A 144,179-nucleotide genomic window follows, 5' to 3' on the forward strand; every position below is an offset into this window, starting at 1 on the left:
ATTCAATATTGCACTGGTAGTTATACTAGAGGTTATTTGGCAGTACAAGGTAATTAAGAGTACTCTAAGATAGTAAATGTGGTATTAAAACAGGTAAAGGTAATTAGACAAATAATGGTTATTAAATGTCAAAAATGTTGAGTAAATTGAAATTATAGTAAAAATGATAATTGTTAATTTTAGTAAGTAATATCAATTGATAGTATTTAAAAAAATATGAGGTAGTAATATGGACAGAGAAAGTATCAATTCAGCTAATGTTTAAGCAAACAATAGTAAATAAGAAAATTACATAAGGTGACTTATGCTTACTAGTAAAATCACAAAATGAGGTAGTTGATTATTTAATTACTAAGAGATTGTACAATGAAATTTGAACAATAATGGAGCAAAACATACACTACACTACGTAGGCTTTTAAGTTGGACATTGTTTAGTTATTTTCTGTAAGATTAGTATCCCTGAGAAATCGTGATAGATCATTCTCGTTCGTGATTGTGTTCAGTTGACCTACATTTGTTTTCCTAACAAGAATTTTCCCATCTCGTGTGAAGCATTGGTGTATTGTGTCATTATTCTCCCGCTTAAGTTTTCTGACTCTATACAGGAGGTTCTGACGTTTTTTGGTAAGACACTCGTTTATGTATACCTCTTTCTTTACTTTAATAGATGCAATAATTAAGTCTTTTTTTCTGTCATGTGAGTGGAATCTAAGCATAACACTTTTTCTACCATGGGTTCCTAGTAACCTGGCTTCTTTTATTTCTGACTCTGGTCTGCACTTGCAGACGTTTCATTCAGAAGGAAGTTGTCAGGGTTGTGATTCTGTAGTTCGACTTCAAGGAGATAGCTATTGCTAAAGAAATGTTCAATATTAATTTGTAAAATTGTAATCCCCAATATTTTGTGAAGTTTGATGTTTTGCTGCGTACAGAGAGTTGGTATCTGAGATTATAGCTGCGAGTTGAGAGCAAACTCTCTCTGTTCGACTCATCAAAGGGAGGATTGTAGTTCTGAGTGCATTTCTGTGTATCGGCTATTTCCTCTTCCTCACTGCTACTGGTGATATTAACTGATGTGTCAGATTCATCAACTGACAACTGTGGCATATCATTCCCAGTTTCAGGCTTCCAATTCACAACACTTACTATAGGAGACAGCGGGGGCTCCATATGGAAATATGCAAGTCCACTTTGAGTATCACTAGAAACTACAGTGGACCCCCGGTTAACGATATTTGTTCACTCCAGAAGTATGTTCAGGTGCCAGTACTGACCGAATTTGTTCCCATAAGGAATATTGTGAAGTAGATTAGTCCATTTCAGACCCCCAAACATACACGTACAAACGCACTTACATAAATACACTTACATAATTGGTCACATTCGGAGGTGATCGTTATGCGGGGGTCCACTGTACTTGTACTTTTGGGTCAGCTTCGATAGCGGTAGATTGTGCATCAGTGTCTGGGGCAAATTCAGAGGCAGGTATTAAGAAACTAGTCAGAGTTGTTTCAACTGGGTCTTCCATTACATTTGGGTCTTGGTTGAATAATGAAATTTGTGTATGTGTGGTTGTGGAGGGCACATACTTCCTGTCTTGAGGGGACTGGTTCATTATTGAGTTCACATTATTTGGGATGATTAAGCGCCTGGCTCCATTGGCTACTAACAAATCATTTACAATAGAGGAGCAGAGCTTAACATTGCTACCTGCTATCTCCTTGGCCAACATGAACATCAGTGTACCTCTCATCTACCTCTGAGGACCAGGGAGACATAGGGATTGATGATGGTCCTTGTGCTTGGCGTATGTTAGGGTTAGGGTTGGGTGCTGCAGGAGGGGCAGAATTCCAAACATTGTAATTGGTAGAGGTGGCAGTAGGAGTTTACTTAGAGAGGGTTTCAGGGGTCAACGCCCCCGCGGCCCTGTCTGAGACCAGGCCTCATGGTGGATCAGGGTCTGATCAACCAGGTTGTTACTGCTGGCCGCACGCAAGCTGACGTACGAACCACAGCCCGGTTGGTCAGGTACTGACTTCAGGTGCCTGTCCAGTGCCTTCTTGAAGACACCCAGAGGTCTATTGGCAATCCCCCTTATGTATGCTGGGAGGCAGTTAAACAGTCTTGGGCCCCGGACACTTATTGTGTTGTCTCTCAGTGCACTCGTGGCGCCCCTGCTTTTAGTCGGAGGAATGTTGCATCTCCTGCCGAGTCTTTTGCTTTCTTATAGAGTGATTTTCGTGTGTAGGTTTGGTATCAATCCCTCCAGGACCTTCCAAGTGTATATTATCATATATCTCTCTCGCCTGCATTCCAGGGAAAACAGATCAAGGACCTTCAACCGTTCCCAGTAGTTTAGGTGCCTTATTGTACTTATGTGTGCCGTGAAAGTTCTTTGTACACTCTCCAGGTCTGCAATGTCGCCAGCCTTGAAGGGGGCCGTTAGTGTACAGCAGTATTCCAGCCTAAAGAGCACAAGCGATTTGAAGAGAATCATCATGGGCATGGCGTCCCAAGCTTTAAAGGTTCTCATTATCCATCCTATCATTTTCCTAGCAGATTAGGTAGATACAATGTTGTGGTCTTTGAAGGCGAGATCCTCTGATATTATCTCTCCCAGGTCCTTCACATTACTTTTCTGCTCTACTGTATGGTTAGAATTTGTGGTATACCCAGACACATTTTTAATTTCCTCAAGTTTCCCATATCTGAGTAGTTGAAATTTTTCCTCGTTGAACTTCATATTGTTTTGAGTGGCCCATTCGAAGATTGTTATTTAGCTTATGTTGTTAGGATGTATATAAAATGTGCTCAGTTAGTCTTGATTGTCAAACTACTGTAATTATCGCTTGTCGCTCGTTATACTGCCGGCTTCTGAGCTGCAGTTGTCCACGTAGCTATCACGTGATCGAGGGGGGGTGTCCTCACCTCTAGTGAAGTAGTCAGTCTGCTGGAGACTCGCTTGCTGGTTGGACAGATTGTCTGTCTGACAGTCTGCTGGAGACTCGCTTGCTGGTTGGACAGATTGTCTGTCTGACAGTCTGCTGGAGACTCGCTTGCTGGTTGGACAGATTGTCTGTCTGACAGTCTGCTGGAGACTCGCTTGCTGGTTGGACAGATTGTCTGTCTGACAGTCTGCTGGAGACTCGCTTGCTGGTTGGACAGCTTGTCTGTCTGACAGTCTGCTGGAGACTCGCTTGCTGGTTGGACAGCTTGTCTGTCTGACAGTCTGCTGGAGACTCGCTTGCTGGTTGGACAGCTTGTCTGTCTGACAGTCTGCTAGAGACTCGCTTGGTGGTTGGGCAGATTGTCTGTCTCATTATTCTTGTTAGTTCTGTAGAACTTTGTTCTCAGAACATTGTATAGACTTAGTGATTTTCGACGTTGTACTGAGGTTGTGTGTCACATAGACACTCTGAGTATCTCAGGTCCTTAGCTATAGCTTCTGACCTAATTTTGTACTGGTTCCTGTGTATTGTCACAGTCACAGTTTTACCTATGCTGAACGAAGATTCAGTATTATGGGAGTTTTGTAACTTTTGTGGAGGATCTGCTGATGGTCCCTACTTAGTGTCGTTATATTATTTCCCAGTTCCTAATTCTGTGTCGCAGTCGCATATTGCATTGCTATTGGGCTTAGCATTCTTTGTTGTTCAAGCAGACTGTTCGGGTTGCCAGTCGGTCAAGAAGTTAGTTTATTTGAGGACTTTGTCAGTCACTTGTTTAAGTCTTATTTGAGTCTTGAGACATAGCTAACTACTTAAGAGCACTTACACGCATACTCACACTTGTACATATTTGTAATATCTTATTAAATGTTAATGTACCTGATGGTACTTAAGAATTATAAATGTGATATGTGCTTTCAGCACAATAATATTGAACTCGAGAGATTGATTTTATTTTGATTGATGTGATTTAATTTACTTTGATAATATACCTCTAGACAACTTATATACTTAATAAATTTATTAAATTTTAATTTCTCTAGTTAGTAGCCTACCAGTTGTAATCCTAAAGCACTATTGAACCATACTGAATTATAATGGATAATTGGACAAGGATACTAACTACTTGTTACGAAAACCCAGTAACAGGCTGGATGCTAGAAGGGCAGTCCTTTCTAGTATTCACTGGAGATCTCTAAGCTTTTAGAATCGCGTTTTTTGTAACAAATGGGGGCCTGTCCGGGATGCTCTTGATCCAAGGTGTTGGAGAAACTGTCCGGGATGCTCTTGATCCAAGGTGTTGGAGAAATTGTCCAGTTTGACATACTAGTACTTCTATGGTCAAACACTTTGAGTACTTTCCTAATCTGAAGACTTTGAGTTTAGTCTTGTACAACATACCAGGTGGATGTATGTACCTGACTGAGTCTCTTGATCCAAGGAGATGGAAATACTATTTATGAGTTCTAACTCTAAGACAACCAACACTAAAATTCCTATTAGGATTATAGTTTCCCATAATCTCTCTCTCGTAGTACAATTATTTTCGTGATGTATGCCAAAGTGAAACAGTTAATTGATACTCTGACTTTGTCTGAGTTAAGTACATTAAAACTTCAGACGTGTTGGCAAGTAGCCAAATATCTCGGTGTGAAGTATAACAGGAATTACACCGCTGAAACTGTCAGAGCATTAATTAAAGATATATTGTTTCCTGCTCATACAAAGATGTCTGATTATGATTCAGATTCTGAAAGCCTAGTGTCACAATTAGGAAGTATGGCTCTATTTGAAGTTGAAGAAAGAGCAACTAGAGCAGAAGTGAGCCTCGTGTCTGAGCCTAGTGTAGCTCAGTTCTCGCTCACACCTTCCCGCCTCACTGACACTATAGCACAGAGTGTAGCTGGTAGTATGACACAGCCTAATACTAGTACAGTGTATACTACACCTGTATTTACGTATCCTAGACCAGATCTAGACTCTAGAGACGGCTGGACCAAGTGTCCGACCTAAGGACCGTCCAGACCATGTTAATTTCCCTACTCCTCCATTACCCACTGGTCCGATCTCTCAGGAACAGTTTGAGAGGTTTGAACGCCTCATTATGTTGCAGACTGCACAAATTGAGGCACAAAGGAGATTGAACGAAGAAGATTTCCAAAGAGAAACCTATTTTATTTCCTCTCAGCGCAATTACTAGAGCTATGTCAAAGATTCAACAACCATCCTTGTCTCCTGTTGAGTTAGTTGATGACGATGATTTGGGGTTGAATATGTTGTTTAGTGACGCTCTGCGCCCAGGATCATTAACACTGACTCCCCCCGGTCATCAACCTAGTCAAGACACAACTGACGTTAAATTTCTAACTCATGATGATTTAATCAAGGATCAGTTTGTTGATCAGTCATTGGAAAGACTGAGAGATATAGCAGTTACTGAGAGTGAAGCAAAGGATCTCGATAATTGTTACTATTATAGTAACGGTGTTTGATGGAGAAAAATACATGTAAGTTGTCAGCTGATAGTGTTTCTACCACAGTCAAGAATCTAGTTGTGTTACCAGTTACATTTCGTGAACAAGCCATTGATTTTGCTCACAATAGTCCCATAGGAGGACATTTGGGTGTCAAGAAGACACTCGGTAAACTGGCAAAACATTTTACTTGGCCAAAGATGAAGGAAACAGTAGCTGATCATGTGCGACGTTGCCACGTGTGTCAAGTGACAGGCAAGCCAGCGCACACACCTCCACCTGCACCTCTCATTCCTATCACTGTGCATGGTGAACCATTCTCACGTCTTATTATTGATTGTGTTGGTCCTTTGCCTAGAACCAAACTAGGAAACCAATACTTATTTACTATTATGGACGCTGCAACACGCTATCCCGAAGCTATTCCTATGAGAAAAATTAATGCTCGTGCTATTGTGAGAGCGCTGATGAAATTTTTCTCCCAGGTTGGATTGCCACGAGAGATACAATCAGATCAGGGATCTAATTTCACTTCTAAGATCTTTCGAGAAGCATTATCCCACCTAGGAATAAAGTCTGTACTTTCAACCAGTTATCATCCACAGTCGCAAGGTGCTCTAGAGATTTCATCAGACACTGAAGTCCATGATGAGAGCTAATTGTGAACATTTTTCTAGAGACTGGGATGAGGGTATACCTTTTCTTCTGTTCGCTATGAGAGAAAGTGAGCAAGAAAGTCTCGGATTTAGTCCGTTTGAATTAATATTCGGACACCAAGTGCGTGGTCCTCTCGCAGTGTTAAAAGACGTGTGGACAGGAAAATCAAATCCATCATTGAGTACTTCACCTTCATTAATGCAGCAACATTTGACAGCCGCTAGAGAGCTAGCTTCGAAAAACCTAGTTTCAGCCCAAGCTAGAATGAAGCAACATTATGACAAGCGTGCTGTCTCTCGTTCTTTTAAAGCAGGAGATAAGGTGATGGCTCGGAAATTAGTACCAGGTCATGCTCTACAAGCCAGGTATGATGGTCCCCTGGAAGTAGTGAAAAAGCTTAGCGACGTAAATTATTTGGTACGTACGCCTGGGAAAAAGAAATCTAATCATGTGTACCATGTTAACCAGCTTAAGGCATACTACGCTAGTCCTCTACCTACTACTTCTATTCTTCCTAGGACAGAGGAAGAAAACGTCAGTCTACCTGACATCTCTAGAGGTATAGAGGTTCGTTTAGAAAATTCAGTGACTCTACAATCACTAGACGATTTTCTTAGTAACATTGGGATTGATAAAGCTGGTGATATTAAAAACATGATTTTGCATTTCCCTGAATTGTTCGGTGATGTTCCTAAACGTTGTACTCTGGGTGTACATGACGTTGATGTACAGGGAGCATCACCCATTAAGCAATCACCATATAGGATGAGTCCAACAAAGCATAAAGCATTGAGAGAAGAGGTTGATTTTCTGTTATCTCACGGACTTATTGAGCGCAGTAAAAGTCCATGGGCATCTCCCTGTATTTTAGTGCCTAAACCTGACGGTAGTTTCAGGATGTGCACTGATTACAGGAAAGTGAACTCTGTCACCTTGCCTGATGGTTATCCTCTACCTCGCATTGACGACCTTATTGATCGTGTGTCAGGAGCCCAGTTTGTCAGCCGTTTAGATCTCTTACGAGGCTATTATCAAGTCCCGCTTACAGAACGTGCTCAAGAAATATCTGCTTTTACTGTTCAAGATGGATTGTTTAACTACCTCGTCACCCCTTTCGGCCTATGTAACGCGGCTTCTTCATTCCAACGTATAATGAACGAGTTGACCCACAACTTAGAAGGAGTAGAAGCCTACCTTGACGACTTAGTGGTGTACAGTGACGAATGGGAACAGCACTTGACGCGTCTCAGAGCATTGTTTGAGAGACTGGCGCACTACAACTTCACTGTTAACTTAGCTAAATGTAGTTTTGGTCAAGCCAAGATTACCTATCTAGGCTTTTGTATCGGCCAAGGTGAGGTTGCTCCTATTGAGGCTAAGGTTCGTGCAATTTCTGAATTTCCAGTGCCTCAGGATAGGAAAGGAGTACAGAGATTCCTGGGTATGGCAGGATATTATCGCAGGTTCTGTCCAAACTTTTCTCAGATTGCAGCTCCTCTCACTGAGCTTACTAGTAGCAAAGTTCAGTTCACCTGGACTAGAGATTGTTCAGACTCGTTCAAAAGGTTGAAACGTTTGCTATCCTCTGCTCCTGTGTTGAAGAGTCCTAATTTCAATCTTCCCTTCTTTTTACATATAGATGCGAGTGGCTATGCAGTGGGTGCTGTGCTGCTCCAACAGTCAACATCCACTGATATTCTCCATCCTATATGTTACTATTCATCTAAGCTTAAACGACACCAGAAAAATTATGCCACTATTGAGAAAGAGGCTCTGGCTGTATATTCGCTGCCTGACCATGGTCGAGTGAGGTTGTGCGCTGCACCCCTCTGCTGTTCAGGCGAGCTACCTTGTATCAACATGGCGCTGAGTGTGAGGAGGCGCGTAAATACCATAGGTATTGAGCTGCTTCGTGGGGCGATTTCACCCTCTTCAGTGCAAGTCTTACTCCCAACAATCATTAGGGAGACCTATGGAATCCAGGACGATGAGGTGTATGGTGTAGCCCTGAATGGGGCTTATAGAATCTTCGTCAAACTGAATTCTACGTCCGTGTATGAGTCTTTGGTGACGAGGTTCCAAGACGTGAGTCTTGACGCTACTCCAGCTGTGAAGGTGCGTTTGATCGACGTATCTCGCCACTTTACGTGGGTTAAGATACGTAATGTCCCTTTTGAGGCAGATGAGGCTGACATAAGGAGTGTTTTTGAGACATATGGAACCGTACATCTGGCACAAAAGGGCAAGTGGACGGCAGGTGCTTACATGGGACGTCCGGAGGGTACCTTTTCCCTGAAGATGACTCTGAGACATCCCATACCGTCTTACGTCGTGTTGGAGGACTTCAGGACGCAAGTTATGGTATCGTATGCCGGACAGAGACGTACGTGCAGAATATGTGGGGCGTACGACCATATGGCGGCAGAGTGCGTGAAGCTGAGGAGGGCGCCAGCGCAAACTGGTGAAGCACCAGTTACCAGCGTGATAGCTGTTGAGAGCCCAGTGCGCAAGCCAGGGCCTGGGCGCTTGTGGAGTGAAGAGGTGGAGGATTCCAAAGAGGAGAATGGCATGTGTGAGGTAAGCTGTGATGTAAAAGGATCTGTTACTACTCACAGGAAAAGTACAGAAGTGCAAGTGCAGGAGGAGGTGCAGGCTCTAGAGGAAGAGCTTCAGGAAGTGTTAAGGACATTGACACCGCCTGCAGTGGACGTTGTTCCTGAGCTGGTGAGAGACACGGCGGTGCCTGTAGAGGAATGTAAGGATAAAAAACATAGCAGGGTTGACGGGCCAACTAGTAAGAGAGAGTTGTCGCCGTGTGCTGTGGTACGGGGCGTGGTGGAGGTAGAGGTTCATCGTGAGGGAACCTCTGAAGATAACATGGAAGTGGAGGGCATCACGAGGAAGAGAGCGGCGGCGTCAGACTCAGATGATGTCCTGACGCCGGCGCAGAGGTCTGGGAGGAAGGAAGAGCAATGTCGAAGCAGTCACGATAAGAGGCATCGCAAAAAAGGGGGAGGGGTTGATGGTGTGAAGCCTTGTGCTGGCTCTGGGGCAGGAGGCCCTGGGATGAATGAAGAGAGGAGGAAGGGTTGGAAACTATAAAGAGGCCTTAGGTGTATGACTGTGAACGTTAATGGACTGTGTAATAGTGTGAAGAAGGAATGGTTTCGAATGTTTCTGTATAAATATAGGGTGGATGTAGTGTTCCTGCAAGAACACAATTTCAAGGAGGGAAGAGTGCTCGAGGTGGAGGGGTTTCAGGTCATGACTCTGCCATCTGCACGTCTGAAAGGTGGTGTGGGTATATTGATCAGGGAGGCAAGCCCGTTTGTGTTGCTAAGAAGTGAGGGGGCCGGAGGGCGACGAGTATTGCGCGTGGATGGGTGGTGGATGGGACAGCGGGTATCCTTTGTATGTGTGTATGCACCAGCGGAAAATGATGTGAGGGTAAAAAGGGATTTTGTATGTGAAGAACTAGTTTTCTTCTTACGTGGTTTACCTGCAGTGGCCATCGTTGGTGGCGACTGGAACTGCGTTATTAGGAGGGCTGACGTGGAACCAAAAGGGGCGGGGCACGTGTCGGCGGCCTTGCGAGATCTTTTGAGGGATATTCAGTTGCGGGATGCGGTTGGAGGAGGGGCGTGGGAGGTAGAGCACACTTTTGTAAGACGGGGTTACGCTGCTAGGTTGGATAGGCTGTATATATCTCAAGGGGTTGGGTTGACATTTTTCCGTACAATAGAAGTAGCTTATTCGGATCATCGGGCGGTAGTAGCAGAGGTGGCGTGGGAGTCACTAGCAGGTATATCTAGGGGATATTGGAAATTAAATACAAGTGTGTTAGGTGATGAGGAGGGGATAGAGGGATTTGCGACGCTGTGGGGGGGGTTACGTGCAGAGATAAAAGGGGTAGAGGATGTGGTGATGTGGTGGGATGGTGTGGCTAAAGAACGGATTAAGCAATATTACGTAAAGGAAGGGAAACGTATCAATTCTTTAAAATATGGGCTTGCTAACTATTTGGAGGATAGATTACGGGGTTGTTATGCGAGGGGGGCGGTGGCGGGCACTTATCCAATGGATGAAATTATGGCAATTAAAGGGAGGCTGCGTGAGGTACAGGATGAGAGGTTCCAAGCGGTGAGGGTACAGGCGGGGGTGGAAGAGGTGTTATGGGGCGATAGACCTTCATCGTGCGTATTGCGTAGGCAGAAACAAAGACAGCAGGCAATGACTATTCCATGGTTGGAGGTTCATGAATCGATAGGAGGGTACAGGGAGGGGCAGGTCATACAAGCTACGGAAGGAATGGGGGCGTTTGCTGACAAGTGGTATGAGAAGTACTGGCAACGAGAAGGGGTAGAGGATGGGGTTTTAGAACAGGTGTGTGGGAGTGTGGTATGTCAGTTGCGTAACAGTGATAGGGAAGCACTGGGTGGGGAAATAACTGAGGGGGAAATATGGAGGGCTTTAAGTGGAATGCGAAAGGGCAAAGCACCGGGAATTGATGGACTCCCGGCAGAGTTTTATCAGCAGCATTGGGAATTATTGAGGCATTTTCTGGTTAGGTTATTAAATTGCATGAAGGAGAGAGGTGAGCTGGGTGAGAAGCAGGCAACGGCTGTCGTTGTATTGGTACCGAAGGGTAAGGGGCAGCATACGCTTCGGGATTATCGGGCGATCTCGTTGTTATGCGCAGATTATAAATTGTTTGCGAAGATTTTGGGAAATCGGGTCAAGTGTGTGGTAGGGCGGGTAGTATCAAAAACTCAGTTTGGTTTGCCAGGGAGGTCTATGGTGGAGGGGCATGGGTTACTTAGGGATTTTGTGGAGGCAAAAGGGGGGGGGAGGGAGGGAGGTTTGGTGGTGCTCGATTGGCAAGGGGCATACGATAGAGTGGATCGGAAAGCATTGAAAGCCATCCTCAGGGGTCAGGGGTTTGGGGAAGAAATAGTGGGCTGGGTTGAGGCGTTGTATGGAGGTGCAATGGCGAGGGTACAGATTAATGGTCGATTGGGTGGGAAGATTGTAATGGGTAGGGGACTTAGGCAGGGGTGTCCTATGTCACAATTATTGTTTGCGTGCGTACAGGACCCCTTTTATAGATTGATGGAGCAGCGTATGGGTCACGTAGAGGGACCAGGGTGTGAGGTTGCGAGGGTTTGGCCAGTTTTAATTGGGTATGTGGATGATACAACTGTTCTGATCAGGGAGGGGATGTCAATGGACACATTAGACGGGGTAGTACAAATGTTCGCAGGGGCAACTGGTATGAGGGTAAATTCAGATAAATCGATGGTCATGGGGTTAGGAGCTTGGGCGGGTAGGGTTGATTGGGGTAGTGCAGTTGTGAGGAGGCAGGTGCATTCGTTAAAAATCTGCGGTCTTATTTATGCAGACGATCTACCTGTGGCACGCATGGAAAACTCGCTTAGGATGGTAGAAAGGATTCAGGGACGCTTGGGTGCATTGCGACCTTATCATTTGACCCTTGTGCAGCGTGCCATTGTTGTTAATAGCTTACTGTATAGCAAAGTATGGCACGTGGCAGCCGTGTTCCCATTAACTGGGCCAGCAATAACGAACATACTTAGGAAGGTTTTTAAATTCTTGTGGGGTTCGAGCTGTGATTGGATTAAGAGGGATGTGGTAATGTTACCTGTAAGTAAGGGGGGGCTGGGATTGCTGGACTTAAAGCGGAGGGTCAAATGTGTCTTCATTAAAAGGGAGGTGATGAGGGAAAGTGTGGGTGGGGGGGGTTTGGCCAGGATCCATAACAGATTGCAACGGATGTATACAGGCGTTGAGTTGCACGAGTGTGAAACTGTGTTGAGGGCTCTGGCGTGGGATCGAGAGCCAGCAAAGGTTAAAATAGGTAGGTTGTGTAGATTGTTAGCCGGGAGGGTTGTAGCGCCTGTAGAGGGAATTTTCCCCATGTATGCATGGGGAAGTATATGGAATAGGTTGAGTAGGATGAGGTTGCAACCTCGTGTTCGGGATGTAATGTATCGTTTTCTGCATGGCATTTTACCGTCGGGTGTGGTTCTACGGGATAGACGAGTCGTTGACGGGGGGGAGTGCGGGATATGTGGTGGGGAGGAGTCGGCTTTTCATGTAGTATATTTTTGTGATGGACTGAGGAGTGTCAAGGGGTGGTTAAATAGGGTGATAAATAGGATAGGAGGTAAAGGAATTTCTGTATTGAGAGCATTAAGTCTCGACGTGGGGGGTTGGGAGGAAAGTGTAATCAGAGCTGTGGGGTACATTATGGCAGATTATATCTATATAGTGTGGGGATTGCGGGGCAAACAGGTTACTGAGGTGAAGAGGAGGGTGTTAGCGTTAACGTTCTATAAAACGGTATGTAGAAATAAGGAAATTTATGGGAGGAGGTGGGTGAAGGATTTTTCAGAGGGATATAGGCAACTTACGTTACAGGTTTTATTAGACTTGTAATAGACGAGGGAGGGGAGGGTATGATTGGAAAGTGTTGCTGGGGTAGGGAAGTCAGGGGTGAAAACAGGGTTGCCTCCCTGGTAATGGATAACAAAAGTTTTGCGAGAGTGTTGGATGAGTGATGCATGAGTGAATATATGTGGACCACGGGTGCGCACCTGTGGAGCTGGCCAGTTTTTGTGTGACTGGACTTTATACTTATTATACATATTGTGTGTGGTAATATTGATTTACGGTAATGACATTGTAATTTGGAGATTTGCTATAATAATTGCATGTATTTGCTCCAACTTGTTTTTCTAGGTGCCTTGCACTGCATAGTGTTGATGCTGTGATCATGCACGGTGTCCAGAGATATGATGTGATATGTTTGTATTAATGTCTGTGCATTATTGTTCGTCACTGGTGTTCTGCAATTCAGTTTTGTTTTGAGAGTAAAGAGGTTAATGCACGTCAGATAGTGTAATAAAGTTGGGCAACAGTGGTGTTATAGGTTTTTGTGGTTAGGTGCGTGCTAGGCACAGTCTTTATGTGTTACTTATGTCATGGTTATATTTTATGTTGTATTGTATTGTTGTCAATAGTACTATGTAATGTCCATATAAGCTGTATAGAGCTTGAATGTCATAGTTGAAGCTGTGTTATTGTTTTAACACTGGAATTGCATGTTTAAATGTGTAAAGGCTTACATGTGTTGGATTTTGAGACTAAGTTTATTCTTATGGTTTTGTAGTAATTTTGTATGTCTTTGTGACTTTTCTATATCACCTTTGTTATGTAATACATATTGTTATGTAACTGAACCATTAGGACAATTACATAAATTAATGTTGGATCATTGCTGTGTGACTTTAGATTAGGCAACATTCATTGTTTATAGTATGTTAGGTTGTAAATAGTGGGGTGGTTGGATAACCACGGAGGGGGGGGGTAATATGTCTGTATAATATGTTCAGTGCAATGCATTGTATGGTCTGTAGTCGATTATTAAGTACCATTTCGAGGGATGTGTATATAAAAGTGTTGTTCATATCATGTAATTCTGTTGGGTAGCTCCAACAGGTTTGGGTTAAGTGATAGGATGAGGGAGCAGGGAGGGGGGGGTGTACCCACACGGAGTTGTAAGTGTGGTGTGTAATATTAGCTGTAGGGAGGATTGTGTTAATTATCGACTTAAATGAGTTTTACATATTATATTTTGTAATGTCATGGTTTAAATAAAATATAAAAAAAAAAAAAAAAAAAAATAAAAAAAAAAAAAAAGATTACAGGAAAGTGAACTCTGTCACCTTGCCTGATGGTTATCCTCTACCTCGCATTGACGACCTTATTGATCGTGTGTCAGGAGCCCAGTTTGTCAGCCGTTTAGATCTCTTACGAGGCTATTATCAAGTCCCGCTTACAGAACGTGCTCAAGAAATATCTGCTTTTACTGTTCAAGATGGATTGTTTAACTACCTCGTCACCCCTTTCGGCCTATGTAACGCGGCTTCTTCATTCCAACGTATAATGAACGAGTTGACCCACAACTTAGAAGGAGTAGAAGCCTACCTTGACGACTTAGTGGTGTACAGTGACGAATGGGAACAGCACTTGACGCGTCTCAGAGCATTGTTTGAGAGACTGGCGCACTACAACTTCACTGTTAACTTAGCTAAATGTAGTTTTGGTCAAGCCAAGATTACCTATCTAGGCTTTTGTATCGGCCAAGGTGAGGTTGCTCCTATTGAGGCTAAGGTTCGTGCAATTTCTGAATTTCCAGTGCCTCAGGATAGGAAAGGAGTACAGAGATTCCTGGGTATGGCAGGATATTATCGCAGGTTCTGTCCAAACTTTTCTCAGATTGCAGCTCCTCTCACTGAGCTTACTAGTAGCAAAGTTCAGTTCACCTGGACTAGAGATTGTTCAGACTCGTTCAAAAGGTTGAAACGTTTGCTATCCTCTGCTCCTGTGTTGAAGAGTCCTAATTTCAATCTTCCCTTCTTTTTACATATAGATGCGAGTGGCTATGCAGTGGGTGCTGTGCTGCTCCAACAGTCAACATCCACTGATATTCTCCATCCTATATGTTACTATTCATCTAAGCTTAAACGACACCAGAAAAATTATGCCACTATTGAGAAAGAGGCTCTAGCTCTTGTGGTGTCCTTAGAACATTTTGACGTGTATTTGGGCACTTCCCCATTTAAAATTAACGTTTTTTCTGACCACAATCCACTCACTTATATTAACACTATGAAAAGTAAAAATGCTAGGATCATGAGGTGGGCCCTCAGAATCCAACCTTATTCTATTAGCATAAAACACATAAGTGGTCATTGTAATGTAATTGCTGACGCTCTGTCTCGTCCTTAATAATTATCAATTACATTAAATTAACGTAATTTTATGCCCAAATACCTTTTGTTACTTGCTATGTCAAATTCAGTAAAGTAACTTAATCCCTCCAGCCCATATTAACTATATATACTCATGTCATGTCTAATTATTATATTTATATATTCACAGTATTGATGTGTGTGGTAAGGAGACATAAGCTGAGTGTTGAGTGGGTAGTGTCGTGTGGGAGATGGTACTGCGTGACGCAACACTGTCCTGCCGCAGACCCCCCCCCCTTCACTACACACCTTAAGCTGTTTCATACTCAGATGTTCATACTGCCTCGCATTCCACAACCACTACTTAAGAGTGGAATGCAGTCTCCTCTACTATGATCGAGCCTCAACGTGCCCTCCTTGTCAGCGCTATCCTGTCTCTACACTGATGTACATAACCACGAGTATACAGATATACGATACTGTGTACTGCCCTAGTACCTAGGGGCATATCCTAGTGACGGACGCTGTGAAATTGTAGTGGTGCTGGGCACAAGAGAGACTCGTTAATATTGATATTGATAATATTGATATGAGTAACCAGAAATAATGTAATAGACATTCATGCAACTCCTAGTGCGACCCTCTGTCGTGTTGGGGGGGGGGTGTTGCAACCCCTGAATGGGTTACAATGATTATTATGTATATATGTAATGTATATTATCTTTTCATATAATTTTATATTGCTTATATTTGCGATAATAGCTAAATCGTAAATGTATGACTTTATATTATTATTTGACTTTTATATTGTTATTTAGCTTATGTTGTTAGGATGTATATAAAATGTGCTCAGTTAGTCTTGATTGTCAAACTACTGTAATTATCGCTTGTCGCTCGTTATACTGCCGGCTTCTGAGCTGCAGTTGTCCACGTAGCTATCACGTGATCGAGGGGGGGTGTCCTCACCTCTAGTGAAGTAGTCAGTCTGCTGGAGACTCGCTTGCTGGTTGGACAGATTGTCTGTCTGACAGTCTGCTGGAGACTCGCTTGCTGGTTGGACAGATTGTCTGTCTGACAGTCTGCTGGAGACTCGCTTGCTGGTTGGACAGATTGTCTGTCTGACAGTCTGCTGGAGACTCGCTTGCTGGTTGGACAGATTGTCTGTCTGACAGTCTGCTGGAGACTCGCTTGCTGGTTGGACAGCTTGTCTGTCTGACAGTCTGCTGGAGACTCGCTTGCTGGTTGGACAGCTTGTCTGTCTGACAGTCTGCTGGAGACTCGCTTGCTGGTTGGACAGCTTGTCTGTCTGACAGTCTGCTAGAGACTCGCTTGGTGGTTGGGCAGATTGTCTGTCTCATTATTCTTGTTAGTTCTGTAGAACTTTGTTCTCAGAACATTGTATAGACTTAGTGATTTTCGACGTTGTACTGAGGTTGTGTGTCACATAGACACTCTGAGTATCTCAGGTCCTTAGCTATAGCTTCTGACCTAATTTTGTACTGGTTCCTGTGTATTGTCACAGTCACAGTTTTACCTATGCTGAACGAAGATTCAGTATTATGGGAGTTTTGTAACTTTTGTGGAGGATCTGCTGATGGTCCCTACTTAGTGTCGTTATATTATTTCCCAGTTCCTAATTCTGTGTCGCAGTCGCATATTGCATTGCTATTGGGCTTAGCATTCTTTGTTGTTCAAGCAGACTGTTCGGGTTGCCAGTCGGTCAAGAAGTTAGTTTATTTGAGGACTTTGTCAGTCACTTGTTTAAGTCTTATTTGAGTCTTGAGACATAGCTAACTACTTAAGAGCACTTACACGCATACTCACACTTGTACATATTTGTAATATCTTATTAAATGTTAATGTACCTGATGGTACTTAAGAATTATAAATGTGATATGTGCTTTCAGCACAATAATATTGAACTCGAGAGATTGATTTTATTTTGATTGATGTGATTTAATTTACTTTGATAATATACCTCTAGACAACTTATATACTTAATAAATTTATTAAATTTTAATTTCTCTAGTTAGTAGCCTACCAGTTGTAATCCTAAAGCACTATTGAACCATACTGAATTATAATGGATAATTGGACAAGGATACTAACTACTTGTTACGAAAACCCAGTAACAGGCTGGATGCTAGAAGGGCAGTCCTTTCTAGTATTCACTGGAGATCTCTAAGCTTTTAGAATCGCGTTTTTTGTAACAATCCAGGTGTCATCCGCAAAGAAAGACAGGGAGCTATGGCTTACATCTCTGTCTGTGTCAGAAATGAGGATGAGGAGTCCCATCAGATCCAAGTAAATTAGGGAACGAATCCTGTGACATTTTTGGAGGTGCTTGGGGAGTGTTTTTTTTTTTTTTTTTTTTTTTTTTTAGAATTTGCCTGTTTCTTAGCATCCAGAATTTGCTGGATTGTAGATTTCCTAACAGGGCAGCTAGGGGAGACAGCATGATGTTTCCCATTACAAAGGGCACACTAGGGTTTGTTTCTGTTAGGCCCTAACAGTTAGGGCAATCCCTGAAAACATGCTCACCAGAGCATATACTGCAAATCGTATTTTGGCTGCTGCATTTATTTGTTACGACCAAACTAATAACACTTAAAACATTGTATGACACTGACAAACCTTTTCATGGAGATTTGGTCTGGTGTACACCTGGTTCCAAAGCATTTCATACCATTTTGACGTGATTTTTGCTTCTTCCGGTGTCTCAAAATATAGCAGCAATATGAGAGCAGGTATATGGCAACATTGTGAGAGCAGGTATATGGTAAGACAGTTGAGAGTAGGCTTGTGATAACTCTGAAGGTAAATATGTGGCAATGCTGAAGATAGGTGTATGGCAATGCCCTAAAGGTTCAGTATATTGTAACACCTCTTGAGAGTAGGCATGTGGCAACAATGCTGAGAAAATGTATATGCAACAGAGCTTTAGATAGGTTTAAGGCAACACAACTAACGGAATATTTATGGCAACAATGTTGAGGGAAGTTATATATGGCACACAGCTTTGAGTAGATTTATGGCAACACTGCTGAGGCAGGTAACTGATATGTGGCACCATCACTGTTGACAGTTTCGTTAGTTTATCATCTTCATTATGCACCTCATACCCATCCTGTGGACAGTAGTCAAAGTATTACAGAGATACATAATAGGTCCAGGGATTGTGCCTTAAAGTTTTGATAGCCGAGTAAGTTACAGAGGTAATGAACTATTTGCATGTTAATATAATGATGATAAACAGTGATAACAGACACGCCGAGGATATGCACGTGGCAACACCAATGGCTGTAAGTATATAAACAGCAGTGCAGTTACCACCAGTGTAGACAACTTGGAAAAGGCCCGGGCCGGGAGAATACCGGCGAATATTTAACTAACTTACCACCAGTGTAGTCTTGTGTCTGTCGCTCAACATGCTGCTGCTGCTGCTGTGTCTCCTCGCCCTCACAACCTCCACCATGGGTAGGTACACTACACGATACCTCCACTGTGGGTCGTTACATAAGAAGGAAGGAGCACTGCAGCAGGTCTACTGACCCATGCTAGGTAGATCTAACTTACACCCAAGGTTTTCGTATTAATGACTCCATTCGGGAGTGTGTTCCACTTATTCACAACTCTCTTACCAATCCAGTGCTTTCCTATATCCTTTCTAAATTCATTTTTTCCAACTTTAACCAATCAGTTCACATTAGTTCACCCCTACCAGGAAATTCCTCAGCCCCAAGAAATTAGGTCTGGAGTGTGAGTAAGGCAACATTTATATAAGGGATTCAGGGAAATTAGTTTACTAGGCACGTCTTCACACAATGTAGATCACCTCATCTCACTACTAAATACCACTGAGATTATCGAATTAAGTAAAAATTAGACATATTCTACATTCATCTGGGCATCCTTATTTATTGACGTTTCGCTATCTAGTTACTTTATCAATACAACTCAGACATATGTTGAGCTATATACAAAAGACAAGGCAACCAGTCCCACAGCCTCGGAGTTGGTGATAAGCACCATAGTTTTGTAGACAACTGTTTTTGTGAATTATTATTATGTGAGCAAATTACCTTCATGAGATTTAGAGAGTATTACCTGAATTATTACATGCAAGTAATTTAGGTGAGAAAAGTGGGACTTAATTAAGTTACAGTAGGTCGCAGGACTATGACTCCCTCGATGCCCACTTCATCACCACTCACACAAAACGCTAACCCTAATATTAAATTAATAATTACAATATTAAAACCAGCTACTCTGGTAAATTAAGGTTGTGTGGACTGTATATGATTAGGCTAGCTGGGTACACAGAATATAATTATTGTACATAAATTATAAGTGTTATTAAAAAGAAATTTGTATTACCACTTACCATTTAATTACTGGATCATAATTATTTTTTTGGAAACACACCCTAATGCTACCACAACAGCTAGAATTTACGATGGCTAATGCAAAACTACTGTACATCCTGGAGTTTACCTGGAGAGAGTTCCGGGGGTTAACGCCCCCGCGGCCCGGTCTGTGACCAGGCCTCCTGGTGGATCAGAGCCTGATCAACCAGGCTGTTGCTGCTGGCTGCACGCAAACCAACGTACGAGCCACAGCCCGGCTGATCAGGAACTGATTTTAGGTGCTTGTCCAGTGCCAGCTTGAAGACTGCCAGGGGTCTGTTGGTAATCCCCCTTATGTGTGCTGGGAGGCAGTTGAACAGTCTCGGGCCCCTGACACTTATTGTATGGTCTCTTAACGTGCTAGTGACACCCCTGCTTTTCATTGGGGGGATGGTGCATCGTCTGCCAAGTCTTTTGCTTTCGTAGTGAGTGATTTTCGTGTGCAAGTTCGGTACTAGTCCCTCTAGGATTTTCCAGGTGTATATAATCATGTATCTCTCCCTCCTGCGTTCCAGGGAATACAGGTTTAGGAACCTCAAGCGCTCCCAGTAATTGAGGTGTTTTATCTCCGTTATGCGCGCCGTGAAAGTTCTCTGTACATTTTCTAGGTCGGCAATTTCACCTGCCTTGAAAGGTGCTGTTAGTGTGCAGCCATATTCCAGCCTAGATAGAACAAATGACCTGAAGAGTGTTATCATGGGCTTGGCCTCCCTAGTTTTGAAGGTTCTCATTATCCATCCTGTCATTTTTCTAGCAGATGCGATTGATACAATGTTATGGTCCTTGAAGGTGAGATCCTCCGACATGATCACTCCCAGGTCTTTGACGTTGGTGTTTCGCTCTATTTTGTGGCCAGAATTTGTTTTGTACTCTGATGAAGATTTAATTTCCTCATGTTTACCATATCTGAGTAATTGAAATTTCTCATCGTTGAACTTCATATTGTTTTCTGCAGCCCACTGAAAGATTTGGTTGATGTCCGCCTGGAGCCTTGCAGTGTCTGCAATGGAAGACACTGTCATGCAGATTCGGGTGTCATCTGCAAAGGAAGACACGGTGCTGTGGCTGACATCCTTGTCTATGTCGGATATGAGGATGAGGAACAAGATGGGAGCGAGTACTGTGCCTTGTGGAACAGAGCTTTTCACCGTAGCTGCCTCGGACTTTACTCTGTTGACGACTACTCTCTGTGTTCTGTTAGTGAGGAAATTATAGATCCATCGACCGACTTTTCCTGTTATTCCTTTAGCACGCATTTTGTGCGCTATTACGCCATGGTCACACTTGTCGAAGGCTTTTGCAAAGTATGTATATATTACATTTGCATTCTTTTTGTCTTCTAGTGCATTTAGGACCTTGTCGTAGTGATCCAATAGTTGAGACAGACAGGAGCGACCTGTTCTAAACCCATGTTGCCCTGGGTTGTGTAACTGATGGGTTTCTAGATGGGTGGTGATCTTGCTTCTTAGGACCCTTTCAAAGATTTTTATGATATGGGATGTTAGTGCTATTGGTCTGTAGTTCTTTGCTGTTGCTTTACTGCCCCCTTTGTGGAGTGGGGCTATGTCTGTTGTTTTTAGTAACTGTGGGACGACCCCCATGTCCATGCTCCCTCTCCATAGGATGGAAAAGGCTCGTGATAGGGGCTTCTTGCAGTTCTTGATGAACACAGAGTTCCATGAGTCTGGCCCTGGGGCAGAGTGCATGGGCATGTCATTTATCGCCTGTACGAAGTCATTTGGCGTCAGGATAACATCGGATAGGCTTGTGTTAATCAAATTTTGTGGCTCTCTCATAAAAAATTCATTTTGATCTTCGACTCTCAGTCTGGTTAGCGGCTTGCTAAAAACTGAGTCATATTGGGACTTGAGTAGCTCACTCATTTCCTTGCTGTCATCTGTGTAGGACCCATCTTGTTTAAGTAGGGGCCCAATGCTGGACGTTGTTCTCGATTTTGATTTGGCATAGGAGAAGAAATACTTTGGGTTTCTTTCGATTTCATTTATGGCTTTTAGTTCTTCCCGCGATTCCTGACTCCTAAAGGATTCTTTTAGCTTAAGTTTGATGCTTGCTATTTCTCTGACCAGTGTCTTACCTGGAGTTTACCTGGAGAGAGTTACGCATTTCAGATATATTGACCTCTTTTAGCCGCTCTGTTATTCTTTTCCGTCGCCTGTAAAGGGAGCGCCTGTCTCTTTCTATTTTACATCTACTCCTCCTTTTTCTTAGAGGAATAAGCCTTGTGCATACATCGAGTGCCACCGAGTTAATCTGTTCTAGGCATAAGTTTGGGTCTGTGTTGCTTAGTATATCTTCCCAGCTTATATCGGTAAGGACTTGGTTTACTTGGTCCCACTTTATGTTTTTGTTATTGAAGTTGAATTTGGTGAATGCTCCCTCGTGACTAGTCTCATTATGTCGGTCTGGGGCTCCACACATGCATGTCTGAACCTCAATTATGTTGTGATCTGAGTATATTGTTTTTGATATGGTGACATTTCTTATCAGATCATCATTGTTAGTGAAGATGAGGTCTAGTGTATTCTCCAGTCTAGTAGGCTCTATTATTTGCTGGTTTAAATTGAATTTTGTGCAGAGATTTAAAAGCTCGTGTGAGTGTGAGTTTTTATCAGAGCTGCCTCCTGGTGTTATTACTGCAACAATATTATTTGCTATATTCCTCCATCTTGTCATGATTGTGACCAGACTTACCTGGAGTTCATTACCTTTGTAAATTGTGAGTTCATTACCTTTGTAAATTGTGAGTTCATTACCTTTGTAAATTGTGAGTTCATTACCTTTGTAAATTGTGAGTTTATTACCTCTGTAACTTGCTCAGCTATCAAAACTTTGGAGTCCAGTCCCTGGACCAATTATGTACCTCTGTAATCTTTTGACTACCGCCCACAGGATGGGTATGGGGTGCATAATAAACATATTAAACTAACTAACTTTAGGTGCCTTAAGTTGAAATCCCCCAGGAGCAAGATGTTGGGTGCAGGAGCTGGAAGATTTTCCAGACAGTGGTCAATTTTTAACAGCTGTTCCTGGAATTGCTGGGATGTTGCATCCGGAGGCTTGTAGACTACCACAATGACTAGGTTTTGGTTCTCGACCTTTACTGCTAAAACTTCCACTACATCATTTGAGGCATTAAGCAGTTCTGTGCAAACAAGTGACTCTGCAATGTACAGGCCAACCCCCCCCCCCTTTTGCCTGTTCACTCTGTCACATCTGTATAGTTTGTAACCTGGGATCCATATTTCGTTGTCCAAGTGATTCTTTATGTGGGTCTCAGTGAAAGCCGCAAACATTGCCTTTGCCTCTGCAAGCAGTCCACGGATGAAAGGTATTTTGTTGTTTGTTGCTGGCTTTAGACCCTGTATATTTGCAAAGAAGAATGTTATCAGACTGGTGGTATTGTTGGTACTGGGGGGGGGGATTTTTTTTTCCGGCATTAGTATCTATATCTGTTGGTTTGGAGTGGAGGCCATCGACTGTGGTTCCACTCCAGGAATGACTGGATTTGGTGTACGATTTCTGCCATTTCCTGCCAGTTTTTTTTTCCTTCCTGGCACTAAAAAACCTCTCCCTCTTGAGTGGCTGTGGCTACCCAGGTTTTCCCATGGCCTGGATGTTTTGTATCTTTTTGTCCCCTTTAGATGGTATGCCTGGCAATTCAAGTTATAGCACAGTCTTCCCTGTACTGAAGAGGTACACAGTTCAGGGTGAAAAAACTTACAGGAAGGGAGTTTGCATTTTCCTGTTGTCATATGGGCATGGCATTTTCTAGGGTGGTCATAGTTGCACGTCCCATCTGTTTTTCCAGATTTCCCATGCCAGCAGATACCAAGTGCATAGTATGTGCACAGGCTTGGTTTCCGTTTGCCTTGGGTTTCTGTGACTGTATTCCCTGTTGGTGCATGTTTCCCTGTCTTACTTCTATCCTCCCTAGCACCAACAATGGAGCTCCCACCAGTTGTTTTTGGTAATATATCCTCACTATTGCTAGTGGAGTCCTCTTGTTTGCTATTTCCTGCGGTATTTCTAGTTTGCAATATTGGTTTTATCTTATCTCTGACTACACTTGTTTCCCTACTATGGCTCCTGTCCCATATGAGGTCATTTATATGTATTCCTTCCTGCGTATAATTCCCGACTACCTGGACAAAATCTCCAGCTTCACCATTACTGTCTCCCAGGACAGCATCTCCAGCTTCACCATTACTGTCTCCCAGGACAGCACCTCCAGCTTGACCATTACTGTCTCCCAGGACAGCACCTCCAGATTCACCATTACTGTCTCCCAGGACAGCACTATCAGCCCCACATTTACTGACTACCAGGACTTCATCTCCAGCCTTACAGTTTCTGACTACATGGCCAGTATCAAGAGCAGTACCATTCAGCCCAGACTTTTTATGTTCCCATCTGTTGTAGAAAGCTTCCAGGTTTTCTATGAAGGCAGCTTTGATGTTGTCCTCTTGTGATTTTAGTCCACAGATTTATCTCATTTGGGCATACCCAAAAACACTTCCCTGTTTTAACACTGCTTGTAGCTAGTTCTTGGATATCTGCACAAGGGGCGTGACACCAATTTCCACAAAAATGACAATTTACCCATGTGGAAGCCCGTTTGTTTGACTGACCACAGACTACACACAGCTTCATGATTTGAATGGTTGATTTACTGTAATTCTACTAGCAACCTCTTGAATATTCTATTAATAACCTCCTTAAATGAAGCTCTAGCTATTTGTATTTCTGTTTCTAACTGTTTTTGTATATTGGACAGCTTACCGTGCACGTTCCCGATTTATATTTAATGTTTGTGTTTATAAGGGCGCCTACAACCCCATCCGTTTACAGTCTGCTTTATTGTCCAACGAAACCGTTTGAAACCAGTCAAGGGTTCGGACCAGTCAAGAGTTCGGACCAGTCAAGGGTTAGGACCAGTCAAGGGTTCGGACCAGTCGATCTGATCTGATCAGTGGGTCACTTATTTAAAACATACTGGTCGGTGATTTGAGCTAACACATGAAGGATCTACTGGAAATTATCTACCCGAGTAATATGTGATTTGATTGATACAAAAGTATAACTTGCGTGTTGAAGAAACCGGTGACTGCTGGCAACTTCTACAATGACGAACGGTCGACCTCAACCCTTGTTTATCAATCGCTGTATCTAGCTTTTCTTTTCATGGGTAAGCATCACTTAACTAAGGTGTGCTCCTGGGAAGAATCAGTGTCCTCTATTTTTCCATTTTTGTTGCCGAATTGTAAGGATTTCCACAATATTTATCCCAATTCTTCAGCAGGAATGTGTCAGCAATTTCTAAATTAGGGATTGAGGCCGATATATACCCACTGAACTACGATGACACCTGATTACATTGTACAATTAACAGACCAGTGTTCACATGTATTTTCAACATGGCGTCCTCCCTGTCTGCGTCACTCTGCACCTGTTCTACATCCCCCTTCACTCAAAATTTCTTGAAGGGTTAAATCAGCATCACATTTTAATATACAATTATTATATTCAAATTTACACATGCTGAATTTAGGAAAATTCAAAATTTTCCACAACTGTGCTCATCACTAACTCCAAAACTGACCACCTTGTCCTGAGTACATCTACATTCCTCACAACAAGAACCCGAATTGTACTGATAAAGCCACTGGATGGCGAAACGTCTACAAATAAAGATACCCAGAGAGAAAAATAGACAAAAACGTAGTATAATGCAACCCTTTACTGACTACGTTTCACCCATGGAATTTATCAAGTCACATGTTAAAACCTCAGATCAAGTGCCACATACCGTAAAATCTCATTCTTTTAAGAACAGACTGCAACAGAGACTCGATACTACAAGACCACAACTCTAAGAATATCTAAGATTGATCAAGTTGTCCGAAATGCTGAATGAACTAAGATCATATATTTCACACAGTAGCTATGGCAAGGAAAACTGAAAGTACTATGAGTTCCACTACTTGGACCTGTTGTAACCAGACTTTGTCGCCAATACAAAGAAAGGTTGAGAGCACTTAGAGTCGTGGCTGGGTTTCACCCCAGGTATGGTGCTAATGTTAAAATTGTGAAAATGGTATATCTTGCTTATATTAGATCATTGGTTGATTATGCTGCACCACTACTTGCTCTTGTGTCTGACTGGAAGCTTGGAGGGCTGGAAAAACTGCAGAACGAAGCAATGAGGATCATCCTAGGATGCCCTCGTACTGCCAAAATTTTAAATATGCAAAAAGAACTTGATATTCCAAGCATTAGAGATCGTGTTACTGAAAGAAATATCCTTATTGGGGTCAATATGTTTAGGTCAGCCAATTCAAACCCCTGCACAGAAGCCCTCCAAACTTTCCTCAGCAGATGGATCGAAAACACTGGAACCGACCTCCGCATGAACCTGCTACATGATCTATGGGATATTACCCCATTCCAAACCAACATTCCTCCATTTCCCCCAGAAACTCTTCTTAAATCACAACCAAAGCTTCGTCTTGGAGCCAAACAGGATGTATTAAGCTGTATTGACAACTTAGTCACACAGAACACTCACAAATTATTTACGTTGATGGTTCTGTTCACCTATCCACTGGTGGAGCTGGAAGTGCTACTGTTGTCATACGGAGTGATGGCTCTCATAAAGAAATTGGAGCACGCATTAATAACTGGGCCTCTAACCTTTAAACAGAACTGTTTGCCATTCTCCTTGCACTCAAATGCGTCCATGTATCTAAGGTTAACACTTTAATTGTAACTGATTCTCTGTCATCCATAAATGCTCTCAACTCATTAAGTATAAATTGTGGCATGCTTGTGTCAGAAGCCAGACACAGGTATGGTAAGATTATGGACAGTGGAGTCAGAGTGCACATGCTGTGGATTCCATCTCACATTGGTCTTCAGATGCATGATAGAACTGATGAAATGGCTAAGCTGTATGCTTTTAAAGAGCGAGTTGATTACAATCTTAGGTTGTCAGTTAGCAGTTTGAGAACAATAATACGAAAAGAACTTCAATTGAACTTTATTGACTTAAGACTCAGGGAGACTGACACAAGTCAGTCCATCTATCATCATTCCATCATGCAGGAGGAGCCACATGTCTGTGGTGCATCCAACAAGATAAGCAGACTCTTGGATGTCACTACCGCCCGGCTCCGGCTGGGTTACAAGTATCTTTGGCAGGTTAAATCACCACCACCAGATGTAGACCAAACGAAATGTAAACTTTGCCAGATGGACTATTGTCACACCTTGCGTCATTATGTACTGGAGTGAGATAAAATTAATGAATTTAGAGACAACTCACTCAGAAATGTTCAAGAAATGGCAAAGTACTTTATCCACAGTGGTATATTACAGACCATCCTGGAGAAATACCCTGACTTTGCTAGCTGTAAATAAAGCATCACCACGTGTGTGTGTGTGTGTGTGTGTGTGTGTACTCACCTATTTGTGGTTGCAGGGGTCGAGTCATAGCTCCTGGCCCCGCCTCTTCACTGATTGTGTGCGTGTGTGTGTACTCACCTATTTGTGGTTGCAGGGGTCGAGTCTTAGCTCCTGGCCCCGTGTGTGTGTGTGTGTGTGTGTATGTGTGTGTGTGTGTGTGTGTGTGTTCGTGCTTGTGTGTATGCATATATTTGCACGTTCGTGTGCATGTCTTTGCGTGCGCCCTCGTGTGTGCGCGCGCGCTCGTGTGGGTGTATGACCCACTTAATATTTGTATTTATGACTCATTACAATTGTGACCAGGTGTGGACGTATCAGTGGTTCATTACTTTGTAATTTGTTCATGACTGTAACCATGACGGGACATGCATCTATAACCACCCTAGAAAATGCCGTGCCCATATGACAACAGGAAAATGCAAACTCCCTTCCTGTAAGCTTTTTCACCCTGAAATGTGTACCTCTTCAGTACAGGAAAGACTGCTATAACTTAAATTGCCAGGCACACCATCTAAAGGGGACAAAAAGATACAAAACATCCAGGCCATGGAAAAACCTGGGCAGCCACAGCCACTCAAGAGGGAGAGGTTTTTTAGTGCCAGGAAGGAAAAAAATAAAAAACTGGCAGGAAATGGCAGAAATCGTACACCAAATCCAGTCATTCCTGGAGTGGAACCACAGTCGATGGCCTCCACTCCAAACCAATAGATACAGATACCAATGCCGGAAAAAAATCCCCCCCCCAGTACCAACAATACCACCAGTCCGATGACATTCTTCTTTGCAAATATACAGGGTCTAAAGCCAGCAACAAACAACAAAATACCTTTCATCCGTGTACTGCTTACAGAGGCAAAGGCAATGTTCGCGGCTTTCACTGAGACCCACATAAAGGATCACTTGGACAACGAAATATGGATCCCAGGTTACAACCTATACAGATGTGACAGAGTGAACAGGCAAAAGGGGGGGGGGGGAAGGTTGGCCTGTACATTGCAGAGTCACTTGTTTGCACAGAACTGCTTAATGCCTCAAATGATGTAGTGGAAGTTTTAGCAGTAAAGGTCGAGAACCAAAACCTAGTCATTGTGGTAGTCTACAAGCCTCCGGATGCAACATCCCAGCAATTCCAGGAACAGCTGTTAAAAATTGACCACTGTCTGGAAAATCTTCCAGCTCCTGCACCCAACATCTTGCTCCTGGGGGATTTCAACTTAAGGCACCTAAAATGGAGGAATATAGCAAATAATATTGTTGCAGTAATAACACCAGGAGGCAGCTCTGATGAAAACTCACACTCACACGAGCTTTTAAATCTCTGCACAAAATTCAACTTAAACCAGCAAATAATAGAGCCTACTAGACTGGAGAATACACTAGACTTCATCTTCACTAACAATGATGATCTGATAGGAAATGTCACCATATCAAAAACAATATACTCAGATTACAACATAATTGAGGTTCAGACATGTATGCGCTCAGCCCCAGACTGACATAATGAGATTAGTCATGAGGGAGCATTCACCAAATTCAACTTCAATAACAAAAACATAAAGTGGGACCAAGTAAACCAAGTCCTAACCGATATAAGCTGAGAAGATATACTAAGCAACACAGACCCCAACTTATGCCTAGAACAAATTAACTTGGTGGCACTCGATGTATGCACAAGGGTTATTCCTCTAAGAAAAAGGAGGAATAGATGTAAAATAGAAAGAGACAGGCGCTCCCTTTACAGGCGACGGAAAAGAATAATAGAGTGGCTAAAAGAGGTCAATGTATCTGAAATGCGTAGGGAGACACTGGTCAGAGAAATAGCAAGCATCGAACTTAAGCTAAAGGAATCTTATAGGAGTCAGGAATCGCGGGAAGAACTAAAAGCCATAAATGAAATCGAAAGAAACCCAAAGTATTTCTTCTCCTATGCCAAATCAAAGTCGAGAACAACGTCCAGTATTGGGCCCCTACTTAAACAAGATGGGTCCTACACAGATGACAGCAAGGAAATAAGTGAGCTACTCAAGTCCCATTATGACTCAGTTTTTAGCAAGCCGCTAACCAGACTGAGAGTCGAAGATCAAAATGATTTTTTTTATGAGAGAGCCACAGAATTTGGTTAACACAAGCCTATCTGATGTTATTCTGACGCCAAATGACTTCGAACAGGCGATAAATGACATGCCCATGCACTCTGCCCCAGGGCCAGACTCATGGAACTCCGTGTTCATCAAGAACTGCAAGAAGCCCCTATCACGAGCCTTTTCCATCCTATGGAGAGGGAGCATGGACATGGGGGTCGTCCCACAGTTACTAAAAACAACAGACATAGCCCCACTCCACAAAGGGGGCAGTAAAGCAACAGACCAATAGCACTAACATCCCATATCATAAAAATCTTTGAAAGGGTCCTAAGAAGCAAGATCACCACCCATCTAGAAACCCATCAGTTACACAACCCAGGGCAACATGGGTTTAGAACAGGTCGCTCTTGTCTGTCTCAACTATTGGATCACTACAACAAGGTCCTAGATGCACTAGAAGACAAAAAGAATGCAGATGTAATATATACAGACTTTGCAAAAGCCTTCGACAAGTGTGACCATGGCGTAATAGCGCACAAAATGCGTGCTAAAGGAATAACAGAAGTCGGTCGATGGATCTATAATTTCCTAACTAACAGAACACAGAGAGTAGTCGTCAACAGAGTAAAGTTCGAGGCAGCTACGGTGAAAAGCTCTGTTCCACAAGGCACAGTACTCGCTCCCATCTTGTTCCTCATCCTCATATCCGACATAGACAAGGATGTCAGCCACAACACCGTGTCTTCCTTTGCAGATGACACCCGAATCTGCATGACAGTGTCTTCCATAGCAGACACTGCAAGGCTCCAGGCGGACATCAACCAAATCTTTCAGTGGGCTGCAGAAAACAATATGAAGTTCAACGATGAGAAATTTCAATTACTCAGATATGGTAAACATGAGGAAATTAAATCTTCATCAGAGTACAAAACAAATTCTGGCCACAAAATAGAGCGAAACACCAACGTCAAAGACCTGGGAGTGATCATGTCGGAGGATCTCACCTTCAAGGACCATAACATTGTATCAATCGCATCTGCTAGAAAAATGACAGGATGGATAATGAGAACCTTCAAAACTAGGGAGGTCAAGCCCATGATGACACTCTTCAGGTCGTAATAAAGTTGGTAGAATTACCGACAATATGTAAAGTAAAAGGACACAAGTGCAACTAATGTGACATTTATTAATGTCACATTAGTTGCACTTGTGTCCTTTTACTTTACACTCTTCAGGTCACTTGTTCTATCTAGGCTGGAATATGGCTGCACACTAACAGCACCTTTCAAGGCAGGTGAAATTGCTGACCTAGAAAATGTACAGAGAACCTTCACGGCACGCATAACGGAGATAAAACACCTCAATTACTGGGAGCGCTTGAGGTTCCTAAACCTGTATTCCCTGGAACGCAGGCGGGAGAGATACATGATTATATACACCCGGAAAATCCTAGAGGGACTAGTACCGAACTTGCACACGAAAATCACTCACTACGAAAGCAAAAGACTTGGCAGACGATGCAACATCCCCCCAATGAAAAGCAGGGGTGTCACTAGCACGTTAAGAGACCATACAATAAGTGTCAGGGGCCCGAGACTGTTCAACTGCCTCCCAGCATACATAAGGGGGATTACCAACAGACCCCTGGCAGTCTTCAAACTGGCACTGGACAAGCACTTAAAGTCAGTTCCTGACCAGCCGGGCTGTGGCTCGTACGTTGGTTTGCGTGCAGCCAGCAGTAACAGCCTGGTTGATCAGGCTCTGATCCACCAGGAGGCCTGGTCACAGACCGGGCCGCGGGGCGTTGACCCCTGGAACTCTCTCCAGGTAAACTCCAGGTATGTATAGGAGTGAGGCTGATTCATTACCTCTGTAACTTGCCATGATTGTGACAAGATCTACCTGGAGTTCATTACCTTTGTAACTAGTTCAGCTATCATAACTTTGGGGTCCAGTCCCTGGACCCATTATGTACCTCTGTAATCTTTTGACTACCACCCACAGGATGGGTATGGGCTGCATAATAAAGATATTAAACTAAACTGTGGACCTGTAACGTTGTTATGAATGTAGACTATTGTTTAAGTAAACAAACACACATACAACTAACTTACCATAACTGTCTCGTACACTAGCTCTCTCAAGAGCTGTGTAACTAACATAAACTCACACACATATACACAAAATTTAAGGAGCTATATTTTTCGATCTCTACTTGAGATCCTCTTCAGCGAACACAGAAATGAGGAGAGAACCTGTGTTTATGACAGTACATAAAGTTATGCACCAGAGTAGGTGAGTTGCTTCAGAGTGAAGAGCATTGTGATATTCATACACATATCACATCCAGTACCAATAACACCTCATAATTACTAAGCACATTACCTGCTCAGGTGCATACCTTCATGATGTCTCCAATATTTTTACTAATACATATGTAACACAAACACATGATGAGAAGAATTCAATCACATAAGGACCAGGCTGAATTACAAAGGGATCTGGACAGGCTGCAGACCTGGTCCAGCAATTGGCTCCTGGAGTTCAACCCCACCAAGTGCAAAGTCATGAAGATTGGGGATGGGCAAAGAAAACCACAGACGGAGTACAGTCTAGGGGGTCAGCGACTATACACCTCACTCAAGGAAAAGGATCTTGGGGTGAGTATAACACTGAGCACATCTCCTGAGGTACACATCAACCAAATAACTGCTGCAGCATATGGGCGCCTAGCAAACCTTAGAACAGCATTCCGACATCTTAGTAAGGAATCATTCAGGACCATGTACACCGTGTACGTTAGGCCCAGTTTGGCGCTAGTTTGGAACCCACACCCATGTAAGGAAACTGGAGAAAGTGCCAAGGTTTGCAACAAGACTAGTCCCACAGCTAAGGGGTATGTCCTACGAGGAAAGGTTAAGTGAAATCGACCAGACGACACTGGAAGACTGGAGAGATAGGGGAGATATGATAACGACATATAAAACACAAGGTGGACAGAGACAGGATGTTCCAGAGATGGAACACAGCAACAAGGGCTCACAGTTGAAAACTGAAGACTCAGATGAATCACAGGGCTGTTAGGAAGTATTTCTTCAGTCACAGAGTTGCCAGGAAGTGGAATAGTCTGGGAAGTGAGGTAGTGGAGGCAAGAGCCACATATAGCTTTAAGAAGAGGTATGATAAAGCTCATGGAGCAGGAAGAGTGACCAAGTAGCGGCCAGTGAAGAGGCGGAGCCATCAGCTGTGAATCGACCCCTGCAACCACAACTAGGAGAGTACAACTAGATGAGTACACACACACACACACACACACACACACACACACACACACACACACACACACACACACACACACACACCACAGAACTGCAGGAGGCCAAGAGAGGAGTACGAAGAAAACAACAGGGTGATGGTGGACACACTGGCTGAGGTGGCAAGAAGAGCTCACTCGAGCAGAGCAAAGTTACTGGTAATGGGCGATTTCAACCACAGGGAGATCGACTGGGAAAACCTGGAGCCACATGGGGGTCCCGAAACATGGAGAGCCAAGATGATGGATGTGGTACTTGAAAACCTCATGCATCAACATGTCAGGGACACAACCAGAGAGAGAGGGGAGGATGAGCCAGCAAGACTGGATCTTGTGTTCACCCTGAGCAGTTCAGACATTGAGGACATCACTTACGAGAGGCCCCTTGGAGCTAGCGATCACGTGGTTCTGAGTTTTGACTATATAGTAGAGTTACAAGTGGAGAAGGTAACAGGAACTGAAGGGGACAGGCCAAACTATAAAAGGGGGGACTACACAGGTATGAGAAACTTCCTGCAGGAGGTTCAGTGGGACAGAGAAATGGTAGGAAAATCAGTAAACGAGATGATGGAATATGTGGCAACAAAGTGCAAGGAGTCAGAGGAAAGTTTTGTTCCCAAGGGAAACAAAAATAATAGGAAGACCAAAACGAGTCCTTGGTTTACCCGAAGGTGTAGGGAGGCAAAAACTAAGTGCAACAGAGAATGGAAAAGGTACAGGAGGCATAGGACCCAGGAAAACAAGGAGATTAGTAGAAGAGCCAGAAACGAGTATGCACAGATAAGGAGGGAGGCCCAGCGACAGTATGAAAACGACATAGCATCGAAAGTCAAATCTGACCCGAAACTGCTGTATAGCCACATTAGGAGGAAGACAACAGTCAAGGACCAGGTGATAAGGCTGAGGAAAGAAGGTGGAGAACTCACAAGAAACGATCAAGAGGTATGTGAGGAGCTCAACACGAGATTTAAGGAAGTATTTACAGTAGAGACAGGAAGGACTCTGGGGGGACAGACCAGATGGGGACACCAGCAAGGAATACACCAACAAGTGTTGGACGACATACATACAGATGAGGAGGAGGTGAAGAAACTGCTAAGGGACATCGATACCTCAAAGGCAATGGGACCGGACAACATCTCCCCGTGGGTCCTTAGAGAGGGAGCAGATATGTTGTGCGTGCCACTTACCACAATCTTCAACACGTCCCTGGAAACTGGGCAACTACCTGAGGTATGGAAGACGGCAAATGTAGTTCCCATTTTTAAAAAAGGAGACAGAAAAGAGGCACTAAACTATAGACCTGTGTCATTGACGTGTATAGTATGCAAAATTATGGAGAAGATTATCAGGAGGAGAGTGGTGGAGCACCTGGAACGGAACAAGAGTATAAATGCCAACCAGCATGGATTCACGGAAGGCAAATCCTGTGTCACAAACCTTCTGGAGTTTTATGATAAAATAACAGAAGTAAGACATGAGAGAGAGGGGTGGGTTGATCGCATCTTCTTGGACTGCAAGAAGGCCTTTGACACAGTTCCTCACAAGAGATTAGCGCAGAAGCTATAGCATCAGGCGCATATAACAGGAAGGGCACTGCAATGGATCAGAGAATACCTGACAGGGAGGCAACAACGAGTCATGGTACGTAATGATGTATCACAGTGGGCACCTGTGACGAGCGGGGTCCCACAGGGGTCGGTCCTAGGACCAGTGCTATTTTTGGTATATGTGAACGACATGACGGAAGGGTTAGACTCAGAAGTGTCCCTGTTTGCAGATGATGTGAAGTTAATGAGTCAAAGAGACCTGGACAGACTGGACACCTGGTCCAGCAAATGGCTTCTCGAATTTAATCCTGCCAAATGCAGTCATGAAGATAGGGGGAGGGCACAGAAGACCACAGACAGAGTATAGGCTAGGTGGCCAAAGACTGCAAACCTCACTCAAGGAGAAAGATCTTGGGGTGAGTATAACACCGAGCATGTCTCCGGAAGCACACATCAATCAGATAACTGCTGCAGCATATGGGTGCCTGGCAAACCTGAGAACAGCATTCCGATACCTTAATAAGGAATCATTCAAGACACTGTACACCGTGTATGTCAGGCCCATACTGGAGTATGCAGCACCTGTTTGGAACCCGCACTTGATAAAGCACGTCAAGAAACTAGAGAAAGTACAAAGGTTTGCGACAAGGTTAGTTCCAGAGCTAAGGGGAATGTCCTATGAAGAAAGATTAAGGGAAATCGTCCTGACGACCCTGGAGGACAGGAGGGTCAGGGGAGACATGATAACGACATATAAAATACTGCGTGGAATAGACAAGGTGGACAAAGACAGGATGTTCCAGGGAGGGGACACAGAAACAAGAGGCCACAATTGGAAGTTGAAGACACAAATGAGTCAGAGAGATAGTAGGAAGTATTTCTTCAGTCATAGAGTTGTAAGGCAGTGGAATAGCCTAGAAAATGACGTAGTGGAGGCAGGAACCATACACAGTTTTAAGACGAGGTTTGATAAAGCTCATGGAGCGGGGAGAGAGAGGGCCCAGTAGCAACCGGTGAAGAGGCGGGGCCAGGAGCTAAGACTCGACCCCTGCAACCACAAATAGGTGAGCACACACACACACACACACATACACACACACACACACACACACACACATATATATATATATATATATATATATATATATATATATATATATATATATATATATATATATATATATATATATATATTATTTCATAATATGGTACAGAAGATTTAAGATGACATACACAGAGCATGTTGTTACGTGTGTGTCACCGATTATAAGGCGAAAATCTCATCCAGCTCCTCAGAGCTGGGGCGTGTGCCCAAAATACAGCAGGTATTACCCCTTTGAACAGCTGCACCGAGCCGCTGGAACAGAAAACTAGCTGCCCTAGGATCCCTAGTTACCCTGATGAGTCTTTTTCCCAGCTCCTTAAGGAACTTAGATGCATTCTTTCCCCATGAGCCAAGGGTCTGTGAGCCTATGGGAACAAACATATAGTGATGGGCAAGTTCTCCATATTTTCTAGACTTTTGGGACTCCCTGAAGCTGGCAGCTGCTTCTCCTTCCTCCCTGGTGTATTGGAGATAGGTATCAGCCAAGGTAGATGCACATGTATAATCCCATACCACCTGCTTCCCGTCTGTCCAGGCTTGAAAGGTGATACCATCTGGATGCTTCTGGCTGCCATCAGATCTGCATAGTTGGGGTGGCTCCCTTACTGCTGGGCATCCAGCTGTTGTGAGGCTCCTCTTGATAATGTTATTAACCTCCTCATGTCTTGCAATCTTTCCCTCGGATTTACGGCACACAAGACCATGGTACCCGAATCGGTCTGCTGCTTCACTGCCACAAATACACCTGTGTTCGGCGAGACTAGGGGCGGCAAGTCGAAGGGCAACACCAATGCGGATGGTCTGTGGGTCGAGGCGTGTGCCAAGGCTGGAGTTGGGAACAGCCAACAGAAAGTCCCCTGCATGAGGGGCTCTCATTGCCAGGATGCGGGCTCTATCCTTCCCTGACACACTCTGAAGCAATGTTGAGGCTGTATTTGTCACTATTGGACCATCCCAGTGCGATTGTTTGTAGTTGTTGGGGGGAGCAGGTCTGGTTTCAGAGCCCGTTAGATTTTGGTCCTGGACTCCAATCTTGTCCCTAAGATGTTCAGGGAGAATCGCTGCTACAAGCCCTCTGGATGCAACACATAAGGACAGAAAAGCAGGTAGCGCAATCTGTGATGACTTGCGGACACCAATGCCTCCTAGTCTGACTGGAAGTGTAGTCTGGTTCCACTGCCCGTCTTTTAGAGTAAGGTTATGTACTTTTGTAAAAATCTGCCTCAGGATACTGTCATATTCGTGCAGTATAGGGTTATCATATGAAGGTGAAATATGTCAACCTGGGCAGACTCGAGCACTTCGTGAGAAGGTACAAGGCATCGTGGGTGTCCAGATTGCCTATTCGTTGTTCCATTCTCTTTAACTCTTCAAATATATATATATATATATATATATATATATATATATATATATATATATATATATATATATATATATATATATATATATATATATATATATATATATATATATATGTCGTGCCGAATATGTAAAACTGGTCAATTAGCAAGAACTCATTTAAAATTAAGTCCTTTCTGAAATTTTCTCTTATCCTTTTAAAGATATATTTTTTTCATTAATGTTAATGTAAAAATTTTTAATTTTGCACCAGAAGAATCTTAGAAAACTTATCTAACCTTATTATAACAACAGCAATTTATTTTAGCCTAACCCAACTAAATATATTTTAAATACGTTTACAATAATTTAATACTAAACAAACACAGTGAAATATATTTTTTTCGTTAGGTTCAGAATGATTTTGGCGAAATTATTGCATACACAAATTTTCGTTTGTTCTATATGGCAAGATGAGCGTTGCTATTTAAGCCAAGATCGCAAGTTCTGCCTATTCGGCACGACATATATATATATATATATATATATATATATATATATATATATATATATATATATATATATATATATATATATATATATAATTTATATATATATATATATATATATATATATATATATATATATATATATATATATATATATATATATATATATATATATATATATATATATATATATCAATAACAACACTGTACTTGCCAAGGAGTCAAACCCATGCTGTTTTGGCCCACCTCATGGTGAGAGAAAACGCAATGACGCTTTAGACCACTAGACCACACAATCCTTAACAATGGTTTACCTGGAGTTTACCTAGAGAGGGTTTCGGGGGTCAACGCCCCTGCGGCCCGGTCTGTGGATCAGGGTCTGATCAACCAGGCTGCTACTGCTGGCCACACGCAAGCTGACGTACGAACCACAGCCCGGTTGGTCAGGTACTGACTTTAGGTGCCTGTCCAGTACCTTCTTGAAGACAGCCACGGGTCTATTCGTAATCCACCTTATGTATGCTGGGATGCAATTGAATAGTCTTGGGCCCCGGACACTTATTGTGTTGTCTGTGCTCGTGGCAGCCCTGCTTTTCATCGGGGGAATGTTGCATCTCCTGCCGAGTCTTTTGCTTTCTTATGGAGTGATTTTCGTGTACAAGTTTGGTACCAACCCCTCCAGGACCTTCCAAATGTATATTATCATGTATCTCTCTCGCCTGCATTCGAGGGAATACAGATCAAGGACCTTCAACCGTTCCCAGTAGTTTAGGTGCCTTTTCGCACTTATGTGTCCCTAGTTTTAAAGGTTCTCATTATCCATCCTATCATTTTCCTAGCGGATGAGGTAGATACATTGTTGTGGTCTTTGGAGGCGAGATTCTCTGACAATATCATTCCCAGGTCCTTCACATTACTTTTCCGCTCTATTGTATGGTTAGAATTTGTGTTATAACCTGACACATTTTTGATTTCTTCAAGTTTTCCATATCTGAGTAGTTGAAATTTCTCCTCGTTGAACTTCATATTGCTTTGAGTGGCCCATTCGAAGATTTGGTTGATGTCCGCTTGGAGGTCACTGCCATGGTAATCCGGGTGTCATCCGCAAAGGAAGACACGGAGCTATGGCTTACATCTCTGTCTATGTCAGTAATGAGGATGAGGAATGGTGCATCCAGATGTTGTACCCGCCATCTAGCTTGGCTGGATGCACCATTGTTAAGGATTGTGTGGTCTAGTGGTCTATAGCATCATGCATTTTCTCTCACCATGAGGCGAGCCAAAACAGCATCATGGGTTCGACTCCTTGGCTAGTGCAGTGTTGTTATTGATGAATACCACTTGTTCCGTGGGTACAATTATGTATATATATATATATATATATATATATATATATATATATATATATATATATATATATATAGGTAGTAGGTTGGTAGACAGCAACCACCCAGGGAGGTACTACCGTCCTGCCAGGTGGGTGTGAAACGAAAGCCTGTAATTGTTTTGCATGATGGTTGGAATGCTGGTGTCTTTTGCCTGTCTCATAAATATGTAAGATTACAGGTACGTCTTGCTACTTCTACTTACACTTAGGTCACACTACACATACATGTACATGTTTATTTGTACACACTCATCTGAGTTTTCTTTGATTTTATCTTAATAGTTCTTGGTCTTATTACTTTTCCTTTTATATCCATGGGGAAGTGGAATAAGAATCTTTCCTCCGTAAGCCATGCGTGTTGTAAAAGTCAACTAAAATGCCGGGAACAATGGGCTAGTAACCCCTTTTCTTGTAATAATTACTAAAAAGAATAATAAGAAGGAAATTGTTAAAGTGGGAAGTCTGAATGTGCGTGGATGTTGTGCAACTGATAAGAAAGAGATGATTGTGGATGTTATGAATGAGAAGAAGCTGGATGTCCTGGCTTTAAGTGAAACAAAGCTGAAGGGGGTGGGAGAGTTTCAGTGGAGAGGAATAAATGGGATTAGATCAGGGGTTTCAAACAGAGTTTGAGGGAAAGAAGGAGTAGCAATAATGTTGAAGGATAAGTTATGGCAGGAAAAGAGGGACTATAAATGTATTAATTCAAGGATTATGTGGAGTAAAATAAAGGTTGGATGTGAAAAGTGGGTTATAGTAAGCGTATATGCACCTGGAGAAGAGAGAAGTGTAGAGGAGAGAGAGAGATTTTGAGAAATGTTGAGTGAATGCATGGGGAGTTTTGAACCAAGTGTGAGAGTAATGGTGGTTGGGGATTTCAATGCTAAAGTGGGCAAAAATGTTGTAGAGGGAGTAGTAGGAAATTTTGGGATACCAGGGGTAAATGAAAATGGTGAGCCTTTAATTGAGCTATGTGTAGAAAGAGGTTTGGTAATAAGTAATACATATTTTATGAAGAGGATAAATAAATGCACAAGGTATGATATAGCACGTAATGAAAGTAGTTTGTTAGATTATGTATTGGTGGATAAAAGGTTGATGGGTAGGCTCCAGTATGCACACGTTTACAGAGGGGCAACTGATATTTCGGATCATTATTTAGTTGTAGCTACAGTTAGAGTAAGAGGTAGGTGGGAAAAGAGGAAAATGGCAACAACAAGCAAGAGGGAGGTGAAAGTGTATAAACTAAGGGAGGAGGAAGTTCGGGTGAGATATAAGCGACTATTGGCAGAAAGGTGGGCTGGTGCAAGTATGAGTGGTGGGGAGGTTGAAGAGGGTTGGAATAGTTTTAAAAATACAGTATTAGAATGTGGGGCAGAAGTTTGTGGTTATAGGAGAGTGGGTGCAGGAGGAATGAGGAGTGATTGGTGGAATGATGAAGTAAAGGGTGTGATAAAAGAGAAAAAGTTAGCTTATGAGAGGTTTTTACAAAGCAGAAGTGTTATAAGAAGAGCAGAGTATATGGAGAGTAAAAGAAAGGTGAAGAGAGTGGTGAGAGAGATCAAAAGAAGAGCAGATGATAGAGTGGGAGAGGCACTGTCAAGAAATTTTAATGAAAATAAAAAAAAAATGGAGTTAAACAAGTTAAGAAAGCCTAGAGAACGAATGGATTTGTCAGTTAAAAACAGAGTAGGGGAGTTAGTAGATGGGGAGAGGGAGGTTTTGGGTTGATGGAGAGAATATTTTGAGGAACTTTTAGATGTTAAGGAAGAAAGAGAGGCGGTAATTTCATGCACTGGCCAGGGAGGTATACCATCTTCTAGGAGTGAAGAAGAACAGGATGTGAGCATGGGGGAGGTGCGTGAGGCATTACGTAGAATGAAAGGGGGTAAAGGAGCTGGAACTGATGGGATCATGACAGAAATGTTAAAAGCACGGGGGATATAGTGTTGGATATAGTATAGTTTAATAAATGTATGAAAGAGGGGAAGGTACCTAGGGATTGGCAGAGAACATGTATAGTCCCTTTATATAAAGGGAAGGGGGACAAAAGAGATCGTAAAAATTATAGAGGAATAAGTTTAATGAGTATACCAGGAAAAGTGTATGGTAGGGTTATAATTGAAAGAATTAGAGGTAAGACAGAATGTAGGACTGCGGATGAGCAAGGAGGTTTCAGAGTGGGTAGGGGATGTGTAGATCGTGTTTACATTGAGGCATATATGTGAATAATATTTAGATAAAGGTAGGGAAGTTCCTATTGCATTTATGGATTTAGAAAAGGCATATGATAGAGTAGATAGGGGAGCAATGTGGCAGATGTTGCAAGTATATGGAATAGGTGGTAAGTTACTGAATGCTGTAAAGAGTTTTTATGAGGATAGTGAGGCTCAGGTTAGGGTGTGTAGAAGAGAGGGAGACTACTTCCCGGTAAAAGTAGGTCTTAGACAGGGATGTGTAATGTCACCATGGTTGTTTAATATATTTATAGATGGGGTTGTAAAAGAAGTAAATGCTAGTGTGTTCGGGAGAGGGGTGAGATTAAATTATGGGGAATCAAATACAAAATGGGAATTGACACAGTTGCTTTTTGCTGATGATATTGTGCTTATGGGAGATTCTAAAGAAAAATTGCAAAAGTTAGTGGATAAGTTTGGGAGTGTGTGTAAAGGTAGAAAGTTGAAAGTGAACATAGAAAAGAGTAAGGTGATGAGGGTATCAAATGATTTAGATAAAGAAAAATTGGATATCAAATTGGGGAGGAGGAATATGGAAGAAGTGAATGTTTTCAGATATTTGGGAGTTGACGTGTCAGTGGATGGATTTATGGATGAGGTTAATCATAGAATTGATGAGGAAAAAAAGGTGAGTGGTGCATTGAGGTATACGTGGAGACAAAAAACAGTTATCTATGGAGGCAAAGAAGGGAATGTATGAAAGTATAGTAGTACCAACTCTCTTATATGGGTGTGAAGTTTGGGTTGTAAATGCTGCAGCAAGGAGGCGGTTGGAGGCAGTGGAGATGTCATGTCTAAGGGCAATGTGTGGTGTGAATATTATGCAGAAAATTCGGAGTGTGGAAATTAGGAGAAGGTGTGGAGTTAATAAAAGTATTAGTCAGAGGGCTGAAGAGGGTTTGTTGAGGTGGTTTGGTCATTTAGAGAGAATGGATCAAAGTAGAATGACATGGAGAGCTTGTAAATCCGTAGGGGAAGGAAGGCAGGGTAGGGGTCGTCCTCGAAAAGGTTGGAGGGAGGTGGAAAAGGAGGTTTTATGGGCGAGGGGCTTGGACTTCCATCAAGCGTGCGAGAGCGTGTTAGATAGGAGTGAATGGAGACGAATGGTATTTGGGACCTGACGATCTGTTGGAGTGTGAGCAGGGTAATATTTAGTGAAGGGATTCAGGGAAACCGGTTATTTTTATATAGCCGGACTTGAGTCCTGGAAATGGGAAGTACAATGCCTGCACTTTAAAGGAGGGGTTAGGGATATTGGCAGTTTGGAGGGATCTGTTGTGTATCTTTATACGTATATGCTTCTAAACTGTTGTGTTCTGAGCACCTCTGCAAAAGCAGTGATTATGTGTGAGTGTGGTGAAAAAGTTGAATGATGATGAAAGTATTTTCTTTTTGGGGATTTTCTTTCTTTTTTGGATCACCCTGCCTCGGTGGGAGACGGCCGACTAGTTGAAAAAAAAAATTATGCAAAACAGTCTCAGACTGGCGTTCTTAACAATGCAAGGTTCGTAGGGTCGAGTCCTGGCCTGTCGCAGTTTGGTAAAGGAGGTTCCATTTCACCCACAGAGACATAATAGTAGGTTCCGTCTCACCCACGGAGACATAATAGTAGGTTCCATCTCACCCACGGAGACATAATAGTAGGTTCCGTCTCACCCACGGAGACATAATAGTAGGTTCCATCTCACCCACGGAGACATAATAGTAGGTTCCGTCTCACCCACGGAGACATAATAGATTCCGTCTCACCCACGGAGACATAATAGTAGGTTCCGTCTCACCCATGGAGACATAACACAAGGCACAGATCACTCTCTGATGTTCCTCGTGTCCATCTCACACTATGCAAAAACTCAATGCACATAAAAGGCCCTAAAATCTGGAACTCATTACCTGTAAATATAAAAGAAACACTACCTGTTTATAAATTCAAGTCTCTTCTCAAAGATCACTTACTCACCCAAAACCAAATAAATACTGAATAACTGAACCTTATAAATTGTATATCTTAAATGTTTCTCACAATTATATCACATAAATGTTAAACCTAAAACCCAATCTAACTTTATTATTTTTTAAATACACTACCTAACAGAATACTCCATTCTACTGAATGTACAACAATGCATACAACCATATGACCTGTCTTTGTAATACTCACTTGTGCTTTATAGTAATCTGTTTACATTAAAGTTTTATCACTGATGTCATCATTGCTTAGTTCATCTTAAGTTAATTTTAAGCCAGCCCGTAATGCTATGCATAGTATAAGTGGCTTTGGCATGCTGCTCTTATCTGTATTTTTTGTACCTCTGTATGTGTGCTCAAATTTTTTAAATAAAAAAAATAAATAAAATAAATAAAAAAAATAATAGTAGGTTCCGTCTCACCCAAGGAGACATAATAGTAGATTCCGTCTCACCCACGGAGACATAATAGTAGGTTCTGTCTCACCCACGGAGACATAATAGTAGGTTCTGTCTCACCCACGGAGACATAATAGTAGGTTCTGTCTCACCCACGGAGACATAACAGTAGGTTCCGTCTCACCCACGGAGACATAATAGTAGGTTCTGTCTCACCCACGAAGACATAATAGTAGGCTGTCTCACCCACGGAGACATAATAGTAGGTTCTGTCTCACCCACGGAGACATAATAGATTCCATCTCACCCACGGAGACATAATAGTAGGTTCCGTCTCACCCACGGAGACATAATAGTAGGTTCCATCTCACCCACGGAGACATAATAGTAGGTTCCGTCTCACCCACGGAGACATAATAGATTCCGTCTCACCCACGGAGACATAATAGTAGGTTCCGTCTCACCCATGGAGACATAACACAAGGCACAGATCACTCTCTGATGTTCCTCGTGTCCATCTCACACTATGCAAAAACTCAATGCACATAAAAGGCCCTAAAATCTGGAACTCATTACCTGTAAATATAAAAGAAACACTACCTGTTTATAAATTCAAGTCTCTTCTCAAAGATCACTTACTCGCCCAAAACCAAATAAATACTGAATAACTGAACCTTATAAATTGTATATCTTAAATGTTTCTCACAATTATATCACATAAATGTTAAACCTAAAACCCAATCTAACTTTATTATTTTTTAAATACACTACCTAACAGAATACTCCATTCTACTGAATGTACAACAATGCATACAACCATATGACCTGTCTTTGTAATACTCACTTGTGCTTTATAGTAATCTGTTTACATTAAAGTTTTATCACTGATGTCATCATTGCTTAGTTCATCTTAAGTTAATTTTAAGCCAGCCCGTAATGCTATGCATAGTATAAGTGGCTTTGGCATGCTGCTCTTATCTGTATTTTTTGTACCTCTGTATGTGTGCTCAAATTTTTTAAATAAAAAAAATAAATAAAATAAATAAAAAAAATAATAGTAGGTTCCGTCTCACCCAAGGAGACATAATAGTAGATTCCGTCTCACCCACGGAGACATAATAGTAGGTTCTGTCTCACCCACGGAGACATAATAGTAGGTTCTGTCTCACCCACGGAGACATAATAGTAGGTTCTGTCTCACCCACGGAGACATAACAGTAGGTTCCGTCTCACCCACGGAGACATAATAGTAGGTTCTGTCTCACCCACGAAGACATAATAGTAGGCTGTCTCACCCACGGAGACATAATAGTAGGTTCTGTCTCACCCACGGAGACATAATAGATTCCATCTCACCCACGGAGACATAATAGTAGGTTCCATCTCACCCACAGAGACATAATAGTAGGTTCCGTCTCACCCACGGAGACATAATAGTAGGTTCCGTCTCACCCACGGAGACATAATAGTAGGTTCCGTCTCACCCACAGAGACATAACAGTAGGTTCTGTCTCACCCACGGAGACATAATAATAGGTTCCGTCTCACCCACGGAGACATACTGTACACAAACCAGAGTCCAACACAAAAGAGGTGACAGAGCAGACTAAGCTGGCGATCTCCACGAATCAACAGCCAGAGAGATGGAGAAAGTGCTCGTGTGACTCCTAAGAGAGACAATGAGGTAAATACATGAGGCAGACCCGGGAACCACAATATTGTGTTTGATCATGTGACTTTATAGCTGCCCCAGCGAGTGGTGAACCAAGCGAGCAGGGAGCAAACAAGTGTCAATAACCAATTATAAGCACAACTAAATATGTCCTACCTATTTACATAAGCTAGTTCAAATAATATAAAGCAAGATATTTTCATTTTAGCCACTAATGAAAACACCTCCAATACAAAATTATGTGATAAATATATACAGAAAATTAGATATATGCAGAATATACATTGTGTCCAGTTCAGGGGGCAAAATACTCTGGTACGTCTTTTTCCTCCACAGATAAACTTTTACTTTCTACAGATTCCTCTACTCTCCACCTACTTCCCCCACCTCCTGGTATATTCAATGGTTGTCCTAATCTTACATTAATCCATCTGCTGACATGCCTACTCAAAAATATCTAAATATATTTATTTCCTCCCTTGCTCTTCCTCCAATCTGACATTAGTTTTTCACGGCCTCTATTTTTTTCTTTCATCACGTTGCTCATTTCTATGTTCACTTTTATTTTCTTTCTTTTAAATACACTCCCAAATTCCACCACAAATGTTTTCCAATTCTCTTCAGAATCTCCCTAAAGAACTACGTCATGGGCAAGGAAGAACTGTAATAATTCCCACTTTGTATCAATTTCATAAATTTTGAATCCCGCACCTCTCCTAACACCACAACATTCACTTCTTTAATAATCCCGTCTATGAATATATTAAACAAACATCAGTGTCCAGGTGCTAAACTTTACTACAAAATATTCCTCCTGTCTCCTACATACCTTAAACCGATCTTCGCTTTCTGCATAAAAATTCTTTGCTGCTTTTAGTAACATATTTCTTCCATACATTTGCAACATCTGCCATATTTCTTCCCTATCCACCCTATCTTAAGTCCTTTTCTAAGTCCCTAAATGCGACAAACATCTGGAGAAGATATTGTAAAAGCATCAAACTGATAAATGGTAAAACATGTATCATGTAGAATGAAAACCTTTATTGACACGTTTCACTTCGAATTCAAGCTTTCTCAAGTTTAACATTGGTCTCCAATTGAAACGTTGCTCATAAGAAGGTTTCCAGTGTACCACAATGACTTTCTTTTATCATCAAACAATTTCTTACCTTCAACTAACAATTGACCACAATGTAAATAAACACTTGGTCCACCCATCCCATCCTTCCTAAAGTTATCAATGTCATTGTCATATGGAGTTCCCACGAAGCGTGCCAGGGACCTTGGGATGATTATTATTGTAAGTATTAACAGATGTGCTGCATTGTGAGAATACTTTTACTCAACACTTGAAAACTTTCACAGGTCTCGATATATTTTTTTACATAATGGCATTTTTCCCTGGAATATGACTTTCAGCAGGACAAGACCTTTTAACACAATTGCAATTTTTTTTTCAATAAACGCAACTCAATCACCTAACATCCGAGTATCCAATTTTTCCTTATCCTCTTCAGGAAGATAAGGAAACGTGTTCACATGTTTCGCCAGCTGACGACCGAAACAGAGAGCTTTCAGTTGTAAGCAGATAAGTTAACAGTGAACTTGGCACTCAAGAGATAACGTGGTGTGTTAGTTAGTTACCATTTTGTCCTAGGCACATGTCGATTAGACACTAGGCCTGTTGTGTGTGTAGGTGTGTGTGTGTGTGTGTAGGTGTGTGTGTGTGTGTGTAGGTGTGTGTGTGTGTGTGTAGGTGTGTGTGTGTGTGTAGGTGTGTGTGTGTAGGTGTGTGTGTGCAGGTGTGTTAGTTACCATTTTGTCCTAGGCACATGTCGATTAGACACTGTGTGTGTGTGTGGAACTGTTTGGTCTTATCTCCAGTGTCAGGTGCTACCAGAAGGTCGCTTCTCGGAGCCCCAGTCTCACCCACCACCTTGTTTATACTTCACTCTGAGAAATACACCAGCTGGTAGTTATTTGTTATGCACTTTATTCCCATCCAGTGGGTGGAAGTCACCCATCCTCTTGACAGCAGTCACCTTATACCCATCCTGGGGGGGTGGTAGTCACCCCATGACCATTCTTTGGATGATAATGACCTCATAACCATCCTGTGGGTTATAGTCATTGGGTTATGAGTCGACTGCCATCCACGTATTCACCTAATTGTGCTCACCTAATTGTGGTTGCAGGGGTCGAGACTCCGCTCCTGGCCCTGCCTCTTTACTGAGTGCTACTAGGTCCTCTCTCTCCCTGCTCCATGAGCCTTATTATACCTCATCTTAAAGCTATGTATGGTTCCTGCCTCCACTACCTCACTTGCTAGGCTATTCCACTTCCTGATTACTCTATGATTGAAGAAATACTTTCTAAAATCCCTTTGACTCATCTGGGTCTTCAACTTCCAATTTTGTCCCCTTGTTTCTGTGTCCCCTCTCTGGAACATCTTGTCTCTGTCCACCTTGTCCATTCCACGCAGTATTATGTATGTTGCTATCATGTCTTCCCTAACCCTCCTGTCCTCCAGTGTCGTCAGGCCGATTTCCCTCAACCTTTCTTCGTAGGACATTCCTTTTAGCTCTTGAACTAACCTTGCCCCAAACCTTTGCACTTTCTCTCATTTCTTGACGTGCTTGATCAAGTGTGGGTTCCAGACAGGTGCTGCATACTCCAATCAATCAATCAATCAATTTTATTCTCTATAAAGATTACAATGAGGGGTTTACAGATTTCGGATATTGTGTGGTTTACATGTAATAAATTACAGAGGGGGCCACTGGGACACCTAGCATGGCTAGGCATTTCAGGCAGACTTAGAATAATTCTTAACTCTAAATTATTACAGATTATGGAGTAAGTTGGTATTATGGCTAAGTGACTACATTATAGTTTGTGAGTTTAGCAATATGAATGATTTTGTTTTAGCACAATACATAGTTTCTATATTTTTTTAATATAGCCTGAGCTTGCTACCACCTGCAGCTCACAAGACTGCCATCCACACGAGCCCCTTTGGGGTGGGGCAGAAGGCACACCAGAGGCCTAGCTTCTCCCTACAAGCCCCGTGAGGGAGGGGACTGTGGCTAGGCCTGGGGACACTTGGTTCCAAAGACGAGGGGGTACTTGTACCTCCTCCCATGGGAGACTTAGGTCTCGAGGCACTCCCCAGATAGGAAGCCAAGGCCGAGTCATCACTCTTGGAAAAGACCCGGGCCGGGAGAGTACCGGCGAATAAAAAAAAATAGTTTCTATATTGGAGTATCACATGCAAACTTATGACTAGTTAGGATTCATTATTTTAAGATTAAGATTCGGATTTCTGTGTTTATAGTCAAATAGGTGAGTGAGTGAGTGTAAGTGTGAACCACCGGGTGGTTTTCATGTAGTTAGTTGAAGGGGTGTATCAGGGAGATAAGATGTTTTCTAACGGTAGTTTTGAAAGTGATGAATGTGTCTGCAGTTCTAGAGTTTTCAAGTAGGGCCTGACGTACACGGTGTACAATGTCTTGAAGGATTCCTTACTAAGGTATCAGAACGCTATTCTCAGCTTTGCCAGGCGCCCATATGCTGCAGCAGTTATCTGGTTGATGTGTGTTTCCGGAGACGTGCTCGGTGTTATACTCACCCCAAGAACGAGGTTTGCAGTCTTTGGCCATCTAGCCTACACTCCGTCTGCGGTCTTTTTTGCCCTTCCCCGATCTTCATGACTTTGAACTTGGAGGGATTAAATTCGAGAAGCCAGTTGCTGGACCAGGTGTTCAGCCTGTCCAGGTCTCTTTGGAGTCCTACCTGATCCTCATCTGATTTAATTCTCCTCATTAACTTCACATCATCTGCAAATAGGGACACTTCTGAGTCTAACCCTTCCATCATGTCATTCACATATACCAGAAATAGCACTGGTCCTAGGACCAACCCCTGATGGACTTCGCTCGTCATGGGTGCCCACTGTGATACCTCATCACGTACCATGACTCGTTGCTGCCTCCCTGTCAGATATTCTCTGATCCATTGCAGTGCCCTTCCTGTTATAAGCGTCTGATCCTCTAGCTTCTGCACAAGTCTCCTGTGAGGAACTGTGTCGAAGGCCTTCTTGCAGTCCAAGAAGATGCAATCAAACCACCCCTCTCTCTCGTGTCTTACTTCTGTTACTTTATCATAAAACTCCAGTAGGTTTGTAACACAGGATTTGACTTCCATAAAACCGTGCTGGCTGGCGTTTATACTCTTGTTCTGTTCCAGGTGCTTCACCACTCTCCTCCTGTTAATCTTCTTCATTAATTTGCATACTATGCACGTCAGTGACACTGGTCTATAGTTTAGTGCCTCTTTTCTGTCTACTTTTTTAAATATGGGTACTACATTTGCCGTCTTCCATACCTCAGGTAGTTGCCCAGTTTCAAGGGATATATTGAAGATTGTGGCTAGTGGCACACACAGCATTTCTGCTCCCTCTCTAAGGACCCATGATGTTGTCTGGTCCCATTGCCTTTGAGGTATCAAGGGCCCTTAGCAACTCAGAAATGTTCAAGAAATGGCAAAGTATTTTATCCACAGAGGTATATTACAGACCATTCTGGAGAAACATCCTGACTTTGCTAGCTGTAAATAATGCATTACCATGTGTGTGTGTGTGTGTGTGTGTGTGTGTGTGTGTGTGGGTGGGTGGGTGGGTGGGTGGGTGGGTGGGTGTGTGTGTGGGTGTGTGAGGGTGTGTGTGAGGGTGTGGGTGTGTGAGTGTGGATGTGTGTGTGGGTGTGCGTCCTTGTGTGTATGCATATATTTGTACGCTCGTGTGCACATGTCCGTGCGTGCGCCCTCGTGTGTGTATGTGTGCGCGCGTGCTATTGTGGGTGTATGATCCACTTAATATTTGTATTTATAACTCATTACAATTGTGACCAGGTGTGGACGTATCAGTGGTTCATTACTTTGTAATTTGTTCATGACTGTAACCATGTATAGGAGTGAAGCTGATTCATTACCTCTGTAACTTGCCATGATTGTGACCAGATCTACCTGGAGTTCATTACCTTTGTAACTAGTTCAGCTATCATAACTTTGGGGTCCAGTCACTGGACCCATTATGTACCTTTGTAATCTTTTGACTACCGCCCACAGGATGGGTATGGGGTGCATAATAAAGATATTAAACTAAAGTGTGTGTGTGTGTGTGTGTGTGTGTACTCACCTATTTGTACTCACCTATTTGTACTCACCTATTTGTGGTTGCAGGGGTCGAGTCTTAGCTCCTGGCCCCGCCTCTTCACCGGTTGCTACTGGGCCCTCTCTCTCCCCGCTCCATGAGCTTTATCAAACCTCGTCTTAAAACTGTGTATGGTTCCTGCCTCCACTACGTCATTTTCTAGGCTATTCCAAGTGTGTGTGTATGTGTGTGTGTGTGTGTGTGTGTGTGTGTGTGAGTGTGTGTGTGTGTGTGTGTGTGTGTGTGTGAGTGTGAGTGTGAGTGTGTGTGTGTGTGTGTGTGTGTGTGTGAGTGTGAGTGTGTGTGTGTGTGTGTGTGTGTGTGTGTGTGAGTGCGAGTGTGAGTGTACTCACCTAATTGTACTCACCTAATTGTGGTTGCAGGGGTCGAGACTCAGCTCCTGGCCCCGCCTCTTCACTGATCGCTACTGGATCCTCTCTCTCTCTGCTTCCTGAGCTTTGTCATACCTCTTCTTAAAACTATGTATGGTTCCTGCCTCCACTACTTCACTTGCTAGGCTATTCCACTTGCTGACAACTCTATGACTGAAGAAATACTTCCTAACGTCCCTGTGACTCGTCTGAGTCTTCAGCTTCCAGTTGTGACCCCTTGTCCCTGTGTCCCCTCTCTGGAACATCCTATCTCTGTCCACCTTGTCTATTCCCCGCAGTATCTTGTATGTCGTTATCATGTCTCCCCTGACCCTTCTGTCCTCCAGTGTCGTCAGTCCGATTTCCCTTAACCTTTCCTCGTACGACATTCCCTTGAGCTCTGGGACTAGCCTTGTTGCAAACCTTTGTACTTTCTCTAACTTCTTGACGTGCTTGACCAGGTGTGGGTTCCAGACTGGTGCTGCATACTCCAGTATGGGCCTAACATACACAGTGTACAGTGTCTTGAACGATTCCTTATTGAGGTATCGGAACGCTATTCTCAGGTTTGCCAGGCGCCCGTATGCTGCAGCGGTTATTTGGTTGATGTGTGCCTCCGGTGATGTACTCGGTGTTATGGTCACCCCAAGGTCTTTCTCCCTGAGTGAGGTCTGTAGTCTTTGTCCACCTAGCCTATATTCTGTCTGCGGTCTTCTTTGCCCCTCCCCAATCTTCATGACTTTGCATTTGGCTGGATTGAATTCGAGGAGCCAGTTACTGGACCACATGTCCAGCCTCTCCAGGTCTCTTTGCAGTCCTGCCTCATCCTCGTCCGATTTAATTCTTCTCATCAACTTCACGTCATCTGCGAACAGGGACACTTCAGAGTCTATTCCTTCCATCATGTCGTTCACATATATCAAAAATAGCACTGGTCCTAGAACTGACCCCTGTGGGACCCCGCTCGTAACAGGCGCCCACTGTGATACCTCTTCACGTACCATGACTCGTTGCTGCCTCCCTGTCAGGTATTCCCTTATCCATTGCAGTGCCCTTCCTTTTATGTGTGCCTGATCCTCCAGCTTCTGCACTAATCTCTTGTGGGGAACTGTGTCAAAGGCCTTCCTGCAGTCTAGGAAAACGCAATCTACCCAACCCTCTCTCTCGTGTCTTACTTCTGTTACCTTGTCATAAAACTCCAGGAGGTTTGTGATACAAGATTTGCCTTCCATGAACCCATGCTGGTTTTCATTTATAATCTTGTTCCTTTCCAGGTGTTCGACCACTCTCCTCCTGATAATCTTCTCCATGACTTTGCACACAATACATGTCAGAGACACAGGTCTGTAGTTTAGTGCCTCGTTTCTGTTTCCTTTCTTAAATATCGGGACTACATTAGCTGTCTTCCATTTCTCAGGTAGTTGCCCAGTTTCAAGGGATGTGTTGAAGATTGTGGTTAGAGGCACACACAGCATCTCTGCTCCTTCTCTAAGGACCCATGGGGAGATGTTGTCCGGTCCCATCGCCTTTGAGGTGTCAAGGTCACTTAAGAGCTTCTTCACCTCCTCCTCAGTTGTTCGTATGTCATCCAACACTTGTTGGTATATTCCCTCTTGATGTTCCCTTCTGTGCTGTCTTCCCACAGCTCTTCCTGTCTCTACTGTAAAAACTTCCTTAAATCTCCTGTTCAGCTCCTCACATACCTCCTGATCATTTCTTGTGAGTTCTCCACCTTCTGTCCTTAATCTGATCACCTGGTCTTTGACTGTTGTCTTCCTCCTGATGTGGCTATACAACAGTTTCGGGTCAGTCTTGATTCTCGATGCTATGTCATTTTCATACTGTCGCTGGGCCTCCCTCCTTACCTGTGCGTACTCATTCCTGGCTCTGCGACTGATCTCCCTATTTTCGTGTGTTCTCTGCCTTCTGTACTTTTTCCATTCTCTATTGCACTTTGTTTTTGCCTCCTTACACCGTCGGGTAAACCAGGGGCTTGTTCTGGTCTTCCCGTTGTTACTGTTGCCCTTGGGAATGAACCTTTCCACTGCCTCCTTGCATTTTGTTGCTACATATTCCATCATTTCATTTACTGGCTTTCCTGCCAGTTCTCTGTCCCACTGGACCTCCCGCATGAAGTTCTTCAACCCTATGTAGTCCCCTCTTTTATAGTCAGGCTTTTCCCATTCTACTCCTGTTATTCTCTCCACTTGCAGCTCTACTATGTATTCAAAGCACAGAACCACGTGGTCGCTAGCTCCTAGGGGACTCTCATACTTGATATCCTCAATGTCTGAGCTGCCCAGGGTGAACACAAGGTCCAATCTTGCTGGTTCATCCTCCCCTCTCACTCTGGTAGTGTCCTTAACATGTTGGTGCATGAGGTTTTCCAGCACCACGTCCAACATCCTGGCTCTCCATGTTTCGGGACCCCCATGTGGCTCCAGGTTTTCCCAGTCAATCTCCCTGTGGTTGAAATCCCCCATAACCAGCAACTTTGCTCTGCTGGAGTGAGCTCTTCTTGCCACCTCAGCAAGTGTGTCCACCATTGCTCTGTTGCTCTCTTCATATTCCTCTCTTGGCCTCCTGCAGTTCTGTGGTGGATTATACATCACTGCAATGACCACTTTGTGTTCCCCAGACTGAAGTGTACCTGCTATGTAGTCTCTTTCTCCTGTCTCATCTATTCCTTCCATTTTCTCGAATTTCCATCTGTTTTTTACGAGCAGAGCAACCCCACCTCCCCCCCTACCCCTTCTATCTTTCCTCATGATCTGGTATCCTTGTGGGAAGATTGCATCTGTTATTGTCTCCATGAGTTTTGTTTCTGTAACTGCTATGATGTCTGGGGACTTCTCATTGATTCTTTCTTGCCATTCCTCATGTTTATTCGTTAATCCATCTGCATTTGTGTACCAAACCTTCAACTTCTGTTCTAATACTGTAACTGTGGTGCGGGGGGTGGAAACAGAGGGAACGGTGTGTGATGGTTGGTTTGGAATGTTCAGTTGCCTTGGGGGTGTCGTGGCTGGAGTCCTTCTGCAGGTGTTTCTGGGGGGTGCGCTTGTCCTTCCATTTGATCCTGTGTGTGTGTGTGTGTGTGAGTGTGAGTGTGTGTGTGTGTGTGAGTGTGAGTGTGAGTGTGTGTGTGTGTGTGTGTGTGTGTGTGTGAGTGTGAGTGTGAGTGTGTGTGTGTGTGTGTGTGTGTGTGACTCAACAATCAATATTTGCACCAATAACTCACTACAGTTGTGACCGGGTGTGGAAGTGTGAATTGCTCATTACACTGTAATTTGTTCATGATTGTAGCCATGTATAAACGTAAGTAACCATTCTTACAGTATTCATTACCTTTGTAACTTGTGAGCTCATTACCTTTGTACCTAGTTCAGCTATCAAAACTTTGGGGGTCCAGTCCCTGGACCCATTGTGTACCTCTGTAATCTGTAAATACCTTTGTAACTTGTCATGATTGTGACCAGACCTACCTGGAGTTCATTACCTTTGTAAATTGTGAGTTCATTACCTTTGTAAATTGTGAGTTCATTACCTCTGTAACTTGCTAAGCTATCAAAACTTTGGAGTCCAGTCCCTGGACCAATTATGTACCTCTGTAATCTTTTGACTACCGCCCACAGGATGGGTATGGGGTGCATAATAAACATTTTAAACTAACTAACACAAAAAAAATGGCAAATAAATGAAAACAAAAACAGCAAGAATACACAAATGCTTGGAGAAAAAAAAACTGAGACAACACTGAGTTGTGATGCAGAATATAAGATAACAAGTTACTGAATTACTTCACTGTATAAATTACTAGGCAAGGAACACAATACTGTGAAGTGTAAACACAAGTTTATACTGCTTATATATTGCACACAACAAGGAAAAACTGAAAAGTACTTACTTCACATAAATAAAAAAAAAATGAACACAATACAACAGACATAAAATAAAGAACAAAAATTAACACTGAAGAAAGATAAAAAAAAATATTGCAAACAGGATACAATGAACACTGATAAAGAGTCACTGAAAAGAAATGTCACTCAGGAATCACTGCAAAATTGTCTCAACAATCGCAAATGTCTCTATAAAAATATTATCACTGTAGTGATGTTGGTGGAGAATGAGAATAGTGTGGGAGGTGGGGGGAAGGTTGCTTGTAGCTGGCACGGCACTCCACTACTCTCAACACATTGACGCCTCGACGAATTTGCACTTAAATCGACAATAGACTCACACAGGAGGCTTTTACGTAGGTGCACAGGGTCAAAGGAACACTCTTGTCTCTTGACCCCCTATGTGGTCTGTAAAATATGGTGTTAGAACCCGTGATAGGAGTAAAATAAAATACAGTGGTTTTACCTGGAGTTTACCTGGCGAGAGGTCGGGGGTCAACGCCCCCGTGGCCCGGTCTGTGACCAGGCCTCCTGCTAGATCAGAGCCTGATCAACCAGGCTGTTACTGCTGGCTGCACACAAAACAACGTACGAGCCACAGCCCGGCTGGTCAGGAACCGACTTTAGGTGCTTGTCCAGTGCCAGCTTGAAGACTGCCAGGGGTCTGTTGGTAATCCCCCTTATGTATGCTGGGAGGCAGTTGAACAGTCTCAGGCCCCTGACACTTATTGTATGGTCTCTTAACATGCTAGTGACACCCCTGCTTTTCATTGGGGGGATGTTGCATCGTCTGCCAAGTCTTTTGCTTTCGTAGTGAGTGATTTTCGTGTGCAAGTTCGGTACTAGTCCCTCTAGGATTTTCCAGGTGTATATAATCATGTATCTCTCCCACCTGCATTCCAGGTTCCAGGATCCAGGTTCCAGGATCTTGGTAGTGGGAAGGTGGGTGAGTGCTTGAGGCAGTCATGCTGAGACACCGCGTGGGCCTATGGAATGAACGGCATAAGCCACTTGACACCCACACTAGGCACGAAAATTTTCTAAGCCGGGCTGGCTAAAAAAAAAAAAAACACAAAATACCACAACACCACAGGGATGGTAAAACACTCAGAACAGCTTGAACTGGAAGCACAAAGCGAGAGTGAAGACTGTACCAACGTGGCTTGCTTGAGTACTGGGTTAAGTCACTTGGGTTAGTTGCTGGCTGGCTTGGCTTAACCCTTCACACAGACTGGCTTGAGAACTTGTAACAATGAGCACAACAGGGGTGGAAAGCTGGCTTAGCAGGCAAGGCTGGAATGATGTAGAGCTGGGCTGGACTCCCCCCACAGACTGGCTTGGTGGCTTGGCTTACTTTGTAAACCCAGGTCAACTCCTTGGAAGTAATGCAAATTAGCAAATAAAACTAATACACAGAGACTGACCAGTAAGTAGGAAGCAATAGGTTGGTGAACGCTTGCTCGGGGTAGCTGGCTTGGGATGTTGAGCATCACCCATCTCGGGAGGCCTAAAATGTCACAAAATGGCGACCGGCTCAGTAGAAATTTATCTCTAGAAATCGCTGTAATCGTCAGAATTACAGGCCCTCCGCTGGCACCATTTGTGGAAAGGGTTCATGGAGACATGAAGGTTGGAGTTAAACACACTTGTTGGATGGTAACTGTGGAAAATTTTATAAGGGTGATTACTTGTACATACCTCAACATTACATGCATACAAGTAATCTCCTTGGGAGACAACAACTATATTGTTTACCGTAGTCACCCGTGTAGACATGTGAGAAAACTTAACCACCTCTGGTCACTGCAGGTGGCCCTTCGACCCTCACAATCTTATCCATATCTATCCGAGACCAGTATAAATTGGGTAGCACCCTCAAGTACAGCGCTACTAATTAATTGTGGACTGTATAGATTATATTAGTTTAACTGAATGAAGGGGGGGTAGGTTACACATGGATATATCCATCAAGGAAAAACACTTGTACATAATCCCACCACTTACCAGATATTCTCTGGTGGTCACTTGATGTGGCTGGATCACCCATAACCTATCCAATTAAAACATACCTAACTGGCCAGTATCAGTCTGCTATAACTAGAAAGGTAACTTAACTGTGGGTGATTGATGCTCCCTATTTCCTCCATTCACCATCTCATTTCGATGTCCTGCTACACCGACACGGTTCTTATTCCAGCAGGACGAGGTATCCATTGGTTTGTCCCGGTTTAGAAGTCGTGACTCAATAAACTTCACTTTCCTCATGACGGGAACAACATGGTCTAGCGTGTTCACTCGGAGCAAAGCGACTTATTTCACTTCACGCATTCTCTTAACTTAGCGTTATTATCATTAATTACATTACAATTTATAAGACGATTTAATGTCTCATAATTATTATACACATTAGAGATCACTCCATTAAGATCTGAGAACGATGAGTGATGATTAAACCAAGGGTAATTTTCCCCGGGACACAGTCCATGGCGACGTGCCAGTCATCCGGTCCTACCCTTATTCACTCATTTTACCACTCTATTATGGTGGTCCTGTAAATCACGTTCCCTCACTCTCCACCAGGAACAGTTACGACACTTCCTATTATGAAATGAGGCCTATAGTAATCCTTAGGCCGCCATGAACGCCAATTTCCTGGTTCCATGCTTTCCCAGCCTCCTCACTACATTCAAAACACTGCTGCCTCCCTATGCCCCGATTCGACCTCTACCCCCGCACATCCGCGCATGCGCAAAGGGAACTCTTGGTTCTATTCTATTTTCAAATACATTTTGACCCATATCGACACATTAAACACCTATTAGGCACTATGGCTATGGCACATTACTGCATATAGGCACTTCAACTCCATGGCCATCCATATTTATTGATCCCTCAAGATGGACTAATTACTGTTCCATTCTCTCAGGGGCATAAGCCTATGCTCCCTGGGTTAATTTATTGGGCATACTGGAATTATGAGACTTTAACAATAACAAGTCTCTCTCAGTATCCCAAGTCAACCCCAGCACATTACTGCATTATTTCATTAACCCCTTCACATATCCTCATTAGTTCCTCTTCAGTTGATGTCTCACCCGGAAATTGTCCACATAAGATTATTTACCCAATTACTTCGCTCAGTGGACCACCTGTGCACTTAAGGTGTGCATTTATCATCGCCTGAAGTAAGAACAATTTATTATTTAACTGTTTATTAATAATATCATTATAAGCAGTCAACAATTTTGGTGTCTTGCTCAGTTCGCAGAGCTGGGCCCGTTAACTGTCCATACGCCATCCTATAATTAGTAGATAATTCTGGACGGTTGAGCTTCCACGGAAGTCGCACCCAGTAATGTCCAGATTCAAATTTAACATCCTTCAGGTATTGTTCCTGAGTAATGGAATCATTTGGACTTTCCTCATTTATATTAATCCCTATGCTGTTCAGCTCCCACAAATTAGACTGGTTCAACATCATTCTCGATAGAAGAATACTTGTACTGGGTTGACCTTTTATGAGTAAGACACCGTGACTGTATTCACTACTTCCTCTAGTCATTATTACTAGGCGGTAGTCTGCCATATATTACATGGCCCGTACCAGTGTTGAGGAGAGTGACGCCGCATGGTTTTGGATTTATGCCCTTTATCCTGAATTATTACATCCAACACCGGCAAGGCTACCTCATCTAGGCCATCATTATTGCCATTAGGTGCAACCTTTACATCAGTCACTGTAGTGTCAGGGTTATTAACATTATCATTATTGTCACCATTATTATAAGAATCACATACAACCCTGCACATAACTGTATGGTGCCTTCTCTTGTTGCATTGATAGCAAATGTTCAATTTGGTATGACAATCCTTTACATTATGATTGTCTAGACATCTGATAAATCTGTCAAGTTCTTTCATCCTCTCCACTTTAATATCCCATGAATTATAGGCATTACAATTTTTAGTGAAATGAGTACCCTGGCAGAAGAGGCAGTCTCTCTTTTCCTTGCCTGACCTCTTATTAACTGGGTTACCCTTACTGAGGTACTTATTCCTCTTACCTTGATGTGAGGAACCACTATTACTGATTCCTGACTTGATATGTGCCTATTTAACTCTTAACTATGATTATTACCACTGGGATTATTTTTCCCTTTTGAGACTTGACAGATACTTCAGAGTCATTATGTGTTATATCCTTAGAACTGTTTGGCTGACTGGTCTGCAATTGAACAATTAATTCCTGCCGACCTAGTCTGATTTTCTCCAGACCGTACTCTGGAGGTTTTGGCAAACCCACCCATTGCATTAATAGGTTGATCAACTGCCTGGCTTGCACCCTTTAATTTATTCAAAGCCTTACTTTTACAAGACAGTTTTTCTTCCAATTCGTAATGTTGATTAATTAAAACATTCATTTCCATTCCATCTGCACAATTCTCCAGCAGATCTCTTTCACAGTCTTTAAACCACAATTTGTACCAATCAAATCTACTCTCTAAAGCATCTAAATATAACTTTAATTCATTAGGGTTCACGGTTCTTTGATTCATTAAATCAAATGCCTTCGTCACATGGCCTTTAATAACCTGTAATGATGCTTTCATTACTCTAATATTCACGGACTTGTCAGCCACATTAACTCCATCAGATCCAGTCATGGTTAGAGAATTATTAATCACTGATTGTACAACTTAAGTAGGCGCCTTATAAGAGTAATTCTTGCACTTTACACTTGTATAAATCCTAGCCACACATGTGCTAGCAATTAATTGGGCTAATTATCATCCACCACACGATCGATTAAACTTGTGTACCCTATACCCACTCCCTTCAATCAGTCACATAATTATTAAGTAATTAATTCAATTAATTTTTAAACTGATTGCATCCGGTTCAGGAAGGACCAACGGGCAGATGTGGAAAATTTTATAGGGGTGTTTACTTGTACATACCTCAACATTACATGCATACGAGTAATCTCATTGGGAGACAACAACTATATTGTTTACCGTAGTCATCCGTGTAGACATGTGAGAAAACTTAACCACCTCTGGTTACTGCAGGTGGCCCCTCGACCCTCACAATCTTATCCATATCTATCCGAGACCAGTATAAATTGGGTAGCACCCTCAAGTACGGCGCTACTAATTAATTGTGGACTGTACAGATTATATTAGTTTAACTGAATGAAGGGGGGGGGTAGGTTACACATGGATATATCCATCAAGGAAAAACACTTGTACATAATCCCACCACTTACCAGATATTCTCTGGTGGCCACTTGATGTGGCTGGATCACCCATAACCTATCCAATTAAAACATACCTAACTGGCCAGTATCAGTCTGCTATAACTAGAAAGGTTACTTAACTGTGGGTGATTGATGCTCCCTATTTCCTCCATTCACCATCTCATTTCGATGTCCTGCTACACTGACACGGTTCTATTCCAGCAGGACGAGGTATCCGTTGGTTTGTCCCGATTTAGAAGTCGTGATTCAATAAACTTCACTTTCCTCGTGACGGGAACAACATGGTCTAGCGTGTTCACTCGGAGCAAGGCGACTTATTTCACTTCACGCATTCTCTTAACTTAGCGTTATTATCATTAATTACATTACAATTCACAAGACGATTTAATGTCTCATAATTATTATACACATTAGAGATCACTCCATTAAGATCTGAGACCGATGAGTGATGATTAAACCAAGGGTAATTTTCCCCGGGACACAGTCCATGGCGACGCGCCAGTCATCCGGTCCTACCCTTATTCACTCATTTTACCACTCTATTACGGTGGTCCCGTAAATCACGTTCCCTCACTCTCCACCAGGAACAGTTACGACACTTCCTATTATGAAATGAGGCCTATAGTAATCCTTAGGCCGCCATGAACGCCAATTTCCTGGTTCCATGCTTTCCCAGCCTCCTCACTACATTCAAAACACTGCCGCCTCTCCCATGCCCCGAGTCGACCTCTACCCCCGCACATCCGCGCATGCGCAAAGGGAACTCTTGGTTCTATCCTATTTTCAAATACATTTTTGACCCATATCGACACATTAAACACCTATTAGGCACCATAGCTTCGGAAAATTAAAATATTTTCCACAGTAACACTATACTGCAGAGTGTGAGAAGGGAACGCTTAAACTGCCTGTTGTTGCCTGGAAGGTCTAATGGGAAATGAGGCATCGCCTGACATCGTACAAACTAGTCACTAAGCCTAGCAAAGGGGTCGTGTATGTAAAACATATGGATGGTACTATGATACTCAGATAAGCTATACAACACATGTAGGGGATCAGCAACTATGCTGACACCCAGTGGCCCGGTCTGAGACCAGGCATCATGGTGGATCAGAGTCTGATCAACCAGGCTGCTACTGCTGGCCGCACACAATCTGACTTAGGAACCACAGCCTGGTTGGTCAGGTACTGACTTTAGGTGCCTGTCCAGTGCCTTCTTGAAGAAAGCCAGGGGTCTGTTGGTAATCCCTCTTATGTATGCTGTGAGGCAACCGAACAGTCTTGGGCCCCAGACACTTATTGTGTTGTCTCAGTGTACCCGTGGCTCCCCTGCTTTTCATCGGGGGAATATCGCATCTCCTGCCGAGTCTTTTGCTTTCATATGGAGTGATTTTTGTGTGCAGGTTTGGTACCAATCCCTCCAGGACCTTCCTTCAAGCTTGTTGCAAACTTTTATACTTTCCCTAATTTCTTGACATGCTTGACCAGGTGTGGGTTCCAAACTGGTCCTGCATACTCCAGTATGGGCCTGACATACACAGTGTACAGTGTCTTGAACGATTCCTTACTAAGGTATTGGAACGCTATTCTCAAGTTTGCCAGGCGCCCATATGCTGCCGCAGTTTTCTGGTTGATGTGTGCCTCCGGAGACGTGCTCGGTGTTATGGTCACCCAAAGATCTTTCTCATTGAGTGAGGTTTGCAGCCTTTGTCCACCTAGCCTATACTCTGTCTGCAATCTTCTTTGCCCTTCCCCAATCTTCATGACTTTGCATTTGGCATGGTTGAATTCGAGAAGTCAGTTGCTGGACCATGTGTCCAGCCTGTTCAGGTCTCTTTGTAGTCTTGCCTGATCCTCATCCGATTTAATCCTTCTCATTAGATTCACATTATCTGCAAACAAGGACACTTCAGAGTCTATCCCTTCTATCATGTCTTTCACATATATCAAAAATAGCACTGGTCCCAGGACTTACCTCTATGGGACCCCGCTCGTCACAGACGCACACTGTGATACCTCATCTCGTTGTTGCCTCCCTGTCAGGTATTCTCTGATCCATTGCAGTGCCCTTCCTGTTATACGTGCCGGATCCTCCAGCTTCTGCACTAATCCCCTGTGAGGAACTGTGTCGAAGGCCTTCCAGCAATCCAGGAAAATACAATCAATCCACCCCTCTCTCTCGTGTCTTACTTCTGTTACCTTGTCATAAAACTCTAGAAGGTTTGTGACACAGGATTTGCCTTCCATGAATCCGTGCTGGTTGTTGTTTATAATCTTGTTTTGTTCCAGGTGCTCCACCACTCTCCTCCTGATAATCTTCTCCATGACTTTGTATACTATACACGTCAGAGACACTGGTCTGTAGTTTAGTGCCTCATTTGTGTCTCCTTTCTTAAAAGTTGGGACTACATTTGCCGTCTTCCATACTTCAGGTAGTTGACCGGTTTCAAGGGATGTATCGTAGATTGTGGTTAATGGCATGCACAGCGTCTCTGCTCCTTCTCTAAGGACCCATGAGGAGATGTCTGGACCCTTCGCCTTTGAGGTATCGAGGTCACATAGCAGCTTCTGCACCTCCTCCTCCATTGTTTGTATGTCATCCAGCACCTGTTGGTATATTCCCTGTTGGTGTTCCCCTCTGTGCTGTCTTCTCAGAGCCATTCCTGTCTCCACTGTAAATACTTCCTTAAATCTCATGTTGAGCTCCTCGCATACCTTGTGATTGTTTCTTGTGAGTTGCCAACCTTCTTTCCTCAGCCTGATCACCTGGTCTTTGACTGTTGTCTTCCTCCTGATGTGGCTGTACAGCAGTTTCGGGTCAGACTTGACTTTCGATGCTATGCTATTTTCATAGTGTCACTGGGCCTTCCTCCTTACCTGTGCAAACACGTTCTTGGTTCTTCAACTAATCTCCTTATTTTCCTGTGTTCTTCGCTTCCTGTTCTTTTTTATTCTCTATTGCACTTGACTTTTGCCTCCTTACACCGTCGGGTAAACCAGGGGCTCGTTCTGGATTCCCATTATTTCTGTTGCCCTTAGGAACAAACCTTTCCTCTGCCTCCTTGCATTTTGTTGTTACATATTCTATTATTTCATTTACCGACTTTCCTACTAGTTCTCTGTCCCACTGAACCTCTTGCAGGAAGTTCCTCAAACCTATGTAGTCCCCCCATTTATAGTCTGGCTTTTTCCATTCATCTCATGTTACCCTCTCCACTTGTAACTCTGTAATAAAGTTGGTAGAATTACCGACAATATGTAAAGTAAAAGGACACAAGTACAACTAATGTGACATTTATTGTGGCAACGTTTCGCTCTCCAGGAGCTTTATCAAGCCAGTAATGGCTTGATAAAGCTCCTGGAGAGCGAAACGTTGCCACAATAAATGTCACATTAGTTGTACTTGTGTCCTTTTACTTTACACTTGTAACTCTACTGTATATTCAAAGCACAGAACCATATGGTCACTAGCTCCTAGGGGCATGTGATGTCCTCGATGTCTGAACTGCTCAGGGTGAACACGAGGTCCAGTCTTGCGGGTTCATCCTCCCCTCTCTCTCTCTCTGGTAATATCCTTAACATGTTGATGCATGAGGTTTTCCAGTACCACATCCATCATCTTGGCTCTCCATGTTTCGGGACCCCCATGTGGCTTCAGGTTTTCCCAATTGATCTCCCTGTGATTGAAATCTCCCATAATCAGTAACTTTGCTCTGCTCGAGTGAGCTCTTCTTGCCACCTCAGCCAGTGTGTCCACCATTGTTCTGTTACTCTCTCGGCCTCCTGCAGTTCTGTGGTGGATTATACATCAATGCAATGACTACCTTGTGCTCCCCAGACTGAAGTGTACCTACTATGTATTCTCTTTCTCCAATCTCATCCATGCCTTCCATTTCCTCAAATTTCTATCGGTATTTAATGAGCAATGCAACCCCTCCTCCCCCCTGCTCCTGTCTTTCCTCAGGATCTGATATCCTGGTGGGAAGATTGCATCTGTTATTGTCTCAGCGAGTTTCGTTTCAGTGACTGCTATGATGTCTGGTGACTTCTCATTGATTCTTTCATGCCACTCCTCATATTTGTTCGTTATTCCGTCTGCATTCACGTACCAAACATTCAACTTCTGTTCCAAAACTGTGACCCTGGGAGGATATTGGGGTTGGGAGAGCAGGAGCCCTGGCAGGGGCCTATGGGGGGTTGTGGTGGGGGCAGAGTTTCCATAGGGGGTTGCTGTAGGGTTGGGGTTCATGGTGTGGGGGTGGGGACAGAGGGATCAGTGTGTGATTGTTTGCTTAGATTGTTCAGTTGCCTTGGGGTTGTCGTGGTTGGAGTCCTTCTGCTGGTGTTTCTGGGGGTTGTCTGGGTTATTCTACTTTTCTTTGTCACTTCCTCCCATTCCTCCTTTCGTTTTTGCACTCTTTCAGTATCCTCCTTTCCTCTCGCATTCTGTCTCGGTCGAGGTACACACTCTGAAATTCCAGTTTGTCTCTCAGCCGTGTCTGATCAGCAATCTGTTACTGCTGGCCACATGCAAGCTGATGTACGAACCACAGCCTGCTTGGTCAGGTACTGACTTTAGGTACCTGTCCAGTGAATTCTTGAAGACAGCCAAGGGTCTATTGGTAATCCCCCTTGTGTATGCTGGGAGGCAATTGAACAGTCTTGGGCCCCAGACACATATTGTGTTGATTCTCAGTGTACTCGTTGTACCCTGTGCTTTTCATCGGGGGAATGCTGCATCTCCTGCCGAGTCTTTTGCTTTCATATGGAATGATTTTCGTGTGCAGGTTTGGTACCAATCCCTCCAGGACCTTCCAAGTGTATATTATCATGTATCTCTCTCGCTTGCATTCGAGGGAATACAGATCAAGGACCTTCAACCATTCCCAGTTGTTTAGGTGCCTTATTGCACTTATGTGTGCCTTGAAAGTTCTTTGTACACTCTCCAGGTCTGCAATGTCGCCGGCTTTGTAGGGGGCTGTTAGTGTACAGCAGTATTCCAGCCTAGAGAGCACAAGCGATTTGAAGAGAATCATCATAGGCTTGGCGTCCCTAGTTTTGAAGGTTCTCATTATCCATCCTATCATTTTCCTAGCAGATGAGGTAGATACATTGCTGTGGTCTTTGAAGGTGAGATCCTGTGACATTACCACTCCCAGATCCTTCACATTACTTTTCCGGTGAGGATGAGAGAGAGGGAGAGGGAGAGAGAGAGAGAGAGAGAGAGAGAGAGAGAGAGAGAGAGAGAGAGAGAGAGAGAGAGAGAGAGAGAGAGAGAGAGAGAGAGAGAGAGAGAGAGAATGAGAGAGAGAGGGAGAGGGAGGGGGAGAGAGGGGGGTGAGAGAGAGGGAAGATAAATGGAAGGCGAGGATGAGAGAGAGAGAGAGAGAGAGAGAGAGAGAGAGAGAGAGAGAGAGAGAGATAGAGAGAGGGAGGGAGGGAGGGAGGGAGGGAGGGAGAGGTGGACACTAAAAGAAAGCTAGCATCAGGTAGGGTAGGCTCCAAAACCTGGTGGTCCCTGGTCAAGGACAGACAAGGTTATCTGCCTGATGAACTCATTCCACCTCTAAATCGACAGGATGGGACCACCTCTACTAGTAGTCAAGAGAAAGCGGACCTCTTTGCTGAACACTTTGCTACCAAAATGCAAGTTCCTGATCCAGCAAGGGACCCTCCTTCACTTGCTGCAAGAACTGTGTCAAAACTGTCAGTGGTGACAATAAGGCAGGAGGAGGTGTATTTCCTTCTTAAATCGCTTGACCAAGAAAAGGCTGTGGGCCCAGACAAGTTGAGCCCAAGATTGCTGAGAAGATGTGCAGACCAGCTAGCAGCACCTCTAACTCGCATCTTTCATCACTGCCTAGTACAGTGTAAATGACCCTCTCTATGGAAAGAGGCAAATGTAGTCCCTGTTCACAAAAAGAAGAGCAGAGCAGAAATCAGCAACTACAGACCAGTGTCACTCCTGTCAATCACTGGCAAGATCCTTGAGTCAATAATCTCAAGACAAATGACAGATTTTTTTGACTACCACTCACTACTTTGTGATCGTCAATATGGCTTCAGGAAAGGTTACTCTCCTGCTGATCTGTTGTTAAACCTCTCGACTAAGTGGCACCAGTCACTGGATGAATCCAAGGTCAGCTGTGTGGTAGCACTGGACATTGCTGGCGCTTTCGACCGGGTGTGACACCAGGGCCTCTTAGCAAAACTTCAAGCACTGGGAATTGCAGGCTCTACGTTATGTCTCCTCAGTGATTACCTTCATGGTAGATCTCTAAGTGTAGTTCTCAATGGAACGGAATCAGCAAGGCATCCTATTGGGGCAAGTTCTCCTTACCTTTTTTTTTTACTAATAACTTTGGTTATCACTTGTAGGATTATTCACTGACGTTGTCACTACCACTGGTTGCTGCTAGCAGCTAATGCACATCCTAAAAACACTAAGGTTCCCGGAGCCATGTGTGTCTGCAACTTTGTGTATGTGTGTGTGTGTGTGTGATAGTTCCCATTTTGTCCTAGGCACATGTCGAGTAGACACTAGGCCTGTTGTGTGTGTGTGTGTGTGTGTGTGTGTAGTTACATAATTGTGGTTGCAGGGGTCTATTCATAGCTCCTGGAGTTTACCTGGAGTTTACCTGGAGAGAGTTCCGGGGGTCAACGCCCCCGCGGCCCGGTCTGTGACCAGGCCTCCTGGTGGATCAGAGCCTGATCAACCAGGCTGTTGCTGCTGGCTGCACGCAAACCAACGTACGAGCCACAGCCCAGCTGGTCAGGAGCCGACTTTAGGTGCTTGTCCAGTGCCAGCTTGAAGACTGCCAGGGGTCTGTTGGTAATCCCCCTTATGTATGCTGGGAGGCAGTTGAACAGTCTCGGGCCCCTGACACTTATTGTATGGTCTCTTAACGTGCTAGTGACATTCCTGCTTTTCATTGGGGGGATGTTGCATCGTCTGCCAAGTCTTTTGCTTTCGTAGTGAGTGATTTTCGTGTGCAAGTTCAGTACTAGTCCCTCTAGGATTTTCCAGGTGTATATAATCATGTATCTCTCCCGCCTGCGTTCCAGGAAATACAGGTTTAGGACCCTCAAGCGCTCCCAGTAATTGAGGTGTTTTATCTCAGTTATGCGTGCCGTGAAGGTTCTCTGTACATTTTCTAGGTCGGCAATTTCACCTGCCTTGAAAGGTGCTGTTAGTGTGCAGCAATATTCCAGCCTAGATAGAACAAGTGACCTGAAGAGTGTCATCATGGGCTTGGCCTCCCTAGTTTTGAAGGTTCTCATTATCCATCCTGTCATTTTTCTAGCAGATGCGATTGATACAATGTTATGGTCCTTGAAGGTGAGATCCTCCGACATGATCACTCCCAGGTCTTTGACGTTGGTGTTTCGCTCTATTTTGTGGCCAGAATTTGTTTTGTACTCTGATGAAGATTTAATTTCCTCGTGTTTACCATATCTGAGTAATTGAAATTTCTCATCGTTGAACTTCATATTGTTTTCTGCAGCCCACTGAAAGATTTTTTTTTTTTTTTTACACAGGGTTTGACAAGGTTAAGGATCCCTAACTTTATTGACAAGCTATTTACAGGTTAAGGATTCCTAACTTTATTGGCAAGCTAAGAGCTGTTACCTACATCAGCTCATTTGAAAGCATTTTTATTGTTATGAGACATACAAGTAGGGAACAGGATGAAGTTGGAGCCATCTGTGGGCGAGCATTTTCATTTGATCAACTGACTTTATCTCGTTGACATCATATGCTGATTTGGTTGATGTCCACCTGGAGCCTTGCAGTGTCTGCAATGGAAGACACTGTCATGCGGATTCGGGTGTCATCTGCAAAGGAAGACACGGTGCTGTGGATGACATCCTTGTCTATGTCGGATATGAGGATGAGGAACAAGATGGGAGCGAGTACTGTGCCTTGTGGAACAGAGCTTTTCACCGTAGCTGCCTCGGACTTTACTCTGTTGACGACTACTCTCTGTGTTCTTATAGTGAGGAAATTATGTGTGTGTGTGTATGTGTCTGTATCTTAAGCTCACTCGCTGAGGGGTCTGGGATCGATTCCTGCAACATTTGAAACATTGGGTATGTTGTATTTCCCTACACTTGCTGCTCCTGTTCTTTTTTTCTTTTTCTTTTTGTCGATTCGCCGGTATTCTTCCAGCCCGGGCCTTTTCCAAATGGTGGCTTGGCCTTGACTCCCTGTCGAGGGAGTGTCTGAGACCTAAGTTTCCCATGGGAGGAGGTACAAGTACCCCATCATCGTTGGGACCAACTGTCCCCAGGCCTAGCCACATTCCCCACCCTCACAGGGCTCGAAGGGAGAAGCTATGCGTCTCTGGGCTGCCATCCTCGCCTCAAGGGGGCTAATGGGAATGAAAGTCTTGTGAGCTACAAGCTCTGGCTCAGGCATCTACCCTGCCCTAGAACAACTCCTGGAGAAGATTAAACTGTGAACAACTCCTGGAGAGGATTAAACTGTCAACAACCACGGGAGAGGATTAAACTGTGAACAACTCCGGGATAGGATTACCTGTGAACAACTACGGGAGAGGTTTAACTGTGAATAACTCCTGGAGAGTATTAAACCGTGAACAACTCCTGGAGAGGGTTAAACTGTCAACAACTAAGGGAGAGGATTGCTCAAGTCGGCGAGCAGCTGCACAATACCTTATGCTAAGCTTTTTTTTCCTGGAGTCCTCGTTTAATTTCTTTTCCATTGCTTTTCTGAACTTTGTGTTGATGTTGGTTTTGATCAAGCGGTGTTATATACTTCGGTGCAGGTGATGGTGTGAACAAGGTGTTTCCTGGCGACCACCTCTACAACCCAGACGACTACATCCACTCTCTGGGGGCCACTTACTGGGGCTTCTGGGGGAGCACCGACAGCTGCCCTAACGGCTCCTACGCTTATGGTTTTGAGATCAGGGTAAGTTTGTTCTCTCTAAATTGAATTTTTTTTTACTGATTTCTGCACTTTTTCTTTGCCCTTAGTAAAATTTGTATTTTTCTTTTAATGATTACTTATAAAAATAATGAATGACACTTTTTTAACTAGGACATAGACGGTGAACAATTCTGACAGCGTATACGCTGTCAGAAAAAATTGAGTAAGTAGTTTTCGGGAATATTAAGATGTAACTTGGCAAGCAATCTGATTCAAGAGTTTGTATCCTCCATGAGCTGGTCAGTTCAGTTGTGACCTCTCGTATGTCAGGTTGCAGGATCAAGCCTCAATATTTATTACACAATTTTGTGAAAACCTCATTTCTCAGAGATGGTGTATTTATCGCTCTTGATGTGTTTACGAAAAGAAAGTATTATAGCACTTTAATTATTGTGGAACTTGTGTTCTGATAGATTGCATTGTTTGTCACAGTTAGAAGATCAACTGGGCTTAGGTGAGGATGATACGAGTGTCAACGCCATCCAGCTCTTCTGTCGCACACCCGAGGGCGTCCACACAGCTGAAGTCACCTCCTCTGAAATGACCTGGGGCAGCTGGACCGGCTCACACCACTGTGACGCCGGCTTCATCACTGGATACGATCTCAAAGTAAGTTGTTGTGGCCGTGTGTATACTTTCACCTGCGTCGTAATGCACAGCAAGTGTCTGGGCTTCAACGACACTACTGAATGTAAGATTAACAGCAGCTCTAGTTTTTAAGGGTGTTTATCGCACAAATTGTTATTCTTGCCTTTTTCAGAAACACTGAACCACTGTACCATATATCCTGTACCACTGTACCATATATCCTGTGGAAAATAAATTCCCATAATTATACTGTATATATTTTTATAATGCAAATATACATGATTAATGCATTACTGTTGTTCTAAATTGCATTTTGAATAGAACCATCAGGGTTCCCTTTTGCGCCTGCGCGGATGTGCAGGGGGGACAGGTCGACTTAGGGCAGGGAGGCGGCAGTGTTTTGAATGGGTTTAAGAGGCTGTGAAAACATGGGACCAGGAAATTGGCGTTCACCGTCAGCGTGCCTTGTTGTGCTCCCGGCTTTCTGGTGTTTTCACGGTCGCTCTTACGTGCTAGAACTTTAATTTGTGTCATCAATCCTATACGATACATCCCTCTAGCGCCTGGAACCAATCTTGGGCGGAAAACATTATATACTGAGTCAAAAAAGGAGAATTAGTGTGCATTACCTAGCAGAGTTTACTGCCAGAGGGGAATCATAGGCCTGTTTCCCGTGTGAAAAAAATAATAATAATTGAACGTTGTGTCAGAGGAAAGAAAGTCTCCCTGAAAGCATTGAGTATACATAGTGTATAGTGTATACTACAGTGGCTCCCTAGTATATTGATGATAAAGGCTAAAGTGTCATTTGAAAACAGGTGAATTTGTAAATGAAGTGATAAGCCTATAGAGGCAGGTGCCAGAAGTCGCCAGAAACTTACCACAGGTCAGCTGTTTTTAATAATCTTCCTGGCCTGCTAGTGTACTCGCATATAATCTAGTGATACCAGTGAATAGCAGAATACAGTGTTGTAGTAGCAACTAACCAGTATTATAATGGTACTTAGTGGAGTGGAGTGACTTTCATTAGTTTCTTTTTCTTGAAATACGAGACGTTACTGTGAATTTCATATAACCTGTAGTTACCAGCGGTCGCAATATACACAACGAGAAGCAATTATTACTACAGAAAAAGCGTCCTTCCTCCAAAATTTGCACCAGTCAACTATAGTGATAATATAGCATTTATTGTGGTGGAGACGGAAAAACAAAAATAGAAAAGCCAGATACAGCGATTGATAAACAAAGAGGTCGACTGTACGTCATTGTAGGAGCTGCCAGATATCACCGGCTCTTCAACACGCAAGTTATACTTTTGTATCAGTCAAATCACATATTACTCGGGTAGATAATTTCCAGTAGATCCTTCATGTGTTAGCTCAAATCACCGACCAGTATGTTTTAAATAAGTGACCCACTGATCAGAGCAGATCGACTGGTCCGAACCCTTGACTGGTCCGAACCCTGGTCCGGACTGGTTTCAAACAGTTTCGTTGGACAATAAAGCAGACTGTAAACGGATGGGTTTGTAGGCGCCCTTATAAACACAAACATTAAAAATCAGGAACGTGACGGTAAGCTGTCCAATATACAAAAAGAGTTAGAAACAGAAATACAAATAGCTAGAGCTTCATTTAAGGTTATTAATATAATATTCAAGAGGTTGCTAGTAGACTTGCAGTAAATCAACCATTCAAATCATTATGAAGCTGTGTGTAGTCTGTGGTCAGTCAAACAAACGGGCTACCACATGGATAAATTGTCATTTTTGTGGAAATTGGTGTCACGCTCCTTGTGCAGATATCCCAGAACTAGCTACAAGCAGTATTAAAACAGAGAAGTGTTTTTGGGTATGCCCAAATGAGGAAAATCTGTGGACTAAAATCACAAGGGTATTAAAAGAGGATAACATCAAAGCTGCTTTCATAGAAAACCTGGAAGCTTTCTACAACAGATGGGAACATAAAAAGTCCGGGCTGAATGGTACTGCCCTTGATACTGGCCATGTAGTCACAAACTGTAAGGCTGGAGGTGATGTCCTGGTAGTCAGTAAATGTGGGGCTGATAGTGCTGTCCTGGGAGACAGTAATGGTGAAGCTGGAGGTGCTGTCCTGGGAGACAGAAATGGTGAAGTTGGAGATATTGTCCTGGGAGACAGTAATGGTGAAGCTGGAGATTTTGTCCAGGTAGTCGGGAATTATACGCAGGAAGGAATACATATAAATGACCTCATAGAGGACAGGAGCCATAGTAGGGAAACAAGTGTAGTCAAAGATAAGATAAAACCAATATTGCAAACCAGAAATACCGCAGGAAATAGCAAACAAGAGGACTCCAATAGCAATAGTGAGGATAAATTACCAAAAACAACTGGTGGGAGCTCCATTGTTGGTGCTAAGGAGGATAGGAATAAGACAGGGAAACATGCACCAACAGGGAATACAGTCACAGAAACCCAAGGCAAACGGAAACCAAGCCTGTGCACATACTATGCACTTGGTATCTGCTGGCATGGGAAATCTGGAAAAACAGATGGGACATGCAACTATGACCACCCTAGAAAATGTCATGCCCATATGACAACAGGAAAATGCAAACTCCCTTCCTGTAAGCTTTTTCACCCTGAAATGTGTACCTCTTCAGTACAGGAAAGACTGTGCTATAACTTAAATTGCCAGGCATACCATCTAAAGGGGACAAAAAGATACAAAACATCCAGGCCATGGGAAAACCTGGGTAGCCACAGCCACTCAAGAGGGAGAGGTTTTTTAGTGCCAGGAAGGAAAAAAAACTGGCAGGAAATGGCAGAAATCGTACACCAAATCCAGTCATTCCTGGAGTGGAACCACAGTCGATGGCCTCCACTCCAAACCAACAGATACAGATACTAATGCCGGAAAAAAAATCCCCCCCCAGTACCAACAATACCACCAGTCCGATAACATTCTTCTTTGCAAATATACAGGGTCTAAAGCCAGCAATAAACAACAAAATACCTTTCATCCGTGGACTGCTTGCAGAGGCAAAGGCAATGTTCGCGGCTTTCACTGAGACCCACATAAAGGATCACTTGGACAACGAAATATGGATCCCAGGTTACAACCTATACAGATGTGACAGAGTGAACAGGCAAAAGGGGGGGGTTGGCCTGTACATTGCAGAGTCACTTGTTTGCACAGAACTGCTTAATGCCTCAAATGACGTAGTGGAAGTTTTAGCAGTAAAGGTCGAGAACCAAAACCTAGTCATTGTGGTAGTCTACAAGCCTCCGGATGCAACATCCCAGCAATTCCAGGAACAGCTGTTAAAAATTGACCACTGTCTGGAAAATCTTCCAGCTCCTGCACCCAACATCTTGCTCCTGGGGGATTTCAACTTAAGGCACCTAAAATGGAGGAATATAGCAAATAATATTGTTGCAGTAATAACACCAGGAGGCAGCTCTGATGAAAACTCACACTCACACGAGCTTTTAAATCTCTGCACAAAATTCAATTTAAACCAGCAAATAATAGAGCCTACTAGACTGGAGAATACACTAGACCTCATCTTCACTAACAATGATGATCTGATAAGAAATGTCACCATATCAAAAACAATATACTCAGATCACAACATAATTGAGGTTCAGACATGTATGCGTGGAGCCCCAGACCGACAAAATGAGACTAGTCACGAGGGAGCATTCACCAAATTCAACTTCAATAACAAAAACATAAAGTGGGACCAAGTAAACCAAGTCCTAACCGATATAAGCTGGGAAGATATACTAAGCAACACAGACCCAAACTTATGCCTAGAACAGATTAACTCGGTGGCACTCGATGTATGCACAAGGCTTATTCCTCTAAGAAAAAGGAGGAGTAGATGTAAAATAGAAAGAGACAGGCGCTCCCTTTACAGGCGACGGAAAAGAATAACAGAGCGGCTAAAAGAGGTCAATATATCAGAAATGCGCAGGGAGACACTGGTCAGAGAAATAGCAAGCATCGAACTTAAGCTAAAAGAATCCTTTAGGAGTCAGGAATCGCGGGAAGAACTAAAAGCCATAAATGAAATCGAAAGAAACCCAAAGTATTTCTTCTCCTATGCCAAATCAAAATCGAGAACAACGTCCAGTATTGGGCCCCTACTTAAACAAGATGGGTCCTACACAGATGACAGCAAGGAAATGAGTGAGCTACTCAAGTCCCAATATGACTCAGTTTTTAGCAAGCCGCTAACCAGACTGAGAGTCGAAGATCAAAATGAATTTTTTATGAGAGAGCCACAAAATTTGATTAACACAAGCCTATCCGATGTTATCCTGACGCCAAATGACTTCGAACAGGCGATAAATGACATGCCCATGCACTCTGCCCCAGGGCCAGACTCATGGAACTCTGTGTTCATCAAGAACTGCAAGAAGCCCCTATCACGAGCCTTTTCCATCCTATGGAGAGGGAGCATGGACACGGGGGTCGTCCCTCAGTTACTAAAAACAACAGACATAGCCCCACTCCACAAAGGGGGCAGTAAAGCAACAGCAAAGAACTACAGACCAATAGCACTAACATCCCATATCATAAAAATCTTTGAAAGGGTCCTAAGAAGCAAGATCACCACCCATCTAGAAACCCATCAGTTACACAACCCAGGGCAACATGGGTTTAGAACAGGTCGCTCCTGTCTGTCTCAACTACTGGATCACTACGACAAGGTCCTAAATGCACTAGAAGACAAAAAGAATGCAGATGTAATATATACAGACTTTGCAAAAGCCTTCGACAAGTGTGACCATGGCGTAATAGCGCACAAAATGCGCGCTAAAGGAATAACAGGAAAAGTTGGTCGATGGATCTATAATTTCCTCACTAACAGAACACAGAGAGTAGTCGTCAACAGAGTAAAGTCCGAGGCAGCTACGGTGAAAAGCTCTGTTCCACAAGGCACAGTACTAGCTCCCATCTTGTTCCTCATCCTCATATCCGACATAGACAAGGATGTCAGCCACAGCACCGTGTCTTCCTTTGCAGATGACACCCGAATCTGCATGACAGTGTCTTCCATTGCAGACACTGCAAGGCTCCAGGCGGACATCAACCAAATCTTTCAGTGGGCTGCAGAAAACAATATGAAGTTCAACGATGAGAAATTTCAATTACTCAGATATGGTAAACATGAGGAAATTAAATCTTCATCAGAGTACAAAACAAATTCTGGCCACAAAATAGAGCGAAACACCAACGTCAAAGACCTGGGAGTGATTATGTCGGAGGATCTCACCTTCAAGGACCATAACATTGTATCAATCGCATCTGCTAGAAAAATGACAGGATGGATAATGAGAACCTTCAAAACTAGGGAGGCCAAGCCCATGATGACACTCTTCAGGTCACTTGTTCTATCTAGGCTGGAATATTGCTGCACTCTAACAGCACCTTTCAAGGCAGGTGAAATTGCCGACCTAGAAAATGTACAGAGAACTTTCACGGCGCGCATAACGGAGATAAAACACCTCAATTACTGGGAGCGCTTGAGGTTTCTAAACCTGTATTCCCTGGAACGCAGGAGGGAGAGATACATGATTATATACACCTGGAAAATCCTAGAGGGACTAGTACCGAACTTGCACACGAAAATCACTCACTACGAAAGCAAAAGACTTGGCAGACGATGCACCATCCCCCCAATGAAAAGCAGGGGTGTCACTAGCACGTTAAGAGACCATACAATAAGTGTCAGGGGACCGAGACTGTTCAACTGCCTCCCAGCACACATAAGGGGGATTACCAACAGACCCCTGGCAGTCTTCAAGCTGGCACTGGACAAGCACCTAAAGTCAGTTCCTGATCAGCCGGGCTGTGGCTCGTACGTTGGTTTGCGTGCAGCCAGCAGCAACAGCCTGGTTGATCAGGCGCTGATCCACCAGGAGGCCTGGTCACAGACCGGGCCGCGGGGGCGTTGACCCCCGAAACTCTCTCCAGGTAAACTCCAGGTAAACTTGACTACAGTAAACAATATAGTTGTTGTCTCCCAGTGAGATTACTTGTATGTATATAATGTTGAGGTACATACAGGTAACACCCTAAAAAATTTTCCATATATCCATCAAGGAAAAACACTTGTATATAATCCCACCACTTACCAGATATTCTCTGGTGGTCACTTGATGTAGCTGGATCACCTACCACCTATCCAATTACAACATATCTAACTGGCCAGTATCAGTCTGCTACAACTAGAAGGGTTACTTAACTGTGGGTGATTGATGCTCCTTATTTCCTCCATTCACCATCTCATTTCGATGTCCTGCTACACCGACACTGTTCTTATTCCAGCAGGACTCCATTGGTTTGTCCCAGTTTAGAAGTCGTGACTCCATAAAAACTTCACTATCCTCGGGACATGAACCACGAGGTAAACAGATGCTCAGTCTGAGAACGGCGACTCATTTCACTTCACACATTCTCTTAACTTGGTGTTATTATCACTGATTACTTCTTAGCCCACCATACGGTTTAATGTCTCATAATTATTATACACATTGGAGGCCACTCCATTAAGATCTGAGACCGATGAGTGATTATTAAATCATGGGTATTTTTCCCCTGGACACACTCCATGGCGAAGCGCCAGTCACCACCGGTCCTACCATTATTCACTAATTTTGACACTTCCTATTATGAAGTGAGGCCTATATTAATCCTTACGCCGCTGTGAATGCCAATTTCCTGATCCCATGTTTTCCCAGCCTCTTAACTCCATTCCAAACACTCCTGCTCCCTGATGCCCCATCTTGACCTCTCCCCTGCCCATCAGCGCTGGCGCAGAGCTTCCCTGTTGGTTCTCTTTAAAATACAATTTAGAACAACAGTAATGCATTAATCATGTATATTTGAATCATAAAAAAATATACAGTATAATTATGGGAATTTATTTTCCACACATAATAAATGGAAAAATGTTTTACACTAACGACTTCGTAAATTTTTAGATATCTTATTCTTCCTTAATTCGTCATATTCTAACTGCAACCTATAATTATTGTAATAGGTATTATTATCGCATGATGTCACCAAGTTAACATTTAATTTATTGTCATGAAAACATAAGTAATAATCTAACATACACTTTACGGTATTCATATTTCGATGATTTTGATTATTTAGCCTTTTACTAAAAGGTCTCATGCCTTTTTTTTTTTTTTTTTGATCTGGTCCGCTAAACTGAAAATCAACTATAGGATTTTTTCAAAATGTATTCAATGGATTTATCACAATTTAATGTCCCTATCTGGAAAATCTTATGGATGCCAATATTACTGTGTTTATAGAAATATAAAAAAAAAATGGCTCAAGAAAAAACATAAGCCCAAATCTGAAGAAGAGTATGTAAGGTTAATAGAATAACTGAGACCTCTAGGAATATAGTCCCCGTGAAGCACGTATAATTAATATATTTGATTAAATAGACTGTCCCAGAGTGTGGAAAATAGGCGTGTGAAATCCTAAAGTGCATATACGGTTTTTAAACCCACGGAAGGGAAGCATTAATGTCCATTGAAGAGGAAAAAAATAGTTTTTATAGTGCTAAGTGTAGAGTGCCAGGCTCAGAATAACGGTTGTTATGGAGGGTGCCATATGGGAAATGATTTGTGACTAGCAGTGAACGTAGATCAGTGAGGGGAAATAAAGATCAGGGATTAGCCTAAACTCAGAGAGCAGAAAAGTTAAGAAATGGAAAAGGATTACTGCTAAAACCACAGGGGATTATAATATATTATTATTAATAAAAGTGAGGAGAGCGGGTTGTGAACTAGGCCTACAGGTGATACCATACAGTGTGTGGAAAATTTTCTAGGGGTGATTACTTGTACATACCTCAACATTACATGCATACGAGTAATCTCCTTGGGAGACAACAACTATATTGTTTACCGTAGTCACCCGTGTAGACATGTGAGAAAACTTAACCACCTCTGGTCACTGCAGGTGGCCCCCTCGACCCTCACAATCTTATCCATATCTATCCGAGACCAGTATAAATTGGGTAGCACCCTCAAGTACAGCGCTACTAATTAATTGTGGACTGTATAGATTATATTAGTTTAACTGAATGAAGGGGGGGTGGGGTAGGTTACACATGGATATATCCATCAAGGAAAAACACTTGTACATAATCTCACCACTTACCAGATATTCTCTGGTGGTCACTTGATGTAGCTGGATCACTCATATGGCCTAGCTTCTCCCTACGAGCCCCGTGAGGGCGGGGAATGTGGCTAGGCCTGGGGACACTTGGTCCCAAAGATGAGGAGGTACTTGTCCCTCCTCCCATGGGAGACTTAAGTCTCGAGACACTCCCCTGATAGGGAGCCAAGGCCGGGTCACCACTACTTGGAAAAGACCCGGGCCGGGAGAATACCGGCGAATAAAAAAAAAAAAAAAACCTATCCAATTACAGCATACCTAACTGGCCAGTATCAGTCTGCTATAACTAGAAGGGTTACTTAACTGTGGGTGATTGATACTCCTTATTTCCTCCATTCACCATCTCATTTCGATGTCCTGCTACACCGACACGGTTCTTATTCCAGCAGGACGAGGTATCCGTCAGTTTGTCCCGGTTTAGAAGTCGTGACTCCATAAAGCCTTCACTATCCTTGGGACAGGAACAACGAGGTAAACATGTGCACACACACTCTGGGAATGGCAGTTCATATCGCTTCACCGATTCCTTAACTTAGTGTTATTATCACTGATTACATTACGATTTACAAGACAGTTTAATGTCTCATAATTATTATACACATTGGAGGCCACTCCATTAAGATTTGAGACCGATGAGTGATGATTAAATCACGGGTATTTTTCCCTGGGACACAATCCATGGCGACGCGCCAGTCACCACCGGTCCTACCATTATTCACTCATTTTACCACCTTATTATGGTGGTCCCGCAAATCACGTTCCCTCACTCTCCACCAGGAACAGTTACGACACTTCTTATTATGAAATGAGGCCTATATTAATCCTTAGACCGCCGTGAACACCAATTTCCAGGTTCCATGCTTTCCCAGCCTCCTCACTACATTCAAAACACTCCGCCAGTCTCATGCCCCGAGTCGACCTCTACCCCCACACATCCGTGCATGCGCAAAGGGGACTCCTGGTTCTATCCTATTTTCAAATACATTTTTGACCCATATAGACACATTAAACACCTATTAGGTACTATAGTTTCGGAAAATTAAAATATTTTCCACACAGTGGGTCGTGTTTTTATACTGAAGGATTGTTTCTCATACCATATAAGAAATATAGTGAATGGCGAGGTACTGATGTTCAGTGATATAGTGATCTGAAATTGTGGATTACAGCAATCTGTCAAATACCCAATACATAGTGTATATGGAATATGTACATGGTTTGACCACCACCAGGAAAATTATTGCCAGAGGCGACAGAGAAATGTAAACTATCGTACAGGTGTTATAACGAAGAAAAAGAATTTGAATAGGCAGTGATATAGTGTACTGAATTGTGGATGAGAGTAATCCTTTTAAATCCTTTTAAATCCGAGTGCTAGTGTAAGCTATGGTGTAATTATATGGGAACAAACTGCGGAAGTTTACGCGCACCCCACTGTTCCCCTCACCTCTTCCCCCGCCGTTCCCCCCCCCTTCGTTCCCCAACCAGCGGGGGTGGTTCCCCCCCTGCTGGCACCCATACCAAGGACCCACTTCATCACCAAACCAAGCACAGTGGAGACGTGAGGATACAAACTGGATGAGTATTAAGCCATAGTAGAAGTAATAAAAATAAGAGATAGTGGATCGATGTGCAGGGAAACAGTGAACATACAGTGACTGGATAGTGGAAAAGGATTAACCATCACCAAATCCTCTCGCCACCCCCCCCCCTCCGACACCCCAACCAGCGGGGATGGTCCTCACCCCCCCCTCCTGGCACCCGTACCCCTGACCACCGAACTACCTTTCATCACCGAAACCCAGCCACCACCACTACATATAACTGCCCAGGACAAGATAAACAGCAGTGATCATGACAGAAATAAAATGCTGTGGAATGTATGATATATTACGTCATATATCATAAAAGTTTTAATGTGTAATAAGTCTCCATACTAATTACATCTCACATACCCATATATTGACCTATAACACCCACACCTGCGTACAGAGCTGAAAGGTAAAGTGAAGATCAGGTTCTTGTGGTACCCAGTTGCAAATAGGATACAGGCAGGATGGCAGTACAGCATACCTGTGGGACATGTGAAAAAGACTCTTGGGAAAAAATCTAGAATCACATGCAACCTTTGCTTTTCAAAACATCATGTTACCTGTGCAAGAATAAACATCACAACCAAAAATAACATCTATCTAGATGGGTGTTTCTGGATCTGCAACAGGGATGTGGAACTATGGACAGATATCAGGAAAGCACACAGGAGGTTAATAAACAATAAACACGAAAAAAAGGAGAAACTATTGAATAGTCTACCTGGAATATATAGAGCATGGGAAGATAGGAGAGGAGTAAAGTCTAACACAGAGAATGCCCAGACTACAACAACTGACCCAAAAATAAGCAGATACCCACTGGAAAAAACACAGGAAACAAAAACAAGAGCTAGCTCAGCCCCCAGCCTTAGGGCTAACCCAGACCCAGCCCCCAGCCGTTGTGAAAATTCGGATTCAGTTAAAGACTCCTCCACAGCCACCAACGCCATAGCCTCTAGTACAGTTGTAGTAGAGGAGTCCTCTTCTGGGGTACAATCTTCTGCAGCCATCACAGTCATAGCCTCTAGTACAGATGTAGTAGAGGAGTCCTCTTCCAGGTGAAAACGTAAGTGCCATGACATCAGATGGTGGTGTCTGGTTTGGCTATGGAGGACTGTGGTGCAGCTCTAGGGCCAGCACAGATTAGGAATACATCCAGCACGAATTGTGCCCAGCCAAAAACAAAATGGTGCAAATTCTATGTTTGGGGCATCTGTAAACACGGAATATCAGGGAAAAACGAACGGGGAATGCAACTTTGAGCATCTCAAAAAATGCCGTGACCTCCTGTCTAAAGGAGTGTGTCGTTCTACCTCTTGCAAATACTTCCACCCTGAGGTGTGTCAGTCTTCAGTCCTTGAAAAACAATGTTACAAAACCAATTGCACCACATACATAAGGGGGATTACCAACAGACCCCTGGCAGTCTTCAAGCTGGCACTGGACAAGCACCTAAAGTCGGTTCCTGACCAGCCGGGCTGTGGCTCGCTGTGGTTTGCGTGCAGCCAGCAGCAACAGCCTGGTTGATCAGGCTCTGATCCACCAGGAGGCCTGGTCACAGACCGGGCCGCGGGGGCGTTGACCCCCGGAACTCTCTCCAGGTAAACCACATACCATTTAAAAGGGACCAGGAGGCACACACCCCATACAACACATCATTGTAGCTATGGTAGCTATGACAACACCCCAAGTGATTTTTTAGTGGTAGGAAACGAAGAAAGAAAATGGAAAGAGATAACCAAAATAGTCCACCACCTTGGAGCCTTGTTGGACTGGAGACACAGCCAGTGGCCCCTCCGGGCTCACAGCTACTGATGCCAACAATAAAATCCCCCCAACAAACATGCAACACACCCTCATTTATATTTGCTAATATACAGGCCCTTAAGCCATCCACCAACAACAAAATACCTTTCATTAGTGGACTACTAGGGGAGTCAAATGCACTGTTTGCAGCCTTCACAGAGACCCACGCAAAAGATTACTTTGACAGTGAAATATGGATACCCGGATACAACCTTTTTAGATGCGACAGAAAGAACAAGCAACAAGGGGGGGGTTGGCCTGTATGTCAGAGTCTTTCATTTGCACAGAGATACTGAACACCACAATTGATGAAGTTGAAGTTCTGACAATAAAAATCGAGAACTAAAACTTAGTCATTGTACTTGTATATAAGCCACCGGATGCAACTTCCCAATAGTTCAAAGAACAACTGTCAAATATTGACTCCTGTCTGGATAACTTTCCAGCCCCATCCCCAAACATCTTGCTGCTTGGTGACTTCAATCTAAGACACACAAAATTTAATAATATAGAAATAATGTTGTAGCAGAAATAATTCCTGGAGGCAGCTCAGATGAAAAATCACACACACAGGAGCTGCTGAATTTCTGCAACAAACACACCCTAAGTCAGCAGATAGTGGAGCCAACACAACTGGAGAACACACTGGACCTTATTTTCACATATAACAAGGACTTGATAAGGAATATAACAATATTAAAAACAACAAATTCTGATCACAATCTAATCGAAGTCCAGACTTGCATGCACAGAAGTCCTGATCAGCAAGATGCATACAGCTATGAGGGTACCTGTACCAAATTCAACTTCAACAACAAGAACATCATCTGGGATCAGGTAAACTATGCCCTAAATGAAACATGCTGGGAGGATACCTTAAATTACATGGACCCTAACTAATGCCTTAAAAAGATCACCCTCCTGGTAGCTGAAGTATGTTCAAGGTATATTCCTATAAGGCAAAAGAAAAGAAGTAAACTGGAGAGAGAGAAACTCTCCCTCTACAGGAGAAGACGAAGAATCACTAAGCTCCTCAAGAATGCCAGATTATCTGATACACGGAAGGAAGTGCTAACCAGGGAAGTGGAAAATATTGAGCTAAAGTTAAAGGACTCATACAGGATCCAGGAGAGACAAGAGGAGCTAAAAGTGAATAATGAAATTGAAAGAAATTCGAAATATTTCTTTTCATATGCCAAAAACAAGTCAAAAACCATTTCTAGTATAGGGCCACTGCTCAGACAAGATGGATCCTACACAGACGACAACAAAGAAATGAGCGAGATACTGAAATCGCAGTATGACTCAGTGTTCAGCGAACCACTAACCAGTTTAAAGATAGACAATCAAAACAATTTTTTTCATGAATGAGCCTCAAAACTCTGCCAATGTATGCCAGATTTATGACATAACCCTAACTCCACTAGACTTTGAGAAAGCCATCGACGACATGCCCATGCACTCAGCCCCAGGCCCAGACTCGTGGAATTCTGTGTTCATTAAAAACTGCAAGAAACCCCTCTCATGGGCCCTAAGTATGCTATGGAGGAGCTTAGACACAGGCGAGATTCCACAGTCACTAAAAACAACAGATATAGCCCCACTCCATAAAGGTGGCAGCAAAGCAGTAGCTAAGAACTATAGACCAATAGCTTTAACGTTCCACATAAAAATCTTTGAAAGAGTTCTAAGAAGCAGGATAGCAAACCACCTGGACTCCCAAAAATTGCACAACCCTGGGCAACATGGTTTCAGGGCAGGTAGATCCTGCCTTTCGCAACTGCTAGACCACTATGATATGGTCCTAAATGAACTGGAAAACAAACAGAATGCAGATGTAGTATACACAGACTTTGTAAAAGCCTTTGACAAGTGCGACCATGGTGTAACAGCACACAAAATGCGTGCTAAAGGGATAACCGGCAAAGTAGGCAGATGGATCTTCAACTTTCTAACCAATCGCACACAAAGAGTAGTGGTAAACAGTGTTAAATCAGATGCTGCCATAGTGAAGAACTCTGTCCCACAAGGCACAGTACTCGCACCTATTCTGTTCCTTATTCTCATATCAGACATAGACAGAGATGTAAACCATAGCACTGTATCATCTTTTGCAGACGATACTAGGATCGGCAAGAGAGTGTCATCCATTGAGGACATGACGAAGGTTCAAGAAGATATAAACTAAGTTTTCCAATGGGTAACAGAGAACAATAGGATGTTCAATGAAGACAAATTCCAACTACTCAGTTATAGAAAACTGGAGAAAATAATAACTAGGATTGAGTATACTACAAACCACCAGTCCGATGACATTCTTCTTTGCAAATATACAGGGTCTAAAGCCAGCTACAAACAACAAAATACCTTTCATCCGTGGACTGCTTGCAGAGGCAAAGGCAATGTTCGCGGCTTTCACTGAGACCCACATAAAGGATCACGTGGACAACGAAATATGGATCCCAGGTTACAACCTATACAGATGTGACAGAGTGAACAGGCAAAGGGGGGGGGGGGGGGTTGGCCCGTACATTGCAGAGTCACTTGTTTGCACAGAACTGCTAAATGCCTCAAATGATGTAGTGGAAGTTTTAGCAGTAAAGGTCGAGAACCAAAACCTAGTCATTGTGGTAGTCTACAAGCCTCCGGATGCAACATCCCAGCAATTCCAGGAACAGCTGTTAAAAATTGACCACTGTCTGAAAAATCTTCCAGCTCCTGCACCCAACATCTTGCTCCTGGGGGATTTCAACTTAAGGCACCTAAAATGGAGGAATATAGCAAATAATATTGTTGCAGTAATAACACCAGGAGGCAGCTCTGATGAAAACTCACACTCACACGAGCTTTTAAATCTCTGCACAAATTTCAATTTAAACCAGCAAATAATAGAGCCTACTAGACTGGAGAATACACTAGACCTCATCTTCACTAACAATGATGACCTGATAAGAAATGTCACCATATCAAAAACAATATACTCAGATCACAACATAATTGAGGTTCAGACATGTATGCATGGAGCCCCAGACCGACATAATGAGACTAGTCACGAGGGAGCATTCACCAAATTCAACTTCAATAACAAAAACATAAGATAAGAGATAAGATAAGATTTTGTTCGGATTTTTAACCCCGGAGGGTTAGCCACCCAGGATAACCCAAGAAAGTCAGTGCGTCATCGAGGACTGTCTAACTTATTTCCATTGGGGTCCTTAATCTTGTCCCCCAGGATGCGACCCACACCAGTCGACTAACACCCAGGTACCTATTTGCTGCTAGGTGAACACGACAATAGGTGTAAGGAAACGTGTCGGAATTTCCACCCGCCGGGAATCGAACCCGGGCCCTCCGTGTGTGAAGCGGGAGCTTTAGCCACCAGACCACCGGGCCACCGGACCAAGTAAACCAAGTCCTAACCGATATAAGCTGGGAAGATATACTAAGCAACACAGACCCCAACTTATGCCTAGAACAGATTAACTTGGTGGCACTCGATGTATGCACAAGGCTTATTCCTCTAAGAAAAAGGAGGACTAGATGGAAAATAGAAAGAGACAGGCGCTCCCTTTACAGGCGACGGAAAAGAATAACAGAATGGCTAAAAGAGGTCAATATATCTGAAATGCGTAGGGAGACACTGGTCAGAGAAATAGCAAGCATCGAACTCAAGCTAAAGGAATCTTATAGGAGTCAGGAATCGCGGGAAGAACTAAAAGCCATAAATGAAATCGAAAGAAACCCAAAGTATTTCTTCTCCTATGCCAAATCAAAGTCGAGAACAACGTCCAGTATTGGGCCCCTACTTAAACAAGATGGGTCCTACACAGATGACAGCAAGGAAATGAGTGAGCTACTCAAGTCCCAATATGACTCAGTTTTTAGCAAGCCGCTAACCAGACTGAGAGTCGAAGATCAAAATGAATTTTTTATGAGAGAGCCACAAAATTTGATTAACACAAGCCTATCCGATGTTATCCTGACGCCAAATGACTTCGAACAGGCGATAAATGACATGTCCATGCACTCTGCCCCAGGGCCAGACTCATGGAACTCCGTGTTCATCAAGAACTGGAAGAAGCCCCTAGCACGAGCCTTTTCCATCCTATGGAGAGGGAGCATGGACACGGGGGTCGTCCCACAGTTACTAAAAACAACAGACATAGCCCCACTCCACAAAGGGGGCAGTAAAGCAACAACAAAGAACTACAGACCGATATCACTAACATCCCATATCATAAAAATCTTTGAAAGGGTCCTAAGAAGCAAGATCACCACCCATCTAGAAACCCATCAGTTACACAACCCAGGGCAACATGGGTTTAGAACAGGTCGCTCCTGTCTGTCTCAACTATTGGATCACTACGACAAGGTCCTAAATGCACTAGAAGATAAAAAGAATGCAGATGTAATATATACAGACTTTGCAAAAGTCTTCGACAAGTGTGACCATGGCGTAATAGCGCACAAAATGCGTGCTAAAGGAATAACAGGAAAAGTCGGTCGATGGATCTATAATTTCCTCACTAGAAGAACACAGAGAGTAGTCGTCAACAGAGTAAAGTCCGAGGCAGCTACGGTGAAAAGCTCTGTTCCACAAGGCACAGTACTCGCTCCCATCTTGTTCCTCATCCTCATATCCGACATAGACAAGGATGTCAGCCACAGCACCGTGTCTTCCTTTGCAGATGACACCCGAATCTGCATGACAGTGTCTTCCATTGCAGATAATGCAAGGCTCCAGGCGGACATCAACCGAATCTTTCAGTGGGCTGCAGAAAACAATATGAAGTTCAACGATGAGAAATTTCAATTACTCAGATATGGTAAACACGAGGAAATTAAATCTTCATCAGAGTACAAAACAAATTCTGGCCACAAAATAGAGCGAAACACCAACGTCAAAGACCTGGGAGTGATCATGTCGGAGGATCTCACCTTCAAGGACCATAACATTGTATCACTCGCATCTGCTAGAAAAATGACAGGATGGATAATGAGAACCTTCAAAACTAGGGAGGCCAAGCCCATGATGACACTCTTCAGGTCACTTGTTCTATCTAGGCTGGAATATTGCTGCACACTAACAGCACCTTTCAAGGCAGGTGAAATTGCTGACCTAGGAAATGTAGAGAACCTTCACGGCGGGCATAACGGAGATAAAACACCTCAATTACTGGGAGCGCTTGAGGTTCCTAAAACTGTATTCCCTGGAACGCAGGCGGGAGAGATACATGATTATATACACCTGGAAAATCCTAGAGGGACTAGTACCGAACTTGCACACGAAAATCACTCACTACGAAAGCAAAAGACTTGGCAGACGACGCAACATCCCCACATCTTGTTCCTCATCCTCATATCCGACATAGACAAGGATGTCAGCCACAGCACCGTGTCTTCCTTTGCAGATGACACCCGAATCTGCATGACAGTGTCTTCCATTGCAGACACTGCAAGGCTCCAGGCGGACATCAACCAAATCTTTCAGTGGGCTGCAGAAAACAATATGAAGTTCAACGATGAGAAATTTCAATTACTCAGATATGGTAAACATGAGGAAATTAAATCTTCATCAGAGTACAAAACAAATTCTGGCCACAAAATAGAGCGAAACACCAACGTCAAAGACCTGGGAGTGATTATGTCGGAGGATCTCACCTTCAAGGACTATAACATTGTATCAATTGCATCTGCTAGAAAAATGACAGGATGGATAATGAGAACCTTCAAAACTAGGGAGGCCAAGCCCATGATGACACTCTTCAGGTCACTTGTTCTATCTAGGCTGGAATATTGCTGCACTCTAACAGCACCTTTCAAGGCAGGTGAAATTGCCGACCTAGAAAATGTACAGAGAACTTTCACGGCGCGCATAACGGAGATAAAACACCTCAATTACTGGGAGCGCTTGAGGTTTCTAAACCTGTATTCCCTGGAACGCAGGAGGGAGAGATACATGATTATATACACCTGGAAAATCCTAGAGGGACTAGTACCGAACTTGCACACGAAAATCACTCACTACGAAAGCAAAAGACTTGGCAGACGATGCACCATCCCCCCAATGAAAAGCAGGGGTGTCACTAGCACGTTAAGAGACCATACAATAAGTGTCAGGGGCCCGAGACTGTTCAACTGCCTCCCAGCACACATAAGGGGGATTACCAACAGACCCCTGGCAGTCTTCAAGCTGGCACTGGACAAGCACCTAAAGTCAGTTCCTGATCAGCCGGGCTGTGGCTCGTACGTTGGTTTGCGTGCAGCCAGCAGCAACAGCCTGGTTGATCAGGCGCTGATCCACCAGGAGGCCTGGTCACAGACCGGGCCGCGGGGGCGTTGACCCCTGAAACTCTCTCCAGGTAAACTCCAGGTAATGAAAAGCAGGGGTGTCACTAGCACGTTAAGAGACCATACAATAAGTGTCAGGGGCCCGAGACTGTTCAACTGCCTCCCAGCATACATAAGGAGGCCTGGTCACAGACCGGGCCGCGGGGGCGTTGACCCCCGGAACTCTCTCCAGGTAAACTCCTGGTAAACACACAATAGAGCAGAAAAGTAATGTGAAGGACCTGGGTGTGGTAATGTCCGAAGACCTCACCTTCAAGGACCACAACAATGCCACTATCACATCTGCTAGGAAACTGATAGGATGGATAATGAGGACATTCAAGACAAGACATGCTAAGCCAATGACGATCCTTTTTAAATCGCTTATTCTCTCTAGGCTTGAATACTACCGTACATTAACATCCCCATTCAAGGCAGGTGAAATTGCAGAACTAGAGAATGTACAGAGAACCTTTACTGCACATATAAGTTCCATCAAACACCTTAACTATTGGGAGCGCCTGGAAGCACTTGACTTGTACTCACCCAGAAATGTGTCACTCATCAATCCATGAAAGAAAATGCTACAATGCATACTGCCAGGCATATCATCTCAAGGGGACTAGAAGACACAGACCAGCCAGACTATGGGAAACAAAAGAGAGGAACCTCAACCTCTCCAGGGACAGAGGCTTTTTAGGGCCAGAAGGGAAAAATGACAGTAGTCCTACACCACCTGAAAACACTTCTGGAGCAGAGGCATAGACATTGGCCCCTACCCCAGAACAACAGATATTAGAGCCAGGAAATAAAACCCCCCTAAATTCCACCAATACAACGACATTTGTCTTTCCAAACATACAGGGTCTAAAGTCGTCAAAAAACAACAAAATTCCTTTCATCAAAGGACTGCTCATGGAGTCAAATGCAGTGTTTGCAGCATTCACAGAGACCCACATAAAGGATCATAATGACAACGAAATATGAATCCCAGGTTACAACCTATTCCGATGCGACAGACTAAACAGGCAACAAGGGGGGAATTTGGCCTATATGTCACAGAGTCGCTCATTTGCACAGAACTACTAAACACCTCAAATGATGTAGTTGAAGTTTTGGCAGTAAAGATCGAAAACCAAAACCTTGTCATTGTGGTAGTATACAAGCCTCCAGATGCAACTTCCCAGCAATTCAAGGAGCACCATGAGAAAATTGACCACTGTTTGGAAAATCTCCCAACTAATACCCCAAACATCTTACTACTACGAGATTTCAACCTGAGACATCTAAAATGGAGGAGTATAGCAAACAATGTTGTAGCAGAGATCACCCCAGGAGGCAGCTCAGATGAAAATTCACACACACACACAAACTATTAAATTTCTGCAACGAATTCACCTTAAAGCAGCAAATAGTGGAGCCTACAAGACTAGAAAATACGCTGGACCTCATCTTCACTAACAACGATGATCTGATACATAATATAACTGTATCAAAGACAATTCACTCAGATCACAACATAATAGAGGTATAGACTTGTATGCACAGGGCTCCGGACCAGCAAAATGTAAGCAGTCATGAAAGTCTCTTCACGAAATTCAATTTCAATAACAAAAATATACAATGGGACCAAGTAAACTATGTCCTAAATGAAACAAGCTGGGAAGATATCCTAAACAACACGGACCCGAACATCTGTCTTGAAAAAATGAATTCTGTGGTTCTTGAGATCTGCTAAAGACACATTCCATTAAGAAAAAGAAAGAAAAGATATAAACTAGAAAGAGAGAGACGTTCCCTCTACAAACAAAGGCGAAGAGTCACAGAGCTGCTGAGTGGGGTCAATATATCTGAAATACGAAGGGAAGCACTAGTCAGTGAAATTGCAAATATTGAACTTAAGCTGAAGGAATCTTATAGGAGACAAGAATCACAGGAAGAACTAAAAGCAACAAAGGAAACTGAAAAAAAACCAAATTACTTCTTCTCTTATGCCAAATCTAAGGGAAAAACAACATACAGTATTGGGCACCTGCGTAGGTGGGATGGGACATACACAGATGATAGCCTGGAGTTTACCTGGAGAGAGTTCCGGGGGTCAACGCCCCCGCGGCCCGGTCTGTGGCCAGGCCTCCTGGTGGATCAGAGCCTGATCAACCAGGCTGTTGCTGCTGGCTGCATACAAACCAACGTACGAGCCACAGCCCGGCTGGTCAGGAACCGACTTTAGGTGCTTGTCCAGTGCCAGCTTGAAGACTGCCAGGGGTCTGTTGGTAATCCCCCTTATGTATGCTGGGAGGCAGTTGAACAGTCTCAGGCCCCTGACACTTATTGTATGGTCTCTTAACGTGCTAGTGACACCCCTGCTTTTCATTGGGGGGATGTTGCATCGTCTGCCAAGTCTTTTGCTTTCGTAGTGAGTGATTTTCGTGTGCAAGTTCGGTACTAGTCCCTCTAGGATTTTCCAGGTGTATATAATCATGTATCTCTCCCGCCTGCGTTCCAGGGAATACAGTTTTAGGAACCTCAAGCGCTCCCAGTAATTGAGGTGTTTTATCTCCGTTATGCGCGCCGTGAGTGAAATACTAGTCACAATATGACTCAGTGTTCAGCGATCCACTGCCCACTCTAAGGGTCGACAATCCAAATGAATTCTTTAAGAACGAAACCCAAAATTTGGTCAGCCCAAAACTCTAGGATATTATCATAAGTCCACAAGATTTTGAAGAGGCAATTAATGACATGGCCATGCACTCTGCCCCAGGTCCAGACTCATGGAACTCCGTGTTCATCAAGAACTGCAAGAAGTCCCTATCGTGTGCCTTCAGCATTTTATGGAGAGGGAGCATGGACACAGGGATCTTCCCACACACACTAAAAACAACAGACATAGCCCCATTCCACAAAGGTGGCAGTAAAGCAATTACAAAGAACTACAGACCGATAGCACTAACATCCCATATCATAAAAATCTTTGAGAGGGTTCTAAGAAGCAAGATAGCCAACCACTAGATATCCATCAGTTACACAACCCAGGACAACATGGGTTTAGAGCAGGTTGCTCCTGCCTGTCCCAGCAACTGGACCACTATGACAAGGTCCTGGATGCTGTAGAGGATAAACAAAATACAGATGTAGTATACACAGACTTTGCAAAAGCTTTCGACAAGTGTGACAATGGTGTAATAGCACATAAAATGCGGGATATAGGAATAACGGGAAAAGTTGGTAGATGGATCTACGACTTCCTGACAAATAGAACACAAAGAGTAATAGTAAACAGAGTAAAGTCCCAGGCAGCCATGGTAAAAAGCTCTGTTCCACAAGGCACAGTACTCATTCCCATTCTATTCCTCATCCTCATTTCTGACATAGACAGAGATGTAAGCCATAGCTGCATGTCTTCCTTTGCGGATGACACCCGGATCACTATGGCAGTGACTTCCATCGAAGACGCTGAGAGACTCCAAGCGGACATCAACCAAATCTTCGAATGGGCCACTCAAAACAATATGAAGTTCAACGAGGTGAAATTTCAACTACTCAGATATGGGAAACTTGAAGAAATTAAAAATGTGTCAGGGTATACCACAAATTCTAACCATACATAGAGTGGAAAAGTAATGTGAAGGACCTGGGAGTGATAATGTCAGAGAATCTCGCCTTCAAAGACCACAACAATGTATCTACCTCATCTGCTAGGAAAATGATAGGATGGATAATGAGAACCTTCAAAACTAGGGACACCAAGCCCATGATGATTCTCTTCAAATTGCATGTGCTCTCCAGGCTGGAATACTGCTGTACACTAACGGCCCCCTTCAAGGTTGGAGACATTGCAGACCTGGAGAGTGTACAAAGAACTTTCATGGCACACATAAGTGCGATAAGGCACCTAAACTACTGGAAACGGTTGAAGGTCCTTGATCTGTATTCCCTAGAGCGCAGGCGAGAGAGATACATGATAATATACACTTGGAAGGTCCTGGAGGGATTGGTACCAAACTTGCACACGAAAATCACTCCATATGAAAGTAAAAGACTCTGCAGGAGATGGAGCATTCCCCCCATGAAAAGCACAGGGTGCCACGAGTACACTGAGAGGCAACGCAATAAGTGTCTGGGGCCCAAGACTGTTCAGTTGCCTCCCAGCATACATAAAGGGGATTACCAATAGACCTCTGGCTGTCTTCAAGAATTCACTGGACAGGTACCTAAAGTCAGTACCTGACCAACTGGGCTGTGGTTCGTACATCAGGTTACATGCGGCCAGCAGTAACAGCCTGGTTGATCAGACTCCGATCCACTATGAGACCTGGTCTCAGACCGGGCCGCGGGGGCGTTGACCCCCGAAACTCTCTCCAGGTAAACTCCAGGTAAACTGGAGTGCAGGCGAGAGATATATATCATAATCTACACCTAGAAGATTCTGGAGGGACTGGTCCTTGATATGCACACAACAATCACTCCATACGAAAGCAAAAGACTTGGCAGGTGATGCAACATATTCCCAGTGAAAAGTAGGGGCGTTACTGGCACACTAAGAGAAAACGCAATAAGTGTCCGCCAGTTCTCACCCAGCTATTGGTGAGGGTGGACGCAGAGCGAGTGCCTGGTGCCCTCTGGTGTCTCTTTTGAGAAGTTTAATTTTCTCAAGATGGCGGAGCGCAGGCGAAGAGTCAACACTGTCTGTGTGGAATTGTTGAAAGGTGCAATATACCAGGACACCGCTGACGTCATTCTGCCTCTTGTAATAAGAGATACGTATGGGATCCCAAGCGAGGATTTATATGGGATTTCTTTGAACGGAAACGCGAGCATTTTTGTAAAATTTGTGTTGTCTGCTGCTTATGTGAGAGCTGTGGAGACCTATCAAGAAAAATGGATTGTCATCAACACTGGTCTTGAGGTGTGCCTGCATGATGTCTCGGCTCGTTATACATGGGTTTGCCTTCGTAATGTACCCTTCGAGGCAGACGAGGTGGACATTCATCGGACATTTGGGTGCTATGGCACCATGCAAGCTGTCAACGTAGGGCGTTGGTCCCAGGGCTTTTATGCTGGCATGCTCGAGGGATCTTTCTCGATGAAAATAACACTGAGACATCCAATTCCCTCGTTTGTCATGTTGGAGGATTTTCGGACGCAGGTCTGCGTAACCTACCCAGGGTAGGTACGGATGTGCCGACTGTGTGGTGCAATGGGTCATATGGCGGCGACTTGTGAGCAACGACGAGGGGGAAAATGGTCGGACTTGACAGACACTACGTTCAGGGAAGCAATAGTGGAGGATTAGTCGGCCCATCAGAGGCCCACGATGGTGGATGATGAACTGCAGATTTTACCGGTGGATATGAAGTGGAGTGATGCAGTGGATGCTGCAGAGGGGATTGTCTCGATGCTACCCCCTGCGTTGGAGATCGAGGCAATTGTGTCGACTGCTCGTCGCCTCCAGTGGGGGAGGGGGCGGACGCGCCATTGGTGTTGCCCAGTTTTGAGGACATACAGAGGATCCTCGACAGCCCGGCGACAGTGGATTTACTGCCTACTTTGGCGGCATCGCTTGTGGTTTACCATGGTTTCGTGGGACGTGTGGGCGATGAGGAAAGGCGTACACCTTGTACAATAGTGGTAGTGACAGATGTCGAAGTGCATAGTGCGGATGGTGAAGGGTTTATGGATTATGAGGGAGTGTCACGTAAGAGGCCCAGTATTCCAGTAGAGGACGATGTATTAACACCGAGTCAAAGGTCTTGTAAAATGGTGTGGGCTGACGTAGCCAAGGGCGGTAAGGGACTTCCCTTAGAGATGTCGAGTGGGAGTGTGGGGAAGACGGTCAGATGGAGCAGTGGCAAGTCCAAGTCAGGGTTAAAGGTGACAGGAAAACACAATGAGAAAGCCTAACCTGAGAGTTCAAGTGTATAACCATGAATGTTAACGGCCTCAGAGCAGAGGTCAAGAGGCGTTGGGTAGAGGTTTCGCTCAGGCATTTGGATGTCTACGTTTTTTTTATTCAAGAACATAATTTTCAGTGTGGTAGTGACTTACGTGTGCAAGGGTATAAGTGTTATGCGGGGAATTCGAATAATCTCAAGGGTGGGGTAGTGATAGGCATAAGGGAGACCAGCCCTTTTATGCTTGTTGCATGGGAGTGGGGCGGTGGGGGCCGGGTCGTGCGTGTGGTGGGTTCATGGGGGAACATTCAGGTGGGTTTCGTGGGTGTATATATGCCAGCGACATCAAATCGACGAATAAAGGAGGATTTTGTGTGTGATGTTTTGGTTTATTTTCTCAGAGGTCTACCCTTAGTTTCTGTCATAGCTGGCGATTGGAATTGTGTGATCCGGGAAAAAGATGTCGAACCGCATGGTGGAGGGTGTAATTTAGGGGTTTTATGGGAGGTTCTGCAGGCGATTGACGTAGTGGATGTGGTGGGTAGTGATGGGTGGAATGTGAACCACACTTTTTGAAGGAGGGGTTACACCGCACGGCTGGACAGGGTTTACGTCACTAGCTTAATCCGTAGTGGTAGGGTTGATTGCGTTGATCTGGGTTTCTCGGACCACCGTGGTGTTCTAGTAACACTCGAGTGGGAGGGCGTTATATGTGTTTTTTCTAGTTATTGGAAATTAAATGTTAATTTGTTGCGAGGAGTAGATGCTTTGGAAGCTTTCAGGTTATGGTGGGTTAGATTCTGGAATGAAGGAAATGGGATAGTGGATGTTGTAGAGTGGTGGCATTCAAAGGCGAAAAATGCAATACAGGGTTTTTACAGAAGGTTAGGGGAGGAGGAGGCGTGTTATAGATATGGGAAGCAAAAGTATTTGGAGGGACAGCTGCGGGATTGTTATGGCACAGGCGGGAGGTATGACCTCGTGGAAATAGAGTGTCTTTGTAGTCAATTATGGGACATGCAGAATGATAATTTTCAGACTTTGAGGGTGTGAGCGGGGATTGAGGAGGTGCTTTGGGGGGATAAGCCCTCTGTCGGGGTTCTGCATAGTTTCAGAATGATACATATGGCGACGACGGTTTTGTCAGTGGTGGTCGGTGATGACTTGGGTGGTTATCATAAAGGGCAAAGGCTAGTTACTACTGAGAGCATAGGGACCTACGCAGACCAATGGTTTGAGAGAAAATGGAAGAGTAGAGAGGGGAATCGAGTGGCGAGGGAAGCTTTACTGCATGGCATAGTGGCAAATTTGAGAGACGTGGATCGAGAGGACATGGAGGGTTACATATCGGAGGAGGAGGTTTACAAGGCTGTTCAGGGACAGGCACTGCAGAAATCACCTGGTTGGGATGGGATACCAGGTGATTTTTATGTAGTTCATTGGGAACTGTTAAAACACATGTTGGTCCAACTTTACAATTCAATGAAAATTAGAGGTAGAATGGGTGATAAGGCAGGGTTGGGTGTTGTAGTGTTGGTACCAAAGGCCGAAGTCCGCGAATCTTAGGAGGCATATAGGCCCATCATGTGATGGGGGCGGATTATAAGATTTTTGCACGTATTTTGGCAAACCGGATGAAACGAGTTTTGGACAAGGTAATATGGGAAGGGCAATACGGGATTCCTGGGCAATCTATGAGAGATGGTCATCAACGCCTCAAAAGTTTTGTGAAGGATTGTGGTGGAGGCGGAGTCGTAGGATTAGATTGGGAAAAGGCTTTTGACAATGTGGATAGGGAACCATTATTAGCTATACTATTGAAGCAGGGTTTCGGGGAAGAAATAGTAACATGGGTGCGTACGTTATATATGGAGGCACAGGTACGAGTCCAGGTCAATGGGAGGTTGGGGTCCATGATAGGCATGGGGTGGGGGCTGCGGCAGGGGTGTCCCCTCTCGCAGCTTTTGTTTGCCTGTTTGCAGGACCCCTTTTATAGATTGGTATTGGGTGGGGTAGGAGGGAGGATTGTGTGCAGGGCGAAGCAATAGGGATTTTAGGTTATGTGGATGATACCACCATCTTGGTGCAGAGTAGGAATGGTTTGGCATTCGTAAATAAGGTTATAAGGTTTTTTAGTGATGCTTCTTCCTTGTGCATTAATAGAGAAAAATCCAAACTTTTGGAGGTGGGGTCCTGGGTGGGGGGGACGTTAGGTACGGAGTATGGGTGGAGAACCATTGAGCAGATAAAGATCTGCAGTGTGTATTTTTGCAATGACGAACAGGCGGCATGTGCATTTAATTCGTCTATTGTAGTTGCAGCCGCAGTTCGTAGGATGGCGGGATGGAGACCAAGTGATGTAACATTACACCAACGAGTAATCGTTGTCAATGTACTGGTGTATAGTAAATTATGGTTTGTGGCAGTGGTCTATCCTTTGATCACAGATGATGTGTTGTGGTCACAGAAGAAGGCTTTGGATTTCATATGGGGTTACCGTAGGCATTGGTTAGGGAAGGATATAGTTATGATGCACGTTGCTAAGGGAGGTTTAGGGCTAATACCACTACACAGTCGCCTAATGACCATATACGTACAACAGGAATTCTTGACAAGGGGTGGGGTCAGGGGAGCGAGGGTTGATGTGGTGATGAGGGAGGTTCAACGATGGTGGGTGGGTGCGAAGCGATGCTACGGCACTTATTGGTGGTGCAACACCCTGTGAAAGTTAGGGCAGGTAAATTAGACAATATAGGTATAACACAGAGAGGTCATCGGTGATGAGGTTTTCCCAGGATATCATTGGAAGACTATATGACAGGGGTTCAAGAAATTGCACTTACAACCACGGGTTAGGGAAACTGGTTACCACTTCCTCCACGGGATTTTGGCGTCCAAGGCACAATTGTACGCTATGGGAATGACCGAGGATCAGACCTGTGCGTGGTGCAGGTGGCCGGAAACGGCGTTTCATGTCGTATATTTTTGTGACAGTTTACATAAGGTTAGGAATTGGTTCAAGGGTGTTCTCAGACGAGTGGGAGGGGGGGGGTGTCCATGCTAAGAGTTTTAAGTCTTGAGATGGGAGATTGCTTGGATGCGGTGCGACGTTCTGTGTCGTATTTGGTACTTGACTATTTATACATCTCATGGAGTATGCGAGGGCATAGGGGTGCTATGCATGTCAGGACACTGATGTGCCATGTTTATAGGATGAAATGTAGGAATAAAGAGGTGTATGGGCAATGCTGGGAGGGAGCTTTTTCGTTGGGGTATAGGAATCTAATGATGGAAATGTTACAGGAGTACTGAGGTGTATGTAAGTATAATCCCTCGGTGGAGCCAAGGGGTTGGTCTCCCGGGAGGGGGAGGGAGGGAAGAGTTAGGTGGGTTTTTTTGGTGTCTGTACATTTTATTTGGTGTATATGGTGATCGGGGTGTAATGTAGTGGTGAGGGAGGGGGACCTGTGTGTGGTCTGGGGCTTAGTGTCTTGCTAGCATGAATGAGTGTCATAGCCTGAGAAAGGGGGGCAGTGGTACTCAGAACCATGGTATGGTTTTCTCAATGCTGAGTCATGCTGCACTACTAAAGTCATCAATAGAGGCTGCGCCATTGTAATTCTATTGTCTATATGCCATGCATTCTCGTAAGCAGTACAATTATTCAAGTGGATGTATTATGCAGACATGGTTTTTTTTTTACATATCACGGAAATTTTTTTGTAACCATGGTATAGGTTTGTTTTGCTAGGTAGCTCCTTTATGTTTTGCTGATATTATAATGCCTTATTGCTCTGTATCCTAGGATTGTGAGATAGAGGTTTTTGTTTTCACACAGAATACTGACGTGTGCATGTACTGTCATTGTTGTCTGGACGACACACTTGGTAATGCTTTCTCAATTTTTTTTATATCTGATATATGGATTTTGATAAAAAAAAAAAAAAGAAGGAAAAGAAAAAAAAACGAAACTTCGTTAATAGTTTATAATTTAATGTGTTGTGATTTTGGTGTTCATGTACCACCATTGTTTGTTAATACTTATTACTTAAGTTACTGATGAGTTCAGGATATGTACATAAATTTAAGTTGAATTAATATGATTCTTCAGATTGGTGAATGTGGGCATAATTTTAATGTATGTGTGGGGGGGGGAGAAACGTCAGCTGTGTGTCAGCACAGGCAATAATAATATTTTGTATAATGCCGGGTTTTGTATGATATGTTGTGAGTTGTATTTCTGTCATACTGCCATTAAGTATGGTGTTATTTTCTGTGTTGGGGTTGTGATTTTTGGTCTTATTGTTCATAACCTGTATCATGGTTCATTTTATGATACTTTTATACCTCCTTGTATTGTGCAATGTTTTAAATAAAATATATAAAAAAATAAGTGTCCGGGGCCCCAGACTGTTCAACAGCCTCCCACCAGCAACAAGGGGCATTACCGGTAGACCCCTGGTTGTCTTCAAGAGGGCGCTGGACAGATACCTAAAGACGGTGCCGGATCAGCGGGGCTGTGGTTCGTACGTTGGACTGCGTGCGGCCAGCAGTAACAGCCACTTTGATCAGGCCCTGATCCACCGGGAGGCCTGGTCGTGGACCGGGCCGCGGGGGCGTTGATCCCCGGAATACCCCCCAGGTAGCCTCCAGGTATCCTGACCTAACACAGCAGTAGCGTACCTGGTTCACAACCAGGGTGTTGAACCCTGTTTGAGACTAGATGTTTTGGTGCTCCTGGCATCTAGCAGTCGCTGTATAGTTCATAGAAATTAGTCGATTGTTGTAGATCGCATTCGGGGAGACGACCTTAAATAGTAGTGGAAATAAGCCATATGGGTTATTAGTCCTCCCGAGACAGTAATCAGAGTAAAATCTTCCTGTAACCAATCTGGTAGAAGAAAAATATTATTTGTTTGCGAGAAATGCAATTTAACTTATTGTCTCTCCCGCGACAATAAGTTAAATTTCAATTTGTTTACATTGCATAAAGATATAAAAAATAAAGAGATATTTTGTGAGTTACAGAAGAACGTCTTTATCACAGTGTGGTTTGTTAACAGAGTCACCCAGACGAGGGCGCCATCGGTGACAACACAGCAGCCAACGCTCTGCGCATGTACTGTAACCACAGCACCACTGACTACCTGGAGGCCCCAGGAAATAAGTGGGGTGATTGGTTAGGACCTTCCTTCTGCCGCAGTAACATGGCTGTCTGCGGCATCATGACCCTCGTCCAGGAGGACCAGGGCATATTTACTGACGACACGGCCCTCAATGACGTCAGGTTTCTCTGCTGCGATCTTCCTGCTTAACTTTACAACTGTTATTGGCTTAAGCAAAAGTTTTCTTAAAGAAATCCACTGCTCCATTCATTATTTACAATAAAAAAAAATTGAAAAAAAAAATTGTTTGTTATTGTGTCCAAGATTGAAGTTTCCTGCTTATCAATAATTTACAGCCAGAGTTCTTGTGCAATATCAAGCAGAGATATATTGTTCCCTACACATATGCTGCTATGTATGATAATTCTATGTAACTGTATTTGTGTTTACCTGAATAAACTTACTTACTTACTTACTTATATATCAGGAATCCTTTAATAATGAAACTTGCATTGACAAGTCGTGGCGCAAATACCAACTGTGTCCACTAGATGACAGTGTTGGATCTCTCTTTCCAATCATCGATATGTAAACATGTCATAATGATGAGAAGTTCAAGTCGCTAAATTATAATGCTTATTTTACGTTTTAATTTTAACTCTTTTTGTGTGAAATTCCTTCTAACAAACTTGGGTAAAAAAGTGACGTCAAGGAGTACTGAGCTGTGTGATGAGACGAAAGAAGCAGTTTATTATTTACAATACTTTGTAGACCCTTCAGCATGCTGCTGCTGTTCTATTCTATATGAGAGTTACAGTGTGGAAACAAAAGCTAGCTATGTTTTCTTGTCATATTCCTGTGAAGGCTTACTCAGCCCTGTAACAACTTCAGACAGTATTACCAAGGCTGGCTCCTCCTCAGGAATTTAATTAATGAATACAAAAAGAAATAATAACTCACAGAGATAAACACTTTATTATTTAGTAATGCAAAGATAAAACATTAAAAATGAAGGTGTATCCTACTTGAAAGAAAAATGAAAAATGAAATGAAAAATTGCCATTTGAATTCAACGCTAATATGTACAAGTAAACTGGTGTGTCTGGTTGATGTTGACACCGTCTTGTAGAAATTGTAGTCGTTGATGATGGGGCGGTCACAGGTGTTGAGTGACAACCCAACGACTAGTTCTTCACAGAGTCTATAGCCTTGAACAGTCAGTCCAGATGACAGGAACGCAGGTTCTTTACCACTACAAAGATGAGGAGTAGTGTCCTGTACAATTAATCAGGTAGGTAGATTATAAGGTGACTCCCAAGACCGGTTTCAGTCCGTCTCCTTCAACACTTCTCGTTGGTTGGCAGGTGACCCGATCTGTCATTCCAAGCTGGAAAGAGAGACAGGTTACCCACTGCTTAAGAAATCACTCTCCATGATAAGTGTAAGATGCTTAAAAAAGGTGATGACTATCTAAAAGTCTTATGGGGAGCTTAAAACTGAAAGGACCAAGTTTATTATTGGTCAGAAGTGAAGCTTTCAACTAATATTCACTAGAATAGGAGCAGAGGCTTTTACTTACAGTTGTGCTGGGCAGGGCCAGATTAAGAAGTCTCTGGGCCCTAGGCTATTCAGATTGGCGGGGCCCCTTTGATTTACAGGTAAGCGAAGCGACCCCTTCCAGCTTGGGGGTGGAGGGGGGTTTGGTGTGAGCCTGTTTAAGGTCTAATTAAATACATTCTGGCCATTTAGATTAAATTTAATAGGGAAAGTACATCAAGACAACCAAAACCATTTACCAACAGCCATTATAACTATCTTCTTAAATCATGCATTTTAAAGAAAATAAACTCAAAGCAGGTGAAATCGCAGATCTAGAGAGTGTACAGAGATCCTTTACTGCACGTATAAGTTCTGTCAAGCACCTTAACTACTGGGAACGCTTGGAAGCACTTGACTTGTACTCGTTGGAACGCAGGAGGGAGAGATATATCATAATCTACACTTGGAAAATCTTGGAAGGAATGGTCCCAAATCTGCACACAGAAATTACTCCCTACGAAAGTAAAAGACTGGGCAGGCGATGCAAAATGCCCCCAATAAAAAGTAGGGGCGCCATTGGTACACTAAGGGAAAACACCATAAGTGTCCGGGGCCCAAAACTGTTTAACAGCCTCCCATCAAGCATTAGGGGAATTGCCAATAAACCCCTGGCTGCCTTCAAGAGAGAGCTGGACAGATAATTAAAGTCAGTGCCAGATCAGCCGGGCTGTGGCTCGTACGTTGGACTGCGTGCGGCCAGCAGTAACAGCCTAGTTGATCAGGCCCTGATCCATCGGGAGGCCTGGTCATGGACCGGGCCGCGGGAGCGTTGATCCCCGGAATAACCTCCAGGTAACCAGGTAGCATAGTATTACTAGATTAGGCTATTAAAGTAGTGACATCATGTACCTATTATATTCAGCATAACCACTACAGCACTATTATTCCCTTTATAAATCACTGGCCATTATTGTTATCATTGCATCATGCATAAGACTATCAAATCATGTAAACTCAAGAAAGTAAAGAATTGTTTATATTCACAGGCACTTCTTAAATAAACTTTTTTCTGGATTTCATATTGGCAAAATCATCAATTATATTCTGAAAATCAATATTTCTTGTTAGATCAGACTCAATGGTCAACAAGGCTAGGTTACACAATTTGTCTTGGCTCATTGTTGAACGGAGCTGGTTTTTCACTCTTTTCAAAACAGAAAATGAACGTTCTCCTTCACAGTTAGTAGCTGGAAGTGTTAGGTAAAGGCGATACACTATGTCAACATTAGGGAAGGTTTCTGAGATACCTGCATTTCTTAAATGTTTCAAAGCAGCTGAGGGCGCACATTTTTCAGGTGGAGCTTTAATCTGATTCATATACCCAAAAAAATGAACTATTTCTTCAACACATGTGTCCTGAACATTTGCTGAAAGGTGTTGTTGCAACTTTAATGCAGCTTCTCTCAATTCTGCATCTGGCATAGTAGTAATTTTGAACAGAAATCCAAACTTGTCATTGAGATTCTGGCAGATTTCTTTTCTTTTCACCAATTCTGTAATCAGTGAATCCAGAATGACGAAGTATGTAGCTGTCTTACATTTCTGCCTTGGTAGCAACACAATTTCATTGTCTGGCTCTTCAAAATTGCGTTTCCTCTTCCTTGACCGCTGATGATCAGCCTGGTAACTGTAGTCTTTCACCAGCAGTTTAGCTTTCTCTTCAAACATTTCAAAAGCTTCATCATTGCGAAGTGAGCTTACAAATTCCACTAAGCCAACGGAGATAAAACACCTCAATTACTGGGAGCGCTTGAAGCTCCTGAACCTGTACTCCCTGGAATGCAGGCGGGAGAGATACATGATTATATACACCTGGGAAATCCTAGAGGAACTAGTGCCGAACTTGCACACGAAAATCACTCACAACGAAAGCAAAAGACTCGGCAGACGATGCAACATCCATCCAATGAAAAGCAGGGGTGTCACTAGCACGTTAAGAGACCATACAATAAGTGTCAGAGGCCCGAGACTGTTCAACTGCCTCCCAGCATACATAAGGGGGATTACTAATAGACCCCTGGCAATCTTCAAGCTGGCACTGGACAATCACCTAAATTTGGTACCTAACCAGCCGGGCTGTGGCTCGTACGTTGGATTGCATGCAGCCAGCAGTAACAGCCTGCTTGATCAGGCTCTGATCCACCAGCAGGCCTGGTCACAGACCCGGCCGCGGGGAAGTTGACCCTCGGAACTCTCTCCAGGTAAACTCCAGGTAAACTATACCAGATTTATTTTTCTGCTACACTTGTCTCTGATATTATTTGTAGGTGTTAACCATATTCCTTCCCTTCTCTCCTCTTTCTACTTATTAGATCTGTTAGCTATCATCTGCTAGTTAGCCATGTAATTGTTTTAGAACTTTCACGGCACACATAAGTACAATAAGGCACCTAAATTACTGGGAACGGTTGAAGGTCCTTGATCTATACTCCCTCGAACGCAGGCGAGAGAGATACATGATAATATACACTTGGAAGGTCTTGGAGGGATTGGTACCAAACCTACACACGAAAATCACTCCATATGAAAGCAAAAGACTCGGCAGGAGATGCAACATTCCCCCAATGAAAAGCAGGGGTGCCACGAGTACATTGAGAGACAACACAATAAGTGTCCAGGGCCCAAGACTGCTCAATTGCCTCCCAGCATACATAAGGGGGATTGCCAATAGACCCCTGGCTGCCTTCAAGAAGGTACTGGACAGGCACCTAGAGTCAGTACCTGACCAACCGGGCTGTGGCTCATATGCCAGCTTGCGTGCGGCCAGAAGTAACAAACTTGCCAAGTCTTTTGCTTTCATAGGGAGTGATTTTCGTGTGCAGGTTTGGTACCAATTTCTCCAAGACCTTCTAAGTGTATATTATCGTGTATCTCTCTCGCCTGCGTTCGAGGGAATGCAGATCAAGGACCTTCAACCGTTCCCAGTAATTTAGGTGCCTTATCGTACGTATGTATGCAGTAACAGCCTGGTTGATCAGACCCTGATCCACCATGAGGCCTGGTCTCGGACCGGGCTGAGGGAGCGTTAACCCTCAAAACCCTCTCCAGGTTAACTCCAGGTTGGAAATGATTTGGTTAGAGTGAGGTGAGGTGAGGTGAGGTGAGGTAAGGTGGTTGGTTGTGGTATTGGGTGTAGGGAATCTTTTGTGTTGGGGAACGAGTGACTGATATTTTGTGACTGGAGGAAGTGCACGATATTTTGGGATGAGTGGTGGTAGAGGTGGAAGTGAACTAGGTGTCAGGTGAAGGTGAAGTTGAGTTTCAGTGGTAAAAGTTTCTTTCTATGTTGGGTTCATAAAGGCCACTGACATCATAAGCCGTATCGAGCCGGCTTCCCGATGGCACAGGAAGATATGTTACCCAAAGCTGCGCAATGAAAGAAAAGGAACAAAAGTTACTTTGTAAATGGAAAGAGAAATTTGAAGTTTCCAATTAGATCCGGTGGACCCCCCTTGCCAAGCCCCAGCAGAGCTGAACGCCTCTACCCCCCCAACCTGAGTTCTGTAAACGGCTTCCCACAAAAGACCGTTTAAGAATTATCTGCAGAGGGGAAAAATGGAGCTGGCTAAAAGTAAGACGATGACCAGGTGCCCCTCCTGTACAGTGTTCGGCAGGCAAAGACGATGAGGACAAGCATCCTAGAAAGAACAGGGGAAATTTATCACCGATACTCAGGCAAGAGCGAGACGTCCACACTCAACGAAGGCTGGCGCAGAAGACTGACGATAAGAATTTGGTAGAACAGGTAGCTGATGGTGGAAATTATAGTGCTGAGGGAAGGGGTTTATATTGGGGTAGATGGAGAAGGTTTATGAGTGTTGGAGCAAGTGCAGGCAGGAGTTGAGGAGACGTTGAAAGTGGAAGTTTAAAATTATGTGGATGATTAAAAGGGCAAGCATTACTTATGACATGAATGACTTAGAGCTTAATAAAGGATATAGTTGACTGAGGCTGAATAAAGAATGTGTAGAAGTCATAGTAATAAGTTAAAGGTGAGACCTAGCATGGTAGATGTATCCTGGCTTCCTGGCTGCCAGATTATCCAACTTACGAGATGACATAAAAAAGACCTGGAAAACCCTATCAGCAATTCTAGGAACAAAAAAGATATCACGAAATAGCGAAATTGAATTAACAAAACCAGATGAACCCCAACTCCCACCAACTGAAACAGCAAACAGACTCAATAATTTCTTCTCCACTATAGGAAAAAAGTCTTGCCAATAAAATCCCAAGCTCAGATACCCCACCCAATGACTACCTCACTGGCAACTACCCGAACACACTGTTCCTAGCTCCGACTAACCCTACTGAAGTCTCCCTTATTATCAACACACTAAAAAACAAGACAGGAGATTTAAATACCTTACCACCCTTTATATACAAAAAAGCATCGCAAGTGCTATCACCAATCATTGCAACACTCTTTAACAAATCCATAGAATCCTCTACCTTCCCTACAGTTCTCAAAATAGCGAGGGTCACACCGGTCCATAAAGGAGGAGACCACACAGACTTGAATAACTATAGGCCAATATCCAGCTTACACCCTCTCTCTAAAATCTTCGAAAAATTAATTCATAAGCGAATCTATTCCTACCTCATCTCCCACAACATACTCAACCCCTGTCAATTTGGGTTCAGGCCTAATGAAAATACTAATGATGCTATTATACACATGCTAGAACACATATACACTGCAATAAAGAAAAAAGAAGTCCCACTGGGGATCTTCATAGACTTACGTAAATCTTTTGATACAGTTGACCATGACTTGCTCCACATAAATTCCGAAACGTTTCGGAATAAAGTTGCCTGAATGTTGCCTATGTGTCTTACCTACCAACCTGTTGGTATTGTATACCATTTGATAATCACTCAACTAATATTAATATAATTTTTTTTTCCATTCCTGGGATTATAAAACAACCTCGGCTGTGGTTCCACTATATTTATTTTACTATATTTTGATACTGGTAGAATTTACTACAATGACATCACTGTGTGTGTGTGTGTGTGTGTGTGTGTGTGTGTGTGTGTGTGTGTGTGTGTGTGTGTGTGTGTGTATATGTGTGTGTGTGTGTGTGTGTGTGTGTGTGTGTGTGTGCGACACCATGCCCAACCCTTCTAGGGCAGGGTAGGTGCCTGACCCGGAGCTTGCAGCTGACAAGACTGTCATTCCCATTAGCACCCTTGGGGAGGGGATGGCAGACCAGAGAGGCCTAGCTTGTGGCTAGGCCTGGGGACAGTTGGTTCCAAAGATGAGGAGGTACTTGTGCCTCCTCCCATGGCAGACTTAGGTCTCAGACACTCCCCAGACAGGGAGCCAAGGCCGGGCCACCACTTGGAAAAGGCCCGGGCCGGGAGAATACCGGCGAATCTTTAATAATAATAATAATAATAATGTGTGTGTGTGTGTGTGTGTCAGACTTTAATTATTTAACTCAGATAAAACATTAACTCAGATAAAACATTAACTCGGATAAAACAGTAAATTGAACGAACTGTAAGATTTTTTTTTGTATTTTTTTTAGTTTCCTTTATCTCCTGGATCATTCATAGCGTCCTGCTCCCTTAATTATTTCCTTTCCTCTTGTGCTATGTTTTGATGTTACCATAAAATCATAGGCTCATTATTATTATTTTCTGCATAATTATACAATTTTGGGGCTGTTTTCTTAATATTAATATAATTTTTAAAAGGGTGTACCGGTAAGCTAGTGGAAGGCCTCGGTCATATGACCAAAAGCTCCAGCTGTGGGTCATTATATAACTAAGACCAGCGTCAGGAAACACTTGTCCTGTTTCCTGACAAATATTATACCTACTTGCTCTAATATAAATGTTTAACTTCAAAGCCAACACTCCGACACTCCCCGTGAGTCACTTGACTATGAGGGTTGGCAGCATCATGGGTCTTTATGGAGTTAGTCTGACCACTTCCAGTTAGTACCACCGCTGCTGCCACCATAACCACCATTTCCGCCACCATAACCACCATTGCCATCGCTGTAACCATGACTACCATCACCAAAACCTGGAAAAAGTATATTTTTACATTCCTCACATTATTTAGAAGATATCAAAATCTGTGGAAAATTGCATTTACTGAATGTATCATTATTTACATAACAGTAAATGAACAAAGATAATTATTATTTATCAGTTAGACAAGTAGGAATTTGGGACACCTAGGTCGCAAAAAATGTCCCCCTTCGATACCTACCACTGTCATATCCACAAGTTGCTCTGGACCTATTAATTAAATGAAATATACATACACCAGGAATGTTGGTAAATACATAAATTTGTGGACTGTATATTAAAAATAATAAATGGTTATATATATACACAATTACATAACAGAAGGAAAATATATCTTAATATCACTCACCAATTTGACTGGAGATTAATGTGTATCATACTCAGAAAACCTCACTCTAACTAAATCTATGAAAATAATGCTGGCCAGAATTACACACAAATCTAGAGAGCTTATCTGAGGTTCCTGGAGCTGTCTTGTCCAGTCGTCTGATATCTCAAGTTATGCAGGAATGAACATCCACCAATTTCGCCTCCTATTTGAGAGGTGTCAGCACAATTTTAACCTCTAGAGCACGAAAAATTCTTCCCCATTCACCAACGTTTCTAATACAAAATTCAAAACTAAGATGGCGAGTCTCGTCTGCGCAGACGCAGGCTTTCCGTTTTCTATGACATAAATATTATTAAATACAGTATGGCCATCTATTTACATATAAATACTGAATTTCTGGAAAATATATACAGTATTTTCCACAAAATCATCTACTAAACCAGTCAAAATTATCTAAATACCCCCAGACGAACTAATAATTTGATATAACTCGCCAGAGTTTGTTTACTTTTCTGGAGTCGAGTTCCAGGTCAACTCTAGGATCCTAACTTAAGATAAACACATGTCGAAAACAACACACTTGTCCAACATTTAGGTATTTTTATTTTGGAAAACTTTTCAGCAGCCAGTGGCGATGTGTTCAGTCAATCAGTCTTTTAATAATAAAGATTGATGGACTGAACATATATATTCCAGGCTGAGGGACTGATTACCTCAAACTCCTCATCTTCCACCGTTCTCTGCATTAGACTGAAGAAGCCGCTTGCTGGCAAACATTTCCAGAATAAAGATAAGCAAGTGTCTTATTTTCAGACGATGCAACATCCCCCCAATGAAAAGCAGGGGTGTCACTAGCACGTTAAGAGACAATACAATAAGTGTCAGGGGCCCGAGACTGTTCAACTGCCTCCCAGCATACATAAGGGGGATTACCAATAGACCCCTGGCTGTCTTCAAGCAGGCACTGGACAAGCACCCAAAGTCGGTATCTGACCAACCTGGCTGTGGCTCGTACGTTGGATTACGTGCAGCCAGCAGTAACAGCCTGGTTGATCAGGCACTGATCCACCAGGAGGCCTGGTCACAGACCGGGCCGCGGGGACGTTGACCCCCAGAACTCTCTCCAGGTAAACTCCAGGTTTTTAAACCATTCATTCAGACACAGACTTAATACCGCTGGAAAATATTAATTAACAGAGAGATTCAAGTGGGATCATCCTCACAAAAAGTCATCATCTCTCTCAATGATAATAATAATAATAATAATAATAATTATTATTATAATAATTATTATTATAATCATAGGTGAGCGCTAAAACTGTAGGATTATATATATATATATATATATATATATATATATATATATATAAATATGTATGTATATATATATATATATTTATATATATATATATATATATATAAGTAGTCAAGAAAGCGGCTGGGGGCACCCTTCCGGAAAAAGGCATGCGGCTGGGCGCACCCTTCCGGTTTTAGGGGTGCGGCAGAGCGCACCCTTCCGGTCTAGGACCAGCGGCTGGAGGGTCACCTTTTCACACCTAGGTGTTACTTCCGGTTTTGACCATGACCTCGCCCTCGAGACTACCTCACCCTTGACCCCCCAACCAATACCCCCGCCCACGACCCCACCCCCCCCTTCGCGACCCCCGCCACGACCCCCCCCCGCCCACGACCCCCCGTCGCCCGCGCGCCCGCGCGCCCGCCCGCGCACCCGCCCGCGCGCCCCGCGCCCTTCGCGACCCCCGCGCGCGCCCGCCCGCGCGCCCGCCCGCGCCCTTCGCGACCCCCGCTCGCGCCTTCTGCTGCGCCTTCTGCAGCGTCGTCCGGATCGCCCCCGCGCCCCGAATTTTTTTTCTTATGATCTCCATGGATCAAGTTTTTGGATTCCCCCTATGGGGTTTTCGAAATTCTCCATCTCCTTGGATCAAGGTTTTTTTTGGGTACCCCTCCTTCCACCCCCCATCCCAAAATTTCTCAATATTACCAAGTTTTTGGATTCCCCCCTATGGGGGTTTCTCCATCTCCTCGGATCAAGTTTTTTGGATTCCCCCCCTATGGGGTTTTCGAAATTCTCCATCTCCTCGGATCAAGTTTTTGGAATCCCCCCTATGGGGTTTTCGAAAGTCTCCATCTCCTTGGATCAAATTTTTTGGATTACCCCTCTCACTTTCACTCCCACCCCAAAATTTCTCGATAATACCAAGACTCCATCTCCTTGGATCAAGGTTTTTGGATTCCCCCCTCTGGGGGTAAGCATTCAAATGAACTCCTCCTATGGGGCATGCTTACTACAGGTCTAATGAAGGGTGTTTACTCGGCGGTCAGTGACGTCATTATTCCTCTCATTAATGTGTTTACTCGACGGTCAGTGACGTCACGCGATGACCCCCACACACACAGGCTGAATCTTGTCTACCCTTTTAGTTAATAAGGGGACACAGTACATCAGAAAGTCACCACATCGCTTACATCCACTTTCGTTAAATTCACTACTCACAATTTTACATATTACGAAGTTAAAATACGCACTTTTACTTTGAACATCTTCAAAAACACTCTCATAAATCATTTGAATACTCACAAAAATACCTTTATACATTTCCAAACAACACTGAAATACTCCAAAAACATCATTCGAACACCCCCAAATCACCTCTGAATACTCCCAGAACACCTTCATAAGTACTCTTGCACATCATTTGAACACCTTCATAAGTACTCTCATAATCATTTGTACACCTTCAAAAAACACCTTTGAATACTCACATAAACACCCTTGAACACCTTCAAAACACCCTTCAACATACTCAAAACACCTTTGAACACCTTTGAACATTTCCAAAACACTATTTGAGTACTCCCAAATAAGATTTGACATCTCTAATTTATCTGCACTTACACATTTCATTAAATTACAACTCATCCCTCAGTCTCCAGACTAGGCATTTTCTCGTTTTTACCCTTTTAGTTCATTAAAGTTATTAAGGGGACACATTACATCAGAAAAAAAGTCACAAAAACTAACTCAAACACTTTACTTTGAACACCCCCAAAAACACTCTCATAATCATTTGAATACTCACATAAACACCCTTGAACACCTTCAAAACACCTTTGAATATCGTTTTTAAACTAATTTCATCACAACCCACTTATATCATCTTTTTTCGGTAACTCTAATTCGACTACACTACCCTCATCAATTACCAACAAATTTTACTCGTTTTAACTAATGTCATCACTGTAACCAAGATTTTCACAAAAAAAAATCTCTATGACACCTAACACACACGCACACACACCCCCACAACACCCACAATTTTTCTCGTTTTAACCCTTTTAGTTCATTAAAGTTAATAAGGGGACACAGTACATCAGAAAGTCACAACAACAACATCCACAACCCACAATTTTTTCTCGTTTTAACCCTTTTAGTTCATTAAAGTTAATAAGGGGACACACTACATCAGAAAAAGTCCCAACAACAACCCACTTATAACATTTTTTTCGGTATCTCTAGTTCGTCAACAACACCCACAACACCCACATCCCACACCACCCATGAACATTTCCAAAACACTATTTGAGTACTCCCAATTACACCACTGATTACTACTAAAACACCGCTGAATTCAATCAAAACACCCTTCAACACCTTCAAACACCCTTGAACACCTTCAAAACACTCTTGAACACTTTCAAAAACACCTTTGAACATTTCCAATCAACACTGAAACACTTCCAAAAAACACAATTTGAGTACTCCCAATTACACCACTGATTACTACTAAAACACCGCTGAATTCAATCAAAACACCCTTCAACACCTTCAAACACCCTTGAACACACTCAAAACACCCTTCAACACCTTCAAAACACCTTTGATCACCTTCAAAAACACCTTTGAATACATTCAAAACACTCTCATAATCATTTGAACACACTCAAAACACCTTTGAATAACCTCAAAACACCTTTGAACACCTTCAAAACACCCTTGAACACCCTTGATCACCTTCAAAAAACAACATTTGAACACACTCAAAACACCTTTGAACACCTTTGAACATTTCCAAACAACACTGAAACACTTCCAAAAACACCATTTGAGTACTCCCAAATACACCACTGAATACTAAAACACCACTGAATACACTCAAAACACCACCAAAATCACCATAAACTAAGATCAACACCCACATCCCACAAAAACACCTTTGAACATTTCCAATCAACACTGAAACACTTCCAAAAAAAAAAACACAATTTGAGTACTCCCAATTACACCACTGATTACTACTAAAACACCGCTGAATTCAATCAAAACACCCTTCAACACCTTCAAACACCCTTGAACACACTCAAAACACCCTTCAACACCTTCAAAACACCTTTGAATAACCTCAAAACACCTTTGAACACCTTCAGAACACCCTTGAACACCCTTGATCACCTTCAAAAAAACAACAATTGAACACACTCAAAACATCCTTCAACACCTTCAAACACCCTTGAACACCTTCAAAACACTCTTGAACACTTTCAAAAACACCTTTGGACATTTCCAATCAACACTGAAACACTTCCAAAAAACACAATTTGAGTACTCCCAATTACACCACTGATTACTACTAAAACACCGCTGAATTCAATCAAAACACCCTTCAACACCTTCAAACACCCTTGAACACACTCAAAACACCCTTCAACACCTTCAAAACACCTTTGATCACCTTCAAAAACACCTTTGAATACATTCAAAACACTCTCATAATCATTTGAACACACTCAAAACACCTTTGAATAACCTCAAAACACCTTTGAACACCTTCAAAACACCCTTGAACACCCTTGATCACCTTCAAAAAACAACATTTGAACACACTCAAAACACCTTTGAACACCTTTGAACATTTCCAAACAACACTGAAACACTTCCAAAAACACCATTTGAGTACTCCCAAATACACCACTGAATACTAAAACACCACTGAATACACTCAAAACACCACCAAAATCACCATAAACTAAGATCAACACCCACATCCCACAAAAACACCTTTGAACATTTCCAATCAACACTGAAACACTTCCAAAAAAAAAACACAATTTGAGTACTCCCAATTACACCACTGATTACTACTAAAACACCGCTGAATTCAATCAAAACACCCTTCAACACCTTCAAACACCCTTGAACACACTCAAAACACCCTTCAACACCTTCAAAACACCTTTGAATAACCTCAAAACACCTTTGAACACCTTCAGAACACCCTTGAACACCCTTGATCACCTTCAAAAAAACAACATTTGAACACACTCAAAACATCCTTCAACACCTTCAAAACACCTTTGAATAACCTCAAAACACCTTTGAACACATTCAAAACACCCTTGAACACCCTTGATCACCTTCAAAAAACAACATTTGAACACACTCAAAACACCTTTGAACACCTTTGAACATTTCCAAACAACACTGAAACACTTCCAAAAACACCATTTGAGTACTCCCAAATACACCACTGAATACTAAAACACCACTGAATACACTCAAAACACCACCAAAATCACCATAAACTAAGATCAACACCCACATCCCACAAAAACACCTTTGAACATTTCCAATCAACACTGAAACACTTCCAAAAAAAAACACAATTTGAGTACTCCCAATTACACCACTGATTACTACTAAAACACCGCTGAATTCAATCAAAACACCCTTCAACACCTTCAAACACCCTTGAACACACTCAAAACACCCTTCAACACCTTCAAAACACCTTTGAATAACCTCAAAACACCTTTGAACACCTTCAGAACACCCTTGAACACCCTTGATCACCTTCAAAAAAACAACATTTGAACACACTCAAAACATCCTTCAACACCTTCAAAACACCTTTGAATAACCTCAAAACACCTTTGAACACCTTCAAAACACCCTTGAACACCCTTGATCACCTTCAAAAAACAACATTTGAACACACTCAAAACACCTTTGAACACCTTTGAACATTTCCAAACAACACTGAAACACTTCCAAAAACACCATTTGAGTACTCCCAAATACACCACTGAATACTAAAACACCACTGAATACACTCAAAACACCACCAAAATCACCATAAACTAAGATCAACACCCACATCCCACAACACCCACAACCCACAACACCCACAATTTTTTTTCTCGTTTTATCTAATTTCATCAGAAAGTCACAACACCCACACCTCCCATTTTTTTTTTCTCGTTTTAACCCTTTTAGTTCATTAAAGTTAATAAGGGGACACACTACATCAGAAAAAGTCACAAAAACAACCCACTTATGACGTCTTTTCGGTATCTCTAGTTCGACAACAACACCCACAACACCCACATCCCACATCCCAGACACACACACAGACACACACACACATACACACACATCCCTAACCTAGCCTAACCTAACCTAACTTATCCTAACCTAACCTAACCTAACCTAACCTAGCCTAACCTAACCTAACCTAACCTAACCTAACTTATCCTAACCCAGCCTAACCTAACCTAACCTTACCTAACTTATCCTAACCTAACCTAACCTAGCCTAACCTAACCTAACTTAACCTAACCTAACCTAACCTAACCGAACCTACCCTAACCTAACCTTACCTAACATAACCTAACCTAGCCTAACCTAACCTAACCTAACTTAACCTAACCAAACCTAACCTAACCTAACCTAGCCTAACCTAACTTAACCTAACCCAACCTAACCTAACCTAACCTAGCCTAACCTAACCTAGCCTAACCTAACTTAACCTAACCTAACCTAACCTAACCTACCCTAACCTAACCTAACCTAACCTATCTTAACCTTACCTAACCTAACCTAGCCGAACCTATCCTAACCTAACCTAAAATATATTGGAACACTTCCAAAATACATTAGAGTACTCCAGAATTACTTTGAACGACTCCATTTTTTTTGGATATTTCCAAATTAGTTTTGAAAACTTTATCGTAAAATCGAACATTATTTTCTTGTTGGTAAACACACTCAATGGTAGAAATATTTACTCGATTTCCGAATAGAAACACTTTCCTCGCTCTGAGAGACTCATTGTGGGTCACCCCTTCCCCCCCCCAACACCACTGGGTAATGCGGTTCACACCCAAGGTAGAACATAACACCTGCGTCAACTCAGGACAGACAGACGCCATGAAATGCAGGAAACATCCAAGGTAGAAAATCATCTCTTTCCTGACCAACTGTCTATCCTAACCTAACCTAACCTAACCTAATTCCTAACCTAACCTAACCTCACCTAACCGAACCTAACCTAACTCCATCAATCACCTCTATCCTAACCTAACCTAACCTAACCTAACCCAACCTAACTCCATCAAACACCTCTATCCTAACCTAACCTAACCTATCCTAACCTAACCTAACCCCATCAAACACCTCGAATACTACCTAACTTAACCTAACCTAACCTTACCTAACCTACCGAACCTAACCTAACCTAACCTATCCTAACCTGTCCTAACCTAACCTAACCTATCCTAACCTAACCTAACCTAACCTAACCTAACTTATCCTAAGCTAACCTAACCTAACTTATCCTAACCTAACCTATCCTAACCTAACCTAACCTAAAATAACGAACCTAACCTAACTTATCCTAATCTAATCTAACCTAACCTAACTTATCCTAACCTAACCTAACTTATCCTAACCTAACCTAACCTAACCTAAAATAACCTAACCTAACTTATCCTAACCTACTCACTTTACTTTGAACACCTTCAAAACACTCTCATACATCATTTGAGACCCCCTTTTCTCAATATCTCTCATCCACAACCTTTATCATCTCACTACAGAACAACCCCAAGATTACTTCGAACACTCTCATAAAGCATTTGAGTACTCACATAAACACTTTTGAACATTTCCAAACAACACTGAAGCACTTCCAAAATATCATTTTGATTACTCCCAAATAAGATTTGACAGCTCTAATTTATCTACACTTACACATTTCATTAAATTACATCTCATCCCCCCAAACTCCTCCCTCATTCTCCAGACTTTACAACATTAGCACAAAAAAACTAACTCATACACTTATGACATGAGACATTACCATATCTAACACACTGACTAACTTTGAACCAACTCTGAACACCACTGATCTTCTTCAAAAAATGCTCTGCACATCATTTGAACACCTTCAAAAAACACCATCAAACACCTCCGAATACTCCCAAAAAACACTACTGATTACTACCAAATCACCACTGAATACTACCAATCACCGGCAAAATCACCAGAAACCAAGTTTAACATCACCATCTAACATCCTTTTTATAGAAATCCCCTCAAATCACTATAACCAAGAACTCCCTCCCCATTTGGCGCATGAAAAAAAAAAGCATGAACACAAACCTAATACGCAAACACTTAGTACATGATCACCATCAACTGAAAACATATCTTGTACACACACATAATATAAGACAATCACCAACTACAATCACCCATGTTCACTTACCTCAAAATCACTAATATCACAGAAAACAATCATTTTTATAAACATTTCACACACACACACACAAAAAAAAAAATCATATTTGACAATATCTAAGCGCACTCACCTCACTACCACCAACACACGATGTCTCACCTCACAGGACCGACGAGCTCACCTCCAGTGACGTCACACTCCCATTGTGTTACTTGGTGGTTGGTAACATCACACCTAACCCCCCTTGTTTCAACCTGTTGTACCCCACATTATCTAAGAACACTATATCCAAGACGATTACCAGATTTTATGATCCCCAACACCAAGATCACAGAAAACACACATTTTTATAATTATTCACACAAAAATCACGATCACCAATTCCATATCATGTTTACCGTCATCTATCAACACTAATCACCAAGATCACCAAAAAAATCTAAGATCATGCATCTCAAAACTACTATGATCACTGAAAACACTTATTTTTAAACATTCGCACAAAAATAAGACATACACAAAAATACCACAACACTTCCACCAACATCTATAACATAACATGAGCACTATAACATATCACTATCACAAAAAAAAAAAAAAATAATACACAGACACCCACATATTATACATTTCAATTGCAAATTCAAGACATGATTTTGCAATGTTCGGCCAGTGTGACCTGGAAACTCTTGAGTACTGAGTAATCAATAAATACGGCACTATAGTGACCCAGGACTCTGAAAGAAACCTGGGGGCAGCTGAACTAGAGTAGCCGATGACCACCTAGCACGAAGCTAACTAATAAGGAGGTAAGAATTTGGTCCTGAAAATGGCTCATCTGTTACCTAACCAATCCAAGCAACATCGCAACTGTTATTGTGTGGATAATCAACAGGACCTCACTGAAAATCCAGCATGCTGAGCTGAAGCCAACAAACGAGCAAATAATATGGCTGTAACATATAAAAATAATTTATAAACTGGTGATATTTTTAGTAATAGTAAGGCAGCATGAAGCATTGCTATTATCTTGGCCTGAGCTAATATTGTGGTAAGCATATATTTTTCAATTGATATTGACTCATGCTTACCTATGTTGCATGTGATTTCGTATTCTTTTTTAAACATTAAATGAAAGAGACCTAACAGTATATTGAAGCTAAATATTATTAACAATCTTAGGCCTAATTTGATGATAAGCTTTTAGTTTCTAAGTGATAACCAATTAATTGAAAACATTAAAATATTGACTTAATAATGTCAACAAGTTATTTTGAAGGTATTGAAGGCGTATTTGAATATTTTGTTTAGTATTCATGACATTCTTGGCAAGCCTGGCCATCAATAGTATTTCGAGGGCAAGTTCCAGAAGTTGTCAGTAATGTTGAAATAACAAGTAATATCTGTCATAAGTCACTACTTAACAAGAACATATGCTAATATTAACAGAAACTCTGAAGAAAGCGAAGAGAATGGGCTCAAATGTTAGCTGAAGGCTAGTGCAAACTCAGCTCCAAACTGGCTCCATCAGGCTTCAGAGAAGTAATTCAATCAGGTGCTGATTCTTGAGAAGTAATTAAAGCAAATGATATGGAGGCTAATGCGACATGTTCTATGAACCTGTTCGAAAAGCTATCTTCATGGAACATTATGTAAGTGAATGGTATTCTAAAATTGGTGTGAATGAAGCTCACATGAAAGGAGTCTCCAAGCTGACCAGCTGTAGGTATGTTTTTGAAAACGTAATTAAGCTCAAGTATGAAGCAGGGCAAGAACAAGGTTGAGGCCAAATTAGAGCCCATTTTAAGGGCAGGGGCCAGAGGCCCAAGAATACAAGACAGAGCCAGGGCCAGAATAAGGTCCAGTAGCAGGGCCAGAGCAGAGCCAAGGCAAGGTAAGTGAAATTCATTTGAGGGCCAATGTTAGAACATGAATGGACAAGAATTGCATTGAATAAGATAAGGACCATTAAGCAAGAACAAGACAGAATTAGGGAACAGAACCAAACAAGGGATTAAGAATTGATTGGCAAGGCAAAGTTAGAACAAATTAGGAGCTAAATTAGAAACCAGAATTAGAGGGTTCAAATTAAGATTGGAAGCAATTATTCAGTAATAATTCAGGAGACAGAGGTAACCAAGGGCAAGATTAAGTTAAATTAGGGCCAGGAGGTGGGAGGCCAAGATAGAAAATGTAATAAATAAGGTAAGGTTGATGGGGCAAACCAAGAATTAAAGACAAAATGATTGATGGAAACCAGAGCAGAACCAAGCCAAACAATTTCAGAACAAGGAATAAGGCTCATTAAATTAAATTAAGGTATTGACATGGGACTGATTGATCTGGAAAAGAAGATGATTTTCTACAACTTGGATGCCTCTTTGCCATTTCATGGCGTCTGTCTGTCACAGTTGGTTGGCAGCAAGTATCTTATGTTCTAACCTTGGAATGTGTTCCCTGGCATTACCAGTGATATGACCTTGAGAAGAAGGAAGAGGTCACCCTAATAATTCTATCAGAGCAACGAAAAGTAATTTCTATTAAGAAATCAGGTAAAATATTTCTACCATTAGATCTGTTTACCAACAAGAAAACAATGTTCGATTTTGCGACTCAAAAATTTTTCAAAAAGCGAACTTTGGAAATATCCCAAAAAAATAGATAAGGTTAACAGCAATACTGGAGTACTATAGCTGTTGGATTTTGGAAGAGTAATTCCAATACTATTTTGGGCCAGGCCAGGTAAATGAGACCTTCCGACCCTAAGTGGGACCAGGCCAAACAAGAACACAAATTAGGGAGCCAAATTAGAACCAAAATGAGACAAATTAGAACCAAACAAGAATAGGGCACTTAAGTAAACAGTTAACCAAACTAGAAGCAAACAGGAACCAAGTTAAATTAAGGGACAAGTAAGAATTAGGGTAAACCAAATTAGAACCAAATTAGAATTAGTAGACATTAGAATGGGCCAAATTAAGCCAAACCTAAGAACCAAACTTAGAACATGAAATTAATTACTTCAAATTCAAGTTAAGAACATGGTAGGCCATTAAAGACAAATTAACAAACTTAAATTAGTAGCAGAACCAGGGCCTCAGAACCAGGAACAGAAACCAGAACAGAACCAAACTTGGGAAACTTAGAAAAATTAAGTGAAGGCCAAATTGGAGACCAGAACCCAAATTAGGAACAAATAGGTTAGAACCACGGACAGAAGCCAAGGTTAGGAGTGGGGAAGAATAAGGGTAACAGAAACTTGGGCAGGGACCACTGGGTATTCCACAACTGTGTCTATATGTATTGACAATAATAATCTGTATTGACGTTATTACAAGGGTAATGAAGGACAATAATTGTGAGTGTTGACAGCTCGACTTAGAAGACTACCGAAAAAGACTGGCAAGAAAAGGCTGCTCATGAAAACAAGTTTGTTTGTGACTTTCTGTGTAGTAATATTCAACCTTGTCTTTTTTAATGAAGCTTAAAAGAAGGCCAAGCTGGAAAAAAATGAAGTGTGGGTGTTGTATTTCTGACAGTGAGCATAAGCGGAGAAAAAAGAGCCAAGAAGAGGTTAACGGAGACCGTAGTGACCCGGCGAATGATTGGTTGATAAATTGACCATGCCGGAGATAACCAATTGATGAAGCTAAGTATTCATGCGATTTTAAGCAATGTTCGAGCAATGTATTGACTGAGGTATTCGGCTCATTATTATTTTAGGAAATAACTCAAGCCAATTTTCGAAAATGATGTTCCATGACGTTGGAAAATGGTTAAAAATATTCAGCATAGTTGTTCAAATATTGATCACAGGTGACTTCGACAGTTATTTTGAAAATGGCTAAGCTAGTAGACAACGAGTTATTTCAGGCCATGTTTGAGGTATTTTGAAAGAATGTGGTATTCATGTTATTTTGAGTGACTCAAGCCAAAAGTGATTCTACAGTGAGCTTAAAAAATATTTTGAGTTGACACAGTATATTGATAAAACATTTTAGGTAATGTTAAAGTATTTGAAAAAAGCGAAATTGATAATAGAAATTAACGAATGTTGCAATGTGTCCCGCTGAGTAATTGAACGAATACTCCAAGTAATGTTTTTTGAAGAGTGTTTTCAAGTGTTGATCCCAAAATATTCAACTAGCTTTTTAACGAAGATAATGATGCGACCTCTTTGAATTTATAGGTAAGAGTAGTGTTACAGAAGCAACTTATTCAGCAATTGTACACCCAATGATTCCAGGTAATTGTATTTGAAAGCACTCAAATGGCCCAATGTTTTTAAGTATTTCGAGTATTGCTAAATAAGCAAAACATTCAAGTATTTGAGTATTCATGTTGACAACACGAAGTAATCAAAAATTCAAAATGTTGTTTAGAATCAAGTATTCAAAGTATTTTGGAAATTGAATAAATTCGCGGTATTTTCAAAAGGTGGATGAAAAGAATTATTTTAAGTATATTCAAATATTGTTTTGAAAGATGAACTCAAGTGACCAAGGTATTATGAAAAGTGACTTAAAACATGAGGCATTCAGGTATGAAAAGAGGTGACGAAGTATAGTAATTATTCATGGAACTGTGACTGAAAAAAGGAAAAAGTATTTTATTGAGTAACGTGACTAATGTGTCAGTATTATAATTGAAGAATACTCAAGAATAATACAGAAAGTGAAACTTTCAGTATTGATTGAGCTTGACTAAAAACCTATTTTTAGTGTTCAAAAGTTATTTTGAAAAAGGTTATTCCAAAAGGATTTGAAAATTGGTTGATTTGAAGGATATTTTGAGAGAAGTGTGTATTCAAATATACATTTGAAAGAAGGTGATCAGGGAATTATTCAAGGGGAAGATATTCTAGAAAAAGGTATTCAAAAGTATTTTGAGAACCCGTCCAAAATTGTATTTGAAATGTTGAAGGTATTTTGGCAAGGTGTGTTCATTCAGTATTTGATGTTGAAAAAATATGAGAACAAGTCAGCAGTGTTTTAGGTAATAATCAGTGGGTAGCAATTGAAGGTAAGGGTACTCAAGTTGGCTGTGTTTTTCAGTATTTCAATGTTGTTGATTGCTATTCAGACATGTTTCAACAGGTATAGATATGTGTTGATCTTGGTTTATGGAACATTTTATTATTATTTTGAGTGTATTCAAGTATTGTTTTAAGTATTCAGTAATGCCTATTTGGGAGTACTAAGCAAATGGTGAGGAGAATATTTCAGTATTGTTTGGAAAATATTCAAAAAGGTATTCCAAAGAAAAATGTTTTGAGTAATGTTCATTCAAGCCTGAAGGTTGATCAAGGGTGTTCAAGAGATGTCAAGGTATAAAGTTAACTTTAAAATGGTTAAAGTAATTTTGGGAAAAATTTATTCAAGGTATTTTTTGAATTGTAATGTTTCAAACTGATTATGAGAGTAGTGAATGCTATTCAAGGAGTAGAAGGTGACTCCAAGGTAACACAAGTGATTGAAGGGTGTTTTGAGAGTGTGTTCAAGGGTATTTGAAGGTATTGAAAAGGTATTTTGATTGAAGCCAGCAGTGTAGTAGTAATCCAATGTCGGGAAATATTAGTTAGGAAGTACTCAAAGTTATATTTTTTTGGAGTGTTTCGACTGTTGATTGAAAAATATTCCAAAAGGCATTTTGAAAGATATTCAAGTATTTTGAAGGAAGTTCAGGGCCCAAAATGTTTGAAAGGTGTTGAAAAAGGTATTTTGATTGAATTCAAGCGGATATTTTGTGAAGTAATCAAGTGAACTGTGGAATGGGAAGCCACTAAACCAAATAGTGTTTTGGAAAATATTCATAAGGGCTGCAACAAGGGATGTGAAGCGCCATTAGGGCATGACAACTTATTGGCCAAACTAGATACCGAAAAATATTTATAAATTGGGCAAATTTATTGTTGGGACTTTCTGCAATGTAGTGTGTCCTTATTAACCCATAATTGAACTAAAAGGGTTTAAAAGGCCATGAAAAAACTTCAATGGGAGTTAACAGTGTTGTTATTGTGACTTTCTGATAACCACGCTGCCCCTTCACACCAATAACACAATGAACTAAAGGAAGGCCAAAACGAGAAAAAGTTAGCCAGGCTATTGGCTTGAGGGGTGTGTGTGCGTGTGTGTTCAGGAGTCATAGCCAAGATTTTTTTGTGGCATCTTGGTTTACAAGTGGCAATGACACAAGACAAAACGAGTAAGCCAAGATGGTTAATTGGTATGAGGGAAGGCTAATGTAGGTCAGATTAGAAGTTACCGAAAAAAAACGATGAACATAAGTGGGTTGTGATGAAATTGAACTAGCTTGATATTCAAAAGGTATTTTGAAGGTGTTCAAAATGAACTTACAATAGTAATTCAAGCAAATGATTATAGTGATTTTGAAGTATTTTTCAAGGGTGTTCAAAGTAGTAGTGAAGTTTAGTGTGACTACTGATAACAATAATGACCCATAATAACTTTTGCAATGAAGCTAAAAAGGTAGCAAGCGAGAAAAACTACCTGAATCTGAAGGGGACTTGAGGATGGTTACAATTTAATGAGCTAAATGAGTAAGTTAACAGTACGAAATTAAGTAAGATGCTCCAAATCTTATTTGGACCTTCAAGCAGTCAAATGATATTTTCAGAAGTATTCAAAAAAGTTATGGCTTTATGTTGAGAAGGCATTTTGAGTATTCAGAAAACTGTTTGCATATGGATATTCAAAGGTTATTTTTAGAAAGGTATTACAAGCTATGTTATGAAGCTAACATGCAAGAAAATGTTCAAGCAAATGATGCCAGACGAAGCTGCAATGAAGGTATTCTGAAAGAGGAAGTATTCCGAGAGGTATTTGGGGTATTCAACTGGGTATAGTCTTTTGGTTTACCAATTTCAGGCAAATGTATCAGATGACTACTCAAAATATAACAGTTATTCAAATGATTTATATGAGGTATTTTTCAGCTATTCAAAGAAAACATGCGCTATTGCTAAGCCAATATGCTAAGAGGCCAATGATAAGTAATTAGCAACGAAAGAGTGAATAATACTGATAATGTGACTTTTTCTGATAACAACTGTGTCCCCTATTAACCTAAAAAGGAAGAACCAGGCCAGCCTTTGTATGTGAAGAAGGCCTCGATCGGCCGTGACATTCTCATGACCGTCGATATTACTTTATTGTGGAAGGAGACTAACCTAACGTCTACTGACCTGCCAGTAAACACCCTGTTCGTAGGACACCAGTAATGGAGCATGCCCCTATGAAGGGAAGTTCATTTGAAGTAACTTACCCCAGAGGGAATCCAAACGCTGATCAGGAAGAATGGGATAGTCTTACCATTATCGAGAAATTTTGGTGATGAAAATCAAGAAGTAAATCACTGATCCCAAGAAGATCCCGAAGACGAGAACTTTCAGCATGAAGACAAGTTCCGACTGATCCGAAAGAAGATGGAAGAAATTTCGAAAACCCATGGGGGAAATCCAAAGGGTCCGGGAGATCGGAAGATGAAAACCTTAGCCCAGAGGAATCAAAAAGCAATATTAATGGTTGAAATTTTGGGGGTGGTGAAGGAAGGAGTCCCAAGCTAACGATCAGGAAGATGGAGATCGAAAACCATGAAGCAGGGAATCAAAACTGGATCACGGAAGGATCATGAAGAGATTATTAATAAACAAAAGACTTTTTTATATTGACATCGTGTTGGGTAAAATATTTTCAAGAGAACGTTAGGAACTTGTCTTAGACGTTCATCACTCAAACGTTCATTGAGATTTTCTACACATGGTTAATGTTACGTTCATGCACAGTACCTATTTATTGCTTCCTCCCCCTCTAAAAGCTCTCGCTTAACACATCAAGGGTCAGCATTCGATTCCCGGCGAGGGTAGAAACATTGGGAGTGTTTCTTTACACAGGTTATCTATGTTCCCTATCAGTAAAATGGGTACCTGGGTGTTAGTGGACTGGTGTGGGTCGCATTCTGGGACAAAACTGACCTAACTTGCTCGAAATGCTCAGTATAACAAGTGACTTTCTATATAGTAGTATGTCACTGATGTCAGCTGGACTGTATACCTTGTACATGTACTTGTAGTAAATAAGGACATTATTATTATTAACATTCGGCTAACAGGTTTTTAATGCATAAGCGACCACCTGTTAGCTTCATGAACAGCACAACGGGAGGCTTAATGACAGGTTGGACGGAGTGAGATAACTTGTGTGTGTACTCACCTAGTTGTACTCACCTAGTTGTACTCACCTAGTTGACGTTGCAGGGGTCGAGTCCAAGCTCCTGGCCCCGCCTCTTCACTGGTCGCTACTAGGTCACTCTCCCTGAACCGTGAGCTTTATCATACCTCTGCCTAAAGCTATGTATGGATGCTGCCTCTACACCATCGCTTCCCAAACTATTCCACTTCCTGACTACTCTGTGGCTAAAGAAATACTTCCTAACATCCCTGTGATTCATCTGTGTCTTCAACTTCCAACTGTGTCCCCTTGTTGTGTCCTATCTCTGGAACATCCTGTCTTTGTCCACCTTGTCAATTCCTCTCGGTATTTTGTATGTCGTTATCATGTCCCCCTTAACTCTTCTGTCCTCCAGTGTCGTCAGGTTGATTTCCCTTAACCTCTCCTCGTAGGACATACCTCTAAGCTCTGGGACTAGTCTTGTTGCAAACCTTTGCACTTTCTCTAGTTTCTTTACGTGCTTGGCTAGGTGTGGGTTCCAAACTGGTGCCGCATACTCCAATATGGGCCGAACGTACACGGTGTACAGGGTCCTGAACGATTCCTTATTAAGATGTCGGAATGCTGTTCTGAGGTTTGCTAGGCGCCCATATGCTGCAGCAGTTATTTGGTTGATGTGCGCTTCAGGAGATGTGCCTGGTGTTATACTCACCCCAAGATCTTTTTCCTTGAGTGAGGTTTGTAGTTTCTGGCCTCCTAGGCTGTATACCGTCTGTGGTCTTCTTTGCCCTTCCCCAATCTTCATGACTTTGCACTTGGTGGGGTTGAACTCCAGGAGCAAATTGCTGGACCAGGTCTGCAGCCTGTCCAGATCCCTTTGTAGTTCTGCCTGGTCTTCGATCGAATGAATTCTTCTGATCAACTTCATGTCATCTACAAACAGGGACACTTCGGAGTCTATTCCTTCCGTCATGTCGTTCACAAATACCAGAAACAGCGCTGGTCCTAGGACTGACCCCTGTGGGACCCCGCTGGTCACAGGTGCCCACTCTGACACCTCATTACGCACCATGACTCGCTGCTGTCTTCGTGACAAGTATTCCCTGATCCATTGTAGTGCCTTCCCTGTTATCCCTGCTTGGTCCTCCAGTTTTTGCACTAAATGCAATCCACCCACCCCTCTCTCTCGTCTTACTGCTGTCACCATGTCATAAAACTCCAGTAGGTTTGTGACACAGGATTTCCCGTCCCTGAAACCATGTTGGCTGCTGTTGATGAGATCATTCATTTCTAGGTGTTCCACCACTCTTCTCCTGATAATCTTCTCCATGACTTTGCATGCCATACATGTCAGTGACACTGGTCTGTAGTTTAGTGCTTCATGTCTGTCTCCTTTTTTAAAGATTGGGACTACATTTGTCTTCGATGCCTCAGGCAATCTCCCTGTTTCGATAGATGTATTGAATATTGTTGTTAGGGGTACACATAGCGCCTCTGCTCCCTCTCTCAGGACCCATGGAGAGATGTTATCCGGCCCCATTGCCTTTGAAGTATCTAGCTCACTCAGAAGCCTCTTCACTTCTTCCTCGGTTGTGTGTACTGTGTCCAGCACTTGGTGGTGTACCCCACCTCTTTTCCTTCTTTCTGGAGCCTCTTCTGTCTCCTCTGTGAACACTTCTCTGAATCTCTTGTTGAGTTTCTCACATACTTCACGGTCATTTCTTGTTGTCTCTCCTCCTTCCTTCCTTAGCCTGATGACCTGGTCCTTGACTGTTGTTTTCCTCCTGATGTGGCTGTATAACAGCTTTGGGTCGGATTTGGCTTTCGCTGCTATGTCGTTTTCATATTGTCGTTGGGCCTCCCTTCTTATCTGTGCATATTCATTTCTGGCTCTATGACTGCTCTCCTTATTCTCCTGGGTCCTTTGCCTTCTATATTTCTTCCATTCCCTAGCACACTTAATTTTTGTCTCCCTGCACCTTTGGTTGAACCATGGGCTCATCCTGGCTTTTTCATTATTCCTGTTACCCTTGGGTACAAACCTCTCCTCAGCCTCCTTACACATTGTTGTTACATATTCCATCATCTCATTAACTGGCTTCCCTGCCAGTTCTCTGTCCCAGTGAACCCCGTGCAGGAAGTTCCTCATTCCCGTGTAGTCCCCTCTCTTATAGTTTGGCTTCATTCGTCCTGGCCTTCCTGCTTCCCCCTCCACTTGTAGCTCTACTGTGTATTCGAAGCTTAAAACCACATGATTGCTGGCTCCAAGGGGTCTTTCATATGTGATGTCCTCAATATCTGCACTATTCAAGGTGAATACTAAGTCCAGTCTTGCTGGTTCATCCTCTCCTCTCTCTCTTGTAGTGTCCCTTACGTGTTGGCACATGAACTTTTCCAGTACCACCTCCATCATTTTAGCCCTCCATGTGTCTTGGCCCCCATGTGGCTCCAAGGTCTCCCAATCGATTTCCTTGTGGTTAAAGTCACCCAGGATCAGGTGTGTGTGTGTGTGTGTGTGTGTGTGTGTGTGTGTGTGTACTCACCAAATCGTAGTTGCAGGGGTCGATTCATAGCTCTTGGCCCCGCCTCTTCACTGGTCGTCACTAGGTCCACTCTCTTCCTGCTCCATGAGCTTTATCATACCTCTTCTTAAAGCAATGTATTGTACTTGCCTCCACTGGTCCGAACCCTTGACTGGTCCGAACCCTTGACTGGTCCGAACCCTTGACTGGTCCGAACCCTGGACTGGTTTCAAACGGTTTCGTTGTGCACCACCTAGCAGGTTATTAATAGAATATTCAAGAGGTTGCTAGTAGAATTGCAGTAAATCAACCATTCAAATCATTATGAAGCTGTGTGTAGTCTGTGGTCAGTCAAACAAACGGGCTTCCACATGCATAAATTGTCATTTCTGTGGAAATTAGTGTAACGCCCCTTGTGCAGATATCCAAGAACTAGCTACAAGCAGTATTAAAACAGGGAAGTGTTTTTGGGTATGCCCAAATGAGATAAATCTGTGGACTAAAATCACAAGGGTATTAAAAGAGGTCAACATCAAAGCTGCTTTCATAGAAAACCTGGAAGCTTTCTACAACAGATGGGAACATAAAAAGTCCGGGCTGAATGGTACTGCCCTTGATACTGGCCATGTAGTCAGAAACTGTAAGGCTGGAGATGATGTCCTGGTAGTCAGTAAATGGGGGGCTGATAGTGCTGTCCTGGGAGACAGTAATGGGGAAGCTGGAGGTGCTGTCCTGGGAGACAGTAATGATGAAGCTGGAGGTGCTGTCCTGGGAGACAGTAATGGTGAAGCTGGAGATGCTGTCCTGGGAGACAGTAATGGGGAAGCTGGAGATGCTGTCCTGGGAGACAGTAATGGTGAAGCTGGAGATTTTGTCCAGGTAGTCGGGAATTATACGCAGGAAGGAATACATATGAATGACCTCATAGGGGACAGGAGCCATAGTAGGGAAACAAGTGTAGTCAAAGATAAGATAAAACCAATATTGCAAACTAGAAATACCGCAGGAAATAGCAAACAAGAGGACTCCACTAGCAATAGTGAGGATATATTACCAAAAACAAATGGTGGGAGCTCCATTGTTGGTGCTAGGGAGGATAGAAGTAAGACAGGGAAACATGCACCAACAGGGAATACAGTCACAGAAACCCAAGGCAAACGGAAACCAAGCCTGTGCACATACTATGCACTCGGTATCTGCTGGCATGGGAAATCTGGAAAAACAGATGGGACGTGCAACTATGACCACCCTAGGAAATGCCATGCCCATATGACAACAGGAAAATGCAAACTCCCTTCCTGTAAGCTTTTTCACCCTGAACTGTGTACCTCTTCAGTACAGGAAAGACTGTGCTATAACTTAAATTGCCAGGCATACCATCTAAAGGGGACAAAAAGATACAAAACATCCAGGCCATGGGAAAACCTGGGTAGCCACAGCCACTCAAGAGGGAGAGGTTTTTTAGTGCCAGGAAGGAAAAAAAACTGGCAGGAAATGGCAGAAATCGTACACCAAATCCAGTCATTCCTGGAGTGGAACCACAGTCGATGGCCTCCACTCCAAACCAACAGATACAGATACTAATGCCGGAAAAAAAATCCCCCCCCAGTACCAACAATACCACCAGTCCGATAACATTCTTCTTTGCAAATATACAGGGTCTAAAGCCAGCAACAAACAACAAAATACCTTTCATCCGTGGACTGCTTGCAGAGGCAAAGGCAATGTTCGCGGCTTTCACTGAGACCCACATAAAGGATCACTTGGACAACGAAATATGGATCCCAGGTTACAACCTATACAGATGTGACAGAGTGAACAGGCAAAAGGGGGGGGGTTGGCCTGTACATTGCAGAGTCACTTGTTTGCACAGAACTGCTAAATGCCTCAAATGATGTAGTGGAAGTTTTAGCAGTAAAGGTCGAGAACCAAAACCTAGTCATTGTGATAGTCTACAAGCCTCCGGATGCAACATCCCAGCAATTCCAGGAACAGCTGTTAAAAATTGACCACTGTCTGGAAAACCTTCCAGCTCCTGCACCCAACATCTTGCTCCTGGGGGATTTCAACTTAAGGCACCTAAAATGGAGGAATATAGCAAATAATATTGTTGCAGTAATAACACCAGGAGGCAGCTCTGATGAAAACTCACACTCACGCGAGCTTTTAAATCTCTGCACAAAATTCAATTTAAACCAGCAAATAATAGAGCCTACTAGACTGGAGAATACACTAGACCTCATCTTCACTAACAATGATGATCTGATAAGAAATATCACCATATCAAAAACAATATACTCAGATCACAACATAATTGAGGTTCAGTCATGTATGCGCGGAGCCCCAGACCGACATAAGGAGATTAGTCACGAGGGAGCATTCACCAAATTCAACTTCAATAACAAAAACATAAAGTGGGACCAAGTAAACCAAGTCCTAACCGATATAAGCTGGGAAGATATACTAAGCAACACAGACCCCAACTTATGCCTAGAACAGATTAACTCGGTAGCACTCGATGTATGCACAAGGCTTATTCCTCTAAGAAAAAGGAGGAGTAGATGTAAAACAGAAAGAGACAGGCGCTCCCTTTACAGGCGACGGAAAAGAATAACAGAGCGGCTAAAAGAGGTCAATATATCTGAAATGCGTAGGGAGACACTGGTCAGAGAAATAGCAAGCATCGAACTTAAGCTAAAAGAATCCTTTAGGAGTCAGGAATCGCGGGAAGAACTAAAAGCCATAAATGAAATCGAAAGAAACCCAAAGTATTTCTTCTCCTATGCCAAATCAAAATCGAGAACAACGTCCAGTATTGGGCCCCTACTTAAACAAGATGGGTCCTACACAGATCGCCATCCAGTCTACCACAGCCAGATCTGAGACTGAACCTCTGCAAAGTGTGCAAGAACCCCACCTCACTGCAAACAATTCTGGTGATACCAGAATGCCATCACACACACCAGCTGTGGAGGAGCTAGCCATCCCTGCTAGCACATATGGAACTACTGGTCTGCCACTACAGATACCTATGGCTACACCTGAATATGGGGATGAGTTTGTCATTTCTCCCAATACACACAACTACAACAGTCAGACGGACACCACACAGGTAACCCCCCTGGAAATTGGAGATGAGTCAGATGCACAGGACCTACCTGCAATGAATGATGAAACAGAGAACACTAATGTAACCATGGTACCTGTTAAGGTGATAGGTGTTAAAGGAAGCTCTAACCCAGAAGTGCAATCCTCCGGAGAGGCATTGGATTCGCCTGACCTTCCTCATATTATAACAAATTTCCAGAAAAAAATTGAGCATCTTGAACAGATCCTGACAAGTTTAATAAATATATGTAATCAGGATGATGCTCTTGAGCATGGTGATGATGTCAAAAGTGCAGCAATCTCCGTTCAGCTTCCAGCAATTTGTGAGAAAGAAGCCCATAACTCTTGCCTTCAAAAATTGCCTTATAACTGGCTGCCAAAATGCCGAAAAATGCTTAAAAATAAAGGTTCTGAAGATAAAGACGTACAAACTATGCTATTTGCTCTTAAGTGTCTGCACACTGCAGTCAAAGCATAATAGTTTTACCATCTTATGAGCAAGAGATTGTAATAACTCACTACAATGGATACATTACAAATCTTTTCATGGAACATTGCTTCCATCAGGAAGCGGTTGCCTGACTTACATCATATTAGTGCAACCAAGAATATTGATGTCATCTGTTTGCAGGAATGTAGATTGAAAGATGGAGCACCTCCACCAAACTTGCCTGGATATGCAGCTTATAACCTAAGGTCAACCAACTGTTGTGTGATGTATGTCAGAAAGAACTTGCCACATTCACTCCTTTCCTTGCAGAGTCGAGTTAACATGCAGTATCATGGTGTCAAAGTATATGCAGGCGATTTTTCCATAAACATTTTTAATCTCTATGCCCCAGCGAACCAGCTTCGACCTGATGCTTTACCAGATCGCATCAATAGTGAACCTACCATCATTCTTGGAGATTTTAATGCCAGACATAAGAATATTGGTGGGTCTATTACAAACACCAATGGAACTAAACTAGTGAGATTGCTGAATGAGCATGATAATGTTCGAATTGTGGGCACTACTGAGCCTACTCACATATATGGAGGCATACTAGATCTGTGTCTTGGATCTAATACATCATATACGATGCATGACTCTGTCATAGTTGATGATCTTCTATCTGATCACTTCCCAAGACTAACAACTGTCAATCTTGATCACATCTCCAGCAATCAAGGAGCTAAATACAGAAGGAGGAAACTTATTCTCAAACCAGAACACAGAGACAACTTTATTAACCACTTGGATCAATGGTATAAGAATTACGAGCCCACTGGCACACAAAAATTTAATGATGATTTAATTACCACTATTGAGAGTGTTCTCACAGATCAAGTGGGCAGGAATAGGAAACAAAGACCCTCCACTATAAATAACAATAAAAACCAATGTAAATACTATAATGATCCACAGCTGCGCAATCTAACACATGCAGCTAGGAGGATTGGTAAAGCATACCGTGAATGTAGAACCCCAGACCTGCTCAGAACGTTCCAAGCTGCACTAACAAATGCAAGGAATAGAAAGGAAGAACTTAGGCAACAGGAATGGGAACAGTTTGTTAGTGGATTAAATAGGTCCACCCCTTTGAGTTTGGCTTGGAAAGGTATAAATAAAATAACCAGGAAAAAGACTGGCAATGTTGCTCATCCCTTTCCTCTTGAAAAAGCAAATGACCTCATAAATGACTGGTCCAAAACATCCAGGCATGAAAGCCTTCCATCTCATATTAGAAAAAATTTAGAGAGTACTTCTGAAGAAATGTTGAAACTGATTAATTTTATGAGCCAAAATATTGATGAGAGTGATTGCCTCTTTACCGAGTATGAATTAGATAATGCATTAACCAAAGGTCGATCAACTGCTCCTGGAGAGGATGGTATAACCTATGATATTCTCAGAACTCTAAGGCACGTGCCTGATAACCCTTTGTTGGCACTGTATAATCTCAGTTACATTGAGGGCGTTCTTCCTACTTCTTGGACCAATAGTCTCATTGTGCCTATCCCTAAGCCCCAACAGCCTGATACATTTAGGCCGATCTCCTTAACTAGTTGTCTTTGCAAAACTTTTGAAAGAATGATGCTTAACAGATTGTACTACAGAATCAGACATCAACTTTCCCCCTACCTCTATGGGTTCATGAAAGGTAAAAGTGTGCAGAACTGTATTTCCACCTTTCTCACTGCACACACCTCTACTAGTTTTACCACTTTTCTTGATCTAAAATCTGCATTTGATATTGCGAACAGAACCGTTATACTACATGAACTAGCCAAAATGAATATTGGTGGTAGCTTACTCTGCTGGATAATAGGATACCTGTCAAATAGAGTATCCTCTGTCCTTTACCAAGGCTTCAGAAGTGATTCTAAAGAAATGTCTTTAGGTACACCGCAGGGAGGAGTTCTTAGTCCCATGCTATTTAATATTCTGATTAATGCTCTCCTAAATGCTCTACCTGCCTCACCTAAACATATAGCTATAAGCTATGCTGATGATATCATGATCCATACAACAGGGCATAAGAAGATGAATACCATTCTTAATGAAGTTCAAGCAATTTGTAATCGACTAGGCCTTATAATATCTTCCTCTAAAACAAAGATATTAACAAGCAAACGACATCCCCCACCCATCTATTTGCAGGGTGAAATCATTAGCTACGTTAAAACTTACAGATATCTTGGTGTAGATGTACCCTTTAACAAATCCACTATACCACAACTAAACAAGAAATGCAAAGCTAGGCTAAATGCTCTCAAAGCTGTTGCTGGTTACAATCCCAACTATGGTGCTAATGTGAGAATCGTGAGAATGATGTACATAGCCTATGTTAGGTCCTTAATTGATTATGCTGCTCCCATGTTGATATTAGCTAGAGAAAGTTCCCTCCGACCCTTGGAGTTAATGCAAAATGAAGCTCTCAGGATTATTCTTGGCTGTCCCAGATCTACAAAAGTTCTTAACATGAGGAAGGAGCTTGGTATTTCTAGTATCAGTGATAGGATTGTTGAAATTAACACTGTACTCGGTATTAGAATGTTGAGAAACGAACCAGACACTGTCACAGTGAATCTTACCAAGTGTCTAGAGGTAAATACACACAGATCTAAATGGATTGTGAAAACGTGCAATTGCATTAAGTTTTATAACCTGCATGAACTGTATCACTGTAGGCAACAAGAGCATTTCACCCCTCCATGGAAGATGTGTTCATTTAATATCACATACCTACAAGTCCCTCCCAAGAAGCTCATTGCTAGTAATCCCTTCCTTAAATCTCTTGTTAGAGCAACTGCTCAAGAAGAAATTTTTCGCCTAGCTGGTAGTAATAAGTTATCACAAGTTATATACACTGATGGATCTAAACAGGAGTCTTCTGGCAGGGCTGCATCTGCTCTTATTGCCACCTCCCTAGTTAAGAACGATAATAAATTTGTTGAGTTAGGCATAAGAATTAACAACTGGGCGTCTACACTGCAAACTGAATTGTTTGCAATCCTAATGGCGCTAAAGCTAACCTATGACACTGAGCTTGACTCTATCATCATTACTGATTCTATGTCATCATTGAAGGCTCTTGGCTCATATAATGACTCCAACAACATGCTCATTGGGGAAGCCAGGTATAGATACTCAAAAATTAGGGACAAAGGAATTAATGTACAATTGCTATGGATCCCATCACACATTGGATTACTCCTTCATGATAAAGTTGATATGTTAGCCAAGAAGAGTATCCAGAAGGAGAACGTAGAATATAACTTTGGTATAACTGTGTCTAGCATTAGGAATAATATTAGGAGAGAAGTAAATAATGAAGATGATTGTTATAGGAATGCAGTTAGAAGCCTGAGTAGATCTATAACTCACTATGATAACATGAACGTAGATAAGTATGTTTATGGAGCAACTTGCAATGTGAACAGACTGACTGATGTTGTAGTGGCCAGGCTTAGGCTTGGTTACAAGTACTTCTCGCAGTTTGGGAGACACACAGATGATGATCAAACTAAATGTAAATTATGTGATCAGGCATATGGTCACTGTCTTGAACACTATGTGCTTAATTGTCCACTTATTGAGGAATACAGAGACAGACAGTATAATAACCTATGTGACATGTCAAGATATCTTATTAATGAAAATAAGATACCAGATATACTAAGCAAATTTCCTAAATTTGCTTGTAACAGATAAGTGAACTATAGATATGTAGATATAAATCCATATGTATTCCTGTTAACCCTTTGGGGCCTAGTTCCTAGGCCTTTTGTGTATCCACATGCTCTCGCGCTACCGTCCACAGGATGGATATGGGGTGCACAATAAACTAGCCACTTCGGTGGCAAAATCTAAAAAAAAAAAAAAGATGACAACAAGGAAATGAGTGAGCTACTCAAGTCCCAATATGACTCAGTTTTTAGCAAGCCGCTAACCAGACTGAGAGTCGAAGATCAAAATGAATTTTTTATGAGAGAGCCACAAAATTTGATTAACTCAAGCCTATCCGATGTTATCCTGACGCCAAATGACTTCGAACAGGCGATAAATGACATGCCCATGCACTCTGCCCCAGGGCCAGACTCATGGAACTCTGTGTTCATCAAGAACTGCAAGAAGCCCCTATCACGAGCCTTTTCCATCCTATGGAGAGGGAGCATGGACACGGGGATCGTCCCACAGTTACTAAAAACAACAGACATAGCCCCACTCCACAAAGGGGGCAGTAAAGCAACAGCAAAGAACTACAGACCAATAGCACTAACATCCCATATCATAAAAATCTTTGAAAGGGTCCTAAGAAGCAAGATCACCACGCATCTAGAAACCCATCAGTTACACAACCCAGGGCAACATGGGTTTAGAACAGGTCGCTCCTGTCTGTCTCAACTATTGGACCACTACGACAAGGTCCTAAATGCACTAGAAGACAAAAAGAATGCAGATGTAATATATACAGACTTTGCAAAAGCCTTCGACAAGTGTGACCATGGCGTAATAGCGCACAAAATGCGTGCTAAAGGAATAACAGGAAAAGTCGGTCGATGGATCTATAATTTCCTCACTAACAGAACACAGAGAGTAGTCGTCAACAGAGTAAAGTCCGAGGCAGCTACGGTGAAAAGCTCTGTTCCACAAGGCACAGTACTCGCTCCCATCTTGTTCCTCATCCTTATATCCGACATAGACAAGGATGTCAGCCACAGCACCGTGTCTTCCTTTGCAGATGACACCCGAATCTGCATGACAGTGTCTTCCATTGCAGACACTGCAAAGCTCCAGGCAGACATCAACCAAATCTTTCAGTGGGCTGCAGAAAACAATATGAAGTTCAACGATGAGAAATTTCAATTACTCAGATATGGTAAACATGAGGAAATTAAATCTTCATCAGAGTACAAAACAAATTCTGGCCACAAAATAGAGCGAAACACCAACGTCAAAGACCTGGGAGTGATCATGTCGGAGGATCTCACCTTCAAGGACCATAACATTGTATCAATCGCATCTGCTAGAAAAATGACAGGATGGATAATGAGAACCTTCAAAACTAGGGAGGCCAAGCCCATGATGACACTCTTCAGGTCATTTGTTCTATCTAGGCTGGAATATTGCTGCTCACTAACAGCACCTTTCAAGGCAGGTGAAATTGCCGACCTAGAAAATGTACAGAGAACTTTCACGGCGCGCATAACGGAGATAAAACACCTCAATTATTGGGAGCACTTGAGGTTCCTAAACCTGTATTCCCTGGAACGCAGGAGGGAGAGATACATGATTATATACACCTGGAAAATCCTAGAGGGACTAGTATCGAACTTGCACACGAAAATCACCCACTACGAAAGCAAAAGACTTGGCAGACGATGCACCATCCCCCCAATGAAAAACAGGGGTGTCACTAGCACGTTAAGAGACCATACAATAAGTGTCAGGGGCCCGAGACTGTTCAACTGCCTCCCAGCACACATAAGGGGGATTACCAACAGACCCCTGGCAGTCTTCAAGCTGGCACTGGACAAGCACCTAAAGTCAGTTCCGGATCAGCCGGGCTGTGGCTCGTATGTTGGTTTGCGTGCAGCCAGCAGCAACAGCCTGGTTGATCAGGCTCTGATCCACCAGGAGGCCTGGTCTCAGACCGGGCCGCGGGGGCGTTGACCCCCGGAACTCTCTCCAGGTAAACTCCAGGTAAACTACCTCACTTTCCAGACTGTTCTACTTCCTGGCAACTCTATGGCTGAAGAAATACTTCCTAACATCCCTGCGACTCATTTGAGTTATCAGCTTCTAATTGTGATCCCTTGCTACTGTGTCCCATCTCTGGAACATCTTGTCTCTGTCCACCTTGTCGATTCCTCTCAGTGTTTTATATGTCGTAATCATATGTCCCTGTCCCTCCTGTCTTCCAGTGTCCTCCTCGTAGGACATGCCCCTTAGCTCTGGGACTATTCTCGTTGCAAACATTTGCACTTTCACTAATATCCTGACGTGTTTGGCCAGGTGAAGGTTCTAGACTGGAGCTACATACTCCAGTATGGTCCTGACGTATACGATGCACAGGGTCCGGAATGACTCCTTACTGAGAGTTCGGAATGCTGTTCTTAGGTTCACTAGCCGCCCATATGTTGCAGCAGTTATTTGGTTAATGTGCGCCTCAGATGTGCTTGAACCACAACAATGTGCTCACACCAGTGCTTGAACCACAACAATGTACTCACACCAGTGCTTGAACCACAACAATGTGCTCACACCAGTGCTTGAACCACAACAATGTACTCACACCAGTGCTTGAACCATAACAATGTACTCACAAGAGTACTTGAACCACAACAATGTACTCACACCAGTACTTGAACCACAACAATGTACTCACACCAGTACTTGAACCACAACAATGTACTCACACCAGTACTTGAACCACAACAATGTACTCACACCAGTGCTTGAACCACAACAATGTACTCACACCAGTACTTGAACCACAACAATGTACTCACACCAGTACTTGAACCACAACAATGTACTCACACCAGTACTTGAACCACAACAATGTACTCACACCAGTGCTTGAACCACAACAATGTACTCACACCAGTACTTGAACCACAACAATGTACTCACACCAGTACTTGAACCACAACAATGTACTCACACCAGTGCTTGAACCACAACAATGTACTCACACCAGTACTTGAACCACAACAATGTACTCACACCAGTACTTGAACCACAACAATGTACTCACACCAGTACTTGAACCACAACAATGTACTCACACCAGTACTTGAACCACAACAATGTACTCACACCAGTACTTGAACCACAACAATGTACTCACACCAGTGCTTGAACCACAACAATGTACTCACACCAGTACTTGAACCATAACAATGTACTCACACCAGTGCTTGAACCACAACAATGTACTCACACCAGTACTTGAACCACAACAATGTACTCACACCAGTACTTGAACCATAACAATGTACTCACACCAGTACTTGAACCACAACAATGTACTCACACCAGTACTTGAACCATAACAATGTACTCACACCAGTGCTTGAACCACAACAATGTACTCACACCAGTACTTGAACCACAACAATGTACTCACACCAGTACTTGAACCACAACAATGTACTCACACCAGTACTTGAACCACAACAATGTACTCACACCAGTACTTGAACCACAACAATGTACTCACACCAGTGCTTGAACCACAACAATGTACTCACACCAGTACTTGAACCACAACAATGTACTCACACCAGTGCTTGAACCACAACAATGTACTCACACCAGTACTTGAACCACAACAATGTACTCACACCAGTACTTGAACCATAACAATGTACTCACACCAGTACTTGAACCACAACAATGTACTCACACCAGTACTTGAACCATAACAATGTACTCACACCAGTGCTTGAACCACAACAATGTACTCACACCAGTACTTGAACCACAACAATGTACTCACACCAGTACTTGAACCACAACAATGTACTCACACCAGTACTTGAACCATAACAATGTACTCACACCAGTACTTGAACCACAACAATGTACTCACACCAGTACTTGAACCACAACAATGTACTCACACCAGTACTTGAACCACAACAATGTACTCACACCAGTACTTGAACCACAACAATGTACTCACACCAGTACTTGAACCACAACAATGTACTCACACCAGTACTTGAACCACAACAATGTACTCACACCAGTACTTGAACCACAACAATGTACTCACACCAGTACTTGAACCACAACAATGTACTCACACCAGTACTTGAACCACAACAATGTACTCACACCAGTACTTGAACCACAACAATGTACTCACACCAGTACTTGAACCACAACAATGTACTCACACCAGTACTTGAACCACAACAATGTACTCACACCAGTACTTGAACCACAACAATGTACTCACACCAGTACTTGAACCACAACAATGTACTCACACCAGTACTTGAACCACAACAATGTACTCACACCAGTACTTGAACCACAACAATGTACTCACACCAGTACTTGAACCACAACAATGTACTCACACCAGTACTTGAACCACAACAATGTACTCACACCAGTACTTGAACCACAACAATGTACTCACACCAGTACTTGAACCACAACAATGTACTCACACCAGTACTTGCACCATAACAATGTACTCACACCAGTACTTGAACCACAACAATGTACTCACACCAGTACTTGCACCATAACAATGTACTCACACCAGTACTTGAACCATAACAATGTACTCACACCAGTACTTGCACCATAACAATGTACTCACACCAGTACTTGAACCATAACAATGTACTCACACCAGTACTTGCACCATAACAATGTACTCACACCAGTACTTGCACCATAACAATGTACTCACACCAGTACTTGAACCATAACAATGTACTCACACCAGTACTTGCACCATAACAATGTACTCACACCAGTACTTGCACCACAACAATGTACTCACACCAGTACTTGAACCACAACAATGTACTCACACCAGTACTTGAACCACAACAATGTACTCACACCAGTACTTGAACCACAACAATGTACTCACACCAGTACTTGAACCACAACAATGTACTCACACCAGTACTTGAACCACAACAATGTACTCACACCAGTACTTGAACCACAACAATGTACTCACACCAGTACTTGAACCACAACAATGTACTCACACCAGTACTTGAACCACAACAATGTACTCACACCAGTACTTGAACCACAACAATGTACTCACACCAGTACTTGAACCACAACAATGTACTCACACCAGTACTTGAACCACAACAATGTACTCACACCAGTACTTGAACCACAACAATGTACTCACACCAGTACTTGAACCACAACAATGTACTCACACCAGTACTTGAACCACAACAATGTACTCACACCAGTACTTGCACCACAACAATGTACTCACACCAGTACTTGAACCACAACAATGTACTCACACCAGTACTTGAACCACAACAATGTACTCACACCAGTACTTGAACCACAACAATGTACTCACACCAGTACTTGAACCACAACAATGTACTCACACCAGTACTTGCACCACAACAATGTACTCACACCAGTACTTGAACCACAACAATGTACTCACACCAGTACTTGAACCACAACAATGTACTCACACCAGTACTTGAACCACAACAATGTACTCACACCAGTACTTGAACCACAACAATGTACTCACACCAGTACTTGCACCATAACAATGTACTCACACCAGTACTTGAACCACAACAATGTACTCACACCAGTACTTGAACCACAACAATGTACTCACACCAGTACTTGAACCACAACAATGTACTCACACCAGTACTTGAACCACAACAATGTACTCACACCAGTACTTGAACCACAACAATGTACTCACACCAGTACTTGAACCACAACAATGTACTCACACCAGTACTTGAACCACAACAATGTACTCACACCAGTACTTGCACCACAACAATGTACTCACACCAGTACTTGAACCACAACAATGTACTCACACCAGTACTTGAACCACAACAATGTACTCACACCAGTACTTGAACCACAACAATGTACTCACACCAGTACTTACAATGTACTCACACCAGCACCACAACAATGTACTCACACCAGTACTTGAACCACAACAATGTACTCACACCAGTACTTGAACCACAACAATGTACTCACACCAGTACTTGAACCACAACAATGTACTCACACCAGTACTTGAACCACAACAATGTACTCACACCAGTACTTGAACCACAACAATGTACTCACACCAGTACTTGAACCACAACAATGTACTCACACCAGTACTTGAACCACAACAATGTACTCACACCAGTACTTGAACCACAACAATGTACTCACACCAGTACTTGAACCACAACAATGTACTCACACCAGTACTTGAACCACAACAATGTACTCACACCAGTACTTGAACCACAACAATGTACTCACACCAGTACTTGAACCACAACAATGTACTCACACCAGTACTTGAACCACAACAATGTACTCACACCAGTACTTGAACCACAACAATGTACTCACACCAGTACTTGAACCACAACAATGTACTCACACCAGTACTTGAACCACAACAATGTACTCACACCAGTACTTGAACCACAACAATGTACTCACACCAGTACTTGAACCACAACAATGTACTCACACCAGTACTTGAACCACAACAATGTACTCACACCAGTGCTTGAACCACAACAATGTACTCACACCAGTACTTGAACCACAACAATGTACTCACACCAGTACTTGCACCACAGTAAGAGTACAGCATAAAAAAGTTATCTTTCCCTGGTAAATTTAGGTCAACATATGATCATGACATACAAAATACGAATGATAGATAGTGACAATAATTAAAGCTACTCACCCAGCTAGGTTAGTCACACCCAGCTAGGTTAGTCACACCCAGCTAGGTTAGTCACACCCAGCTAGGTTAGTCACACCCAGCAAGGTTAGTCACACCCAGCTAGGTTAGTCACACCCAGCTAGGTTAGTCACACCCAGCTAGGTTAGTCACACCCAGCTAGGTTAGTCACACCCAGCTAGGTTAGTCACACCCAGATAGGTTAGTCACACCCAGCTAGGTTAGTCACACCCAGCTAGGTTAGTCACACCCAGCTAGGTTAGTCACACCCAGCAAGGTTAGTCACACCCAGCTAGGTTAGTCACACCCAGCTAGGTTAGTCACACCCAGCTAGGTTAGTCACACCCAGCTAGGTTAGTCACACCCAGCTAGGTTAGTCACACCCAGCTAGGTTAGTCACACCCAGCTAGGTTAGTCACACCCAGCTAGGTTAGTCACACCCAGCTAGGTTAGTCACACCCAGCTAGGTTAGTCACACCCAGCTAGGTTAGTCACACCCAGCTAGGTTAGTCACACCCAGCTATAGTCACACCCAGCTAGGTTAGTCACACCCAGCTAGGTTAGTCACGCCCAGCTAGGTTAGTCACGCCCAGCTAGGTTAGTCACACCCAGCTAGGTTAGTCACACCCAGCTAGGTTACACCCAGCTAGGTTAGTCTAGGTTAGTCATGCCCAGCTAGGTTAGTCACACCCAGCTAGGTTAGTCACGCCCCGCTAGGTTAGTCACACCCAGCTAGGTTAGTCACACCCAGCTAGGTTAGTCACACCCAGCTAGGTTAGTCACACCCAGCTAGGTTAGTCACACCCAGCTAGGTTAGTCACACCCAGCTAGGTTAGTCACACCCAGCTAGGTTAGTCACACCCAGCTAGGTTAGTCACACCCAGCTAGGTTAGTCACACCCAGCTAGGTTAGTCACACCCAGCTAGGTTAGTCACACCCAGCTAGGTTAGTCACACCCAGCTAGGTTAGTCACACCCAGCTAGGTTAGTCACGCCCAGCTAGGTTAGTCACACCCAGCTAGGTTAGTCACACCCAGCTAGGTTAGTCACACCCAGCTAGGTTAGTCACGCCCAGCTAGGTTAGTCACACCCAGCTAGGTTAGTCACACCCAGCTAGGTTAGTCACGCCCAGCTAGGTTAGTCACACCCAGCTAGGTTAGTCACACCCAGCTAGGTTAGTCACAGCCAGCTAGGTTAGTCACACCCAGCTAGGTTAGTCACGCCCAGCTAGGTTAGTCACACCCAGCTAGGTTAGTCACACCCAGCTAGGTTAGTCACGCCCAGCTAGGTTAGTCACACCCAGCTAGGTTAGTCACACCCAGCTAGGTTAGTCACACCCAGCTAGGTTAGTCACGCCCAGCTAGGTTAGTCACACCCAGCTAGGATAGTCACACCCAGCTAGGTTAGTCACGCCCAGCTAGGTTAGTCACACCCAGCTAGGTTAGTCACACCCAGCTAGGTTAGTCACACCCAGCTAGGTTAGTCACGCCCAGCTAGGTTAGTCACACCCAGCTAGGTTAGTCACACCCAGCTAGGTTAGTCACGCCCAGCTAGATTAGTTATACCCAGCTAGGTTAGTCACACCCAGCTAGATTAGTCACACCCAGCTAGATTAGTTAAACCCAGCTAGGTTAGTCACACCCAGCTAGGTTAGCCACACCCAGCTAGGGTAGACACACCCAGCTAGGTTAGTCACGCCCAGCTAGGCTAGTCACGCCCAGCTAGGTTAGTCACACCCAGCTAGGTTAGTCACGCCCAGCTAGGTTAGTCACGCCCAGCTAGGCTAGTCACGCCCAGCTAGGTTAGTCACGCCCAGCTAGGTTAGTCACGCAGAGCTAGGTTAGTCACGCCCAGCTAGGCTAGTCACCCCCAGCTAGGTTAGTAACACCCATCAAGATTAGTTACACCCAGCTAGATTAGTTATACCCAGCTAGGTTAGTCACACCCAGCTAGATTAGTCACACCCAGCTAGATTAGTTACACCCAGCTAGGTTAGTCACACCCAGCTAGATTAGTTACACCCAGCTAGGTTAGTCACACCCAGCTAGGTTAGTCACCCAGCTATGTTATTCACACACAGCTAGGTTAGTCACACCCAGCTAGGTTAGTCACACCCAGCTAGGTTAGTCACACCCAGCTAGGTTAGTCACACACAGCTAGGTTAGTTACACCCAGCTAGGTTAGTCACGCCCAGCTAGATTAGTTACACCCAGCTAGGTTAGTCACACCCAGCTAGGCTAGTCACCCCCAGCGAGGTTAGTCACACCCAGCTAGGCTAGTCACGCCCAGCAAGGTTAGTCACGCCCAGCTAGGCTAGTCACCCCCAGCTAGGTTAGTCACACCCAGCTAGATTAGTTACACCCAGCTAGGTTAGTCACACCCAGCTAGGCTAGTCACCCCCAGCTAGGTTAGTCACACCAAGCTAGATTAGTTACACCCAGCTAGGTTAGTCATGCCCAGCTAGGTTAGTCACACCCAGCTAGGTTAGTCACACCCAGGTAGATTAGTTACACCCAGCTAGGTTAGTCACACCCAGCTAGGTTAGTCACACCCAGCTAGGTTAGTCACACCCAGCTAGGTTAGTCACCCCCAGCTAGGTTAGGCACCCCCAGCTAGGTTAGTCACACCCAGCTAGGTTAGTCACACCCAGCTAGGTTAGTCACACCCAGCTAGGTTAGTCACGCCCATCTAGGCTAGTCACCCACAGCTAGGTTAGTCACACCCAGCTAGGTTAGTCACACCCAGCTAGGTTAGTCACACCCAGCTAGGTTAGTTACGCCCAGCTAGGTTAGTCACACCCAGCTAGGTTAGGCACACCCAGCTAGGTTAGTCACGCCCAGCTAGGTTAGTCACACCCAGCTAGGTTAGTCACGCCCAGCTAGGTTAGTCACGCCAAGCTGGGTTAGTCATGCCCAGCTAGGTTAGTCACACCCATCTAGGTTAGTCACACCCAGCTAGGTTAGTCACACCCAGCTAGGTTAGTCACGCCCAGCTAGGTTAGTCACCCCCAGCTAGGTTAGTCACGCCCAGCTAGGTTAGTCATACCCAGCTAGGTTAGTCATGCCCCGCTAGATTAGTTACACCCAGCTAGGTTAGTCACACCCTGCTAGGTTAGTCACACCCAGGTAGGCTAGTCACACCCAGCTAGGTTAGTCACACCCAGCTAATTTAGTCACACCCAGCTAGGTTAGTCACACCCAGCTAGGTTAGTCACGCCCAGCTAGGTTAGTCACGCCAAGCTGGGTTAGTCATGCCCAGCTAGGTTAGTCACACCCATCTAGGTTAGTCACACCCAGGTAGGTTAGTCACACCCAGCTAATTTAGTCACACCCAGCTAGGTTAGTCACGCCCAGCTAATTTAGTCACACCCATCTAGGTTAGTCACACCCAGCTAGGTTAGTCACACCCAGCTAATTTAGTCACACCCAGCTAGGTTAGTCACACCCAGCTAATTTAGTCACACCCAGCTAGGTTAGTCACTCCCAGCTAGGTTAGTCACACCCAGCTAGGTTAGTCACACCCAGCTAATTTAGTCACACCCAGCTAGGTTAGTCACTCCCAGCTAGGTTAGTCACACCCAGCTAATTTAGTCACACCCAGCTAGGTTAGTCACACCCAGCTAGGTTAGTCACTCCCAGCTAGGTTAGTCACACCCAGCTAGGTTAGTCACACCCAGCTAGGTTAGTCACACCCAGCTAGGTTAGTCACACCCAGCTAATTTAGTCACACCCAGCTAGGTTAGTCACACCCATCTAGGTTAGTCACACCCAGCTAGGTTAGTCACACCCAGCTAGTTTAGTCACACCCAGCTAGGTTAGTCACGCCCAGCTAGGTTAGTCACACCCAGCTAGGTTAGTCACGCCCAGCTAGGTTAGTCACACCCAGCTAATCTAGCCACACCCAGCTAGGTTAGTCACACCCAGCTAATTTAGTCACACCCAGCTAGGTTAGTCACACCCAGCTAATTTAGTCACACCCAGCTAGATTAGTTACACCCAGCTAGGTTAGTCACACCCAGCTAGGCTAGTCACCCCCAGCTAGGTTAGTCACACCAAGCTAGATTAGTTACACCCAGCTAGGTTAGTCATGCCCAGCTAGGTTAGTCACACCCAGCTAGGTTAGTCACACCCAGGTAGATTAGTTACACCCAGCTAGGTTAGTCACACCCAGCTAGGTTAGTCACACCCAGCTAGGTTAGTCACACCCAGCTAGGTTAGTCACCCCCAGCTAGGTTAGGCACCCCCAGCTAGGTTAGTCACACCCAGCTAGGTTAGTCACACCCAGCTAGGTTAGTCACACCCAGCTAGGTTAGTCACGCCCATCTAGGCTAGTCACCCACAGCTAGGTTAGTCACACCCAGCTAGGTTAGTCACACCCAGCTAGGTTAGTCACACCCAGCTAGGTTAGTTACGCCCAGCTAGGTTAGTCACACCCAGCTAGGTTAGGCACACCCAGCTAGGTTAGTCACGCCCAGCTAGGTTAGTCACACCCAGCTAGGTTAGTCACGCCCAGCTAGGTTAGTCACGCCAAGCTGGGTTAGTCATGCCCAGCTAGGTTAGTCACACCCATCTAGGTTAGTCACACCCAGCTAGGTTAGTCACACCCAGCTAGGTTAGTCACGCCCAGCTAGGTTAGTCACCCCCAGCTAGGTTAGTCACGCCCAGCTAGGTTAGTCATACCCAGCTAGGTTAGTCATGCCCCGCTAGATTAGTTACACCCAGCTAGGTTAGTCACACCCTGCTAGGTTAGTCACACCCAGGTAGGCTAGTCACACCCAGCTAGGTTAGTCACACCCAGCTAATTTAGTCACACCCAGCTAGGTTAGTCACACCCAGCTAGGTTAGTCACGCCCAGCTAGGTTAGTCACGCCAAGCTGGGTTAGTCATGCCCAGCTAGGTTAGTCACACCCATCTAGGTTAGTCACACCCAGGTAGGTTAGTCACACCCAGCTAATTTAGTCACACCCAGCTAGGTTAGTCACGCCCAGCTAATTTAGTCACACCCATCTAGGTTAGTCACACCCAGCTAGGTTAGTCACACCCAGCTAATTTAGTCACACCCAGCTAGGTTAGTCACACCCAGCTAATTTAGTCACACCCAGCTAGGTTAGTCACTCCCAGCTAGGTTAGTCACACCCAGCTAGGTTAGTCACACCCAGCTAATTTAGTCACACCCAGCTAGGTTAGTCACTCCCAGCTAGGTTAGTCACACCCAGCTAATTTAGTCACACCCAGCTAGGTTAGTCACACCCAGCTAGGTTAGTCACTCCCAGCTAGGTTAGTCACACCCAGCTAGGTTAGTCACACCCAGCTAGGTTAGTCACACCCAGCTAGGTTAGTCACACCCAGCTAATTTAGTCACACCCAGCTAGGTTAGTCACACCCA

At 43.1% G+C, this 144,179-nt stretch overlaps 1 protein-coding gene across 1 annotated transcript; it reads left to right on the forward strand.

Moving 5' to 3' along the window:
- The first annotated feature begins 18,175 nt into the window (after positions 1-18,175).
- On the forward strand, positions 18,176-97,812 carry LOC128695726 (vitelline membrane outer layer protein 1). The gene is made up of 4 exons (XM_053786553.2): positions 18,176-18,332; positions 67,839-67,984; positions 68,435-68,611; positions 97,468-97,812. The coding sequence occupies exons 1-4, from the start codon at positions 18,284-18,286 to the stop codon at positions 97,717-97,719; spliced, it is 624 nt and encodes a 207-aa protein (XP_053642528.1). The 5' UTR covers positions 18,176-18,283; the 3' UTR covers positions 97,720-97,812.
- The last annotated feature ends 46,367 nt before the right edge of the window (positions 97,813-144,179 follow it).

Source organism: Cherax quadricarinatus, chromosome 42 (genome assembly GCF_038502225.1).
Source record: "Cherax quadricarinatus isolate ZL_2023a chromosome 42, ASM3850222v1, whole genome shotgun sequence".
NCBI classification, from domain to species: Eukaryota; Metazoa; Arthropoda; class Malacostraca; order Decapoda; family Parastacidae; genus Cherax; species Cherax quadricarinatus.

Excerpts from the sequence above, each read along its gene's own strand:
- LOC128695726 (XM_053786553.2), top strand. The coding sequence starts at position 18,284 with ATGCTGCTGCTGCTGCTGTGTCTCCTCGCCCTCACAACCTCCACCATG. Across the intron at positions 18,333-67,838 it reads CCTCACAACCTCCACCATGG|GTGATGGTGTGAACAAGGTG; the intron begins GTAGGTACACTA and ends ACTTCGGTGCAG. Across the intron at positions 68,612-97,467 it reads TCACTGGATACGATCTCAAA|AGTCACCCAGACGAGGGCGC; the intron begins GTAAGTTGTTGT and ends GTTTGTTAACAG.